Here is a 111308-nt window from a genome sequence, read left to right as displayed (position 1 = left end):
ATTTTCCTTCCACTTCACAATTATGTGCCACTTTGTGTTGGTCTATCACATAAAATCCCAATAAAATACATTTACGTTTTTGGTTGTAACATGACAAAATGTGGAAAATTTCAAGGGGTATGAATAATTTTACAAGGCATTGTATGTTGTCAGTTAAAACAACCCAAGGGTCTTTTCACACGGGACGGATCCGTGATGATCGCTCTGTGGATCCCCGCTGAGCAGGCAGATGGCAGGTCCGTCGCTGCACACTGTATTTAGTTTAATGCCTATGTTGTTTGGACTTTTCTTTTCCAATTTTCTATCTTTGTCTATGCTGGCCAGCAAAACTTCTTTCTTACCTTGTTTTGCCTCACATTACGGGGTAATTAAGTAAGTAAGGTATTTGGCATAAGTATGCATATACTACCGCATACATCGCAATACACAGCCCTGGAGGAAATATCCATTATAATGCTCACAATGGCAAGTGATCATTTTTCAGCATGACCAAGTGACAGCACCAGACAATGAAAAGTGTTTCTTTCTTCTGTGGCACCTTATTGGAAGAAGAAGCCTCAGATGCACTTCTCATTGGACAGCACAGTCATGTGGCTGCATTGACCAATTAGCACTTGCTATTGTGAGCATTATGACGGATACTCACTCCAGGGCTGTGTATTGCAGTGTACAGCATAAGTACTACTACACCAGTACCACAGGGCATCACAGCTACTATGTGCAGTGGCCTCCAGAAGGGTGGCCTGGATATTTGGAGCTATTTCACCTTTTAATTTTTTGTGAAAAGATGAGCTTACCCTTTAGGCTCTTAACAATCAAATGGTTTCGATTTCTGATTCCAGAATTAACCACTTGACCACTGGGCACTTAAACCCCCTTCCTAACCAGACCAATTTTCAGCTTTCGGTGCTCTCACACTTTGAATGACAATTACTCAGTCATACAATACTGTACCCATATGAAATTTTTGTCCTTTTTTTCACACAAATAGAGCTTTCTTTTGGTGGTATTTAATCACCGTTGGGTTTTTTATTTTTTGCGCTATAAAAGAAAAAAGACTGAAAATTTGGTAAAAAAATGAATTTTTCTTTGTTTCTGTTATAAAATTTAGCAAATTAGTAATTTTTCTTTGTAAATTTTGGCCAAAATTTATACTGCTACATATCTTTGGTAAAAATAAGTACAACTTGGTGTATATTATTTGGTCTTTGTGAATGTTAGAGAGTCCAAATGCTATGGTGCCAATATCTGAAAATTGATCACACCTGAAGTACTGACGGCCTATCTAATTTCTTGAGACCCTAACATGCCAGAAAAGTACAAATACCCCCCAAATGACCCCTATTTGGAAAGAAGACATTCCAAGGTATTTAGAAAGATGCATGGTGAGTTTTTTTGAAATTGTCATCTTTTCCCACAATTCTTTGCAAAATCAAGATTTTTTTTTTTCTTTTTTTTTTTCACAAAATTGTCATATTAGCAGGTTATTTCTCACACACCGCATATGCATACCACAAATTACACCCCAAAACACATTCTGCTATTACTCCCGAGTATGGCGATACCACATGTGTGAGACTTTTACACAGCGTGGCCACATACAGAGGCCCAACATGCACGGAGCACCTCCAGGCGTTCTGGAGCACCCAGGCCAATTCTTATATTTCTCTCCTACATGTAAAAATAATAATTTATTTGCTAGAAAATACATAGAACCCCAAAACATTATATATATATTTTTTTTAGCAAAGACCCTAGAGAATACAATGGCGGTTGTTGCAACTTTTTATCTCGCACGGTATTTGCGCAGCAATTTTTCGAACGCTTTTTTTTTGGGAAAAAAAACAGTTTTGTGCTTTAAAAAAAAATAAAACAGTAAAGTTAGCCCAATGTTTTTGCATAATGTGAAAGATGAAGTTACGCCGAGTAAATAGATACCTAACATGTCACCCTTCAAAATTGCACACTCTTGTGGAATGGTGCCAAACGTCGCTACTTAAAAATCTCCATAGGTGACGCTTTAAAATTTTTTACTGGTTACATGTTTTGAGTTACAGAGGAGGTCTAGGGCCGAAATTATTGCTCTCGCTCTAACATTCGCAGTGATACCTCACATGTGTGGTTTGATCACCGTTTTCATATGTGGGCGGGACTTACGTATGTGTTCGCTTCTGCATGCGAGCACACGAAACACGAATGTGGGCGCTTTAAACTTTTTTTTTTTTTTTTTTTTTATTGTTTATTTTACTTTATTTATTTTAGTTTGACACTTTTTCCCCCCCAAAAAAATTTTTGATCACTTTTATTTCTATTACAAGGAATGTAAACATCCTTGTAATAGGAATATGGCATGACAGGTCCTCTTTACAGTGACATATGGGGTCAATAAGACCTCACATCTCACCTCTAGGCTGGGAAGCCTGAAATTAAAAAAAAAAAAAAAACGATCTTGGCTTCGATCGTAGCGGTGAGTCGGTAGAAGCACCGGAGGGTGGCGAGAAGGGGGGGGGCGTCCCCTCTCGCCTCCCGTAAGAACGATCAAGCAGTGTAACAGCCACTATGATCATTCTTATGGTGTAGGGAATCGCCGGCTGAAAAAGCTGATATCTGAATGATGCCTGTAGCTGCACCCATCATTCAGATATCCCCGCTCAAAGTCAAGGACGTCATATGACTGTGGGCGGGAACTGGTTAAAAATTGCGGGGTATTGCAGAGTATTGCGGAGTAGTGCAGGGTATATTGCTGGGTATATTGCAGAGTATTGCTGGGCATATTGCAGAGTATTGTGGGGTATATTGCAGAGTATTGCGGGGTATTATGCAGAGTATTGCGGGGTATAATGCAGAGTATTGCGGGGTATAATGCAGAGTATTGCGGGGTATTATGCAGAGTATTGCGGGGTATTATGCAGAGTATTGCGGGGTATTATGCAGAGTATTGCGGGGTATAATGCAGAGTATTGCGGGGTATAATGCAGAGTATTGCGGGGTATAATGCAGAGTATTGCGGGGTATTTATGCAGAGTATTGCGGGGTATTTATGCAGAGTATTGCGGGGTATAATGCAGAGTATTGTGGGGTATTATGCAGAGTATTGCGGGGTATTATGCAGAGTATTGAGGGGTATTACGCAGAGTATTGCGGGGTATTACGCAGAGTATTGCGGGGTATTACGCAGAGTATTGCGGGGTATTATGCAGAATATTGTGGGGTATTACGCAGAGTATTGCGGGGTATTACGCAGAGTATTGCGGGGTATTATGCAGAGTATTGCGGGGTATTACGCAGAGTATTGCGGGGTATTACGCAGAGTATTGCGGGGTATTACGCAGAGTATTGCGGGGTATTATGCAGAGTATTGCAGGGATGGCTGAGCATGGAGGGATGGATGGATGTGACTGCAATTGTCACTGAGCACCGCTGTGGGCACTACACATGCAGCCCACAGCGGTGCTGCCATCCGATCCCTCCCCCTCTCCCCTCGCACTGTACAGATCGGTACAGAGAGGGGAGGCCATTTACCGTGATCCGTGATGCGCCGGGTCCTGTGGACCCGGCGGTCACGGAAGTTCTTGGGTGCGCGCCCCAGGGGGCGCGCGAGAGCAGTATTCTGGGAGGACGTCCCACGGACGTCCACCCAGAACTAGCCGACCGCGCTGCAGCCGTCTTTCGACTATGGCCCGGTCGGCAAGTGGTTAAGCACCTGTGCTCAGGTGTCTAATAATAAACCAGTGACACACTGGATTATTATTTAAAATGTACAACTTCCTTGAGTTTCTCTGTAATATGTTTATTTTATACATATTTGTGTGTATATATAGTGTAAATATGAGTTTATATTTTATGTTGTATTATTTGTGTAGAAACAGGCATGTGGCATGGCACTTCACAGGTTAATGCATGACCTCTGTCTGTAGTGTGAGAACTGACACTTCCTATGAAGACACTACATATCCTGGGTCTCTCCATGTAGCGCTGGTCCAGGTGAGAGCTACACAGTAATTAGATCTGACACAGACACAAGCAGGCAGAGTATACACAGACACACAGAGAGCTCACTATGCAGCTGGAAATTTTTTAATTACATTAGCACTCCCATATTTGTGATGCGACACTGAGCTGACTGGGCTGGTGATAATTGTATTTATTTTATTTATTTAAGGTACTTATATAGCGCAGTCAATTTACACAGCGCTACCCATATATATTGTACATTCATATCAGTCCCTACCCTCAAGGAGCTTACAATCTAAGGTCCCTAACATAATGCATCAGCTTCCCACTGGTTCCTGGAGACCAAATCCAGCTCATCACTGATCTTAAGTAATGACAAAGTTATTGTCGAATAAGCAGGCGCATAACAGAAATGTAAAACTTGCTCTGATCTGTAGGGGTGTACAGGTCTGAGAGCTAAGGTGGTTAAATATAAAGTGTAACTACCACCAAAAAATAAATGACATGATGTCTGTTACCAGCATTAAAGAATATGTAAGCGCAACATTTCATATTCCTGATATGTGCCTACTGTACCATGTACTTGTATGAGAAAGCATCCTGTTCTCTTTGTATCGCTTTCTTTGTGTGACTTTCCTGGTGATCCTGCCAATCCCTCTGCTTTCCTATTAAAAACTGACCACACTAGGCAGGAAAATTCACTGTGGTCAGTTTTCTAGCTGTGCTGGGAACTCAGCCTGCTTTCCTCCAATGATCAGACTTGTCCAGGCACGCAAAACCAACTCCCCATGCTGCAAGCAAGATGGCAAAAGGCAAGCATTGGACTTTGGACTAAGGAACTGTTTACACTGGTACGCCTAAAAATGTGACATGGTTTTTTCAAAAGCACATATCACATTTTTAAAGCGTTTTTCGTGCGTTGTGGTAAAACAAAACATGATTTAGATGCATTTTGCATGAGTTTTCATCCCTGGATAGATAGCATTTAAAGAGAGCTATTTTTCATAAGTGTATGTCACACTGGCAAGGTAACTTTTAGTATTGCAAACGTGCACTAGTGTGAACAGGGCCTAAAACTTTTAAGTTGGTGGAATGACTTAACAAGGGTTGTCATAATAATATATATAAAAAAAAACATTTAGTGAATAATAGGATCTTCCCTCATCCAATCAGAGAATGCCTTGCATTCTGTGACAAGAATACTAGGATTTTTATGAATGGATCAGGGTACAGGAAGAGGAAGGCAAACAGCTCAAGACCTGTGCTACGCTGGAAGATCACTGCTGTGGTAGGTATCCAGCATCACTAGAAGTAACAAGCAACCAGCAGAACATGGGATACACTTTATTACAGGTAACTTATGTGAGTGTTGCTGTATGCCCGAACAATGTTGCTTTGATAACATTATAGGATGTTATATATTAAAGAGGTATAGATGGGAATAGCAAGTGAGTTGCATTAAGTAACCTGGACCAGATTTTGTTATTTCTGGCAGAAGAAAGAAGGTATCACTGAGAATTGGTAAACATTCTGTTATAAGGTACAGTAAATTACAGCCTACTTTAGATAGGATAGTGGTTATTAAGGCCATGTACATTGGAGTAGACATGCGCAGGAGGTTGACAGCCATGATGAAGAGGACACGCAGCTTAACCGCTTCAGCCCCGGAAGATTTTAACCCCTTCCTGACCAGAGCACTTTTTGCGATTCGGCACTGCGTCGCTTTAACTGACAATTGCGCGGTCGTGCGACGTTGCACCCAAACAAAATTGACGTCCCTTTTTCCCCACAAATAGAGCTTTCTTTTGGTGGTATTTGATCACCTCTGTGGTTATTGTTTGCGCTATAAACAAAAAAAGAGCGTCAATTTTGAAAAAAACGTAATATTTTTTACTTTTTGCTATAATAAATATCCCCCAAAAATATATATAAAAACTATTTTTTACCTCAGTTTAGGCCGATATGTATTCTTCTACATATTTTTGGTAAAAAAAAATCACAATAAGCAGGGAAGGAGTTAACACTAAGGGGCGATCAAGGGGTTAATTGTGTTCCCTAGTGTTTGTTCTAACTGAAGGGGGGAGGGGACTGTGTAGGGGAGATGACAGATCGCTGTTCATACTCTGTATGAACAGACGATCTTTCTCTTCTCCCCTCAGAGAACCGCAAACTGTGTGTTTACACACACAGATCCTGGTTCTCGGTGTGCCCCGAGCGATCGCGGGAGCCCGGCGGTGATCACGACCCCCGGGCACTCGCATCGGCTCCGTGGACAAGCGGGGGGGGGGGGGGTCGCTTGACCAAAAAAGGAAGCGACATAACATAACAGCGATTGGAGCTGCTGACCCATGTTGCCGCAGTACAACTGCGGCGGCTGGTCGGCAAGCGGTTAAAATGTGTCCGCTGAGGATGTCCAACCAAGGCTAGACAAGGCACTTAAAAGGGTAACTTCACTTTTGTGGGGGAAAAAAAATAGCAAATAAAGAAAAAATAAAATAGCGTATACCATTGTAACACAAGTCATATTGTGGTTAAATGTTGTTAAAAATTACCTTTCCTTTTCAATCTGCAGTCCCTGTATTTTCTGAAAATGCAATGCAATATGGCTACCTAGAGGTGTTCTGTACACAGAATGTGTACAGAACGCCTCCCAGAAGCATCATTTCCTGCTTGTATGATTGGCTCACTGATTTTGATTGGCTCACTGATTTGAAGTCTATACTAAGATACAAGTCAGATATCAGGCATCCCCCGCAACAAAAATGTCATATTTGATGAGATACTCCCAATAGGAAATCACATCTAAAGGGATGCAGGCCTAGCAGCTTTCCTCATTAGAACCCTGCAGGTGCTGCAGCTGATTCATAATTATGAAACCACTCCCGATAGATTCACTTTCTCACATGGATACAGACAAACACACAGGGATTTTTTCAGAATACCCAAAAGGTATCCCCTTTCTGGCAGGAAAATAGAGAGAGATGGCTGTTCCTAGTGATCAGGAACAGCTATCTCTCTCTACTTCCTGTCAGTACACTCCCCCCATAGTTAGAAACACCTCCCAAGGACAAACTTAACCTCTTGATCGCCCACTAGTGTTAAACCCTTCCCTGCCAGTGACCTTTATACAGTAATCAGTGGATGAATGAACTGATCTCCTGCTGCAGCTATTGTATTTTGACAGCCAGACACTAGAAAATTTCTGTACAGGGCTGCATCTGATTGGGTTGCAGTTACTGTTTGGCTGAAAAATTCCAGCTGGTTTCTTAGGTCAACAGGGCCACCTGTTTACCAAATTTCAGCTTAAATTTGCACAATGTATGGCTAGCTTTACACCAACCTGGTCCTCTTCTCTTCAACACTGGAATGTGGGCGGGCACTCCTGTGTCATCATGTACAATAAGGGAATGTGATGACATCAGCAAGAAGGCAATAAGACCAACGTAGGAGGCGAGCTGTCACAACCAAACCCTACAAGGAGGAGGGCTGCAGGACCCTGGCTTTAGCTATTTCTCTGTGATCATCCCCTAGATCAACCTTTCTCAACCAGAATGCTGTCTGAGTTTGTCAGGAGTGCTGCAGAATCCTGTTTGTGGGGAGGCGAAACATGGTGCAGTGGCAGTAAACATTCAGAGTCCAGTTGCAGAGAACAGAACTTGTATTAATGTCAGACTTCACAACAAGAATAATTCACAACAAGCCTGGCGGAAAGGCGCCCATCCGGGAACACTCACAGAATGTATCAGTGGTGTGTAGCAGAGCAGGTCTCAGAGCCACTGACAGCGTCTGTCTTGAGGGGCAGAATGCAGCCTGGCTGGTCTGTACCCAAATGGGGAGGTCTCCAGGAAGTATGGTGTGTCCCTATCCTCTTCCTAGTTCTCTAGAATGTCTCCCTGCCACTAATCACTGTCCCTGCCAGACTAGTGACCTGTCCCTACACTACCTACATACAAAATGCACACCAAGCCAGGGAGCCAGGGCCTTAAATAGGCTCTGCCTGACCCAAGATGGCTGCCATAGTTACATGGGGTTTCAGCATCCAATCAAATAGCTTCCCCAGTGACCCAAAAGACCATAGAGGAACCAAGTTCATCTTGACTTCCTCTCCAACTGCAATGCAGCTGTGGTCGAGTGCCACCTACAGTGGAGAACTGCACCTGCCTATACTACCCCCTCCGTTGACAGATGCTGTCCTCAGTATCGCAACACAGTAAGGAACAACATGAGAAATGCAATGAACATAATTAAAGCACAGCAGGAAAAGGTTCAAACAACATAATCAGAGTATCTTATAGGAAGCTGGTCGCAGTTAGACCACAAAGGGAAACAAGCAAAAGTGTCCTCTGGGGAGTCAGGTTGCAGGTAATAATCTTCTGACTGTGACTCCTTAGCCACAGGTGGATGGGGATGAACCGGGCTTTCCATACCTGTCAACTGGGCCCAAGACCGAATCCTCGGTCACGTCTGCACAGTCTGTGGAACTTGCAGAAGTTGTTGGACTGTCTGTTGTTGCTGTACTGGGGCTTTCAGCTGCCGGGCTCAGAGGGACCGGAGGCTCAAGCAAGAGAGAAGACAGGTACCACTCTGTGGGACCTCCTGCATTGGTGGAACATCCACAGGGTCAAATAATTCTCGGTCTCCACATTGTTTGGCAAAACAGTCACCACTTAGCACACAGGGCATCAGTAGGTTGTTCTGAAGACATCTCTTGATGCGATTGGGCCCTTCTGAGGCCACGTCATATGCTGGTAGCCAGCCATAGTGCCCGAACATCAAAAGGAAGGGAGTGTGGCCAGTATTTTGGTGAACGGCTTTGTTGTAGGTCCACTCACGACCCCCACATGTTAGTGCCATTCTCGTAGCCCTTGTTTAAGAGTCTGTAGCATGCCCAGCAGGGTTCGGTTGAACCGTTCACAAGCTCCATTACCCTGTGAATGGTAGAGGGTAGTATATGACTTCCGGATACCACTGAGGCAGCACAGCTTGGACATAATCACTGACTCAAAGTTTGGGCCTTGGTCTGAGAGCATCAGTTTGGGGCTCCGGTAGGGTTGGACCACATGTTCCCAGAATAATTTAGCCATGGTTGGGGCCGTCTGGCACTTAATGGGGACTACCACTGCGAACTTAGTGAAGTGGTTAAAAAAACGAAGGCATAGAAATATCCCGAGGGCGAGCTGGACATCGTTAAAAAGTACATGGTAACCAGCTCAAGGGGCTCCGAGGTTGTGATGGTCATAGGCATGGTGCTTTCAGGTGGGGTCTTATGAACAGAGCAAGCTTCACATTCCCAACAAACCTTCTGGTCCCAATCTGCCAAGAAGAAGTATCTTCTGACCAAGGACTCAGTTGTGGATTCTTCTGTTGAATTAGCCCATTCCTCTCGGCTGTAAATTTTGGTGGAGTGTTTCCCCACCTGGAGAAACCCTCTCTGCTCCTTGAGGGAGCACAAGGTAGCTGCCATGGGCAGGACAGGGGCTTTTTCAATGTCTTCTTCTGGGTGGCGTGGCCACGCAGCAGCTAGGTAAGTGGGATACTATGTGAGCGAACTCAGGAATAAATGTTCAGTAATAACTCATTAGTCCCAGAAAGGAGCTTAGCTCAGTAACAATCTTTGGGGGTATGCCATTTTCACTTTAGCTGGGTCTGGGGAAACTATCCCTGTTTCTACGATATTAAATAGGCTCTGCCTGACCTATGATGGCTGCTAGAGTCACATGGTGTGGCAGCATCCAGATAGCTTCCCCAGTGACCCTGGAAACCATAGTGGAACCAAGTTCCTCTTGACTTCCCCAACAACTACAATGCCACCGCGGTCAAGCACCACCTACATTGTAGAAAATAGGCTAAACCTGCCTACGTGTTTTAGAAAGGCTGTGATTGAGCTCCCATTTCTCTGCCAAACTGTACATCAGCATAGTGGGAGCTAGATCAGGACAGTGGGTGAGGAAGGTGTCTTCCTAAGTCCTGACCTCTCCACCTCCCGCTACAGCCAACTGCCGCTCCTCTGAAAAGCAATCCATGCTTGGATTGCTTTTCAAAGTTATATGACAGATGGTGAGGAAGCGATATGTTGCCTGTTAACAGCCTATTTTAACCCCCTAAATGCAGCACTACCATACCACAACCACATGCTTTGCACGCGTTTGCAGGTCGGTTTCAGCGCGACTCCTTCACCTGGCAGGAATTTTTCCTGGCAGGGTTACAGCATGTGTGTTTCCCTGGCTGCTGCCTCTGCAGCTAAAAGGGGAGAATTTGGGGGTGGTAAATGTAGGACAGCCCATTCATTTATTTTCCTGCCCTACTGACAGAAACACAGGGAAAGATGTCCCCAAATCGCACAACACTGATTTGGCAATACGCTAAAACGCACCATGATTGACAGTGGTTGGGGAGTACCAGTAAGAATTAATGACATCCCTGCGTGTCTGCCTAAATGCAGCAAGCTTGTCTGCAAAATGAAATGCATTCCAGAAGCACAATACTGCAAACCAAGATTTACACTGGGGTGCCTTAAGACCGAAAATATTTCTCCGTGGGGCACCGTGATTGTACAAAGGTTCTCAATCGGGATCATAAACAGAAATAAAAGAAAAAACAGGCAACAAATTTGACTTTTCGCCATCGTGTCCAAAACGAAATAAATAAATGTATGAAATCTTCAAGAAAAAATATTTTCATGACTAAGCAGACACAAATTTGTATGAATCCACTAGAGGGAGTGTGCACACCGGGATGCCGAATATGCAGAGCGAAAAGTTTTCAGAGATAGTTGAGCGACTCCTTTTCATCAGTTATATAATAATAGAGGTAGATAGCATTGGGATAGTTAAAAATGAACACCTTGAAATCTTTATATTATCATCACATAATCTACTACTGTTCCACCAACATACACATTTTATGTTATGTCAGGTGATACCGATGTACACTATATTGTCAAAAGTATTGGGACGCCTGCCTTTACACGCACATGAACTTTAATGGCAGGTTCAATATTGAGTTGGTCCACCCTTTGCAGCTATAACAGCTTTAACTTTACTCAATTTTAGTAACGAGAATGGTATCATTAGCAGTAATCAGCATGGTTTAATGAAGAATCGTTCTTGCCAAACCAATCTATTAACCTTCTATGAGGAGGTGAGTTGACATCTAGATAAAGGAAGGCCCGTAGACGTGGTGTATCTGGATTTTAAAAAAGCATTTGACACAGTTCCCCATAAAAGTTTACTGTACAAAATAAGGTCCGTTGGCATGGATCATAGGGTGAGTACATGGATTGAAAGGGCGAGTTCAGAGGGTGGTGATAAATGGGGAGTACTCGGAATGGTCAGGGGTGGGTAGTGGGGTCCCCCGGGGTTCTGTGCTGGGACCAATCCTATTTATTTTGTTCATAAACAACCTGGAGGATGGGGTAAATACAGTAGTTCAATCTCTGTATTCGCGGAGAATACTAAGCTAAGCAGGGCAATAACTTCTCCGCAGGATGTGGAAACCTTGCAAAAAGATCTGAACAAATGGGGTGGGCAACTACATGGCAAATGAGGTTTAATGTAGAAAAATGTAAAATAATGCATTTGGGTGGCAAAAATATGAATGCAATCTATACACTGGGGGGGAGAACCTCTGGGGGAATCTAAGATGGAAAAGGACCTGGGGGTCCTAGTAGATGATAGGCTCAGCAATGGCATTCAATGCCAAGCTGCTGCTAACAAAGGAAACAGAATATTGGCATGCATTAAAAAGGGGATCAACTCCAGAGATAAAATGATAATTCTCCCGCTCTACAAGACTCTGGTCCGGCCGCACCTGGAGTATGCTGTCCAGTTCTGGGCACCAGTCCTCAGGAAGGATGTACTGGAAATGGAGCAAGTACAAACAAGGGCAACTAGGCTAATAAAGGGTCTGGAGGATATTAGTTATGAGGAAAGGTTGCGAGCACTGAACTTATTCTCTCTGGAGAAGAGACGCTTGAGAGGGGATATGATTTCAATTTATAAATACCATACTGGTGACCCCACAATAGGAATAAAACTTTTTTGTGGAAGGGAGTTTAACAAGACTCGTGGCCACTCATTAAAATTAGAAGAAAAGAGGTTTAACCTTAAACTACGTAGGGGGTTCTTTACTGTAAGAGCGGCAAAGATGTGGAATTCCCTTCCATAGGCAGTGGTCTCAGTGGGGAGCATCGATAGTTTCAAAAAACTATTAGATAAGCACCAGAACGACAGCAACATACAGGGATATACAATGTAATACTGACATATAATCACACACATGGGTTGGACTTGATGGACTTGTGTCTTTTTTCTACCTCACCTACTATGTAACTCTTCTGGGAAGGCTGTCCACAAGGTTTAGGAATGTGTCTATGGGAATGTTTGACCATTCTTCTAGAAGGGCATTTATGAGGTCAGGCACTGTTGGATGAGAAGGCCTGGCTCGCAGTCTCCTCTCCAATTCATCCCAAAGGTGTTCCATCAGATTGAGGTCAGGACTCTGTGCAGGCCAGTAAAGTTCCTCCAGCCCAAACTCACTCATCCATGTCTTTATGGACCTTGTTTAGTACACAAGGCAGACCGCCATTCTGTTATTAGGGAAGACATTGATCCTAAGCAGGGACACGGATCTATGCCTTCCCTTAGTAGAAGCATCTCCCACACAGTGAGTAAGCACTGTATTAGTGACGCTGGTCCCCAAAAAGTGTCAAAAGTGTCAGTTAGTGTCCGATTTGTCCACCGCAATATCACAGTCCTGCTATAAGTCATTGATCGCCGCAATTACTAGTGTAGCAAGATCCCAGGCCTCCTTTAGTCTAATGAGAACCTCCAGAGCCAAGAGCTACTGACATTCTTCTGTATAGAGTGGGTTGTAAGGCATAGTGGGTGTAATGCAAGATTCATGGGCGCCAGACACTTTGTGAATGCAAAGATATTTTATTTCTCTTGAACAGAACAGGAGAGAGGGTTAGGGCCTGGACACCCTTGGGTAGTTGCAATGTTAATTTGGCAGACTCCGAGACTTCTACAGGTAAACAGCCATGCAGGGAAAGGCATCCAGCAAGACACCACATCTGCATGTGTAGGAATGCTGTCTCCTAGGGCAACAGTCTTAGAACAGTTCATAACACAAATTGTAATGAACTCCTTTACTTTCTCTACAGTCACTTCTTGTAGGTTCTCAACCCACTGAGCTCCCAGTCTCTCTCACTAGGCTTGCTGATTCACTGCCACCGAATCCCTTGAGCTCTTCCAATCTTCACTTAAGTATCTTCATAAAGTGTCACCCCCGCTTCTCTGCTGGGTTCCTACCTTGGCACTCCAGATACTCCTCAAGCTTCACCCCACTGGCCTGCTCGGTCCCTGGCTTGACACACAAGGCTGCTGTGCATGCGTCACCTCCGCTGGCTGGGTCCCTGGCTTGACACCTGCTGAAGTTTCCCAATTCTTCACTGTCCCCGATTGGTGAGAATACTGCTCCGGTACTTGCTTCAGCTGTGGTCCCTGGTAAAAAGGTGGTTGGTCCCTTAGTGGCCACAGCTTCCCCTCTACCTCTGACCACGACAGGTTCTCCGGCCGGCAGAGCCGTCACTTCTGGTTGGACTGCAAACCGCAATCCCAATCCTATGCTGCTCTCTTGCTTCTGGATAGGCCCTCAGACAGCCTAGCAGCCAGATGTGCCCAGGATAGGCCCAAACTCCGGCCTAGCAGCCCGGGCAGTACAAGACACGTCCACCCAGACAGCCGTCCAGGTGGCACAGAACCACAATTACCTGACTCCACCCGATTATATAGGTACTCCCAGCAGGCCTAGGGATTTAAGAAAACCCCTGCCCATTGGCTAAGATACCCCATATACTGCTAATCTGTCCTTGCTTTGCCCTTGTCTTATCTAATGCCACTAGGTACCCGGCCACCCAGCGGCAGCAGAGAGAAGTGCAGCAATTCCAGACTACTGCCGCGTACAGACGATCGGACATTCTGACAACCAAACCGTGGATTTTTTTCCGACGGATGTTGGCTCAAACTTGTCTTGCATACACACGGTCGCACAAATGTTGTCGGAAATTCCGATTGGCAAGAACGCACTGACGTACAACACGTACGACGGCACTATAAAGAGGGGGTTCAATAGCCAGTGCACCACCCTTGGGGCTCCTTCTGCTAATCTCGTGTTAGTAGAAGTTTTGTGAGAGATGATTTGCGCTTTTCAGCCTCGTGCTTTTCAGATCGTTACTGCTCTTCAGTTTGTGCTTGTGGGTTCGTATCTGTTTTTCAGTACGTGTTGTCAGTTCGTTTCTGTCTTTCAGTGCATTCTATTTAATAGTTTGTATCTGTTTTCCAGTGCCTTCTTGTCCGCTTGTTTCTGATTTTCAGATCGTTCTTCTTAGGTTCTTTCTGATTTTTAGTGCATTCTGTTAGTTCGTTCTGACCAGTCGACCGTTTCTAGCCATGTTGCGGGAACGTACTCATCGTAGAGTTCGTGCTGTGCAGGGGCTTGGTGTTGGGGTTCTTACTTTGACCCAAGCCCAGTCCATGAACAGGGGGAGGAGGAGTTCATGGACGAAGAATTGGTTGCTCCAGCGTGACCAATTCTCTAACATGACTTTGTTGCATGAGATCCAGGAGAATAATCCTGATGATTTCAGGAATTATCTCCGGATGACGGACCCCGTTTTTCAGCATCTGTTGGCTTTGCTTTCCCCATATATTACCAAGCAGGACACCTGCATGCGGCAAGCCATCACTCCCGAGCAGAGGCTCGTCGTCACCTTGTGGTACTTGGCAACGGGGAGAAGTCTGCAGGACATCAAGTTCTCGACAGGCATCTCCCCCCAGGCTCTGGGAATCATTATTCCAGAAACCTGTTCTGCCATCATTCAGGTCCTGTAGAAGGGCTATATTAAGGTAAGTTTTATCCTTTAACATCACATTCTATGTATTTATGTTTGCTAATTTATTGTATTTATTTCATCATTCCATAATTACCATGATTGTAATATGCTGTGAATGTCCTCATGCATGCTGTAAGCTTTTAATGCTCCTTTTTTGTCCTTCATGCATATTTGCCTTCACTAACCTCCCCGGCATGCTATCCTGGGCCCATACACACCTAGCCTAGTCACTTGACAATGTAGTTTGTCTGCTCCATTGTAGTGCTTACCCTAAACACCCCCTAAAATGTGTTTAAATGTTATTTTTGTCCTTAAATTTAGACAGAGTGCAATTTTTTTTTTTGGGGGGGGGGAGGGGCCCCCTTAATACCAATCCTCTATCTGCTGACTTTGCCAAACCCATACACGCTATACCTACCTCTTTTGTTGTCATATTTATGGATGAATTCACCAAAGCATGTAGTGCAAGGGCCTGCCTGAATACTTTCAAATGGTACTGTTTAAAGTTTTGTTCTCCTTATCTTGATAGGTAATTGCAGAATGTAAAAATGTGCTTCAATTAGGACAGTGTGTATTCATATTTTTGTATTATGACACTTTTTACCTGTCCAGTGGGCTGCCAATAGTGTAAGTAAGGAGGGCCTGGCCAAAGTAATACACATTATTTATGCATTCAGCTCTCAATGAAGTGGAGAGGTTTACCTGTCCAAAACATACCCCCCCCCCTAAAATTTTTACAGTGGGTCATCAGAGGGGGGGGGGGAGGAATCTGATTTCCTAACTGCAGAGGGGCAATAGATGGGAAACACGTCCACATTGTCCCATCCCCCAACTCGGGGTCATACTATTATAATCATAAGGGGTTTAATAGTATTGTGATGTTGGCGGTGGTGTCGGTGACATATGAGTTTTTGTATGTGGACGTGGGGAAGAATGGCGGGATGTCGGATGGTGGAGTCATCGCCCAGACTGAGTTTTACAGACGGCTCCAGAATGGTGGCTTGGGTTTGCCACCTGTGGAAGACAACGTGGCTGCTCTTCCATTTGTGTTCGTCGCTGAAGAAGCGTTTGGGCTAGGTGACCATCTCATAAGGCCATTTCCGATGAGGACCCTCACCCCGGACCAGAGTGTTTTCAACTACCGGCTGGCCAGAGCCAGAAGAGTGGTGGAGAATGTTTTTGGCATAATGGCCAGCCAGTTCCTTCTATTTCTGACACCAAACCACATGGCGGAATATAAACTGAACCATATTGTGCTTGCTTGCTTACTGCATTATGCGCAATTATCTATGCAAAAATGCAATGAAATATGTGGCCTCAGTTGGGACTGAGGCCAGCTTTCCTGATCATTCAACCCTGACAGCACTTGAAGCTGGCTGTCCTGGCTTGCCCCCACCCCCCAAAGCGCACGCCAAGTGGGACAAAAATATCTGGAGTACTTTGCGGGTAGGGGGGCCATTGATATGCCAGCAAATGTGCGAAACACTTTTAAAATAAATTTTTATTTTAAACTGAACTTAAATTTCATTTGCTTTAATGCTTGTGTTTCTTTTAGCTGTCTCCTAGGTTCTCCAATGGGCTTTTCTTTTTGGCCATTTTCTTCAATAGTGCAAACGTTATTTATTTTATACATGTGGCGACAATCTCTTCTTCAGCTATTATGTTGTGGGTCTGCTACACCAGTGTCAGGTCCCACACTTACCAGACAGGTGAGTCCGCTTGGGCAGAGGGTAGGCTCCCTTACGTATCCGATTCGGGGCCCCTGATAGAGTAAACAGGAAGCCCGCGAATGCGGAGTGGTATGAGAGCCTGATGTTAGGATCCTGGAGCAGGGTGGTCTTTCAAGCAACAGGTGGAACTTCAGGAATACTGGAACTGATGCTGAGCAGGAGTTTATCAGGCTGGTCACACACAGGCAGAGGTCGGCAACGGGCTGGCAGCAACGGTACAAAGGGAGCAGGCAGAAACAAGGTCAAACAAGCCGGGGTCGGGTTCAGGCAGCAATCAAGGAGGTCCAAAAGGCAAGCCGGGTCACAACGGGTCAAACTTCAGAGATACAGGAACACAGAGAGGATCACGGAACTAGACACAGAGCTGTTGATCAGGCAGCACCGAACAGGGATAGAGGCAGACTCAAATAGGCTGATTGGTGCCAAAACGCCGTGCTCGTGCACGCGCCGATTCGCCAAAGCGCCCCCGCACGCGCCCGGGCGCGCCCCTGACACCGGCCTGCACGGCAACACTACCGGGCGCGCGGTAACGCCCATAGGCGGACGCGCGTTAGCGCGAACGCGCGTACGCACGCACGCCCGGACGCCACCCTGCACGCCACGGCCGGTCAGACCAGACACGCCAGTGCCCCCAGGAACACGCGCCCCAGCAAGCACAGGAACACGAGCACCAACGCACCCGGCGCGCACCAGCGCCCAACCAGGTAACCTCTCTGACAACCAGACTTCAGGCTGTAATTGACTGCAAAGGATTTGCAACCAAGTATTAAAAAGTGAAAGTTTGATGGATGATTGTTAATCTGTCCCATTACTTTTGGTCCCTTAAAAAGTGGGAGGCACATATACAAACTGTTATAATTCCTACACCGTTCACCTGATTTGGATGTAAATACCCTCAAATTAAAGATGAAAGTCTGCAGTTAAAGCACATCTCGTTCATTTCATTGCAAATCCATTGAGGTGGTGTATAGAGCCAAAAAGATTAAAATTGTGTCGATGCCCCAATATTTATGGACCTGACTGTACATGATTTTTTCCCTTTCTTAAAGCTGGAATACTTACCTTTTTTGTTAAAGTATCACACATAGAGAGACCCCTAGTATCGACTGGAGCACCTGCGTGGGACACCCTAAAAAGGGTGTTCTGGTGTCCCACACTAGTGCTCCTGTGTCCAGATTTGTAAACAGCTGCCGAGTGTCCTTTCCTTACACTGAATCAAGTTTGCATTTCATTCTAGTTACAAAACTATCTAGACAACAATGTACTAAACTTATTTTAATCCAAATAGGCATGAACAAATGTCATTTTAAACTGTACAACAGTAAAGAAAAGCACATGGAGCAGCACGAAAGTAATAATAATAATAGAAACACACGAAAAAATACTTTTTTGCAGCACTCTCTTGATCCTTCTGTACTGATCATGCTCCCTTAATTTGAGGTCTGACCATCATTTCCTCAGTTGATCCTTGGATCGTCATACCCCAAAATTCTTCTGCAGATTTTTCACAACTTTAGTCATGATTTTGGCCTTTCTCACATTTGGGTTTCTACACGGTCCATATTTCCCATCATAGTCGTCCCTCTTCAAGATGTCCACCATCTCCACCATCTCAACAAAGGACATGTTTGAGGCCTTAAATCTCCTGTATCGGGACGTTTGTGGCTCCAGGCTTTCCTTGTCGTTGCTGCTACTCTCATGCACCTGCTCTGTCTCCGCCACTGTGCCGAAAGAGAAGGGGCAGGGAATATACTATAAAGAAGGTCAGAGGCAGAGTTTCACGCATGCGCAGTGTATATAAAGCATAACACGCATGCGTCGGACGTACGATCTGTGAACGGAGGACGGAGTAGTGTAGGCGCCGATTGTGCTAACAAAGGTAACATTTTAACTTGGGGCATCAGTGGCCTATACTGCTTAGAGATTGAGGCCTATATTGGGACAAGATTAGAAGAATTTAGCCTGACAGGAGAGTTTGTCTTGTGTTGTGTCTTGCAGAGAATATGGATAAATTCAATGACCATGACTTCCTCCCCAACTTCACTGATAAATACAGGGAGATGCCCTATCTGTCGCAAGTGAAACACCCATTTTATAATAACAAACTAAAGAGGAAGGCAGTGCTGGATCAACTGTTGGAATTGGTGAAGCCGGTGATTCCCACGGCAGACATCACCTATTTGAAGGCCAAAATTGGTGGCCTGAGGAGCACATATAATAGGGAGTGCAAAAAGGTCCAGGATTCAATGAGATCAGGAGCAGCAGCAGATGACGATTATGTCCCCAGGCTGTGGTACTACAAAAGACTGCAGTTTTTGTCACACCAGACTGAAATCAGGCAATCACTCTCAACCTTTCCTTCCACTCTTCCTTCCACCTCAGATGAGGCTTCCGACGTACAACCTGGGCCTTCCACCCAGGAAGATGTGGAGGAGCCAGCTTGAGCCAGGTATAGCATTGTTCAACATATTTCTTGTCAAAAAATTAATGATGTTAACTAGATGTTATTATTGATCACTAATTCAGATTTAGCAAGGTGGTTTACATATCAATAGACAGTAGTAGCCAAAAATGATCAGGACAAGAATGAAAAATGCTGGGTTCAGAAGGATAGTCTTTTCTATTTGTTAACATACAATTTGCATGTTATCAAAATTGTGTGTGATTGATGACCAAAAAACTAAAACCATGTCCCATTTTCATACACAGGAAAGTCTCAGCCAGGAGGTGGCTGTGGAAAGTGGCAGCCAGGAGGTGGCTGTGCCCAGTAGCCTGACCAAATTGCAGGTTCCTCCCCTCTGCCTATCAACAAAAAAGCCCAGGAAGGTGGAGGAGTCAGCACTTGGTTTTATTCGGCAGGCTACTGCGGTCCTCACAACCACCCCTAATGTCCAGGAGGCCTTTGCGTGTATGACAGCCAGTAAGATGCAGGAAATGGAGGTGGGCCAAGACATCATCAGTGAGGAGCTCATATTTCAGGTCCTAAATAAGGGGGTGATGGGCGAACTCACAAAAAAAGTCACATATGTGAGTTGGACCATACTCCTCCTCCACCTCCTACCACAACTCCAACACCACAGCCACAGCCTGGAAGGAAGCGTGGAAGGAAGACAAGAGTGTGATGACCTGGTATCGGTCTGGTCTGGCAAAAGATGCAGGCTGTTGTACGACCACAGCCTCGGGACATATATGTCATCTGCTGCTGCTCCCAATCTCTCAGAGCGCTTCTGTCTTGTACTTGATTCACAGCATGCGTGGAATTTTGTGCGTCAAAATTGTGTACACACGCTCGGAATTTCTGACAACAAGTTTTTTTGTCAGAAAATTTGAGAGCCAGCTCTCAAACAGTTGTTGTCGGAAATTCCGACAGCAAATCTCCGATGGAGCATACACACGGTTGGAGTTTCCGACAACAAGCTCACATAAAACATTTGTTCTCAGAAATTCCGATCGTGTGTACGCGGCATTAGGATGAACTCAATTGATCCCTAACACCGAGCCAAGGTAACTACACCTGGCAGGTAAATTTAGGAGCAACCCTGCCTAAACATCAGGGTACTACATCCTCCCCCTGCCTACAAAACTATGTCTCAGAGTTTTCAGAAAAAAAATATATAATTTGAGTTCTCAAGCCTTAGAGCGAATGTCCTGGCAAAAACTGGGATGGGTGGGGAAACAAGTAAAGAATAACAATGACAACAGTACATGTGGCGTACCACATGAAATAAACATGAATTTCAGACACATGAGAAATGGTAGGTTATACATGACGGATAAATATCAAAAATGATGTACAATTTTAAAGGTGAGGTGCCACCCAAATATTTAAGGCAGATACAGGCAATGACCTTACTTTCTAACTATCTATCTAATATATACAGTGATAAGAAGGTATAAAAGGGTTAGTGTTGTTGTCAGGTTAGATCCCTGTCTCTCCTTGTCCAAGGAAGACGTACCGATGCAGCAACACCTGAAAGAGAAATAAACAGCAATGCAAATGCATCCTATTCTATAATAACATGTTGCAATATGTACATACGTGATCAAGTGGTTTAGAATTGTCCTCACCCGAGAACAGCATAACAGTGTAAGTACACCCTATAATGCAGTTATATCCTAAATAGTGCCTTGCAAAAGTATTCACCCCCTTGGCTTTTTACCTATTTTGTTACATTACAGCCTTTAGTTCAATTTTTTTTAATCTGAATTATATGTGATGGATCAGAACAAAATAGTCTAAGTTGGTGAAGTAAAATTAGAAAAACATATACATAAAACAATTTTTCAGAAATAAAAAAATGATAATTGGCATGTGCGTATGTATTCACCCCCTTTGTTATGAAGCCCATAAAAAGCTCTGGTGGAACCAATTACCTTCAGAAATCACATAATTAGTGAAATGATGTCCACCTGTGTGCAATCTAAGTGTCACATGATCTGTCATTACATATACACACCTTTTTGAAAGGCCCCAGAGGCTGCAAAACCTAAGCAAGAGGCACCACTATCCAAACACTGCCATGAAGGCCAAGGAACTCTCCAAACAAGTAAGGGACAATGTTGTTGATAAGTACAAGTCAGGGTTAGGTTATAAAAAAATATCCAAATCTTTAATGATCCCTAGGAGCACCATCAAATCTATCATAACCAAATAGAAAGAACATGGCACAACAGTAAACCTGCCAAGAGACGGCCGCACACCAAAATTCACGGACTGGGCAAGAAGGGCATTAATCAGAGAGGCAGCACAGAGACCTAAGGTTACTCTGGAGGAGCAGCAGAGTTCCAAGGCAGAGACTGGAGTATCTGTACATAGGACGATAATAAGCCGTACACTTATTTTGTCCTATTTGTTGCATCTGTGGGGATGTTTTTCAGCAGTTGGGACTGGGAAACTGGTCAGAGTTGAGGGAATATGGATGGTGCTAAATACAGGGATATTCTTGAGCAAAACCTGTACCACTCTGTGTGTGATTTGAGGCTAGGACGGAGGTTCACTTTCCAGCTGGACAATGACCCCAAACACACTGCTAAAGCAACACTTGAGTCATTTAGGGGAAACATGTAATTGTGTTGGAATGGCCTAGTCAAAGCCCAGACCTAAATGCATTAGAAAATCTGTGGTCAGACTTAAAGATTGCTGCTTACAAGCGCAAACCAGCCAACTTGAAGGAGCTGGAGCAGTTTTGCAAGGGGGAATAGGCAAAAATCCCAGTGGTAAGATGTGGCAAGCTCATAGAGACTTATCCAAAGCGACTTGGAGCTGTGATAGCCGCATAAGGTGGCTCTACATACAAAGTATGGACTTTAGGGGGGTGAATAGTTATGCACCTTGACTTTTTCTGTTATTGTGTCCTATTTGTTGTTTGCTTCACAATAAAAAAAAAAAAAAAAATCTTCAAAATCTTGCTCTGTAAATTAAATGATGCAAATCCTCAAACAATCCATGTTAATTTCAGGTTGTGAGGCAACAATACACGAAAAATGCCAAGGGGGTTAATACTTTTGCAAGGCACTGTATTGATTTTTTTTTTTCAAAATTGTCGGTCTTTTTTTGTTTATGGCGCAAAAAATAAAAACCGCAGAGCTGAAGTGGTTAAGGAGTGCTATTCTCTTTTGTTTAAATATATAACCAGAAATATAAATTCTGTAAAGGTGGATATATTTGAGCCATTAACATGCCACGTGCTAACCTGTATCTTGCTGCACTGTAAAAAATATTGTGCTGGGTCTACTCAAAAAAAATTGAGGCAACTATTTGCATCAGCTTTTTTAGTACTGGCAACTAAACTTATTTTTGTCTGACTCATTAGACTTTTCATGTTTTCAACTTTGTTGTTTTAAGAAAAGCCAACTCAATTGTTTCAGTTTATAGACCATAGTGTTTTAAGTTAGGAATACATACCTTAACTTGTCTGGAACTATAGTTTTAAGTAAAGCCAACTCAATTTTTCCAGTTTATAGACCATAGGTTTAAGTAAAGCCAACTACATTTTTCTTAAAAATGTTTACTTAAACAATAGGTTTAAGTAAAGTCAACTCAGTTTTTCCAGTTTCTAGAAAAGTTTAAGTTAGGAACACATATATTAACTTATTTATTTATATATAGCACTGTCAATTTATGGAGAGCTTTACATATACATTGTACATTCACATCAGTCCCTTCCCTCAAGGAGCTTTCAATCTAAGATCCCTAACTCACATTCATACATACACATATTAGGGCCAATTTACACAGGAGCCAATTACCCTACCAGCATGTCTTTGGCGTGTGGAAGGAAACCTAGGCGCAGGGTAAAACATGCAAACTGCAGGCAGGTAGTGTTGTGGTCGGGATTCGAACCAGAAACTCTTTTACTGCTAGGCACCACTGTGCTGCCTTATTACTTAGTTTTAAGTGATATTAACTTGTAACCTATTCAATATTTTTAAGTTGGTAAAACTTATTTTCCAAATGTATTTGATATACGTTTGAATGTTTTTATATAAAAATAATACAATAATATGTTTTTTTTTTTAAAGGAATAGTCTCATGAAAACAAATTAACATTTATTGTTTATAAAGTGTTACAAATGTAATATTATTAAAGCAGCATTGAATGTAAATGTAAACATAAAAAAAAAAAAAAGCCTCTTTTTCAGCTAACAACTGAAACACACACATGTATATACAGTATATCTGTAAAGAACATAGAATACAGAATGTATTAACTTTTTTTTAAGCCTTTTAGGAAAGTCATTTGCACTTTAACCACTTCAGCCCCAGAAGGATTTGCCCCCTTAGTGACCAGGACATTTTTTGCGATACGGCACTACGTCGTTTTGACTGACAATTACACGGTCGTGCGATGCTGTACCCAAACAAAATTGACGTCCTTTTTTCCCACAAATAGAGCTTTCTTTTGGTGGTATTTGATCACCTCTGCAGTTTTTATATTTTGTGCTATAAACAAAAAAAAAATGACAATTTTGAAAAAATAATTTTTTTTTTTTACTTTTTGCTATAATACATATCCAAAAAATAAAAAAATATTAAAAAAAAATCAGTTTAGGCTAGTTTAGTTTATGATATATATTCTTCTACATATTTTTGGTAAAAAAAAATCGCAATAGGCGTATATTGATTGGTTATCGTGTCTACAAACTATGGGATAGATTTAGGGACTTTTATTTTTTTTCTATTGTTTTTACTGGTAATGGTGGAGATCTGTGATTTTTAGCGGGACTGCGACATTGCGGCAGACAAATCTGACCCGCAAAACACACTTTTTAGGGACCAGTGACATTATTACATTGATCAGTGTGATACAAATGCACTAATCAATGTATAAATAACACTGGCAGGGAAGTGGTTAACACTAGGGGGGCAATCAAGGGGTTAAGTGTGTTCCCTGAGTGTGTTCTAATGGTAGGGGGGATAGGCTACCAGGAACATGACAGAGATGGCTGTTCCTGTCATCTGGCAGAACGGGGGATCGCCTTGTTTACATAGGCAGATCCCCGTTTGGCCTCTGTGTACCGAGATCGTGGGTCATCGAGTCCGCCGGACACGCGGGCACGCTCCCACGGCACGCGCAGTGTGCACACGCCTGCTATGTTCTGTGCAAAGACCGACATACACCTACGGCGGTTTGTGCAGGAGAGCCGACCTGCCGCAGTATAATGACGGTGGCTAGTAGGCAAGCGGTTAAAGTGTGAACTTTTGAAGATAAAGTCCCCCCATCTAGCTCTAAAAAGATCTTCTGAAAAACTTCAAAGGTATATTTTAGGTTTTCAGGGTAGCTCAGGCTAAAAGCATAAATGAGTCCCATAATCATTCTTTCTGATACAAAATGAGAGTGCTATATGAAAAAAAACACTATACCAATATGCTTGTTTTTCCTGCCAATGCAGCATAAATATGGTAGATTTGTTTTTGAAATGTAATAACATAGTGCAAGTGGGTGGAGCTTTAGGTTACATAATCTAACGTTGAATGTCCAATAACTCAAAAACGGAACAAACAGAAATTTTGTTTTCTTGCTACAAATCAGCACAAACAAATTGTATAATTGTTTTTAAAATGTAATAACATGTGGTGCAAAGTGGGAGAGGTTTCATGAACTATAACGTGCAAAATCTCTGAAACCAAACCAGTGCATACGTTCGTTTTCCCAGCACAAATCGGCACAGATGCAGTACAAACGAATGCTATCTTTGTTTTTAAATCTTATATTGGGTGCAAAGTGGGCGGGGCTTGATGTTACATAATCTGAATTTGAATTCCAATATTTCAAAAACCGAAAAAATTAAACATTCATTTTTGTGGCACAAAAATAGTTTTTAAGCTTAACAACTGGCGGTTCCTCACCCTGCATCTTGGTTGCGTTCTGCTGCATGCAGTAAGCGCAAACTTTGAGCGCGCACAAGTGAGTTAGATGCGTATGTCCATTTATTATAAATATATTAATCTGCAAATAAAATAAACATTTTGGATGGTATGTTAAGCAACATTTAAAGCTTGTGAACAATAATTTGTGCAATGTTTACTCTTACCTTTCAATGGCATTGCATGGTTTTGTAGTGACTTGGAAAAATTCTTGTCACTGGTGGTGCTCTTTCTACCTTGTGCATGCTTTCAAAGTTCCAAAAGACATCAAACTCTTTAAAATATACAGCATCAAAACTCATGCATTTGCATGTTTGGCAAACATATGCGTCCTGCAATTTCAGTCAAATGAAAAGATAATTTTTTTAAGTAAATGTAACTCAATTAGAATATGGAAATGCACATACCCTAAAAGTTTAATCTAGATTACCTATCTTGTCTAGATTACTCAATATTATACATTATTTTTGTAAATGTAAAAGGTGTGTTTTAAGAACTAATGAAAATTAGATAAGGTACTTAAAATATCAAAGTAAATTAATTAACATTTATTTTTATGTTAAAATTACAAGCCAACAGAATCATTTTTATCAGTGTGCAAATTTGATAAATAAGGATGACAGGATCTTGAGGTTCACCTCGAAGACACAAGCTGCTAGAGACTGCCTCTGATGGACCCTGTATTTACATGGACTTTAACTTTGCAGGTATCCCGGGCAGCACATAGCCTGAGATAGGGTTAGGTGATGTTGGAAAGAATGATGTCTCTGAATTATGGACTTTGTAATGCCTTTTGCACTTTTTAAAATAAAGTTTTAAAGCCTGGTCTGAAGTTACTAAAGGGAATGTAATGCAAGAAACCCGCACCATCCCATGGTTCAGGTCACTAAGGTACTTTGGGGTATGAAGATGTAAGTACAGAAATAAGCCAGTGTGAAGATACAAGGGGTTATTTAGGGTAAGGGAAGTCTAACAAGCAGCTTGTCAGTAGCATGTACCTGCTGCAGGTGGAGTGGCCTCTAGTAGCGAGGGTCTTGTCTGCCCTCGTTCCACCCGCAGGCTGTCTCTCATGGCAATGGGAGCAGACTTGCACCGCAGAAGTTCCCATCCTGTACAGAGGTACGGAAGTTCAAGAGTTAAGTTAAGTGCACATGTGGAGCCCACGCAAGGTGCTACTGGAGAATGGTAGTGGAAAACGCTGGATAGGTAGATGTGGACAAGGCTCAGCGTGTCCCTCCTGAATGCAAGTTACAGAGAAGGTGTACATTTTCATGGGGAACCGAGAGTTAGCTGGAGAATAGTTATGGTGCAAGTGTACACAGTTTTCATTCACCTCTAAAAGCAGAGGCCCGCTTTAGTGTTGAGTATTCCCCTACAACAGCCTCATTCTTGTCCCGGGGAATTGATGAAAATGGCACAGAAGTAAAGGTACCCCATGTGTAGTAAAGTGATCCTGTTACAGTCCCAGAAGAAGCCAATCCAAGGTAGGCCTCTCATGTGACCCTTGCTTGGCGCCCAATGAGAAGGGAAACCTGGAGGACAAGACTGAGTTCATTTGTTATCCTACCATTCTAGGTACATTTAAATGGGAAGGGAAGTGGTAAATGGCTCTTTTAATTTCTTCCTTCATAAATGGGGTATCTAGGAAGTTGCACTGGGCTTGCTTGAACTTTAGAAGATGAAAAGGATTCTGATGAAACAAATTTCCCAGTGTGCCACATCCCATAGAAACAGGAAAAAAGGCGGAAACCCCTAGGGATGGGACTTTTAAGGCACTACCAAAAATCAAAAAGTATTGATAAAAAAGTTGTTTATTACAAAATAATTTTAGACAAGAATACTGAACATAGTCATGAATACTGGAACAACAAAATATACAATAGTGTAGATATAATATCCTAATCCGACACATTTCAGAGCTGATTGTTGTCTCTTTCATCAGGGGTTAACAGGATATATATGGTCAATAGGGTTCAAATACAGACAGTTAACAGTAAATCAGTACATCCACTTAATCACATACAGATATGAGAAGAACATATATACTTGTTTGTAGCAAGCAATTAATGTAAAAATAAAATGTGAAAAATAAAAAATGAAAAATGCATGATAATGAATAAGTAATGAATAAATAAATAAAAAAAAAATAATAAAAAAAAAATTAAAAAAATAAAAAAATAAAAAAGGAAAAGGAAGGAGAGCTAAAAAGGAAGGATGATGGAAAAGAGGTCAACTACAGATCCTCAGAGTGAATCCAGATAGGGGGCTACGTTTCCATCCCCCCGGAAGCGAACTAGTTGAGGAAAGGCTTAAAACAAACCGCCTCGTTGATTCCCGGGGGGGGGGGGGCCCTCAAGGTATATATCCAGAATAGCAGAATAGCTCCAGCTGGAGGAGATCTTTGTTCCAGTCTCCTCCCCTGGATCTAGGATGGATACGATCTAAAATTAGAAACTTAATTTTGGGAATTTTTCCCTGACGGACAATGGTTGTGTGTCTGCCCAAAGGTAGATCAGGATTACAGGTCTGCATACTTTTAATACGTCGGTAAGCTAATTTCCAGAACTCGAGCTTGGTCTTACCGACATAAAATTAAGTCACATCTCAACATATAGATCATCCCAAATGTCCTGCAGTTCGCAAAATGTTTGGGTTGTAAATCCCTGCCATCTGGTAAAACAGATTTCTTGTTGGTATACATGCACCTGCAATAGCCACATGAACCACACATGAAAGTACCTCTGTATTTACAATGTTCCATGCCCAAGTCACCTTTAAATTCACTTTTCACTAATTTGGTAGCAACTGATGTAGCTTTCTTGAATGAAAAGAGAGGAACCTCTGGGATGAATTGACCCACAGATGAGTCCATTGTTAGCACATGCCAAAATTTGGAAACAATTTTCCTAATCTTGACATGCTGGTTACAATATTTTGTGATAATTCTCAAAGGATTATCCTGACTGGAGAATTTGTGGGAGTACAGAAGATCATGTTGAGTGTGTGATATGGAACGTCTGAAAGCAGTGCCAGCCCAAGACATTGTGCTGCCTGGTACCAAGAATGAAAAAAAAAAAAAATCACGCCCACAAAATCATGCCCCCCCATCCATTATTTTATATCATGGAAACTAAAGTGGACCTGTCATGGCTCTATACATGTAAAGGAGTATAAAGAGGACCTGTAAAAATACAAACCGCAGAGATGATCAAATACCACCAAAAGAAAGCTCTATTTGTGGGAAAAAAAGGACGTAAATTTTGTTCGGGTGCAACGTCGCACGACCGCACAATTGTCAGTTAAAGCGATGCAGTGCCGTATCGCAAAAAAATGATTGAAAATTTCTATTATTACATTGTTATATAAAATAAAATAGTTCAACTCACCATAATGCAGAATCAGTGGGAGCCCTGAGCGTGTCACTTGCCACGACGCCACCTGCCACACATTGTGGATTGTCACTTGCCACGACGTCACCTGCCACACATTGCGGATTGCCACGACGCCACCTGCCACACATTGTGGATTGTCACTTGCCACGATGCCACCTGCCACACATTGGGGATTGCCACGACGCCACCTGCCACACATTGCAGATTATCACTTGCCATGAATCCACCTGCCACACATTGCGGATTGTCACTTGCCACGATGCCACCTGCCACACATTGCGGATTGCCACGACGCCACCTGCCACACATTGCGGATTGTCACTTGCCACTACTCCACCTGCCACACATTGCGGATTGTCACTTGCCACATGTACCGGGTTGTCGCTTGCCACGTCACCTGCCACACGTACCGGATTGTTGCTTGCCACGTCACCTGCCGCAGGTACCAGATTGTTGCTTGCCACGTCACCTGCCACACGTACCGGATTGTCGCTTGCCACGTCACCTGCCACACATACCGGATTGTTGCTTGCCACGTCACCTGCCACATGTACCGGATTGTTGACATCCAAATGTTCTTTGCTCGCATGTCGAAACTTCTGAAACGTAAGTCACACTTGCATTGGCATATTGAATACTTTAAACTTTATGTCAGTGAAAAAATCTGCCCCCTTGGTTTAAGGGGCCAGATATTCCCCACCCTCAAAGATCCCTCTATTGACTTTAAGAAAGCATGGGAAGACATATTGACTAAGAATAGTCTCGAACTAATAGGACTCCTCATTACTTAGTATACTCAGGATATGACCCTCCTTGATAACGACATTGAGCGACTTAATATAGAATACTCTCACTAGACGGATAACACGCTTTTTAAAAATAAGTGGAAAGAGCTCAGAGAACGCTTGGAGAGCATGAATAAGGACATCATTGTCAAAAAACAAATCAAATTTGGGAAAGACAAATCAGCCTTCACTGAGGGCCTGGCCTACCGCTGGCCCGGCAGGGGCCAGGGTAGACGGGGCCCCCTCGGACTAATAATAGAAACTTTACTACTGATATTGAATCAGATTCCTCCCTCTCTTCTACCATATCTTCCTTAAGCACTATTCAACCCAATGCCTCATCCTCACTTAATTCCTCACGTAAAAGACTCCGTTTTGGAGGTAACACCCCACCAACCAACCCTAAAAAAGATAAGAAAGGCCCTAAAGGCCCTAGATCCACACGTGCACCCCCAACACAAACTCCACAGGATACCAACACCCCCCTAGAAGGGGCAGTTGGGCACTCTACACTACACGGCACGATTCCCAAAATTCTAAATTCAGCTTTAATGACAAATAAATACACAAAAATCAATGAGGATGCTATTTTTTTAGATCTGAAAAAACAACAGAGCAATTTAGACGCCTACGTCCTGAAACCTTCACTATCCCAACAGAACCCTCCCCCTCTTGTCCCACCAACCTCAATGTCATAAACCTCACCCCCTATACTCTCAACAACGAGGAAATCTCGGTTCTGCAATTAGGACTTGGATTCTGCCCCCTTGATGCGCTCAAGGTTACTGAGACTATAAAGGACTTGTACTTGTTTGCACGCAATCTAACCTTTAGATATATCTATGATAAGGATCGTATCAATCTTGGCCTGGAGTGTGAGCTCACTGAGCGGACCAAAGGCTTCTCTATGGAGGAGTTCAGGGCCCCCCGTGACCTCATGCTCCTGTTTGATGAGGGCGATACTGGGGACCCAGTGTTGTCACAAGATCTTGGACCACCTGGTGATACCCCCTTACCGGAGCCCTCAACGGGGAGACTTCCTGCTATCCATCCCCTACTTAACACCTCTGGCCCTATTGCTGCTCCTAAACAAATAGCATCGTCCAAGTCCTTCCGACTACGGTCACGTAGGTTCCCTGACCTTAACACCTGCCCAGAGATATGGGCTTTTCTCAGAGCAACGATCAATGACCTTAAAAAACAAAAATGGCCCGACTTTCCCTCGAATCTCGATCCGAGTCAAACCCGAGCTCTCCAATCCCTCCAGAAACACCCAGATGTCGTTATCAAACAATCAGACAAGGGCGGAAACATCGTCCTAATGACTAATCATCAATATCAATCAATGTGCCTTGCCATCCTTAATAACAGAAATTGGTATAAACCCATTACCCAAGTCCAGGTATCATCCTTTGCACAGGAACTCCAGGCTCTTTGCACTGAGGCCTATTTTATGGGCCTCATTGACAAAGACACCTTGGAGTTCCTGGTCCCCAAATTTCCCCATACCCCTACCTTTTATTCATTACCCAAGACCCACAAGAATGTGCAAACCCCTCCAGGAAGACCTATAGTTTCGGGGATTGGCTCGTTAACAGATAATGCCAGCAAATTTGTTGATGCATTTTTGATGCCTCATGTCCGCAGCCTCCCGTCCTATATCAGAGACACTACGGACCTAATGCAACGCCTTGAGGGAATCCAGATCCCTCCGGACGCCCTGCTCGTGGCTGTTGATATCGAGGCTTTGTACTCGAGTATCCCCCACAAGCAGGGCGTACGGACGGCTGGTTCCTTCTTGTTCGAACAGGACACAACCACTTGGTCCTTTAACCATTTTGTACTTGCATTGCTACACTTCATATTAACGAAAAACTACTTTGTGTTTAATGGCCAGTTGTTTTTACAGATTCAGGGAGTTGCAATGGGGACGTCATGTGCCCCAGCGTATGCAAATTTATACCTTGGTGGCTGGGAGAGGTACATTCATGCTCATGACCAATACTCTGAATTTCTAAACGATATCGTTCTATGGTATCGTTTTATTGATGATTTACTACTGGTGTGGACAGGCCCCAGAGACAAATTACTACAATTCCTCCAGAAACTCGATACTAACGATCTAAATTTAAAATTCACGTTCAAGATCGATACTAAGCAGATCTCCTTTTTAGATCTAAATATTATCAAGCAACCCGATGGTACGTTGGGCACCGACCTTTACAGAAAGCCAACTGCTGGCAACACTCTTCTTTTTGCCACTAGTGCACACCCGACCCCCTTGGTGCGGAGCATTCCATACGCTCAGTATCTACGCTTACGTAGAAACTGCACGCAAGAGAGTGATTTCAAACTCCAGGCTAAGGCATTACGAGAACGCCTACTATTGCGGGGTTATTCCCCCACAAATTTACGTAAAGCATACAATAAGGCCATGTCATGCTCTCGGACCTGCCTACTCTTTAAACGCGGGGAATCCTCCCCCTTAAAAGATACCGTGAGATTTATCACGACCTACTCTGCACATCATAACTTACTCCGCAATATCCTAACCAAAAATTGGCATCTGTTGGCTGAGCACCATACGTTGGCCAAATATATTCGACCTACCCCGGAAGTTGTTTTCCGCAGGGCCCGGTCGTTGCAGGATCAACTGACCTCATTATACTCCCACTAGACCCCCAAAGACTGGACCCAACGGCACATTTAAATGTGGGGATTGTCCCCGGTGCCCTTGGGTCCACGAAGGTAGACACTTTGTTCTACCTAACGGGGAGACCCTTGCCCCACGTACTTTTGCCAACCGTGGCACAAAAGGAGTGATCTATTTAATGAATTGTACATGCCAAGCATTTTATGTAGGCAAAACGATCCGGGAATTTCGACAAAGAATCGGTGACCATTTGTACGATTCAGAAAACGGGAAACTAACTACGATATACCACAGATTTGATAACTCGGTCGTCAAGTTTCTGGTATTGGAGGTAGTTCAACCCAACCCGATGGGTGACGATTGGGATCATTCGATACTCCAAAGGGAGGCCCTTTGGATCAAACGACTCAACGCCACCACCCCCCCTGGTCTTAACGAGTCAGTATCATACAAGGCATTCCTATAAGGCCTTGGAGTGCCCATTCATCTGTGTCTTCTCCATCCCCCCTGTTTCCCTTCCCTCCCTTGTCCCCCTTTCCTTCCCTGTTACCCTCCCTCTCTCCCCCTTGTTCTCCCCCCCATGGTTTTATTACTGATTTTTAGGATGCTTCAATGTGTAACATGTTCACCTACCCGTGACCACCCTCGATATTGTTGGGACATAAGGTCTTTTGTGACATGGGTAATTACTACATATTGGTATTTCACTTTATGTTTAGGTTTTTGTATCATCATTGTGTCAATGGTTGTTATTACTATTGTTTTTAAAGAAAATTTGCTGTGTTCTATCAGGACCTGTTGGCGTTTATCAGGTCCCGGTCCTTCTCCCTGCGGCGGATGCATGCTTGCCCTGGCAGCTGCTGCTGCTTGTGTCTCCGTGTCTGGGAACTTGATTCCCTATTGACAGGAGCGCGCGCTTGCGCAGTAGCACACTCGTTGTGCACCTGTGCAATGCGGGCGAACAGACCCGGTGACATCAGGGACTGCCTATTGGGCGTGCCCTGACTTCCGGGTTGAGGAGCTCTTATAGCGGCCAGTAATGGCCGCTATGTGAGCCGGACAGCTGCCTGACGTGGAGCCAGCTCGGGATTACTATACACCAGGTGAGTGTCTTCTTCCCCTCTGCATACTATCTAGCATGTGCATCTGTATGACTGTGGCTTTTTACGCCCACCTAGTACCTTCTGTACTGATATCCCTTTACATCTAACCCACTCTATTCAGGGTTGTGTAATCCCTAATCACTCATGGAATTGCCTGTTTGTGGCTATGTATGACGATAGCGTTTAACGCCCCCTGCATTACCCTATATGCTCACAATCCCTGATACTTAATTTACCCCACTCTGGGCTGGGTAATTTTCAATACTCCATAGATGTACCCTCCTAGTCTTGTGAGGGATTTTATTACTCTCTCCCCTTTGAGTGTTTATTATCATTTTTTACTTTAGCATCCTGTGTTAATATGAGATTAACTCTGCAAGCATATGTCCGTTGCATTACTGGCATTTGCAATATAATCCTTTTTGCTCTATTATGATAAGTAATTCTTATCTATCAACTTTCCCTCTGGCTATAGAGATCTACTTGGGACGCACCCACTGCCCCAGCTATAGAGATACCAAAATCTCCTGCTCCTCATGATCCTGTTGACCCACGGTCTTATAGGATAATCCCAGCTCTCACGTCACACATTACATTAAGTCTCAGTTGGTGAGTGTTAGCCCTGCCACTGTCAGTGCGCAGTCTCCTGTCTTAACCTTTACAACCTTAAGTACTTGTGTGGATGGTGGTTCTGGGGCTTTCTCCCTTTTTTCCCTCCCCCCTTTTTACCCCCCTGTTTTCTCCTCCCCCTTTTTTTCCCATCCCCCCACTGTTCCCGCCCCCTCCCCTTTTTCCCCCCTCCTTTTCTTTTCCTCCCCCCTCCCCTCCCTTAATCCTCTCTGTCCTTCCCTAGTCCCTCCCACTCCCCCCCTTTTTCTCCCCCCTTTCTTCCCCCCCTGCTTATTCCTTCCCCCTTTCCCCCCTCCTCCCACTAGCCCGGTCCCTTCTCCTCCCTGTCCTCCTTCTCTCCCTTCCCCGGTATCTCTCCAATTTCCCCCCCTCTCTTTTCCCCGGTCACCCCTTCACTTCTCTTCCCCCTGCTGCCCCTCCTCCCCTCCTTCCCTTTCTCTCTACTATCCTCACCCCAGTCCTCTCGCCCCCCAGATGTTCCCTTCTTTCCCTCTTTCCTCCCTCTACTTCCTTCCTGGTTCCCCCCCTCCCCCCATCCCTCTCCTCCCCTTCCTCCTCCCTTCCTGTCCCCCCACTCGACCCCCCTTCCATGGAACTCCACTCCACTCCACATACCACTATCTTGGGGTACTTTATTTGCATGTCTTAGGTACACTCCCCCCTTGATATCACGCGATGGTGATACTTATAATCATCTAATTCAATATTTATCTACTAGGGGCTGTCTACCATCCCCTGTGTCTGCCGCAGGGGGAATTTTTTGAGGTCCTGTATGCCCACAGGAATCTCCTGAACGGGTGAGCTTGTCCTTACTTCCATATGTTTTGTATGAAATGTTCTTGATATTTTGTCAATTATTGTGCTGCAACAATGTATTATACACATAGATTCATGTTAAAATTAAAAACACTATTTTATGCCACGTTGTAGATATGGGTCTCCTGAAGAAGCGGTGTTAACCGCGAAACCGGTCAAGAATAAAAGTCGATACACACTCGCCATTTAAAATTGTGCGGAATCCACTGGCTCAGACCATGTGGTCCCCCCTTTTCTATGGTATTCTGTAGTGTTGTTGTGTATAATCGCAATTATATGTGAAATTGTATACTTTTATAAACATTTTTTCTATTAAAAGTGAATTTTTATAAAATATTTTACACTTTTCTGTTTCATACTTATCATTGTATATCAATATCGAGTACTGTAACAGTCCCCCTTTTCTTCCTATGGTGGGGGTGGAGACACTAGCTGACAGTAGCAGCAACTGCGGCTGCTGCTCTGCCCTCTCATCTTCCTTGATCTTGATACTTTGGGATGATGGTACTGATACCTATTTAAACTTCTATGAGATTATAGGCCAATTTATCAATCTCCCCATTCACTAGCTTAAAAAAAGCAGAGATGTTAGGATTTAAGCTAGAGGCAGGAAACTTGTCAGATTTTTTCTTCAATTTAGATCCAACAATGGGATCTTGGGCTGAACCAGCATTGGCTTCCTCCGAAAGAGAAAGAACTTTGGGTAGATCAATGCGACCAATAAGATCCGTAGTGTCACTGTCCTCCAAAAGAGAGACCAACTGATCCAGCACCTTGTTTTCTCCAAAATGGGTGCGGAGGGATCCCTCCTTGGTTCAGCATATAAGATGCACATGTTGACTTTTTGCTGGTTAAAAGTGCTTCCACAAAAGGGGAAGGGTCAGATCTGTCCATGCCCTGTGCAGTCTGTGATCTAGTGTTGGGGTGGTACATAGACCCCGTCCCCTGAGTTTGTGAAGAAACAGACAAACCCATCACCAAAGTTGGCACCTTACCTGATACCGTAGGTACCACAGAGGAACACCCAAGTGAAGTGTCATTAGACTTGTGTGGCATGATATCCACATTTGGCTTATTTGTTTTTTGTCCTTGTGGATGATCGCCAGTGTCTTTCCGATTGATGCACAATGTCTTCTTACTTTTGGAGGACACCTGTGATGAAACAAAGGATAGACTAGTAGAAGATTGTGAAATGGCTGAATAATGTTCCTTTTTGTGCGCAAATCTATTGTTCCTATACTATTGATTAGGGTTCCATCTGTATGCCCTGTTCTCTTGGAAAACATTTCTGTCCCTTACAAATTTATTGTCCTTTTTGATCATGACTTCCCTATTGAAGCTCTCCAGATGTTTTTTAAGTTTATTTTCCCTCTCTAAAATGATTTATGGGTTTTGTGAGTCTGTAGCTGCACACAATAATAATTATATCCTTGTCTAAGGCCTCAGATCGCTTCCCATATTCAGTGATAAGTAATTGCATCATATCATTTGAACAGGTACGTAAAAAAAATTCCCATTGCAATTTAAAGGCCAAGCCCTCCAGGGTAGGGAAGATTTGGACTTGTAAGCCTAAAGGATTCATATCTTCTTTGATGTAATCTTCAAATGATCTGATAAGATTTGGGTTGGGTGTAGTACCTTTATTTGGTTCACCTCTTTTGTTTTTTTGCCCATACAATGTTTTTTCTTTATCACAAACATGCATTTGTAGGCAGCCGTAATGCGGGAAAAGTAACCGGGGACCCTAATGTGACAGTGTTTTTAAATGTGAACATGGACTTTTCATGCATATACAACTGAACTAGATGTGAGTTGCTGAGTATATAAGTTCTTCTAATATCTGTATGTGATTAAGTGAATGCACTGATTTACTGTTAACTGCCTATATTTGAACCCTATAGACCATATATATCTTGTTAACCCCTGATGAAAGAGACGACAATCAGCTCTGAAACGCGCCGGATTAGGATATTGTATCTACACTATTGTATATTTTGTTGTTCCAGTATTCATGGCCATGTTCAGTATTCTTGTCTAAAATTATTTTGTAATAAACAACTTTTTTATCAATACTTTTTGATTTGGTAGTGCCTTAAAAGTCCCATCCCTAGGGGTTTCCGCCTTTTTTCCTGAACTTTAGCAGATGGCTGTTCTCCAGAAAACAGGTTAGGTCTTGTGGAGTTTATGATATTCTGGTCATAGATAAGGTTTAAAAGAATTCTCTAAATTGCCTATTAATTTGATTATGCTGACAAATAAGCTCATTTCGATTAGTCATATGTCTAGAACAGAGAGGTACTCATCTTTCGCTAGAAAGGCAAGTAGTTTCTGTTTTTTCCTCCACATTTGAAAATGGAGGCTACTTGATAGAACTACAGTACTTTTGATTTGGGTTTATTTTCTGGGGGCTTAATTCTCCCTGTTTCATTATCAGGGTTTACTCATTGTTTTAGAGGGAGTCTTATGCCCTGTACACACAGTCAGGTTTTCCAATGGAAAAAGTGCAATCGGATTATGTTGTCGGAAATTCCGTTCGTGTGTGGGCTCCATCTGACTTTTTCCGTCAGAATTTCCGACACACAAAGTTTGAGAGCAGGATATAAAATATTCCGACAACAAAATCTGATCGTTTAAATTCCGATCGTGTGTACACAAATCCGACGCACAAAGTGCCACGCATGCTCAGAATAAATTAAGAGACGAAAGCTATTGGCTACTGCCCCGTTTATAGTCCCGACATACGTGCTTTACGTCACCGCGTTCAGAACGATCTGATTTTCCGACAACTTTGTGCGACTGTGTGTATGCAAGACAAGTTTGAGCCAACATCCGTCGGAAAAAAATCTGATGGATTTTGTTGTCGGAAAGTCCGATCAATGTCCGACCGTGTGTACATTAGTGTGCTATTTTTCAGCCCTGGCAAAATTGTTTTTGACTGAGCTTCTAGTATAAATTTTAAGGGTATCTCAATCAATAACAACATTTACAGAGCCTTCATTCAGTACCCAGTACTGTTGCTGGTTCCTGTTTACAAGCTTTCGGACCACTTCAATGTTCAACAACAGTAGTAGAGGGCGAACTTAACAATGGACTGCTAAGTTGTAGTTTGGTAGTTTGAGGTATGTACTCTTTGTTGCCAAGAATGAGAAGACGATTCTTGATCTCAAGCATATAGTCTATTTATGACAGCGCTCTATACATCCTTTATTGACAAGAGTAAATAATTTGGTTATGATATTTCCATTGCCATAGGCTGTTAAAGATAAAGTATCAGTTAGAAATGGAGATTCGGAGGGGATGATGTGCAATCTGTCTAACTGAGGAACTAGGGTCAAATTCAAATCCTCTAGAAAAAGAGTGGCATTGGGGAGGAAGGGAGATCAAGGTGGCTGAGATAAGGGTTATATACTGTATATTATTAATAGGTATTATAGATTGTTATGCGTATGTCTGTATTTGAGAAATTTTCGATCCATAGGTTTGGTGGGAACCCTGTGAGCATGCTCCACCACAAAGACACAGAGCTGTGGTTAATAGTTAATTATACTGGGAGGCATACAGTTTGCACATTACTGTGTCATAGACAATTTTCCATATATGCTCCTGATCTACCAATCTGTCAGAGACCTGAATATAGGTGTCTCCCAAGTTACTGACCCTCCTTTCCACCTCTGTACTGCTTTCTCTCATGTATTCTCATGACTTTGGTCATGAAAGATGAATGACATGACTGTATAGCCTTAAGAATGTCTGTGATAGATGACTTTGTTCTTCAGATAGGGTCTGAAGTGGTGCAAATGACACTTGAGGGAGGACCATAACTCTTGAGTAAAGAATGGTCTTAATGGCAAGACAGAACTTGTGCAGGGAAATGGGGGGGGGGCAGGGTGGGGCAGATGGTGAGAAAAGATCTGGAGTCCTTGGGTGCTGGTCATTTCTGGATGTTGCTGGCTGGCTAAGATATGGCTTTGTAATAAATGCCACAGCTTATCTAGGAGCGAAACCACCTTATGCAGAGCTATTGCTTAGTAGCTTCATCTCCTTATCAGAGAGAGCTGCTAAAGAACCCACCATGGTGCCAGTGCCATCTTGATGCATTGCCTGGGGGTGTTCCATTGTGGATTTGTAAATGGCATAGCTGCTTGTCTCCTTATCAACTCCTGAGCAGGTTACAGGAAATGTGTAGAGGGATGACAAAGATGTTGGAACCTGTGTGGCAATGTTTTAACCCCAGGATGGCTCAAGATGGAACTGTCTGCATGGAAGCTGTATGGGAGAGCATCCTACCACATGTCCAGCCACGGCAGTTTTGTATATTGGAAAGACATTTTTCTTCTTTTTGTTGCACTTTTTGGGGACTGATTTTGAACTCTGATTCATGTTTACACTTTTTTTTACAGTTTTTGCCCTTCCTAATATGTACTATGAAATCTATGTATATATTAATTGATAATAGATTAGTCTAGTCTACAATAGACTATTATTAGAGATAGACTTACATGACGTTAATGGTATAAAAGGGCAACTACTATGCTGTTTTTTTAATATCTACATGTTGTAGGCACATCTGTGCTTTTCGTATGGTGTATTGCAAAAAAAAAAAAAAAAAAAAAGAAGCAACATTTTCAGTGTGGTTTCCAGCCAATGCATTTTCAATGGTACAATATGTAAAATATATATACATGAAAGTTTATATTAGAATTTTGTTTTTAATAGTCCTTCACTATGATTTTAACAGCTCTTTAAGTCAAATTATTAGTTGGGGAAATGGAATGAACGAAATACCCATCGGCTGGTTGGGTTGATATTACTCTTATGCCCTGTACACACGATAGGATTTTCCGATGGAAAATGTGTGATAGGACCTAGTTGTCGGAAATTCCGAACGTGTGTAGGCTCCATCACACATTTTCCATAGGAATTTCCGACACACAAAGTTTGAGAGCTTGCTATAAAATTTTCCGACAACATAGTTACATAGTTAGTAAGGTTGAATAAAGACACCAGTCCCTCCAGTTCAACCTGAGTGAGTGTGGGTGTGTGTCTACAATCCTCCCTATTTTTTTTATTTAAGGTACCCATATAGCGCAGCCAATTCACACAGCACTCTGCACATACATCGTACACCCACATCGGTCCCTACCCTCAAGGAGCCCACAATCCAAGGTCCCCAACTCACATTCATATACTAGGGCCAATTTTTGAACAGAAGCCAATTAACCTACCAGCATGTCTTTGGAGTGTGGGAGGAAACCGGAGTACCCGGAGGAAGCCCACGCAGGCACAGGGAGAACATGCAAACTCCAGGCAGGTAGTGTCGTGGTTGGGATTCGAACCAGCGACCCTTTTTACTGCTAGGCGAGAGTGCTAACCGCTTCACCACTGTGCTGCCCAAAATCTGTTGTCGGAAATTCGATCATGTGTACACAAATCCGACGCACAAAGTGCCACGCATGCTCAGAATAAATTAAGAAATGAAAGCTATTGGCTACTGCCCCATTTATAGTCCCGATGTACATGTTTTATATCACCGCGTTCAGAACGATCGGATTTTCCGACAACTTTGTGTGACTGTGTGTATGCAAGACAAGTTTGAGCCAACATCCGTCAGAAAAAATCCATGGATTTTGTTGTCGGAATGTCCGATCAATGTCCGACCGTGTGTACAGGGCATTAATGCTGACCACAAATCACCAGTGTCAGGATCGCTAAGATACAGCTTTCCAGTCGTTATAGAAGGAATCGCTCCCCTGTTAGCGGAGCCAGCAAGATGTAGCTGACTGTCTTCCTAGCAAGGGAGATTGAGTGGCAATGTAGCACAGCATGGAAGCACAGAGGTAAGTGGAAGGCTCTCCCTTGTGACTCTTCCTTTGTGGAGAAGTGCAATTTGTGCTTCAAAGATCTTCTGATGCCCTTAGCAACCAGCATCTTCTTTTTATTCTCTTATATAGAATTGGGAGAAGGAAATAAGGTATCTGAGGGATCACTAAAAGTAACCAAAATTATGGCATTTCTTGCCTTGGACACCATCGTCATTTATATTTCAGTATTATAGTAGGCGTGCTTTGAAAAATGACAAGTGTGAAAGAAAAACAAGATAATCCTGACTGCCAAGGACAAACTATGCAAACAAGATATGACAGTTCCATAGACAATGTCATTTACATCTTTTACAGCTGCCATGGTAATGTGCTACAGGTTTGCATGTTTTTTTTTTTAGCCTGCCATGTAGAGCTTTTCAGAGTTTAGCATAAAAATGCTCATTTTCTGGATCACTAGCAGTTGCGCAACAGAATTAACAAAAGAATCTGGCTATCAACGAATACTAAAAACAGGTTTACCCACCTTTGTTATGCTAACAGTTTTTTTTTTTACTGAATACACATCATATTTCTATGTTAAAAGTGTAAAGCTTAAATCTGACCTCCAGGCAGATATAAAAAACACCAATAGTTGCTGTCATTCTTTCAACATCGGCAGCTTTCCCTTAAGGACCAGAAGGATTTGCCCCCTTAATGACCAGGCCATTTTTTGCGATACGGCACTGCGTCGCTTTAACTGGCAATTGCGCAGTCATGCGATGAGAAATTGGTCTAGAAGATTCAGGGTGTAGCAAATTTTTATCCTTTTTTGGTATGACTACTATTACGGATTGTCCCATAGAGTCTGGCACCACATGCTTGACCAGACATATGACGACCTCCCATGCAGTCCGTTGGCAACAGCACTTTAAAGACCCACATCAAAGAACAAGGCAGACCTCTCCTTGCTCCTCATCAGCTGGGATCTCCAACCCCACTATACCTCCAGTCCTCTCAGAAACCTGCACTGAGAGGAATGAAGGTATAGAAATAGGTGTCCCAAGTACTTGCGGCCAATCTGCTAGCGGTACACCAACATACAATTTTAGCAGGCAAATTTCCCTACCCCAGTTACAAAACCATCAAAAGAAATTCGGTCCCAGCCATCCACATGCTCAGCATCTGAATGCTAGCTTGGCCAAATTGCTAGCACTGCAACTGCTGCCTTTTCAGCTGGTAGACTCTGCCCCCTTTCATGAATTTGTGGAATGTGCGGTACCTCAGTGGCAGGTTCCCAAATGCCATTTCTTTTCACGGAAGGTCATTCCGCCTCTCTACCAGCATGTGGAAGGCAATGTCTTGGCCTCGTTGGACAGGGCGGTCGGCAGTAAGGTGCATATTACCGCTGACTCATGGTCCAGCAGGCATGCACAGGGAAGTTTCTTTCACGGTGCACTGGGTAACTTTGCTGGCAGCTGGGAAGGATGCAGGACAGGGTTCAGTATTGTTGGAGCTTGTTCCGCCATCATGCCTCCAAAATGCTAGTGGTGATTCTGCCACAGTTCGCTCATCCACCCCCTCTTCTTCTTCCTCTATGGCCTCTTCCTCTGCAGATTTCTCCTCTGAACCAGCGGTGCTCTGTAGGCGTTCAAGGGGCTACGCAAGCACTCAGGCAAAAAGATGCAATGCAGTGCTTGAGTTGGTCTGCTTAGGGGACAGCAGCCACATTGGGGCAGAGATTCTGTCAGCTCTGCAGGGGCAGGCTCAGAGGTGGTTGACGCCATGCCAGCTTCAGCCAGGAATGGTTGTATGCGACAATGGCACCAACCTCCTCTCTGGGAGGTTGGTGACAGGGACACAAGGACCAATGTTCCCTGTTTGGTTCACGTCCTGAATTTGGTGGTGCAGTGGTTCTTGAGCAGGTACCCTGGTTTACAGGATCTCCTGAGGCAGGCCAGGAAAGTCTGTGGTCATTTCCGCTGGTCATATAATGCCAGTGCTCGGCTGGCTGACATTCAAAGGGAATGCAACCTGCCAAAGAACCGCTTCATTTGTGACATGCCCACCGGGTGGAACTCAACGTTGGCAATGCTGCAGCAGCTGCACATGCAGCAGAGGGCCACCAATGAGTACCTGTGTGAGTATGGCACCAGGACAGGGTCAGTGGAGCTTGGCTTTTTTTCGCCACACCAGTGGCTACTGATCAAGGATGCATGCACTATCCTGTCACCAATTGAGGAGGCCACGAGGATGTGAGCAGTGAGTGCATGCATCAGTGATACTGTCCCTCTTGTCTTCCTGTTGGAGTACACGCTTCCTGGACTAATGGACAGGGCACTTGAGGCAGAACAGCGGGAGGAAGAGGAGGACATCCTTTTTTTTAATAGAAAATCCCTCAGGGGGTTTTTAGCAGCAAGTGTAGTATTCAAGGCAAGTGACAATGATTTTCTTAAAAAATGATAATTCTTTATTTATATCATGGTATCAAAAAAAGGGGGGTATATGGCATGAATACAAGGGAGTCCTAAAAAGCAATTCAGGTCTTTACATACAGTCAGGTCCATAAATATTGGGACATCAACACAATTTTAATCTTTTTGCTCTATACACCACCTGAATGGATTTGCGATGAAACAAACAAAATGTGCTTTAACTGCAGACTTTCATCTTTAATTTGAGGGTATTTACATCCAAATCAGGTGAACGGTGTAGGAATTACAACAGTTTGTATATGTGCCTCCCACTTTTTAAGGGACCAAAAGTAATGGGACAGTTGGCTGCTCAGCTGTTCCATGGCCAGGTGTGTGTTATTCCCTCATTATCCCATTTACAAGGAGCAGATAAAAGGTCCAGAGTTCATTTCAAGTGTGCTATTTGCATTTGAAATCTGTTGTTGTCAACTCTCAATAGGAGATCCAAAGAGCTGTCACTATCAGTGAAGCAAGCCATCATTAGGCTGAAAAAACAAAACAAACCCATCAGAGAGATAGCAAAAACATTAGGTGTGGCCAAATCAACGGTTTGGAACATCCTTAAAAATAAAGAATGCACCGGTGAACTCAGCAACACCAAAAGACCCGGAAGACCACGGAAAACAACTGTGGTGGATGACCGAAGAATTCTTTCCCTGGTGAAGAAAACACCCTTCACAACAGTTGGCCAGATCAAGAACACTCTCCAGGAGGTAGGTGTATGGGTGTCAAAGTCAACAATCAAGAGAAGATTTCACTACCGTGAATACAGAGGGTTCACCACAAGAAATAAACCATTGGTGAGCCTCAAAAACAGGAAGGCCAGATTAGAGTTTGCCAAACAACATCTAAAAAAGCCTTCACAGTTCTGGAACAACATTCTATGGACAGATGAGACCAAGATTAACTTGTACCAGAGTGATGGGAAGAGAAGAGTATGGAGAAGGAAAGGAACTGCTCATGATCCAAATCATACCACCTCATCACTGAAGCTTGGTGGTGGTAGTGTCATGGCGTGGGCATGTATGGCTGCCAATGGTACTTGTTCTCTTGTATTTATTGATGATGTGACTGCTGACAAAAGCAGCAGGATGAATTCTGAAGTGTTTCGGGCAATATTATCTGCTCATATTCAGCAAAATGCTTCAGAACACATTGGCTTTTTTAAGGGAAAGAAGTGGAATGTTATGCAATGGCCAAGTCAATCACCTGACCTGAATCCGACTGAACATGCATTTCACTTGTTGAAGACAAAACTGAAGGTAAAATGCCCCAAGAACAAGCAGAAACTGAAGACAGTTGCAGTAGAGACCTGGCAGAGCATCACCAGGAATGAAACCCAGCTTCTGGTGATGTCTATGCATTCCAGACTTCAGGCTGTAATTGACTGCAAAAGATTTGCAACCAAGTATTAAAAAGTGAAAGTTTGATGGATGATTGTTAATCTGTCCCATTACTTTTGGTCCCTTAAAAAGTGGGAGGCACATATACAAACTGTTGTAATTCCTACACTGTTCACCTGATTTGGATGTAAATACCCTCAAATTAAAGATGAAAGTCTGCAGTTAAAGCACATCTTGTTCGTTTCATTTCAAATCCATTGTGGTGGTATATAGAGCCAAAAAGATTAGAATTGTGTCGATGTCCCAATATTTATGGACCTGACTGTATAAAATGCATCTCGTCAACATGGGAAAATCACACAAGAAATCAATTCATACTTAAAAACATCAAACTTAGAGTTTCACAAGATACCCTATGCGTTTTGACCTGTATAGGTAAAGGTCTTCTTCAGGGAAATGTATTCTATGAGAAAGAAAAAACAAAGTTTAAGTTATACTGTCTGTGAGTGAATCAATTGTTTTGCATAATCATTTTAAACTATTATGGTAGAATTAAAATATATGTATTTTACCACTTCGTGACGAGAGAGCTACATTCCATAGTTAGATGAATTGCTGTTCTTGTAAAAACACTTCCAGTCCTGGCAATCCCAGGTGACCTTGAGAGGACTTCCTTACCTCTCAAGGCCCCCTTTATCCAGACACTAGTATTCCTGCAGGCCCGCCGATCACACAGGAAGAAGAAGAGGAGGAGGATTGTGTCAGCATGGAGGTGGAGGATAACACTCAGCATCAGCAGCAGTCTTCAAGGGATCGTTTGCAGTCCGCAGAAACCCATGGAGTTGTACATGGCTGGGAGGAGGTGGTTGAAGATCATGTGATCCTTAGTGACCCAGAGGACTCAGGATCTAATGCCTCTGCAAACCTACGCTGCATGGCCTCCCTGATCTTGCAAAGCCTGCAAAAGGACTCTAGGATTCATGGTATCAAGGAGAGGGATCATTAATGGCTGGCAACCCTTATTGATCCATGTTACAAGGGTAAGGTTGCAGAACTTATCTAGCCTTCGCAGAGGGAGCAGAGGATGAAACATCTTCAGGAGGCCTTTCAGAAAGGTTTGTGAAATACGTTTCCAGAGCCTGGGAGGTTACGATTTCCTAGTGCTGGACATGTTGCTGAGGCTCCATTCAGTCACAGAAAGAGCACTGGAGAAGGTGGCCGGCTGACCGACGCCTTCAGGCAATTCTTCAGTCCTCAGCGCCCAGGTCTGATTGGTTCCAGCAACCATCACCAGCATCTAAATTACGTGGTGCAGGAATATCTAGGGGCAAGATCCGACTTAGAGACCTTTCCACCAGAACATCCACTGGGTTACTGGGTCTTGAGGATGGACCACTGACCAGAGCTTGCTCAATATGCAATTAAGCTACTGGCCTGTCCTGCATCCAGCGTTCTTTCTGAACGCACATTCAGTGCTGCTGGAGGCCTTGTAACCGATCACAGAGTGCGCTTGTCTGTTGATCATCGGCTCACATTCATAAAAATTAATCAGTCTTGAATCACCAGCTAATGGAAATATACTCAGCGCTGACTAATTAATGGACAACTCAAAAAGGTAAATGCAAGCAAACACTAAGGTAAATTCAACAACACCTCAAATACATAATATAGAAAACAGTGCTGCGCAAATATAAATGTCCTTAAAATAATATATTAAAATAAAACAGATGAAGAAAGGAGATGAGACCACCAGTGGACACTCAGGACGACAGGGGATGAATCTATAGTGACTATGATCCCTTCACCGCACATGGATGGCCCCTCACCTGAAACCTTCGACCTGAAACAGGTCATACAGCATAAACACCATACAATGGGTAAACTGATCCAGGTGATAGTAACTTTGTTTTGTTCTTGTTGGGCTCGTTCCTGCGCTCAACAAGAGTATCTGTGAGGGGTTGCAGTGTTGTGGCACCCCCACCACTGCCTAAGGCCCAATTTTTGTGCCCCTGTTTAACAGGGGCACGTAATTACAATTTTTGATTTAATATTTCACAGCAGGGCCTGTCCCTGCGCTCAACAAAAGTATCTGTGAGGCTTTACAGTGTTGTGCCACCACCACCTCCTAAGGCCCGATTTTTCTGCCCCTGTTTAACATAAAATTTCACAGCAGGGCCCATTCCAGCGCCCACCAAGAGTAACTGTGAGGGCTTACAGTGTTCTGGTACCACCAACACCTAAGGCCCAATTTTCCGCAGAGTGTATAGGGCAGACCGTATAGTATATACAGGCGGTCCCCTATTTTCAAACATCCAACTTACAAACGACTCCTACTTAGAAACGGAGGGAGACAACAGGAAGTGAGAGGAAATCTATACCTAGGAAGGGAAATTCTCTCCTGTAAGAGTTAATATGGGAAAAGGTGTCTCCCCACTGATGCTTTATCACCAATCCTTTTTTCCCTAATAACCCAAAATTTTCAAAATCCAATTGTCATTAGGACAGAAAGTGAGGTGAAATCTTCTGAACAGGGGCACAGACAGCAAAACAAATGTTACAGGGGTGATGATAACCCTTCCCTATGTTATCCAAAAAGCTTGAAAATAGATTTTTTTGGCTGGAGCTACACTTACAAAAAGTACCTGTTCCAAATTACAAACAGATTCAACTTAGGAACAAACCTACAGTCCCTATCTTGTTTGTAACCGCCTGTATACTGCTGCTGTTCAGAGTATATAGGGCCTGAGGGCCCCACACCTTTTTTTTTTTAAATTTGGGTGCGGGGTTCACCTTAAATATCCATACCAGACCCAAAGGGCCTGGTAATGGGCTTGGGGGGGCAACATTACATTACAGCCGCAAGCAGTTTTAAATGACTTTTTTTCCCTTAGAAATGTAATTTTGTGCAGGGACTGTTCTAAACACGGGAAAAATGCACCACTTTACAGGCATACTATAGACACCCCCCAGGCATGATATTTAAAGGAATATTACACTTTTATTGTTTCACTTTAAGCATTATTAAAATCACTGCTCCCTAAAAAACGGTCGGTTTTAAAACTTTTTTTTGCATTGATACATGTGCCCTGGGGCAGGACCCAGGTCCCCAAACACTTTTTATGATAATAACTTGCATATTAGTCTAAAATTAGCACTTTTGATTTTTCACATTCGAGTCCCATAGACTTTAACGGGGTCCACGTGTTCGCACAAATTTTTGGTCTGTTCGCATGTTCGCAACTGGGGGTGTGTTCGGCTCATCCCTACTCTAGACCAGGGGTCTCAAACTGGCGGCCCTCCAGCTGTTGTGAAACTACAAGTCCCATGAATCAGTGAAAATGTGGCGCTGCGCTAATCCATTTAAAAAGATATGGTACGTGAATAAGTGAAAGTATATAGTAAATTGTCAGTGTTGTTGTCTCTAAATCAAATTTGAAGATCTGTATAGTGACTCTATGAAACTAACGTGTTGATTATAAAGCATGAGACACGTGATAAAACAACATGTGATCAATACCATGTGCAAGGTAATCACAAATAAATATAACAGTAACTCACTTTAGAATGTATATAATGTGCAGCCAGGCACACAGCAAGCAAACATAAGATTAAGGTGACTGGTGCAAATAAACAAAATATAAGTGACAACTTGACTGGAACAATGTGACAATAGGCTAAAAGAGTCCACAGATAAACGTGCATAGAAAGTGATCCACTTAGGGCTAATTAAAGTGACTGGAGTCAATGGTGATATTTCCTTTCTTCATGCAACACAGCACACAATGGTGGGCAGTGGCCCCTTACCTTCAGGTAATGGGGTAATAGCATTAGCCAATTTTAGGTATGGCGGCCCTTAATCATGGTATAGGGATAAGAAGATCTTCCAAATGGCGGAATCCCAACATCAACCAGTAGTGGGGGCGACAATCTTTGGTCCTATCCTGGCTAATCTCATCTGGGAACTACGTCTCTCCAAGTAGTGTACCGGGGTCACCAAGATGAAAAAACAGCAAAGGAAGATCCCGCAATGGTGTAATATAGTTTGGCAGTAAGCTGGGTTTTATTTAAGCAGATAAAAGTACTCACATAAAAACAGTAGTACAGAGTAGAGATCTGATGAGCGGCGAGCTCGTATCACTAATCCACAGAGTGCCTGTCCCGTCTCTATGCGTGACGTCACGACCCACGTGACTTCATCTGTTTATACAAGTCCCACGAGGCATTGCAAGGCTCACAGTTACAAGCACGACTCCCACAGGCAGAGGCATGATGAGACTTGTTGTTTTGCAGCAGCTGGAGGGCCGCAAGTTTGAGACCCCTGCTCTAGACTGATCATTCAGCCAAAGGAATTACCATGAAGGTGTGCCTGGCTGTGGGTGAAAAGATCCTTGGGACATTGTACTGTGGGCTCCTGTGGGAGTGAGCGCTACATCCATCAGAGACAGCAGGGTGTAAAAAGCCAGCTCTGATCACTGGTGGCGTTTTTGGAAGTTGACGTTTTCCTGTGTTATTCAGACAGCAGAATCTAATCAGTCCCCCTTCTTTTCAGTTCTGCCAGAAAGTCGGCACAGTTTCTTTATTATAAAAAAAAAAATTACATGTCAAACCACCATCATATCAGCATAACACCCAAGTTATGTGATGCTTAAAAGTTTAAACATAAAATATCAAAGATCCCAAAATGAAGGACTGAATAACCACACCAAACTTTGTAAATGTGATGAAAATCTCAGAGCAACACCATAAGATTGGAACAAGTACATACATTTGTTTGAGAGCTTTATCTGCTTATTTTTCTTAAAGGAGAAGTCCAGCCTGAGCTCATTTGGCTGGGTTTCTCCTATGGGTCACAGGAGTGCAATTCGTTTTGCACTCCTGTGACCCGTTTTCAGCAGACATCGGTCCGAAGTCCGCTCTTTGCTGACGTGACCAAGATCAGTCCAGGCACTGCGTCATCCTGACTCTGGAAGTCTGGATCCGCCAGGTGCCTGGACTGATCAGTGTCTCAGCCTCTCAGTGAGCCGAGATGGCCGCTCCCCGTGGAGGGAGGAGCAGAGCAGGAGAGCCGCTGATTGACAGGCAGCAGCTCTCTGCTCAGGGAGGTGAGAGAACCGAGCCATCGGCGGCGTTCGTGGCTCAGATCTCAGTGAAGAGGCGGCGGGGGACAGATGCAGCATTGGACCGATCCTGCATCCACCTAGGGAAGTATGATTATGGGATAAAATAAAAACAAAAATAAAAACAAAAAAACATACTTCTCTTTTAATGGGACCCTTTGACAATGGGTGTCCATTGCTGGGCTTACAAATTTAATTTCAGATACTGAAGAAAATAAGTCAGGGACCAGTAATAAAGTAAAACTATTTTAGAGGGTGGCACAAAAGTAGGTTTTGTGGCTAATAAAGGTAATAGCAGACATCTTGTTTTGTCTGTTGTTAGGCAGGACAACTTTTCAATAAAAGTACAGGATCACTTTGAAGTGAACTGGCCTAAAAAGTATCTAAGATAACAACTTTGCTGGTGCCTTTTAGTACCCAAATTATCTTAAATTATGGATTTTTTTTTTTTTTTTACGTTTTGGATAAAAGAGGGTTTTAACCCCTGTAAGGTTTATTTTGCCATCTGTGTCCCATTGGGTAGATTTATCTTCATTTTAGCCAAAACAGAAAGTGAGAGGAAGGCCCTCTAAAGTGAGGGAACCCCTGATTGTCACCATAACTAGTGTTCCCACTGGAAGATATCCCTACTATTCCTGCTCTGGGAGCAACCCAAAATGTGTGATTTTCTTACTTTCACTTTTGGGGATAATGGTAAACAAGGGTGCCCCTGTTAGGGTGAATCTCCCTAACTGGGGCACAGACAGCAATAAAAACCTGATAGGTGTTCTAATCACTCTTCCCTCTAACCAAAACTAAAACAAATGTTACCTTTAGTCACACTTTAGGAGTTTTTCAAAGCAAAACCTTTTTTCAGTTTTGGCTAGAGTTTTTAGACAGATTAGAACCTCTAAATTTTGTATTGCTGTTTGTGTACGATACACTATTTTTTTGGAAAAGATGGGAATTCTCTTCGCTTTGGGGAGATTTCCTGTTGTGTTTCCAAGCCAGAAAGCAAAAGGAAATTTCCCCTGTGGAGCCTCTTGGATTCTAATCCAAGGTCTTGACATTTTCCAAGTGAAGAATAGTCTCTCTAGTGCTCACATCAAACGCCCAATTCAACTACCAAATGCCAGAACCTTAGTAGGCTGGAGGGGGCTATAGCGTTTGAATACTAACATGTAGTTCTAGGAGGACTTAAGGCCTAAAGGACCAAGGTTAACAAAAATATCCTAGTTTGACAAATGTATGTGATTAGCACGTGCAATGGTAATATTCAATACATATATTTTTCAACATTTTCTTTACATTTTGTAGGAGGTATTTAATAATTGATTACCTTTTTTAAAATTTTGATTATTTTTTTTGTACATTTTTTGCCATGTTTCAACAGCTACTGTTGCATTCACTGCAAGATAAAATCCCAATCTAAACGTCTTTTCTTCTGTTTAAATGTCATGGGGATGCAAGTGCAGCGGTAATTGGATGGGTCCTACTTCTGTCTCTGGTTAACTGGAATTGTTTTTAAACATATAAACCATGTAGATAACCTGTCGCTTTCCATGGAAAGCTTGGTCTGCACGTATCCCTGAAAATCAACAAACCTAAAAACAAAGTTACCTTTCACACAAAACAAACACCCTCTTTTGATATATTCGATTAGGAGACCTAATGTTGAGGCATAAAGCATTTTGGTGGAAAAAGAAACACATCTTTGGTCCTGAGGAAGTAGACCAGTTCCACAAAATGCATAGACTTTTCTGTTGTACATAACTATACACATGGGTCTATTAATGTGATCACATATTATAACAGTGCAAGTAATCTCATGTTCACCACTGTTGCGTAGTAACTCCATTTGAATGCAAATAATTGTTTTTAGTATAAAACAGCCCTTCTCAACCAGCGTTCCATTAAACCTTAAGCAGGCCATAGATGGTGCAAATTTCTTACCTGCAACCACGGGCTGCAGGAAATACATTTGCACAGATAGTGCTGGCAGGGGAATCCCTCCTGCTGAGACATTGTATTCTCCCGGCTTGGGAGGGGGAGATGGGTCCCCACCGGGAGAAGACAGTAACTATTGCTAGCGGCTAGCAAATCTGACAGGCTGGTTGTACCCAAGCTCGTCGATCGTTCAACTTGGTACATTCAGCCTGCCCATACACAGTTTGAATCTCGTCAGGCAGTAAAAAAAAAAAAAAAAAATAGGTTGTTGGTCCGCCTTTTTACTGTCCCCCAACCACCTACCTAAAGCCCGCCATGGCTTTAGGGGGTGATTCACATGAAACTGCAAATTCAAACAGTTTTTTTAGTTTTTTTTTTTTGTTTTTGCTTTTTAACAGAGATAGCTTGTCAGGTTTGACAATCAGCACTGCCTGTAAAACTTGCCCATTGAGGTTAATGGGACCGCACAACAACCACGAGCCAAAGGCTTAGCTTGCAGTTGCTGTGCAGTATTTCAATACAAACTCTCCCCCCCTTGGGATCGAAAAAAATAAATTAAAAAAAAAAAAAACATAATTTTAAAGAGGCAGCAGGATCACCTCCTGAACTCCTGGAATTGGCTGCTCTACCACCCTCTGAAAATCAATGGACCACTTTACAGAGGGTGGTAGTACCCACTGCCCATGTGAAAGGGGCCTAAGAGAAAAATAGAAATAAATTGTAGATGTAGATGTATGTTGAATAAAAAAACAATACTATAATTTTTTACATATATATTAACCACAAACAAACAGTTACCAGAATACGCTATATGTACTTTAGTACTGTTGTTATCTTTTAGGATAGGTTTGGTAAACCCTTTTAAAAGTGAGCCTATGTAAACAAAAAAAAGAAGGTAACACCTTCTGAATGAGTCATTGCGATTGGCACAGATCACAATCACTTTCCTGGCATGATGCTGCTGACCTCAGAAACCCAATGAACACAGACACCTAGTAAAAAAAACTGTGGATTTTTTCCACATTGAGCCAAATGATCTCATCTGTTTTTGTTTTTTTTAGAAATGTTTTAACAATTAAAATTGTCTCTATGGTCAGTTTGAGGGCCCTTTCACACTTCTGTATGTATATGGTAAAACATGTGGTTGACACGTACTACTTCTTCTTGGGTCTATAAGCACTTTTTTCAAAGTGATAAAATCTTTAAAAATCGAGATAAGAGAAGCATTTAAACCACACGGAGCTGTGTGATAAACAAATTTACCATTTATTTTAAACAGACCTGCACAGTGTGCATAAACACGAAAAAAATATTACATATATTTTTTTCAAAACCTCATCAACCTGCAGCACATCAATATGAGTTGGCTACAGAGTAGTAAATGAGTTTTCTAATGGGAAGGCATTTTCATGCAGTAAATCCATTACATTTTACTGTAGGAAAATAGAAGTGTGAACGGGCCCTATACTGAAATGGCAATGATAAATATAGAATGCATAATAACACTGAAACAATCATCAGGCATGAAGCTTCACTCTACAGATTCTACAAAAAATAAGTGTAGTGCTAAAAGTATGTTTGTTTTAATACTCAAAGCATAATGGAATGGGAGGACATCACATAAAAATGCAGAATAAAACAGAAGGAAACACCATTTATATAAAACTGGAAAAGAGGAAACATGCATACCAGGTTAGTATGTACATTTCGGTTTGTGAACAGACCCGTAAAACTCCAGTCCAGAGGGGCAAACACACAGGTGAAAACATCGTAGTGATTTACTAAAGGAGTTACAAAATGGTCACCTGGCTTAGTAAATACTGTGAAGCTGTGTTTACTCCAACAATCCAATTTTTTCCTTAAAATGGTTGTAAACCCTCTCCTATACCCAGTGAAGTGAATAGCCTCAGATGATACAGAGATAAAACAAATCCTTCTACATGTATATCTGCTGTCTTCCCCGTTCTACATTCTTTGGAAAGTGCAAATCGTGTTAAAAATCTTGCTTCCTCTTTCTGCAGTGGGTGTGGAGTCTGGGAATACACTGTGTGAGAGCTGATTGGAGGAAAGTGACACACCCCCACTCCACATAGACAGAGGAACAAAGGAACATGCAGAGCTGTAGTCTGAATAGACATGCTCCCTGCTCATCTCCCTCTAAGCTCCCTCCCCAACACAAATTTTCAGCTGATGTTATCTCATGTGTTGGAGAACTTGTCATAAGTGACTGCTGATAACAGAGGATCGAAGCAGTAGGAAGAAACAGCACTTAGATCTTTGGAGAGAGATAAGTAAACACTACAGTTATATGTGATTAGGTCAAATTTCATGAATGGGGTTTACAACCACTTTAAAGCAGGGCCACGGGTTGCAGGAAAGAAAATTTGCTTGAATCAATCAAATTTTCTTTCCCACAATCCCTCCCACAGCGCTATTGTGTTCTGCTGGTGGGGAGCCTATCCTACCGGCAGAACACACTACTAACACCTATAGTCGCAGGCAGTAATCACATGCAAAAACATCTGATAGGCCGGGTGTACTGAAGTTGATCAATGGATCGACTTCAGTACAACCAGCCTGCCTAAAGATGGATCAAATCTCAGCTGGTCCATGCTGAACTGACCAAGATTCGATCCATCTATGGCTGGCTTTACATGTGAAAGTAAATACAGCTTTACCTTACTTACTAAGCGAAGTGAAAATGAATTTTGTAAAGTAAAACAAACACTTTCCAAAGCCTCTATGGCTATGCTAAATCAGCCCTGTTTTATTTTGTTTCATTATTCATATTAATCAGGAAGCCATAAGACACTTTTCTGTGCATGGGTTACCAATAAACAGTATACAAATATATTGAACCAGTTGGAATAGTCACAGACTTTATAAATGTTTAGCTATAATGTAACTGTCAGGTTGATGCCAAAACTTCTGATTATATGAATGGCATGGCATGGCACAATACATTTTTGGTAATAGTCAACATTATATAAGAAAGGATATTGTAAAATTTTATTTAGGAATGAAAAATTAGGATTAAGGGTTCGGTTAAAGGTTACAATTTTGGTTGGTAAATTTACACTTTCAACCACTTTTGATATGTTTTGCAATCAAGAGACCGAATTAAAATACAACCAACAGTTTCTATCAATTTACAAACAAAATTGTGGGCAATAGGTTGCCCTAATATCCTTAATGTGATCAAAAGCTGGCTGAAACTGCTTGAATCATGCTTATGTTCAGAAAAAGGGTCGGTTTTGGTGCAACGGGGTTTTGGTTAGAATGGCGTTTAGGGGAGAAGATAAATTGCTTTTAGGTTTCCACTGGAGCAGGGACTGCTGAATACAGTATCTGTCAGAAGACATTTCTTCATCCACCTGCTAAGTGGAGACGTGGGAAAACAATGGATTACTTTTGTTTAGCCCACGAGGCAGAATGAGACAGATAAATTTGAAGAGTTTATGGCTAGCTATACACACACACCAACTCCAACTTCTGATGTACAGTGTGTGAGGTCAGATAGTTAAAAAAGTGGACATTTAGTCTATCTCAGGAGGCTCAACGCCCGCCCCGGCACTACAATTATGGGCACATGGGCAGATGCACCAAAGGGCTTTGCCCGGGCTTCAGGTCCTGGCAAAGCCTTTTGGCACATCTGCATACGCGCAGGTATTTTTCCATGCATGTGCAAAGACCAGGGACTGCCCCGATAGCCATCTTTGTGCAAACACGGGAAACCCCACGGGTGCGCAGATGGTCTAGAAAACCAGTGCGTGCACAACTATGCTGCAAGGCTAGCTTAGGACCTGATGCCCTGCAGCGTATCTCTGCACCTGCAGGGGACAAGGAGTAAAACCAAATTCTTGAATAGGCAAGAGAGACACAGGAGTGGGAAGGAGGCAGGGTATCCTGCCAGTAGATCTGTTAATTTTTGCTGGGAGTGCTTACAGCGGTCAGCTTTTATTCATGACATGTTGCCCTGCCTCCTTCGCCATATGAATAAAAGCTGACCACTGTAAGCACTCCTAGCAGTGTCAACTGATTTGTCCCAACCCCGTAACCAAAAGTTTTGGTGGGCAGCTTGGCTTGTTAATGGAAATGAAAAATGAACAGATCTACTGGCAGGATTTACAGGTATAAAAACAGTTAAAAAGGTATACATTAAAAAACTATTAGACCTTATGCACACTGGACATTATAAAAATGCCAGTAGCGTTCGCTGTAAAAAGCTGTAGCTGTAGTATGAGTTTTGTAGCATTTTTTTAGCTTACGCAAAACTATACTCCCACAAAAGCTTATGGCTCAAAAACGCTCATAAAACACAGAATAGCCGCATTTTTTCAGAGTTAGAACATTTTTACAGGTGAAAAACCCAAACCCACTAGTTCTGGCTTTTTTTTCCAGCCAAGAAACGCTCCTGCCAAAAACGCTAATAAAAGTTCATGTGTGCATAGACACATAGGATAACATGCTGGAGGGTTCACTGGCTGCAGAAAAAAAATGCCTCAACCCAAAGTCCAGTCCAGTGTGCATGAGGCCCTAGTATTACAACTGTGCAGGCTCTCACTGTGATAGTTATAACCCTTGAGGACTGGAGTTGTGAAGTCTTGTTTCAGACACACACATAGATATATCCACTGCTTTGAGACCAGTAACACAAGACTTGGCTCGCCAAATAAACTTCAAAAACAAAAAGGAAAATCGCTCAAATCATGGGAAATCAAATATTTGTCATACATGTAAGTTTCAATAATTGTATTGTACAGACATTTGTTCCTGAGGTATGCTGTGAAATTACAATCTCTAAAAAAAATATTTTACTGTTTAGGTCACAATTTGTGTCACATAATGTAGCAAAACTAGAGTGTGTAGAAACTACCTATCTGAACAATATATTAATACAATATATACATATAGTTTTTTTTTTTTGTTTTTTTTTGTTTTTTTATGGTTTTTGTTTTACTATAAAAAAAATCATGTTAATGCTATTAGTGGGAACACGGCAGAATGCTTTAGGAATGTTAAAAAGTGTAATGGTGGCAAAATGAGGATTTCTGGTCTGAAGGTTTATACATAGTTAAACTGCTTTAATTTCTGCTGCAAGAAAGGAGGTATAACATTTCTTGCAATATCCGTTTTTTGGATTCCAGCTCAGCAGCACGACTCTCCAAGCTTCTAATGTAGAGTTTTTTTTCTGGAGAGGAGAGGCCTTTGCAGCTGCCCTGTAGAAGGTAAAATCCAAAAATATACCAACAAACATGTGCATGCAATTGTACTGATAAAAGCAATTAAAAAAAAAAAAAAAGAAAAAAAAGAAGAAGAATAAAATAAGTAGGTGATTAACACCAGTAAGAAACACTACTAATTCTTAAGAAACCCAAATCAACAGAGTCCATCTTGGGCTTACAGTCCATTTTTGAGATCCGGATTGCAAAATGCTCAGTGTCATGCCTCTAACAAAGTTCAAAGTCAAAAATTTATTCTGCTTTATGACAATATAGATCTTTAAGTGCCTTCAGCTCCTCAATCAAAGTCTTGTTTTGGTTCTCAAGCACGGCCACTCGATTTTCAAGACACTTGACATATTCTTTCTTCTTTTTGCGACACTCCCGAGCTGCTTCTCTGGAACCAACACAGGATATGATATTAAAGGAGGAACCCAAGACAGAGAAGGAAAATACTTCCACTGCCACAATGCAAGGACACATGAACAATGCAAGGCAGCAAATCACAGCTCAACAATGAAGGAACATGGTGACACATGTCAGCTCAGATTATATAACACAACAGCACAAAATTACAAAAATGGAAAAAACAGAATACACAGTTCCATTTCCTAACTGCAAACCTTGACAAGCAAGTTACTTAGGCAAGCAAATGCAGCAAACAATAGAACAAAGTGATAATAAAGGTTGGATTTTTTCTTCTTTTTTTTTTTTTTTTTTTTTAAACAAAGATGTTGTACTTTTATGCCCTGCGCAAATGGTTTTGCACAGAGCAGGTATTAAATTAAAAAAAAAAAAAAAAACAATGCTATATTGAAATAAAAAAGGTAACCAGTTAGAGAATGCCTAGAAAAGCATTCAGCGTGTACTATAAAACCTTGATGTAATTCTAGAATGAACAACTTGGCAAGAATATCACTCACAAAAACATGCCAATATACTGGATGACAGAAGCACAGAAGAAAAAAGTGCACATAAAGAGGCACAGCTGTTATCAGTACGGGGCTCTGGGCATGTAATCCCCAGGGGAAGTTGGAATCAGTGGAAGGTAGATCACAGGTCTCACTAAGATGGACAAATTCCTTGGGTTGTGGTGTGGGGAGTCAGAAAGAGGGAAAGGAACAAAAATATGAGTGCACGTAAGGATTCAGGGAGGGAGGAAGGAAGGAAAAAAATTCAAGTGCATCTAAGTATGTAGGCAGGTGCAGTCTGTATTCCCCACTGCAGGTGGCACTCGGCCAAAGCAGCAATGCAGGAGGGGAAGGAAGTTGTAAGGAACTTGGTTCATTTATGACTTCCTGCAGTCACAAGGTCACATGGACGCTGGTGCCCCACGTGGGTTCTTTGGTCAGGCAGAGTCTATTTAAGACTCCGGGTTGGGCTCACTTTCTGCAAGTGGCTAGTGTAAAGACAGGTTCCCTGTCTGGCAGGGACAGTGCTTAGATCAAGAGAGAGGTTCGAGGAGAAGGGACAGTGCACGGACTAAGTCTACCTCGCTTCAAGATGCCTCCCCTTTGGGTGTGAACCGGCCAGGCTGCATTCCTCTCCTCGCAGCAGACTCTGTCAGTATCTTTCAAGTCTACAGGCCGTTGTTACAGTTCATAAGTGGCTCCAGACGGCCGTGCCTACAAGCCAGCCCTAATTGTAATGTGTTTGACCTTTCTACAATATATTGCTACTGCCAAACTTGGACGGTGTGTGCTGCCCGCCACACCATGATGCATCTTGCTCACAAGCAGGCACAGGGCTCTAGGAGGGTATTGTCATCTCCAGTGGAAGTTGGAATCAGTTAAGAAAGTGGGGTTACAGGTCTCTTCAAGGTCGGCAGAATTCCTGGGTTGAGGTGGGGAAATGCTTATGTTATAAGTCTAAGTATAAGTATAAGCCAGACAGAAAAGTAATGGGATACGATTAGAAGAGCTAAAAAAATGGAGTAAAAAATAGTGTTGGCTGCGCTACCCCCAATATCATAACATGAAATACACCACTTGTTCTAAAATAGTTCATATAAGCCGGCATAGGAAACATACAGCGACATCTTTATCCATTCAAACTGCTGGATAAGCTTGGTGCCCGCCCATGGGCACCAGAACACGTGAGTTTACAGTCTCTTTTTTATTGTTTATAAATAAACAGTGCTAGCTTATTGCTCAATGATCGCCGTTTGTTGTTTCTCATGAGGACAGATAATACATACTCATAATTGTTTTGGGGACAGCATAGACAATCAACACAAGTGGAATGGTTATCCCTTAATGAACCAAAGGCGTATGTATACCATTATCTGGTGAGTGGCCAATCCATGTGGTGGTGGTGTTGTCACTGGAGTGGTGGAATAGTCACAAATAATCACGGATGAGGAATTAAGAGCACAGGAATAGCACATTCATAGTGGACAGTCTACACAGGGATTCACTGTTCCATTGGCACATTGCAAGGATCAGCAAAATTGGGCAATATTATATAGAATTTAATACACAATATTGGAAGTTTAAATGGTGTTATTTTGAAGTATATTTTTTTGATTTATAGTTGTAATCAAGAGTGTGAGTATGTAATAGTAATCATATACCATTGGGCTATATTTATATCTTGTTTTATTTATGTCACTTATATGAACTATTTTAGAACAAGTGGTGTATTTCATAATATGATATTGGGGGTAGTGCAGCCAACACTATTTTTTACTTCAATTTTATTTCACCTATCGGAGGAATTCATTATTTGACTGCAGCAACTGGCTTTATATGTTTTTTATATTGCTTGAACAATAGGTGTTTTTTTTTTTTTTTTTGCACCGGTGACTCGCACACACTAATTTTAATAAAATGGAGTGCATGTTAGAAGGAGGCTGGCTAACTTTTACTATCATACTATGACCACTGTGCCAATGAAAGTCTCAGGTAAAGCTGCTGGTGAATGTCAAACACATGCAGGTCTGCTAACGCCCATGTAAAGGCACCCTAGCAACTATGAGGTTTATTATCTATGGAACGCTAATGAGTAATAAGGTTTCAGCTGTAGAAAATAACCACTACTATAAACATAGCAATTTTGATATGGAGTCAGGGCAAACTCCTAGCCTGACCTGCACCCTCAGTGGAACACACCGAATAGGGGACATAGATGTGGGAGCGGAGACCCTAAAGTCGGTTTAGGTTTATAGCCATTTTAGCCATTACAATAAAACAGCTGTTTTAAAATGCCAAATCTTCTAATTATACAGATTTTCAAGTCCTCAATATTTTCTAGATTTTTAATATTTAGATTTACTATGCTATGTCCCCCATGTATATTATGGCAACAGGAGCTGCTCACCTTGCCTACTAACCTTATGGGTTATTCCAGTGTTTTCCTGGGATCAGTGTGTTTTGCCAGTAGTCTACAGCCACTACAACCTACAGGTCATCCATAAAAAAAAAAAAAAAAGAGATGGGCTGTGCAGGAGCCATGTTTATGCACAACATCATTAGTAAGCCATATATGCATGCTTCAAATTGGATGATTTCACTGCAAACTGACAACTCCTTCTTCTGCCTGACATCTTACTGTGTTCAAGGTACTCTTCAGAGCAATGTCAGATGATTAAGGAGCTGGTGGCACTTGAAATGTAAAATATATATGAATCATAGCTCCTGTTCAGTTCATCTCCTCCTTACAGGCAATGCATGGCTAACAGAGATTCCTGTTACCGGATACAGCGGCATGTAATGGTGCTCACACCCAGAGGACTTTGGAATTGCTTTGCACAGAAAGAGCTCTAACTGAAAACAGCAGGTTTGGTATCTGCCTATCCTTGCTGAAGTCACACACTGCTGGGACCAACTACAGCTTTTGTCCCCGATTCAGTTGTCATAAAAGGTGAAGTGCATGAGTTGAGGGGCCATTTAGGCTGAACAGAGAACAGGGGATGGAGGTAAAGTAGAGGAAGAAAAAAACAGCACCTGGTTGTGGACCAGAGTAAAGCCTGGTACACACAATTGAATTTTCCGCAGACAAAACCTCAGACTTTTGTCCGAAGGCGTGTGCCTGGATTTTGTCTTGCATATAAACAGAAAGGAATTGTTGGCCAACAAACACAAACGTAGTGACGCACTATGTGGTTTTTCAGCTCTTTAGCGCCACCCTTTGGGCTCCTTCTGTTAAATTTTGTTTTAGTAGAAGTTTGGCGAGTGTTGATTCGCGTTTTTTATTTTGCGCTTTTCAGTTTGCGCTTTTCAGTTCATTTCTGGAATTTCCGGAATCGGAGGAGATAACATGTTATTTATTATTGGCCTTGGGAGTTATTGCTTTGACCCAAGTTCAGTCCAGGAACAGGAGGAGGATTTCTTGGACCAAAATTTTAAATTTTGTTTTTTTTTTTTAATGCACAATAAAAAAAAAAATTGTGGAGAATATTACTTGGCTATGTGTTTTACTTAAATGACAGTTTGTATTTTATTTAAACGTAACTGCCTACTCCCAATGTAAAATGGACAAGGAACACCAACATAGTTGTATCTTTGATCTTAAAAACTACGGGATAATGTTGTTGTGGTAACTTGCCAAAAAAAAAAAAAAAGCATATTATTCTTGATATCACTAGAAAGTAAAATTCTTTTTGCCATAACTCCATAAATATCACCAGCAAAGCAGCTTCATTATTATCCCATTAAAGAAGAAGAGAATTGTGCGCTGCATTTCGAGACTTCATAATTTGCCCCATCATGAATGTTAATTCTCCATTACGAACGCTAATTTACAAGACCGACCGCTTCTAGCTCGTCCTTGCTTCCGGGCATGCCTGTTTGTACTTTGGACTTTTGTCCGACCGACTTGAGTACACACGCTCGGAAAATCCGACAACAGACATTTGTCCACGGAAAATTTTAAAGCCTGCCATCCAACAATTGTCCGATGGAGCATACAAACGGTCGGATTTTCGGCCAACAGCCTGTCATCACACATTTCCCGTCAGAAAATCCGATAGCGTGTACGCATCTTAAAAGTGCAGGGCAGAATCCAAGAGCTGATAGAAAAGAAAGAAAAAGAAAAAAAAAGAATGGAGACAGTATGTGCATCGGTCAACTATCGAGGAGAATGAGAGAAAGGAAATCAATTAGTAGATGATCATGGACAAGGGGGGCAGAGAGAGTCAATCAGATTGTGGAATATTAGAATAGGTAAAGTGGGGCTGAGAATCTAATTGTCCCAACTAGGGCAAAACAGAGACATTGTAACACAAAATCAGCGACATGGCCACAGCGTTTAGGTTCTGTACAAAGCAAAGGTATAGGATAGTGTGTATGCTGAATGATTTATTTTGTAGATTGACTGAGGTGGTTGGAGGGCTTTAAAGAGAAGCTACAACAGACAGTGGAGGGGAGAGCCACCATAGCATGTAGTGTGGACAGTGGAGGGGAAAGCCACCATAGCATGTAGTGTGGACAGTGAGGGGAGATCCACCATAGCATGTAGAGTGGAAAGTGGAGGGGAGAGCCACCATAGCATGTAGTGTGGACAGTGAGGGGAGATCCACCATAGCATGTAGAGTGGAAAGTGGAGGGGAGAGCCACCATAGCATGTAGTGTGGACAGTGAGGGGAGAGCCACCATAGCATGTAGTGTGAACAGTGGAGGGGAGCCACCAGTAAATGTAGTGCGGATGGTGGGGAGGGGGTTGCCACCAGTAGATGTAGTGGGGGTACAGCTGCCAGAGAACACAGCGTGGAGGGGATCTGCAAGGAAAATTAATATAGATTGATTTGGCTGTTGCCAGAGAATGTAGAGTGGATGAGGAAAAGGAGCTTTCAGGGAGGGTGGTGGATGAATGATGCTGGACAGTGTAGTGCAGGCAGTAGTAAAGAGCTGCTGGAAAAGCTGCCGCAGACAGTGTGGGGAGAGCTGTGACAGAAGATACAGTAGTCCAGAAACTGGGGAAAAGGATACTGGAGGTGTGTACAGTTTAGTGTTGTGGACAATGGTCATGGAACAACGTGTGGTAGAGACATGGACAATGATGGCATAAGTTCCACTAGGTGAACAATGTTATGTGCTGGGGACATGTCAATATTCAGGTACAAAACTACAGGCAGGGCTGAATCTAAAGCCAGCCATAGATAAGCGATTTTCCCAGGAAAGAAAATCGCTCCGATTCCCCCAATCAACACAAGTGCCCTGTAAGGAACCTGGGCAGCAATGAGAGTTATATGCTGTGAGTAGATGTCAAAGCAGATTCCTCACATTTGGGCTCTGCTCTATCCACGGGCCGCTCAAAGAAAATAACAGGCAGAAAACCCAGTGAAAAGAGGAATCCTGAACTCCTTTAATCACTTCATTTTAATACTGTATGAACTGGCCTGATGGACTGGCTTAAAGTGGTTGTAAAGTCAGAGGGTTTTAAAAGGTTTTTATCTTGCTGCATTAAGATAAAAATGCCGTCTGTGTGCAGCAGCCCTCCCCCCCAGCACCCCTAATACTTACCTGTCCAGCAATGTACATGAGTGTCTCAGCCGTCCCCGGATCCTCCCTCCTGATTGATTGACAGAAGAGGCAGCCAATGGCGCGGCTTCTATGTCTCAGCCAAAGTCAGATAGCCAATCAGGAGTGAGAGGGGGCAGGGCCGGGTCGGGGCTCCGTGTCTGAATAGACACAGGGAGCTGTGAATCAGGTGCCCCCATAGCAAGCTGATTGCTGTGGGGGCACTGAACGGGAGGGAGGGGCCAAGAGAGGGACCAGAGAAGAGGAGGATCCGGGCTGCTCTGTGCAAAACCAACTGCACAAAGCAGGCAAGTATAACATGTTTGTTATTTTTATAGGAAGAAACAAGTCTTTACAAATCACTTTAAAAAGTGTTTGTAAACCTAAAATAAAAAACTAAGATCCTGTTCCTTTAAGGCATGGATAACAACACAGTGCTTGTGCTGTGCAATTCTTCTCTTCCTAACTTGTAATAAACCTGATTGATCCTGATTGTTCCTGCTTCCCCCTGCTTCTGCTGACCACGATAATCATGGCTGCTGAGTCCTGATTACCATGGCCAGTTTACGCTTCTCCATCATTCGCAGCTCTTGTCTCTCCTCTGACAGTCTCTCCCCCCCTCCCTCCCTGTCCGCATATGAGTGTTTCCTCCCTGCCCCTCCAGACTCTATTCCGCTGCATAATGCAGCACATTTCAATGTATCTAATGCAGATATGCAGCCATTAACAAAACTATGTGTTTGTTAGAAATGAAAAGGCTAAATATTGTTTTCGCCACCGCAGCCGGCTGACGTCACAGGGGAATCTCGGCCTCTCCTGCTTCTCTCCGTAGATCGAGGCCGGTGTCTTGCCGAGATAGTTCCCCCGGTGGATAAGGACCCCCCTTCTACTGCGCAGGCGCAGCTCTTGCGCAGTAGGAACAACAAGAGAGCCACCGAAAAGAGCCGCAGCTGAACACCTGACTCAGATGTACAAGGCGCCGTGCCCGAAGCATGGCGAACGGAGCGAGCCCGCGAGGGGCCTCTTATAAACTTTTTTTAATTAAAATAGTCTTCGCACGCAGGCGCCGTGTACAGCTGACTCAGGTGTTCAGCTTCGGCTCTTTTCGGCGGCTCCCTGGTTGTTCCTACTGCGCAAGTAGAGGGGGGTCCTTATCCGCCGAGGGGAACTGCATCCAGTAGGATGTTTTTTTTTACAAAAAAAGTGTTAAAAAAATTGCTGCGCAAATACCGTGCAAGATAAAAAGTTGCAATGACCGCCACTGTATTCTCTAGGGTCTTCGCTTAAAAAAAAAAAAAAATAAATAATAATAATTTTTTTTTTTTCGCTAGAAAATTACATAGAACCCCCAAACATACATATATATATATATATATATATATATATATATATATATATATATATATATATATATATATATATATATATATATATATATATGTTTGGGGGTTCTATGTAATTTTCTAGCGAAAAAAAAAAAAAAAAATGAATTTTACATGTAGGAGAGAAATGTCAGAATTGGCCTGGATGGCAAGTGGTTAAGATAGGCACTTTGAAAAAACAATACATGAACTTCAGAAACTAACATGAAGAAATGTGCAAAAATAGTTTCGTTTTTAGATCCTATAGGTCCCTGCACCTGCCTATTCAGAAATACTTGAATTCCATACAAGAAAAACAGAGATGATTTTCTTGCAACAGGAACATAAAAAAGCAGTGCACTTTGCACGCCACCTGGCTTTGTAACTTGTGTCCAGTCATACCAGGCAGAACATCCCTCAGATGGTAAAGGGTACAATTTGCAAAAAAGAAGGGGGTCTGTCTTGTAGAAACTTGGAAACTATGACACTAAAGTCATAAAGCGATATTATTTTAAAGCACTACAGGTGAAACCTGAAGCTTCTGCTATAACTTTTTCACTGAGAAGCCCAACAACCTGCACTGGTGTAAGAATAACTTCTAATGGAAAAGAAGACAAAATAGTATATATATATATATATATATATATATATATATATATATATATATATATATATATATATATATATATATATATATATATATATATATATATATATATATATATCTTATCATATGAGTTTCAGCCAACTACCTGCATAGAGAATAGATCTCACCTATTTTTCATAAGCCGCATTTCCCTCTTGCGTGTTGCTTCTTCTGCCAGATGCTGTGGGCTGTGCAGGTTTGTTGGTGCTGCTGCCACTACAACTGCTTGTGGCAAAGCAGAGCTTGCTGTATGGATCTGGTAAGCTGGCATCTCTCCAGTAGCAGCTGCAATATAAGAAATTCTGCTTAGAAATCAGAATAATCTTAGGCACAAAATAAAAAAAAAAAACTTTTTAAAAAGGTCAGTTCTATACAATGCAAGACTTTTAGATGCAAGTGTAAATAACCAGTCTTGATATTAGCCTCTTTTTATTTGCTGTACAGCAGCACCCATACTGGGAGAGAGGGGGGGACCAGCACTAGGAGGGAATGAGGTATTCTACAGGCATGTGCTGACAAGGAACATGCTGCCGCCTGCCAGGAGTTAATAATGAATGACTCAAGAGTTATTCTGCTGCTCTTTCACTGTCCAATCACAGGTGGCAGCAGGGAGGGTACCGACACGTGAAACGACAGGTCACTAACTCACCTAAACTGTCTGGCAGTACTGCATATATTTCAGGACTGACTTGACAAAATAGTTTGGAATGCAAAATGATTCCTACTGTTATATATGTAGTGGCATCCCCGACCTCCAAAGGCCTAATGGTGACCTCAAGAGTCAGGGAGAGCTGACATCCTTCCTTGTAGTGTGGGTTATTATTAGGCATGGTGGGTGTATTGCAAGTTGCAAACATAGGCTCCGGTCACTTTTTGGAATGCAAGAAAAGAGATTTGTCTCTTAACCCTTTCATGACTAAGCCTATTTTTGAAACTTGGCGTTTACAAGTTAAAATCCATATTTTTTGCTAGAAAATTACTTAGAACCCCCCCAAAAAAAAAAATTATATATATATATATATATATATATATATATATATATATATATATATATATATATATATATATATATATATATATATATATATATATATATATATATATATATATATATATATTTTTTTTTTTTTTTTGCAGAGAATCTAGAGAATAAAATGGCGATTGTTGCAATATTTTATATCACACGGTATTTGTGCAGCAGTGTTTTAAACGCAAATTTTTGGGAAAAGGGACAATTTCATGAATTTTAAAAAATCCAAACAGTACAGTTACCCCAATTTTTTTGTATAATGTGAAAGATGATGATGTTACACCGAGTAAATAGATACCAAACATGTCACGCTTTATAATTGCACACACTCGTGGAATGGCGACAAACTACGTACCTAAGAATTTCCATAGGCGACGCTTTAAATTTTTTTTTACGGTTACCAGGTTAGAGTTACAGAGGAGGTCTAGTGCTAGAATTATTGCTCTCGCTCTGACGATCGCGGCGATACCTCACATGTGTGATTTGAACACCATTTACATATTCGGGCGCGACTTCCGTATGAGTTTTCTTTGCTGCGTGAGCTTGCAGGGATGGGGCGCTTTAAAATTTTTTTTTTTCCTTATTCATTTTATTTATTTTTATTTTTTATAAAAAAAAAATTTTTTTGATCACTTTTATTGCTGTCACAAGGAATGTAAACATCCCTTGTGACAGTAATAGGTGATGACAGGTACTCTTTATGGAGGGATCGGGGGTCTAAAAGACCCCCAATCCCTCCTTTGCACTTCACAGTATTCAGATCGCCGAAAACGGCGATTCTGAATACTGTGTATCTTTTTAAAACCGGCGCCATTGGCAGCCGAGTAAACAGGAAGTGACGTCATGATGTCGCTTCCGCGTTTACGAGAAGGCTGGAAAGAAGCCGCCCACAGCTTCGTTCCAGCCCGCCACCCAGCCGCTGGAGGCACCGGATTGGTCACCAGGCCTCCCGATGGCACAGGAGGCCCAGTAAGAGCGGCGGGAGGCGGTAGGAGGGGGGGGGACGTCCCCTCCAGCTGCTCCGGTATAACAGCCGAGCGGCTTTTAGCCGCATCGGTTGTTATATCTGGATAGCCAATCGCCGGCTCTAAACAACGGTACTGGGATGATGCCTGCAGCTGCGGGCATCATCCCGGTATAACCCCGAAAGCCGAGTACACACATCTGCGTACGCTCGGCGGGAAGGTATTAAACAGAACTGGGGGAGAGAGGGTTAGGGCAAGGACACCCTTAGACAGATGCAATAGTAATTGGCAGACAGCAATACATGTAGAGGGCCTTTAAGCTGGATACAGCAACTGTATTTGTAGAAAGGCTGTCTCCTATGGCAACTGAACTTTGAACAGTCAACAGAAATCCATAAACGTAACTCGCAGTAACCGGTTATAGATCTTGTCGAACATCTCACAGTATCCTACTGTAGATCTTCACTCACTGAACTCCCGGTCTCTCACTAGACTTCAAGATCCCAGTCGTTACTGGATCCCCTGAGCTCTTCCACAGCTAACCTGCTGTAAACTCCTCAAGCTTCACCCACACTAACCCACTGGGTCCCTGGCTTGGCACTGTACTGAAGCTTTCCCACTTCTTCACCGTCCCCAGCTGGTGAAAAGGCTGCTCTGGTACTCCTTCAGACTTCCATACACTGGTCTCTGATAATAGGAATGGTTGTTCCTTGCTGGCGACTATTCCTTCCTTTACCTCTGGCCTTGTTTATCACTTGCCTCTGGCGACAGGAGTGGTCTTCTCTTGTGACAACTGCTTCTCCCTCATCGCTGGCAATGATCCAGTTCCCCCATCCGGTGGAACCTCTGCAACTTGGTTGGGCTTCCAGCCTGAAGCACCAACCCCGCGCTGCCTCTCTCAAACCTGGATAGGCCTCGGACAGCCTAGCAGCCAAGTGCTCATGGGATAGGCCTCAGGCTTCTGGCCTGGCAGCCTGGAGCCTTGTTACACACGTCCACCCAGACAGCTATGGTGGCACAGTACCCTGATCAACTGACTCCTCCCGAATAAATAGGTGCTCCCAGCAGGCCAAGGGACCAAAGAGACCCCTGCCAAATGGGGTCAAACTATTCACTCCTAGTCTGGATTCCTTATAGCAGTGATGGCGAACCATTTTGAGCCCAAGTGCCCAAACAGCGACACAAAACCAACTTATTTATTTCAAAGTGCCAACACAAAATTAAACCTACCAGTGGCTCTGTACAGAGGATGGGACTGATCATCCCTCTGAATGAGCCCTAAGGGACCAAAAACGTACGATTCTGCCAGATTTGCTCAGAATACAGGGTTCAGGAATGCGTTTTGCTGAGAATACAGGGTTCAGGAATGCGTTTTGCTGAGAATACAGGGTTCAGGAATGCATTTTGCTGAGAATACAGGGTTCAGGAATGCGTTTTGCTCATAATGCACTGTGCAACATACACTGACCTACCCGACACATACACTGACCTACCCGACACACACTTCCTGCACTACTTGCACCCCCCATCCCCCCACACACATTGCAATGTAGATCGGAGGATACATCCTCCTCCTTACCTCTCCATGCCTCATCATCTATTACGTCAGGGCTCTCCCCAGCATCGGGCAGGCAGTATTGCACGAGTCCCCGCCATTCCAACTTGGTGTCCCAGCTGCCAGAAGGTCAGCTAGCAGCCACTGCACCTCTCCCATAGCCATGATCTGCTCCGAGCAACACCCCTCCCCCTCCGCTAATTCACAGGTCGCAGTGCATTTGCCAGAGGGACAGGCTGTACCTAAGTAGTCATGGGGCAGGGGGAGCAGGATTAGGGTACTGCAGAGAGGAATGCCTGAATGCTTCACCGGAGGAGTAGGGGTCCGGGGGAGGCAATAAGCTGCAGCACAGACCCTCGGGATGGCGGAGGAATAACTTTACACCCTCCTAAATGTCGCACAAATTATTGCCTGGCTGGGGTATTCCCCCTTATTCTAGGTTTGCCATCACTGCCCTATGGCATATGCCCTTAACATTCCGCTGCCACAGGCAACAATGCCACCTGGTGACAGAAGAGAGAGGAGCATAAAATCCAGAGTTAGGGGATTCACTGGCTCCCCCCCCCCCCCCCCCATCAGTCAGGCTAGTTACCACCTAGCACGCTAAATTTGTTAGCAACCCTGCCTACTATCAGGGTGCTACATATAAAATGGAGTTTAGCTATAAATATGCATTGACTGTTTTTTTTTTTTTTTTTTTTTTTTTTTTAAGAATAACTGCATAAGCTAGTATTTTATCATCTGCCTGAGCTTTAACTGGGGGACTACAGGGTGACGGACTCTGTTCTCCCTTTTGCAGCAGTTATTGCCAGTCTTTTTTTAAATTCTTCATTTGGGATACATCGCAGCCAGGCTACATAATTCTTGCACATCACCATTCCCAAATAGAAAAAGAAAAATAAGCTGGATTGTACAGAGTCTGACTATAGAAATAGACCAGTTGTCTGGTAACAGTTCACAAATATCCCATAGTGTCCATATATGTCCCTGGTCCTTTGTGCACATGCAGATATGGATATGCTGTTGTGAGCAGGGACTGCCAGTCTGACATCAGGATATGCATCATTCAGATGACATGAGCACACACAGATGTAGCAGCCAACAGCTCTCAGACCAGTAATACCAAGGGATAATTTTTAGTAGTACAACACTGACATCATTGCTCTCAAATATCACGCTGGAATCTATCTGTGGTCAGATCAGTTGTACACTGCATGTTTAAGCACAACAACTCACTCCGCCAGTTCAGGGTCCCCTTTGAATAATATGATTCCTGTTAAAGAGGGCCTGCTTCTTTTTAAAATATCTTTTTTTGTTTCTTTTATTTTCTTTATTTTTTTCATGGGAGGGGGGTGCTGGTTAATATTTTTTTTTGGGGGGGAGGGGGTTTCCATATACAACTATGTTTGAGGGATCTTGAATATGGGGTCAGAGTACATTAAATATAGGACCAGGGGGAAAGAATCCATGACTAAGAAAAGGATATGTTGTAAACAGATTATAATCCTCTGGTCAGATTATTGTTTTGTGATTAGTACTATAGCTGACTGTGTTATTATGGAAAACTCAACACACGTTATGAAAATACCTATGTAATATCATTATATTTGCCTATATACCCCCTTTTTAGAGGGACTTCTTTACGCAGGCTTGGCTGGATTTCTTCGTATGGCTTTGTCTAATGTTGGCCCTACACAGCTTCAATTTTGGCCAGTTCAGAAGGAGAAGCAGTGGATGGCACTGTCAGCACTAGCTTTTTATTCAACTTTTGTTGAAAGAGCTGGGTGAAAAATTGTTGGCCTTACAGTTTCGTCATCCAATCAGATGCAGTGACTTTTTTGGGCATTCAGCAGCTGGGAGGTCCCCACAGCTGCTGAACAGAATAACCAGCAAGGAAAATTCTTCCATCTTTGCTGTTTAGCATTGACGGAGGAATCTACTGGCTTATATTCATTCAGCTTGAAGGAGAGAAATCTTTCCCTGTATAGCCAACTGAAAGCTCAACTATGGGATCAGAAAACAAATACAGTAAAAGCTTGGATTGCGAGCATAATTCGTCTGGGAATGTGCTTGTAATCCAAACCACTCATATATTAAAGCAAATTTCCCATAAGAAATAATGGAAACTCCGATGATTTGTTCCACAACAATTTACTCAAAAGTCCTTCAGTCTATAGTCCATATAAAAAGATTATAACAATGTGACTTCAAGGCAACTTAAGGGAATGCCTGGGTAATCTTCCTGTAATGTCGGATCCAAATGATATCAATTAAGATGAGGATCAGACCTAGAGTTCATGCACAATGCAGCTCAAAAAAAGCTGCTTTTTTTTTTTACAGGCATTTGAGTTATTTCAGCTTGAGGTTGTGCTTTTTTGTGCTCTGGTGCATGTTTTTATTGAGCTTCTTCAAGCTTCTTTGAGCTCCCTTGAGCTTTTTTGAGCAGAAGCGTTTTTTTGTTTTTTTTTACAAACCCTCCTTAAGGTTGGGTTTACATTATATGCGGGTTTCCCTGTATCCCATTCGCATGTCAGGAGACTGTGACCGGCTCTCTATGGAGCCGGTTCACATATCTCTGGAGCTGCTCCAGTGCAAATTGCACAGGAGTCCTGTGCATCTTCTGGTCCATTTTAGGTCCGAATTCAGCCAAAAATTTGGACTGACATTGGACCTGAAATGGTGAACAGGGACACACCGGACCCCTGCTGTGAGTTGCTCCGTACTGCGGTGTGAACACAGCCTAAAGTCTATGGGCACAAGTTAGATAGAAGTCGCCTATGTAGTACAGGAAACTTTTCTAAAGGCGAAGCCACTTTAGCAGTGCTAATTAAGACAGCTCTCATTGACTGAAATGGGATGTGACCCTACTCATATTGCAAGGCCTCACTCATTTATCAAGTTAAAAATTATAAAAAAAAAAAAGTTGCTCGTCTTGTAAAACACTCGCAGACCAAGTTACTTGCAATCCAAGGTTTTACTGTACATTCATCATGCATATTCTTGCTTGAATTTTGGTGTACTTTGTGTATTTCTTCCAGATCTGTGCAGTAAATCAGAGTGAAACTGTGCCTCTGTGCAGCAGCTTCCTGTAAAGACCGGTCACTGACGTTCTCTCTCCTTATGCAGGGTGTCTGGTCCTTACTCCGCCCCCTCCTGTAGTTTTCTGCAGGCAGTCCATAGTGGGTGGGGCCTGCTGGTCCCCTCCCACAGCTCTGCTCTCTGCACAGGCTATATACAGCACAGTGACAATGTCACTGCTACTTTTACTAAACAATTTTTTGGTTTACAAAGGCATTTGGTGCATACAAAGTAGATTTATATCCTGTGTTGCTCATGAGAGAAGATATTTAAAGGGTAAGTTCACCTTTACAGAAAAATCTGTAAGGTGAACTTACACAGGATCCCCTCCTCACCCCCCAGTCCCCAGTCCCGCTGACCTGAGCAATCTCTCGTTCTGAGCCCTCGGAATATCCGCATCAGGAGTCCAGTGCTTAGAAATCCCCACAGCTGAATGTCCAAAACGTACCCCCTCAGGAGGGATGTTTCGGAGCTTTCTAATTGGTCAGCCCATCACATGGGTGGCACCGACCAATCAGAAGCTGCATAGCCTTTCCTGTCAGCTGGGAAGAAGAGGCGTGGATGCCTGGGGGGTTTTCTAAGCTCCTGACGCGAATATACCAGAGCTCAGGACGGGAGATTGCTGCAAACCAGGTCAGCGGGACGGGGGGATTCTGTGTAAGTTCACCTTACAGATTTTTCTGCAAAGGTGAACTTACCCTTTAAAATGAGTTTTCATGCCCAGAGTTCAGCTTTAAGTTCTCTTTTCAGCCATAGGCAAATCAAATACTTCATGAAATTTCATAACATGCATTTAGCAGATGGATGAACGACACATTTCATACGGGAAAGGTCGGGATGATTTCAAGAATACGCCTGAACATTTCAAAACAGGCTGTTTCAGAAGAAAAGGTGCAATGCATTGATGCAAAAAGCAGAAGTGGGAAACTAAACATATTGCAACATTCAAAAAGTGCTGCCTGTTATATGGACTGAGTAAATAGTAAATAGGAAACTATAACCAAAATTACAGACCACACAACTATATTCCTACATCCTATATAGGACAGTCTAATAATGCAGATACAGATTTAAGGCCCAACTGAAGTCACAGAAATAGAGTTTTAGACTAACAGACGCTACTAACAATCTCCCCGCCATATTCTTACGCTGCACTTTGTGTAATGCGTTTAATACGTTGCCGGCCGTAAGCCAATATGCGGCAAGACAGTGGTGGGCTTTAACGGTGAGCTATATATACACATACGTCTATGGCCAGCAACCCTTGTTTGTGTACTTAAAGTGGTAAAGCCTGCTTGGTGATTTTTACCTACACATAAGCCTATAATAAAGCTTACCTGTAGGTAAAATTAATATCTACTAAACGAGCACCCAGTAGGAGATATTCACCCGGAACGCAGCCATGTATGTCATCGGCGCATCAGAGCTTCGTGCCAGAACCGAGGGCTCTCGCACACACGCGTGGGAGTGACGTCATCGCAGCTCCGGTTGATCAAATAAACAGAGACCGCGAACCCGGAAGAAAGGCCAGGGGAACATGTCAGCCCTCTTAGCGGTGACAGCACAGCACTAGAAGGCTTCATTACAAGGTGAGTATTTCTTAACGTGCTAGTATGTGATGCAGGCGTTTTTTCTTTTTTTTTTTTTAAACAACCGCGGTTTACAATTGCTTTAATCAACACCCCAGTAGGCTATTTATGATCAGAAGCCAATGGGGTGGGCTTCCCAACACTTAACCACTGTGACAGCCAAACACTGTGATCATGTGACTGGGAAGCCCAAGTAACACCTCTGGCATTATGAACCTTTAAAGGGCTGGCTATTGCTGGCATGTGTTAAAATTTAACTAAGAAGACAACACATTTTTTTTTTGCGATGGATAGTGTGATGGGCTATTTTTATTTTATTTTTAACTGTATTATCTTTGAGATTTGCTTTCACTAATTGTCTTGATCAACAATATCACCAGGAAGGTGGGTGAAACAAAAATTTTGAGGTGCCCCCAGAACATGGATAGACGTTAAAGTGATATTAAAGGCAATTTTGTTTAAATGACAAACATGTTATACTTACCTGCTCTGTGCAGTGGTTTTGCCCAGAGCAGCCTCATTCATCCTCTTCTCGGGTCCCCTGTCCCCCTCTTGGCCCCTCTTTCCTGCCAAGTGACCCCAGAGCAATCAGCTTGCAATGAGTGAACCCAAGCAGGCTCGCCCCCGAGCTACCTGAGATCGAAGCCCCCGCAGCGGTCTTCGTTCTCCGCTCCGGCAGCCGACATCTCTGTGGGGGGTTACTTCCGGGTATGGCAGCTCCAGGGCTGTGATTGGCTGGAGCCGCAATGACGTCACTCCCGCCCATGAGCGCAGGATTCGCCGGTAACGGCACAGTACAACAGAAGCAACGGCACGTATGTGCCCTTGCTTCAGTTTGCTTAAGTGCGCATGTGCAGATGACGTTGGCACATGCAAATACAGGGATATCTCCTAAACCGTGCAGGTTTAGGAGATATCCAGTGTAGCTAAAAGGTAAGCCTAATTATAGGCTTGCCTGTAGTATAAAGTGGTTGTAAAGGGTTTACAACCACTTTAAAACTCGGCTTTAAAGAAAATCTGTCAATTGCTCATTCAGGGACAATCTCTTGAAAATTCAAGCTCCCCATAATCAATTATTATACAGAATTTATGTAGCACCAACAGTTTACCCAGAGCTTTATGAAATTAGGGCAGACAGTACAAATTACAATACAATTTAATACAGTAGGAATCAGAGAGGCCTGCTCCTTAGAGCTTACAATCTAAGAGGGAGAGTCAAGAGACACAAAAAAGGTAATAACTGCAGGGGATGGGCTGATGGAGAAAATAACAGTTGTTAGGTGGGGGCCAGATAGAATTTTTAGGGATCGTCTGAAAGTGGACAGAGTAGGAGATAGTCGGACAGATTGGGGTAGAGAGTTCCAGAGGATGGGAAAGGCTCTGGGAAAGTCCCGGAGGCGAGCATGGGAGGAGGTGACAAGGAAGCTAGAAAGTAGGAGGTCTTGGGAGGAACAGAGAAAATGATTTTGTTGGTACTTTGAGACTAGGTTAGTGATGTAGCTGGGGACAGAGTTGTGGATGGCTTTGCAAGTTATTGTTAGTATCTTGAATATAATTTGTTGGGTGAGCGGAAGACAGTGGGGGGAGTGGCAGAGAGGGGGAGCAGACACTGAGTGGTTTGTAAGGTTGATGAGCCCGGTAAGGAACGCGTTTGTTTCCCGTGCACAACCACTGCTCAGTTCCTACATCTGAGGATTCAATCCAAATGACCTACTCCCTTCTGTTATGCCATTCAAGCCTAAACACTGACTGATCAAGCCAAGGCACTGCATCTTTGAAGAAAGGAGAGAAGGACACAAATTCCTCCATACCCATAAGCACTAGGTTTTTCCAAGTACTCCAGAGGAGGAATGTTACAAAAAGGCTGGGGGTGAAGTTTTCAACATAACCTCTCAAAGGATCTGCTTAGAAAAAGGTAGTTGAACTGTATAAAACAGGAAAGGGATATAAAAAAATTATCCAAGGAATTGAGAATGACAATCAGCAGTGTTCAAACTCTAATCAAATGAAGGAGTCTGTTGAAACCAAACCGCGGTCAGGTAGACCAGCTAAAATTTCAGCCACAACTGCCAGGAAAATTGTTCGGGATGCAAAGAAAAACCCACAATTAACGTCAGGTGAAATACAGGACTCTCTGAAAACATGTGGTGTGGCTGTTTCAAGATGTACAATATGGAGGCACTTGAAAAAAGATGGGCTGCATGGCACAAAGTCATTTAGAAACAAAAGCCTTGCGAGCTACCACTAGTATATATCAACTTCTATCTGGCCAGCTGCTAACATTGATCATGTACCATAAGACCGTGCAAAAACAATATATATGAAAAGAAAATGCTGCACCACCTTAATAATGGCCTATTAAAGTGACAAAAAATAAAGCGTTTTAGTGCGTATATACATTGAATACGTACCATGAATCAAATTAACATAAAGCATATAATCAAACATCTTAATAATCCAAGCACAGGCATGAATGTATAAAGTGACCCAGTGAACTAAAAGTGCTATGTGCAAAAATTGATACAATAGAAGAAAATCTTGTGAATAAAGCAAAACATAAACATAAATTGGATAATGAAGTCTATTCCAAAAATAGTCAAATCTTGTAATGGTGATTCAAACGTGTTCACATGTCCACACAGGTGCTCCCCCCTTATGTGTATACGCTCACCTCAGAGCGTGTGACTTCACAATTAAGTTCAATTAGTACATGCATATGAACCACCCCTGGGTTCAGTGTTTGTGATGGGATCCTGGGCTGCTCAGTGGCGCTGTCTCAAACATCCATATAAAACATATAAAAGGACGCGATAGTGTGATACCATTTTTAAAAGAAAATATATTTATTGATGAAAAATAGCCCCTCTCCAGGGTACTTACATTTAACCGGGTGCTTCAGTGCACCACTCTACAGAAAGACAAATCGCCGAAATAGTGTGTCCTTCCGTCTTGAGACAGACCAGCTGAGGAAGATACGTTATATCCCTGTATCATCACATGTTGGGGAGGGGACAAGACAGTGCAGGAGACAGCTGGTCTGTCTCAAGATGGAGGGACACACTATTTTGGTGATTTGTCTTTCTGTAGAGTGGTGCACTGAAGCACCCGGTAAATGTGAGTACCCTGGAGAGGGGCTATTGTTCATCAATAAATATAAAAAAACAAAAAAACAAACAAACACAGTATCACACTATCAAGTCCTTAATTGTGAGGTCACACGCTCTGAGGTGGGAATATACACATAGGGGGGGGGAGCACCTGTGTGGACACGAGAACATGTATGAATCACCATTACAAGATTTCATTACCCAATTATGTTATTTTTGACTCACAAGATTTTCTTCTATTGTATCATAGCACTTCTAGTTCAATGGGTCACTTTATACATTAATGCATGTGGTTGGATTATTAAGCTAAGATGTATGATGTTTGATTATATGCTTTATGTTAATTTGATTCACGGTACCTATTCAGTGTATATATGCACTAAAAGGCTTTATTTTTTTGTCACTTTATTGGGCACATATGCCATTAAGATGGCGCAGCATTTTCTTTTCATATACAAAGTCATTTAGAGTGATGAGACCAAAATTGAGCTATTTGGCCACAACCATAAACACTAAATTTTGAGAGGAGTCAACAAGGCCCATGATGAAAGGTACACCATTCCTACTGTGAAACATGGAGGTGGATTGCTGATGTTTTGGGGATGTCAGAGCTACAAAGCCACAGGAAATTTGGTCAAAATTGATGGAAAGATGAATGCAGTATGTTATCAAAAAATACTGGAGGAACATTTGCATTCATCAGCCAGGAAGCTGCGCATGGGACGTACTTGAACATTCCAACATGACAATGATCCAGCACACAAGGCCAAGTCGACCTGTCATTGGCTACAGCAGAATAAATTGAAGGTTCTGGAGTGGCCATCTCAGTCTCCTGACCTCAATATCATTGAGCCACTCTGGGGAGATCTCAAAAACGTGCAGTTCATGCAAGACAGCCCAAGAATTTACAGGAACTGGGAGGCTTTTTGTCAAGAGGAGCTTTACCATCTGAGAAGATAAAGAGCCTCATCCACAAAAGACTTCAAGCTGTCACTGATGTTAAAGGGGGCAATACACAGTATTAAGAACTGGGGTATGTAAACGTTTGACCGGGGTCATTTGGGTAGTTTATGTTGTCATTATGATGTAAAAAAAGTAAACAGTTGATTGATAATAAATGGCTTCAGCCAAACACTATCCATGAGCGAAAGAAAAGTTTTTGTGTTATCATTCATATTCTCAGAAAAATGGCCAAGAGCACAACTGTATATTGAAAATTATCATGACATATATATTATTTATCTCTAGTTATCAGAATACATTACTTTTTCTAGTGACCCTTCAAAGATTAAAATTCCTGAAGCTTGGTGGGTTTATCTTTTGGACTGCTTTTTGCAGCTTTTATAATATTTATAAAGGTTCCTGAAAAACATGACATACATTGACAATGAAGCTGCAAGAGCCCAGCACAGAAATAATGTAAACAGCTGTCGGTGGTTCATTCACATTTTCGAAGTACAATGTAATACAATACATTGCAAAATGTGTAAACAGCATACCATACCAAATACTAAGTTGCTTTTTGGATTTCTAGTAAACACAACAGGGTCTTATATCAATTCTGAATACAAGAAACATGAACACACAGTAATGCACATTTGGTTAGCCATTACCCTGCAGGCCTACAACATTGGGCCCATTCACATATTTGCATTTTGGTTTCTTCTTTGCCTGATGGGTTTTCCACTGACATGAATGAAAATGCACAAAAACATGTTGGTGTGCATTGGTTGTAACGTGCTTTGCCACGTACTTTACATTTCACCACAATGAGAGTTCTAACCCACATCGATGCAAGGTAGCATGGAAGTGCATGATGACACATTGATTTCAATGGAAAACGAGTCATGCAAAAACTCAAAAAGTGGCTTGAATTGTGAAATTGAGTTAGTATCCTAGGTGGAAAATGAAACTGATGCACTAGCATTTGCAAGGCCTAGGCATTACCCACACATAAAATATAATTTTCTGTTTCAATATTTTTATTGAAGTTTCAAGAATCATAGCAAGCCATGGTTTGCCCATGCAGGGGCAGCATCTGACACGCATGTGAAGAGACAGCGTATGGCCATATAATGCATAACAAAACAAAAACCTGTTACCAGGACTATAGAGGACTAAGTTAAGTATTAGGTAGATATCACAGGCTATAATATTCTACTCCTTGGAGAACAGCAATCTGTAATGATAGCCTTCATATCAAGAATGAAGGGAGAAAAAGGAGGAAACAAAGAGAAAGGAGAGAGAAAGAAAAGAGAAAAGGAGAGCGGCCCCAGGAAAGGGCGAGCACCACGGACACTGGACCCATACAAGCAAGCTTTAAAGTCCACCATAGCTAGTCGGGGGTAGGGATGGGAAAGAATAACTTATCCACGGTTCCTAGAATTTCAGAAATTTTGCATGCGAATCCCTCAATATACTGGACATCTGCTCATTAACCTTCAAAGCGGTCATTCTGATTTTCACCCCCTGGAAGGTAACAGCTGGTGTCTTCCAGGCTTGGGCGATGGTCCGCTTGGCAGAAATAAAAAAAGGTATGAGGCCAATTTCTGCTGGGGTGCAAAGAAGCCTGGTATAGGGTAATGCAAGAGAGCCAGCCAGGCATCCTTTCAGGCCGTCACATGGAATAAAGTCTGCAAAAGGCCAAAGACTCTGGACCAGAAATAAAATATCATTTTAAGGCTTCTTCATACCAGCTTGCATTAAAATGCAGATGTCGGCATGGAGTAGGGCGATTTTCTAAAATCAGGACATCCAACTGTAACCCTTGTTTTGTGATGTCACAGTGACATCTAACCAGTGCAGGACCCCAGGGTTGGGTCCTGAATGGCCGGTATATTTCCTAACTATTCAGGTTGTGGTCCCTTTACGGTGGACATTTGAAGAAATGTTGAGTGCTCAATGATTCCCACACATGCAAGGTGAAGGGTTCTGGGGTAGTCCAGCTAAAGAGGACTGATTTTCAAGTACTCCCCAGATTGCAAAGTCTATATTAGAGACCCAGAATTTTGGCTTTTCAAAGATTTTTGGTCCTGAAGGGGTTAATCCAGATGCCTCAGACTCCAGAAAAGAAAGAGGAAACAGTCGGCACCGGGCAGTGAGAGAGCTAGACATACCTGAGTGAGCAGGGTGAATAAAGCCTGGAATTGATCCATGGTTGCAGAGCTGTGAAAACCTCCTCTTTAGGGGTCTGGGATTTCCCCATCTTCTTCAGGGGTCCAAGGGTGGTACCAGTATGGAGGCAGTGCACTATTACCTTGTTTTTGCCATTTGAACCAGAGTTATGGATTATTTTAGGTTAATTTGCTGCAATTAAGCGGTTTTATTTTCTGGCTTGTTTAAGCATTTAATAAAGACTGCGACTTTTACAAGCAGCTGGCGGTGGTCACCCACATGACAAACCTAATTAGTAATAAGGCAAATTGCTTTATCTATGCAGTGGGACTGTTCTGGCAAAGGCTGTCCAATGCAGCTGGTGTGAACGGGCCCTCACCACTACATATTTAAGATGAATTTTAACTACAGTCATAATAGATAATCTGATAACACAACCTTTTACACACACACTCTAAAAGCTACCAGAAAGAGTTCACTTCTGCCATGGTAAGGGCTCTTTATTCAGCCTCAGTGACCCATGTGAGTTTTGTAAAGTTTTACTGCAGACAAAGCATTTCACTTTTAAAGTATGGAAGAATCCAAAGTGCTCTGCATGAGAAAAGCCATTATACTTATCTCTAAGTAGCCAGTGTCTCCTACCTACCCTCTATCTAAGAACTGAAGCCTCCATCAGTATCTTGGATTGGATGGAACAATAGCAAATGGCATGGGACACTGGTATTTAACAGTCCTAAAACTGTTGAATGCCAAAAACGCTGATGATGGCTGCAATGCTGGAGCAGAGGAGAAGTAGGAGACACAGGCCTCCAGAAAAGGGGAGTATACAGAGAACAAAGCTGGCCATAGAGGAGTCCCCGCTGTCGGAATAAAATAGCACAGTGAGGAGAATTCCTCCATCTACTTTGCTCGTGTGAATAGGGGAATACCTTCATTTTTTTCCCCCCCGATCAGACAGCGGGTGATGAAAACCCATCCATCCATCTATGGCCAGCCTTACAGTGTCTCTTCATATATAAAGCAGGCCATAGTCAGGCAGATATTTCACTGAAAAAAACAGCCAGCATGAATATGGTACCCATCAGGGTGGATTTAATTTAAATAACTAGTAAAAAGTCTTGATTTAAATCAACTCGATATAAATCATAATTTTTAAAGAGCAACTGTCATCTCTGTCCCGCAGCGGCTCCTCTTCTGACCTGCTGTTGACTCACCGACAGTCCCATTCACTTTAATGGGGTGGCTGGTGATGCAGCAGTGACTAGAGCTGGTAGATTTTCTCAAAAAAAAAAAAAAAAAAAAAAAATAATATATCTGCGATTTTTAAAAAAACAAGAAAAAAAAAAACAAAAAAACAAAATAAAAAAACTTGATTCACGATTCGAGTTTCTTTTTTTTTTTTTTTTTTGGACACTGCGCCGGTCCTGAGGAGCTGTCCGGCCTTGCGGACTAGGCCGAAGCCGCGGCCTTGCCTAAAAACTCCTGCCCGCAGCTCCTCAAGACCGGCGCGGTGTCAGCGCCGGTCCTGGTGAAAAATAAAAAAATAGATTTGCTGAAATTTTGAATCGATTTGACCTCTCAACTCGATTCAAGATTTAAATCGATTTTTTCCCCCAGCCCTAGCAGTGACACAAGGTGATGGACGTAGCGGCCGCAGGTGAGTGGATGCCCACTAACATGAGCTGCCATGATGGATCTGAAATGACAGGTGCTCTTTAAATGTAAGGATTTACACACGAGCCGATTTTACGGCAGACTTTGTCCGGTGGACTTTGACTTACTTTCCGACGAACTTTCCGAATGAACGGACTTGCCTACACACGATCAACCAAAGTCCGACGGATTTGTACGTGATGACGTACGACCGGACTAAAACAAGGAAGTCCATAGCCAGTAGCCAATAGCTGCCCTAGCGTCGTTTTTTTGTCCGTCGGACTAGCATACAGATGAGCAGACTTTTCGACCGGACTCGAGTCCGTCGGAAAGATTTGAAACATGTTGTTTCATTTCTAGGTCCGTCAAACCTTTGGGGGAAAAAAAAGTCCGCTGGAGCCCACACACGATCGATTGGTCTGCCGGACCAAGTATGCCGTAAAGTCCGGTTGTGTGTACGCGGCATTGTTCTTGCTGGTAGAATCTTTAATATTTGCAAACAAAATGAAGGTTTCCCATTTAGAATAATAAGTGGTCAGGTTAGTATGTTTACTGCGAAATTGTGTGAATGCATCAATGCGGTGCATGATATCTCAGCTTGGATTCATTGAATGAGTTTACCAAAAATGTAAATATTGCAGAATATACAACCTCATGCTACATAACTAAAAAAAAAAAAAAAATAAAAAAAAAACCAGATTTAAATAAAATAAAAAAAAATAAAAAAAAAAAAAAAAAAAAAAGATTTTTTTAAAATTTTTATCCACCCTGGTACCCATGCAGCAGTAAATGTGTTCCTTGTTATCCACAGGCAGGGCCGTATTTAGACTTGTTTCCCTAGCGTGCCCCTATGTACAATGTCCGTCTCTTGTATCATGGCATTATTTTTGCAAAAACTACTGCTATAAAGCACCACTGGGCGACATGTGGTCTGTACCACCAGTGACAGACCAATTAGTGTGACATGGTTCTTGAACTGCGCAGACCACCAAACACAAGAAAAGAGATGATTTCCTGAACTGTCAAGAGTCTTCTGATTCATCTCAACATCCCCTGCATTCCCCTAGAGCTAAATTTAGCTACAATTGCTCCACAACAAAGTAATGAAAAATTATCACATTTTGTAAATTTCTAGGCTTGGTATTAAGCCATCTAACCCTGCTGCCCTTGGCACTGACCTACAAGTGCCCTTATTTCACATACATTAGTGTACACAGTGGCACCTACTCTGTGCTGTTCTGACACAGAGACCGCTCCGCCCCCAGAACAAACCAGTCAGCGCTTGCAGCCAGTGGCTAACAAATAGTTCTCCGTTAAGTGAAAATGCAAACGTATTCGGGTGGGGGGGGGGGTGTCTGTGCAATCCCCACCCACTCCTCTAACCAGTAAGTGTATGTAAACCCTACATTTATTTTTCAGTATGTTTACTGTATATCAGGGGCGGCCCATCCACTAAGTGCGCACAGGCACCACCCCCACCCCCCCCCCAATCCAGGCATCTGGCCCCCCATGCAGGACACCGGATGCATGGATTCCAAAAGGCTTCAAAATAGGGTGGGCTCGGGGTCGCAAGCACTGCGAACCGAGCCCACACAGGTGTGTTACAATAGCAAATGAATATTATACACTCATCCTCCTCCCGGCCAATCAGAGACCCATCACCCGATTGTCTGAAAGGACAGGCGATCCTATTGGACACCTAAGAGGAGGTAAGAAGGCTTGCCTATAGGTACTGTAAATATCTCCTAAACTTGTACCGTGTAGAAGATATTTACTGTATACTACACCGATTACGTCATCGGCGCATACGCTCTGAAGGAACGGCCGCCGGTGCCGTTTCTACAGAGCCCTGTGCCGTGAACAGCAGCATGCGTGGGAGTGACATCACGCGGCTCCGGCCAGTCACAAAGCTGGAGACCGTGGACCCGGAAGGAAGACGGGCGAAGATGGATGTGGCCTGCAGCGGGGATGATGAGGGCTTTGTTTGCATATAAGTGTCACATAATGTGCTAGTATGCGATGAATGCTAGCACATTATTCCTTTACTTTGCAGAAAAAAAAAAAAAAAGGAAACATCAGTTTACTTTCTCTTTAAATATCTGCCTTGCAATTGGCAGCCTGCAATGGGAGCTCCTTCAGTTTGTTGTCGGGCTGTCTCTGTACAGTTAGTCCCCTACATATGAACCTTCAATTTGCAAAAGACACAAATGTGCGCTTGCTTGTCCAATCATGCGAGTTTGTTCACATTTCTGGTGGTTGTGGTTCTGTGTACTTTATGGTTTACAGTACTGTATCTATATTTCAACTTTTTTTTCCCCCGTGTATTATTTGTGTGAAATGCAGTGGCGGCTGGTGTGCGATCGGTGTGTGCTCCTCTCTTCTGCAGCCACAGGAGGAGCTGACAGCACTCTGCATGAAGGGGCCGGAGGATCGAACTTGGCGGCTGGTGGGTCAGTCTCTCGGTCCTCAGCTGTGCGTCTCCTTGCTCCTCGGCCAATGGGATCGCTTCTCCTTTTTTCTCACGACCCGCTTCCTGAATGGCCTGAAGGAGGATCAGTGTGAGAATAGTGACTATTCATTCACTATTCTCACACACCTGGGTGGGCTTTGGGCGCAATGCTCTGCGCCCCCAGCCCACCCTATTTTGAAGCCTATTAGAGCCTGTGGCTCTAATCACGTGCTTCAGGAATACACAGATTGGAATCCATTTATCTGGCGCCCTTCATCTAGATTAGAGGGCCGGATGCATGGATGGGGAGGGGGCGGTGCCTGTGCGCCCCTAATGGACGTGCCGTCACTGTGAAATGTGTTAAGGTCACCCCAAAACAAGTGAACACCACTTGTGTTCAATTTGTATCAACACAAATTACAACACGGGCATACAGGTGTGAATCTGGACTGAAGCTGTGTTATGATCTTTCCAACTCAGGATTTATACAGCACTAAGAATTTGTACAACACCTTACAAAATAAAGGGAGACATTACAGTTACAAGACAATTCTATACAAGAGAGTTCAGAGCAGAGGCTTAAACTAGAACCTTCAGGGCCCCGGTGCAAGAAACCATGAAGGGCCCCCCTGAGCAGAAGCCAATGGGAGATATTGGTGGAGAGGGTCGGCGAACACTGAATGGTTGGTAAGGTGGAGGAGTCTGACAGCAGCATTCATGAGGGACTAAAGTGGGATAATCTGTGTAAAGATAAGCCAATGAGGTGGCAATCGATGATGCAAAAAAAAAAAAAAAGAATTTGTACTTCTTGCTGTACATGGCAGTGCCTTATACTTCATTGTAAAGGGTCACCTCTACACCAACCACAAATGTAAGGGCTCACCTCTACACCAACCACCAAATGTAAGGGCTCACCTCTACAACGACCCCTACATTTTTCACCATCTGTGTTTCTCTTCTGGCCATTACTATTATTTGTTATATTTCATGATTATTAGGTTAACCTCATTCTTTATTATTTGTATTTAAAAGTCTCCACAACCTATTGACCAGGCTAATATACAATAATCCAGAAGTCCAATGAATTTAGCACAAGTTCCAAGACCTGAAAACGATTTCAAGGGTTCCCCCAGGATAGAAAGGTGTTTTTTTTCCCATTTTGAATATAGTAAGTGGGGGTTATAACCCCTGTAAGTTTTATTTTTGCTATCCTTGTCCCCCTGGGGAAATTTACCTTCACTGTCTGTCCCATAGCCAAGACAGGAAGTGATAGGAAATCCCTGCAAATTAAGGGAATCTCCTCCCCACCCCCCCACCCCCAGGTCACCAGAACTAGTGTCTCCATTGGAAGATTTCCCCTCTATTACTTTTCAAGGGACAGCCCAAAATGTAGGATTTTGTTCGATTTTCACTGTCAATGATAATGGTAAGGAGAACTAATAGAGACGGTGATTCCACCCAGACAGCACTACAAACTGTCAGGTGTTCTAATCCTTCTCCTCTCTATCCAGAAATAAAAAAAAAAAAAAAAGTTTTGTCTTCAGTTATATTTTAGGTGGCCAGGGTAAAGACAGTAGTCAGAATGCCCACTCTTTTCTTTTATGATCCATGAGATTTTGACAGTTTTTGATGATCGCTCGCACTGAGGTAAGATCCCAACAGCTGCCCACTCAGACACAAGGAAGGCTGGTTGTTTGCCATGTTTGTCCAGGAGGAGTGTATATTCCGCATGTGTGGTTTGTTTTGCTCCAAAGGCTAAAGAGGGCGGTACGGGTGAATGCATTTCCTGTGTACAATACTAGCAAATTCTAGAAGCACTGTGACGACATATCTCATGTTTCTGAGAGCTCCCATCTAAAATTTAACTATTTATACATTAACCAATGCAAACAGCACACTGCAAGAATTTCTTACTGCCTCCGAGGCTGTTTACTTAACATTTACAACTTTAGTATTCCTTAAAGGCATATTATTAGACATATGTAGCCCAGAAAAATCAGATATGCATAGAATAACTATATAATAAACAGAAATATCATTATACACACTGTATGGATAATATAGGAAAACCAGAAGAAAAGTGATGCTTTTGCCAAAACAACCAATCAGGGTCTTTATGTTTCCAGTGCGGATCGGAGAAAGAAAAAAAAAAAAAAAGACAAAATCTATTTGGCTGCCACAGACAGAAGATGTTGCTCGTAATAACAAATTAGGATTTAAGATTAAAATTATAATATTCACTAGAAAATTATAAAAAAAAAAAATCTAATTGTTGATCTTATTTTCCTTGCTGTAGCTTTTACTTATTTATGAAATGTTTATTTTTTTTTTTTTTAAAAACAGCAAAGAAAACAGTGGGGCTCTTTTTCATTGTGGTTTATATTTACAATTGGGGATGTGATGCATTTAATAACATTGAATATCAAACATAAAACATTGAAGCAAGCTGAACAAAATCTGTAATTTTTGCTGAATGACAGTCCCAGCATATGACAGGCAGGTTTCCTCTATGTGTATAGCTAGTCCAGTAATGTCAAATTGCTCATGATTCAAAATGAGAACTGTGCCAACCCCTTGGTGACAGATGACAGCTTGCCTTTTAATTTGCAATAAATCCGTTGCTGGAAGCTTTGTCTTACCATGGCTAACCAAAGCCAGATCAACTCACTATCACGGCTAAATAAGGCAGTGTGCAGGCTTGGCGGGGATAAACTGCAGGATCCATCCATTGCATGCTACTGCTGGGAACTGCTGCAACTTTCCCCCATCTTGGCCTTAAGCTGACCATATACAACACAACATCCTTAAATCCAAGAACTAATATGAAATGTGTTGTAGCTTACCATTCCTTACATGTGGTGACTGCATTATTTTCCTTTTTAAGGCTTTTACCTATTTTTTTCACCTGGTGATCCTGCCAATAAGACACTTCCCATCCTACGTAGCCAACGCTCACTCACTGGAAGACCAGAGTTGGCACCCTAGGCTGCACACTTGGACTACAAACCCCTCCCCTGTTCATCTTCATGGGTAGGAGTGGATTTGTAGTTCACAGAAAATAGCTGGGAAGGTTGAAAGGGGCTTTAATAAAGTACAATTCGTGTGTTAAACCGTTCGTGCTGTTCCTCCCTTGCTTGTACATGTAGTGCAATAAAGGCATTTGGATCTCAGTTTAGTGTGCAGCCCTCTGGACTTTCCTTTCATTAAGGTTGAAAACATTGTTTGGGGTTTCAGTTCAGCTCATAAGAAGTGGCAAGGACACTGGATTTCTATCAGGATCAACAGAAAATGTTGAAATAGGAAAACTCATACAGTCATCACATCTGAGGACTGGTAAGTTGTACTCTATTACATTTTTTGTTCTTGCTTTTAAATAACCTTTAAGGTGGGAGTAAACTCCCATCTCTGACTTTTACCTATAGGTAAGCCTATAAAAAGGCTAACCTATAGATAGTGTAAATATCTCCTAAACATGCACCGTTTAGCAGATATTTACTGTACAAGCAGCCAGTGACATCACTGGCACATGCACTCTGGAGGAACCAACCCTCGGGCCGTTCCTTCAGAGCCATGTGCCGTAAACTGCGGCACACGTAGGCATATGTGGGAGTGATGTCATCATGGCACCAACCAGTCACACAGCCTGAAGTCCGTGAACCCGAAGGAAGGCGGGTGAAGATGGAAGCGTCTGCAGTTCTGACATCTCAGCACTGGAAGGGATTTGTTTTCAGGTAAGTTTAACATAATGTGCTAGTATGCGCATGCTTGCACATTATGACATTACCTTGCAGGGTACAAAAAAAAAAAAGTCCTGGGGCTTACTACCACTTTAAGCTGTAACATCAAAGTACAGTAGTCAATGAGTTAACTTCTGTAAAGAACGTACAAGTGTTGTAATTGCTGGTGGGAGATGGGGGGGGTCATCCAAAGTATTGGAAAATCTCTAGACTCACTGACTAATCAAAACGAAGAATGAGCCCTTTTCACCATGTATCCACTAGGAAAAGAAAATGAGTTAGGGCAGGTCCCAGAAGAAGGATGAGCAAATCTCTCAGCAGCCTTCACTGTCGGTGAGCTATGTGCCCATCTATGGACACCCCTTAGTGCCAAGTCCCTAGCCTGGAATAAGAAAAAGAATGCAGCCATCACATCTAAAGACTGGTAAGCTGCAATATATTACATTCCTGTTCTTGCTCTTAGATTTCCTTTCACCTTATCTACTTTCACCTTAACTACTTCAAGCACAGCTTACAACAGTCACTCAATGGGTTAACTTTTGGAAGTGACAACAAGAATGTACGAGTGGCGTCATCACTGACGGGGGTCATCCAGTATATTGGAAAACCTCTACACCCACTGACCAATCAGAAAGAACCCCTTTTCACCATGTATCCAGCTGGAGGATTAAAAAAAAAGTTGGGTCAGGTTCCAGAAAAAGGGTGAGCAAATCTCCCCCCAGCTTCCATTCCCAGTGAGCTGTGTGCCCATCTATGGGCACCCCCCTAAGTGCTTACCTTGAAATAAGAAAAAGAATGCAGGCTTCGCATCTAAAGACTGGTAAACGTTCTTGTCTTTATATTCTTTAAGCCATATCACCACTCCGAACACAGCTCACAACAGTCAATGGGTTAACTTCTGTAAGTGACAACAAGAACGTACGAGTGTCGTCATCAGTGGCAGGGGGTCGTCCAGTCTATTGGAAAACCTCTACACCCACTGACCAATCAGAAAGAAGGAATGACCTCTTTTCACCATGTATCCAGCAGCAGAAGAAAAAAAAAGTTGGGGCAGGTCCCAGAAGAAGGATAAGCAAATCTCTCCCCAGCTTACATTCTGAGTGAGCTATGTGCCCATTTGTGGACACCCCCTTATCTGAAATAAGAAAATGAATGCAGCCATCACATCTGGTAAGCTACACTATACTACATTTGTGTACTTGGGTGGTAAGTGGTAACACATCAGTGAGACAATGGGTTAACTTCTGTAAGTGACAACAAGAATGTATGAGTGGTGGAGGGGGGGGGGGGGGGGTCATCAAACATATTGGAAAACCTCCAAACTCTTTGGCCAATAAGAAAAAAGGAATAACCCCTTTTCACCATGTATCTAGAAGGAGAAAAAAAAAGTTGGGGCAGGTCCCAGAAGAAGGATGAGCCTTGATCACAGACACCCCTTGGTGGCCAGTCCTATCCTAGAAGAGAAGAGAGGCATGCAGCATTGAATTTGTAGGAAGTAAGCAGAGAGAGGAAGGGATTGGATGCACTCACCCCACATGGTCCCCCAGCTGAGTGTCAGCTCCTAGGCACTAGCCCTGCACAGTGGATGAGGCCAGGCAAGGCAGCAGCATGATGAATCAGAGAGCGGCTCCCACAATCACTGTGTCAGCCCTGGGCTGCTGACGTCAATGTGCATCTTGTTTAGAGTGTAACATTTCCATTTCCCCGGCTGTAACCCGATTCCAGGAAATCACATGACGTCAGTCTTGTCAGCCCAATTAGCAGAAGAATAAACCATTTTCAGGAGGAGGGGGAGGGGCCCCAACAAGTTGCTGACAGGGGCCACTCCTCTCCGCTGACATTTCCGAACACTCCTCTCCTGTCTGAGGCGGGAGGGACAAAGTGTTTGCAAAGAGCTCCGCCCTGTGCTGCGACTTGTAGTCCTCCTAAAGACCCAGACACATGTCCTACAAGAGATCACCAGCAGGCTGCCTGCCCCGATCACCCCCCTCTACTGCCATGGCCAGAGAGATCGCAGCTGTGCCTCCCCTTCATGTGTGCGTCCCAGTGCCTGGCGCTGACATCATCGTGACGTCATTGCCCTTCACATGAATAATGATCAGGGGAGAGTCAGGGTGGGGTGTGATGTAACCCATCCCTGGGGAGGGCACACTGACATCAGGAGAGTCTGATTTTTATTAGCCTGATCTCTGGAACCGGAAAATGTTCTCTGATCACTGTGACAGTACATCCCATAATTATTATAAAGACTTCATATTCACTCATACAGCAGAATACTTCGTTACATCAAGAAGTACAATGTAACATTGCGAGAGAAGACATCAGAAGAACTTTACAACTCTTATCCCAAAGCAAAAATGTAGCATTTTGCAGCTGAGCATTTCTTAAAGTGACACCGCAAAAAAACAAACAAAAAATCCAGTTCTATACAATTATATTCTTAACCACTTGCCTACCAGGCACTTTCACCTCCTTCCTGCCCAAGCCAATACTGGGCACTTTCACCCCCTTCCTGCCCAGGCCAATACTGGGCACTTTCACCTCCTTCCTGCCCAGGCCAATACTGTGCACTTTCACCCCCTTCCTGCCCAGGCCAATACTGGGCACTTTCACCTCCTTCCTGCCCAAGCCAATACTGGGCACTTTCACCCCCTTCCTGCCCAGGCCAATACTGGGCACTTTCACCTCCTTCCTGCCCAGGCCAATACTGTGCACTTTCACCCCCTTCCTGCCCAGGCCAATACTGGGCACTTTCACCTCCTTCCTGCCCAAGCCAATACTGGGCACTTTCACCCCCTTCCTGCCCAGGCCAATACTGGGCACTTTCACCTCCTTCCTGCCCAGGCCAATACTGTGCACTTTCACCCCCTTCCTGCCCAGGCCAATACTGGGCACTTTCACCTCCTTCCTGCCCAAGCCAATACTGGGCACTTTCACCCCCTTCCTGCCCAGGCCAATACTGGGCACTTTCACCTCCTTCCTGCCCAGGCCAATACTGTGCACTTTCACCCCCTTCCTGCCCAGGCTAATACTGGGCACTTTCACCCCCTTCCTGCCCAGGCCAATACTGTGCACTTTCACCCCCTTCCTGCCCAGGCCAATACTGGGCACTTTCACCCTCTTCCTGCCCAGGCCAATACTGGGCACTTTCACCTCCTTCCTGCCCAGGCCAATACTGGGCACTTTCACCTCCTTCCTGCCCAGGCCAATACTGTGCACTTTCACCCCCTTCCTGCCCAGGCCAATACTGTGCACTTTCACCCCCTTCCTGCCCAGGCCAATACTGGGCACTTTCACCCCCTTCCTGCCCAGGCCAATACTGGGCACTTTCACCCTCTTCCTGCCCAGGCCAATACTGGGCACTTTCACCACCTTCCTGCCCAGGCCAATACTGGGCACTTTCACCTCCTTCCTGCCCAGGCCAATACTGGGCACTTTCACCTCCTTCCTGCCCAGGCCAATACTGGGCACTTTCACCTCCTTCCTGCCCAGGCCAATACTGGGCACTTTCACCTCCTTCCTGCCCAGGCCAATACTGTGCACTTTCACCCCCTTCCTGCTCAGGCCAATACTGTGCACTTTCACCCCCTTCCTGCCCAGGCCAATACTGTGCACTTTCACCCCCTTCCTGCCCAGGCCAATACTGGGCACTTTCACCCTCTTCCTGCCCAGGCCAATACTGGGCACTTTCACCTCCTTCCTGCCCAGGCCAATACTGGGCACTTTCACCTCCTTCCTGCCCAGGCCAATACTGGGCACTTTCACCCCCTTCCTGCCCAGGCCAATACTGGGCACTTTCACCCCCTTCCTCCCCAGGCCAATACTGGGCACTTTCACCCCCTTCCTGCCCAGGCCAATACTGGGCACTTTCACCTCCTTCCTGCCCAGGCCAATACTGGGCACTTCCACCTCCTTCCTAAAAAAACAAAAGAATTGTCATGAATGATCACTCTAATATATCGACTTGAGCAAGGAAGAATAATAATACAAGTAATTCTTCAACTGCCCAAATATAAACCATTCACCTAATTGCATATAAATGAATTAAAGTTAGGTGTGTTCCTCTGAATCAGATAGATGCATATAGAAAGAATTCTCCAGAGAAAAAGAGAGGGCAAACAGCCCAAAAGGGATTCTTCAAGGAGGAACAAAAACTGTTTTTTAGCAAAAATAATAAATACTTTATTATAAATAATTCCACTTTCACCCCCTTCCTGCCCAGGCTAATACTGGGCACCTCACAATACAGGGCAGTTTCACCCCCTTCCTGCCCAAGCCAATATTGGGCACCTCCAATGCTCTGCACATTCACCCCCTTCCTGCCCAGGCCAATACTGGGCACCTCCAATACCGGGCACTTTCACCCCCATCCTGCCCAGGCCAATACTGGGCACCTCCAATACCTGGCACTTTCACCCCCTTCCTGCCCAGGCCAATACTGGGCACCTCCAATGCTATGCACATTCGCCCCCTTCCTGTCCAGGCCAATACTGGGCACCTCCAATACCGGGTACTTTCACCCCCTTCCTACCCAGGCCAATACTGGGCACCTCCAATGCTCTGCTCATTAACCCCCTTCCTACCCAGGCCAATACTGGTCACATCCAATACCGGGCACTTTCACCCCCTTCATGCCCAGGCCAATACTGGGCACTTTCATCCCCTTCATGCCCAGGCCAATACTGGGCACCTCCAATACCAGGCACTTTCACCTCCTTCCTGCCCAGGGCAATACTGGGCACCTCCAATACCAGGCACTTTCACCTCCTTCCTGCCCAGGCCAATACTGGGCACCTCCAATACCAGGCACTTTCACCTCCTTCCTGCCCAGGGCAATACTGGGCACCTCCAATACCGGGCACTTTCACCCCCTTCATGCCCAGGCCAATACTGGGCACCTCCAATATCGGGCACTTTCACCCCCTTCCTACCCAGGCCAATACTGGGCACCTCCAATGTTCTGTACATTTACCCCCCTCCTGCCCAGGCCAATACTGGCCGCATCCAATACTGGGCACTTTCATCCCCTTCATGCCCAGGCCAATACTGGGCACATCCAATACCGGGCACTTTCACCCCCTTCCTACCCAGGCCAATACTGAGCACCTCCAATGCTCTGCACTTTCACCCCCTTCATACCCAGGCCAATACTGGGCACCTCCAATACCGGGCACTTTCACCCCCTTCCTGCCCAGGCCAATACTGGGCACCTCCAATGCTATGCACATTCGCCCCCTTCCTGTCCAGGCCAATACTGGGCACCTCCAATACCGGGTACTTTCACCCCCTTCCTACCCAGGCCAATACTGGGCACCTCCAATGCTCTGCTCATTAACCCCCTTCCTACCCAGGCCAATACTGGTCACATCCAATACCGGGCACTTTCACCCCCTTCATGCCCAGGCCAATACTGGGCACTTTCATCCCCTTCATGCCCAGGCCAATACTGGGCACCTCCAATACCAGGCACTTTCACCTCCTTCCTGCCCAGGCCAATACTGGTCACATCCAATACCGGGCACTTTCACCCCCTTCATGCCCAGGCCAATACTGGGCACTTTCATCCCCTTCATGCCCAGGCCAATACTGGGCACCTCCAATACCAGGCACTTTCACCTCCTTCCTGCCCAGGGCAATACTGGGCACCTCCAATACCAGGCACTTTCACCCCCATCCTGCCCAGGCCAATACTGGGCACCTCCAATACCGGGCACTTTCACCCCCTTCCTGCCCAGGCCAATACTGGGCACCTCCAATGCTATGCACATTCGCCCCCTTCCTGTCCAGGCCAATACTGGGCACCTCCAATACCGGGTACTTTCACCCCCTTCCTACCCAGGCCAATACTGGGCACCTCCAATGCTCTGCTCATTAACCCCCTTCCTACCCAGGCCAATACTGGTCACATCCAATACCGGGCACTTTCACCCCCTTCATGCCCAGGCCAATACTGGGCACTTTCATCCCCTTCATGCCCAGGCCAATACTGGGCACCTCCAATACCAGGCACTTTCACCTCCTTCCTGCCCAGGGCAATACTGGGCACCTCCAATACCAGGCACTTTCACCTCCTTCCTGCCCAGGCCAATACTGGGCACCTCCAATACCAGGCACTTTCACCTCCTTCCTGCCCAGGGCAATACTGGGCACCTCCAATACCGGGCACTTTCACCCCCTTCATGCCCAGGCCAATACTGGGCACCTCCAATATCGGGCACTTTCACCCCCTTCCTACCCAGGCCAATACTGGGCACCTCCAATGTTCTGTACATTTACCCCCCTCCTGCCCAGGCCAATACTGGCCGCATCCAATACTGGGCACTTTCATCCCCTTCATGCCCAGGCCAATACTGGGCACATCCAATACCGGGCACTTTCACCCCCTTCCTACCCAGGCCAATACTGAGCACCTCCAATGCTCTGCACTTTCACCCCCTTCATACCCAGGCCAATACTGGGCACCTCCAATACCGGGCACTTTCACCCCCTTCCTGCCCAGGCCAATACTGGCCACCTCCAATGCTATGCACATTCACTCCTTCCTGCCCAGGCCAATACTGGCCACATTCAATACTGGGCACTTTCACCCCCTTCATGCCCAGGCTAATACTGGGAACCTCCAATACTGGGTAATTTCACTCCCTTCCTGCCCAGGCCAATACTGGCACCTCCAATACCAGGCACTTTCACCCCCTTCCTGCCCAGGGCAATACTGGCCACCTCCAATACCGGGCACTTTCACCCCCTTCCTGGCCAGGCTAATACTGGGCACCTCCAATGCCGGGCACTTTCAACCCCTTCCTGCCCAAGCCAGTACAGGGCACCTTCAATACTGGGCACTCTCAACTCCTTCCTGCCCAAGCCAATTTTCAGCGCTGTTGCACTTTAAATGACAATTGCAAATCATGCAACACAGCTTTTTTTGGTGGCATTTAATCACCACTGGGTTTTTTTATTTTTTGCTAAATGAAACTAAGAATGTATAATATTGCAGCTTACCAGTCCTTAAACCCTGGTTCACAATGGTGCAGCTTTGAAATCGTACTACTTCAGCACAATTTCAAAGTTGCAGATCAGTGCAATTTGCACCTCCGATTTCATTGCATTTTGCGACTTCATTTAACAGAAGTCTATGAAAGTCACAATGAAATCTGCAAAGAGTAGTGCAGCAACCTTTTTCAAAGTCGTTGCGACATGAGTCGCGGCAATTTGAATAGTTCCATTGCTGACAAAGGGGTGCAAACTGTCATGCGACTTGGAACTGTCAAATCGCATGACAAATCGCACTGGTATGAATGGGGCGAAAAATGTGGTGGTTGCATTTGGATGTATAAAAGGTCCGCCTCCTCACTTCGTAGATCCTGTTTCATTCGTAGAAGCTATACTATGGCTTCTATGAATAGAGTAGGTTGGCGGAAGGGGCGGGCATAGTCGGACACTTTTGATGAGTGCCTTTCACTGTAACTATGTTCTATTGACCTCCGCAGCACCAGGTGATTATAGCAGAGGGGGTGTAGGGAATCAGAGGAGGATGATTACTAGTAAACTAGGAGACAGCAGCACACAGATAGTAAATCATTTCCCTTGCGCTGATTTGTTTTTAAATCCAAACTTCACTATCAGTCTTCCACAAAGCACCGGTGCCTACTTTCTGATTAAGATGAACAGATCTGCATGGGCTTGGTGTGCAAGCATTTTCATTAATCTTGCAAACTTTGCAAAATACCCCACTGAAGTATTGGGGGGGGGGGGGGTAATCTTGTTACTCTAAACTAAATGAGAAGCTGGAGTCTGCTATATATAAAATGCACCAGTGCCAAAAAAAAAAAAGACAGCAAACTTTTTGGTCATTTTGCAGGGACTGTCTGAATGGTGTAAGCGCCTCTGCTCACATCCCGCAATGCCTAATACTTTACTGGTTGGCCAAGCAATGCCAGGCAGGATTTGTGGTCGCCTATGCTTCCACATGTTTAGGGTACTTGGAAGAATAAATGGCACACTTCCAGACTTTTACACATATTATTTTGCATTTCTTAAAGAGGAAGTAAACTTCCATCTTCAAGTTATACCTATAGGTAAGCCTATATTAAGGCTTACCTATAGGTAGTGTAAATATCTCCTAAACATGCACCGTTTAGGAGATATTTACTGTCCTAGCAGTCAGTTACATCACTGGCGCATGTGCTCTGAAGGAACGGCCGCTCATGCCATTTCTTCAGAGCAGTGTGTCATGACCGGTTTCTCCCACGCGCATGCGTGGGACTGATGTCATCGCGGCTCTGGCCAGTCACAGAGCCGGAGCCGCGAACCCGGAAGGAAGACCGGGTATAGATGCACGCCGTCTCCAGCAATGACATTGCATTGCTTGAAGGCTTTGTTTTCAGGTAAGTTTCACATATTGGGCTAGTATGCAATGCATACTAGCACATTATGCCTTTTGCCTTGCAGGTAAGGCAAAAAAAAAGTGCAGCGGTTTACAAAAAGGCAAAGCAGCACAGACATGTGAAGGGGTCAAAATGCACAGACCATGAAGAAGTCATTTGTAAAAAAATAAAATAAACAAATTATGGGTTAAACACACAAGTACTAACTTTCACTCAGGGCTTGTTCACATTATCTTTGTTGAGCCGCACTGATCTACTTTTCAAAAGTTGCATAAAAGGTTTAGTTTAGCACAACTCTTTTCGTAATAACACATTTTTTATAGAGGTCTATGCATCAGACCAAAAAGGGACAACTGAGGAGGAAAGAGGGATTTTGTTCCAAAAAGGGTAAGTTGGGGGTTTAAAATCTAAGATAAAAAATATAAAATAAATAATAAATACATTTTATAATGTGGCACTTCATGGTGTTTCTTTCCTTTCTGTGTTATTTGAGATCTATTTTTTTTATACAGGTATACTTCAAAATTACCCTGTGAGCGACAGTAGGTACAGTAATGCCGTGTACACACGACCGGACTTTTCGACCGAACTGGTCCAACGGAAGGAATCCATCGGACAATTTGATCGTGTGTGGGCTTCATCTGACCTTTTCTGTTGAAAAATCTGTCGGACTTTAGAAATAGAACATGTTTCACATCTTTCCGACGGACAGGAGTCCGATCGAAAAATCCCTTCGTCTGTATGCTAGTCCGACGGACAAAAAAGGACGCAAGGGCAGCTATTGGCTACAGGCTATGAACTTCCTTATTCTAGCCCGGTCGTACTTCATCACGTTCAAAATGATCGGACTTTGGTGTGATCGTGTGTAGGCAAGTCCGTTTCGTTAGAACTCCGTCGCAAAGTCCTTCGGTGTTCAGTCCGGCGAAAAGTCCAGTCGTGTGTACATGGCATAAGTGTCCTACCAACGTGCAGGCACCACACTATTCTGCTATTTTCCACTATTATCTTTGCTTACCAGAAAGCCAATGGGTTGTCCCCCTAACCCCAAGCCTGCCACTACTGCCCCATCCAATGTGACCAACCATGTTGGCCCCTAAGGTGCTCCCAAGTGGATAAGGGTGAACTGGGACAAAGCTTTAGGCTGTGTTCACACCATTCCAAATTGGATGCGGATTCACCGCATCCAATTCGCAATAGCAGGAGATTTTGACCTATGGAGCCGGTTCACATATTTCCGCAGCGGGTCCTGTGCAATTTGCACAAAAACACTGTGCGTCTTTTGGTCCGTTTGAGGCCTGAATTCAGCCCAAAATTTGAGCTAAAACGGTGAACCAGGACACCTTGGACCCCTGCTGTGAGCCGCATGCAGCTCATATATGAACCCAGCCTGAGGCAGTGTTGATTAGCCCCAAAGTCAGGGAGGTCAATCTAAACAAGCTCAAAGCCCGTTGACACAGGCTCTTATTAATGGTCAGTTCTTATGGGTGACTGCTACAAAGGCACCCAATGAATTCTCTTGTCTCATGGGGCAGGTGTTGGTTCGATTTCTGTACTTAATTTCCTGGGATGTGCAACCAACAATTCTCTATCGGTTAGGCTTTATTTTATATTTTTAGGGACATAATATAAGGAGTGGGAAGAGTAATGGGGACTGTGATGTCCAGACCTCAAAAGTTGTACAAAGCCCAAGACCAGACTAATGAGCCGAGAGTCCAAAAACTTTTAATACTGGTATTTCTAAAGAAAAGCCAACACATTTTTTGGGCACAGAAGTACCCCCCTCCTTCAAGGATCAGATATGATATAAACTTAGGAGGACTCAAAATGGTAGAATCAAAGTTGTTTGAAAAATGAAACAAAGTGATACAGCACCCAGGAGCAAAATGGTTTTGGGCTTTGTACGTGTGGTTTACAAACTTTGGGTCCCCTGGTTTAAGGGGCACCCAATTTTGTTTTGGGAACAGCTTCACTAAAGCCATTGTGCCTTGTATGAATTTGCTTTAACTCCTCAATCCATGATCCACTGAAGAGTCAAATCCAGCACCTCAGTTAGTTTTATTTTAGATCTCATTACTGACAAGTCCAATAGAGATGTAGGAAAGGAATGGGTGACAGTCTATAAGACTATCTATAATTTAAATGTCATATTTGGGTAAATGCTTAAATATTTTTGAACATGACCCTGTCAATATGGCATCAAAACTAATCTAAGGACAGCCTTTGTAACAAGATGCTGTATACTTACCTTTTCCAGTGGATCATGTGTTCAAACTCCACTACGTTGATGATGATCCCCAGACCTGCTGCAGGCAGGGCTGCTCATAAGGCAGTACAGCCACCCCGCCTGTACTCAGCCCAGGCCTCGTCAGTTCTAAAGGAGGACCTAGGGACCTGCCGAGCATTACTGCCTTATTTCTGAGACTCTTGAGCGGTGCTGCCGGCTTCTACTTTTCTTTTCTCCCTCCAGCTGCACTATAGGGAGAATCAGTTCTAGTACCTGCTGCCTGGGACCCCATTGTGCCCCTTTGCCCTCAGTGCTGCCAGTTTAACTCCTCTCCCACCTACAGGGTGGTTATTTCAGGATGGTGAGCGGGGGGGCAGATATTGCCTCCGTGCCACTATACACTTGAATGGGTCTTGTTAGACTGGGAGTATAATTTCTTCCATGCCTGCAAAGCATAGCATCATGGCAAAAATATCATTTGATATTTTCAGAGGAGGGGGGCCCTGTCAGGTAGGCTGTATGGGGCCCTGTAATTTCTATCATCACTGATTTACTAACAGACATATCAGCCTGGATGTCAAACCACTTCCTCAAACTGAATCTATCTAAAACTGAGCTCTTAATATTTCCACCCCCACGTGCCCCTTCCCCTGACTTCTCAGTCAAGATCAATGGCACATCTATCAGTCCGTCCCCACATGCCAGGGTGCTAGGGGTAACCTTAGACTCTAAACTGTCCTTTCAGTCCCACATACAATCCCTGTCCAAATCAGGCCACCTTAGCCTCCGCAACATTTCCAGAATACGCCCCTTTTTAACTAATGACACCACCAAGCTTCTAATTCACTCCCTGGTTATCTCTCGCCTCTACTACTACAAATCCCTCCTCATTGGATTACCTTTACATAGTCTATCCCCCCTTCAGTCCATAATGAATGCCGCTGCAAGACTCATCCACCTTAACAACCATTCAGTGTCCTCCACCCCTGTCTGCCAATCCCTCCACTAGCTTCCACTTACCCAACAAATAAAATTCAAAGTACTAACAATAATTTACAAAGCCATCCATAACGCTGCCCACAAGCTACATCACTAACCTAGTCCCAAAATACCAACCAAGCTGCTCTCTTCGGTCCTCCCAAGACCTCCTGCTCTCTAGCTCCCTTGTCACCTCCTCCCATACTCGCCTCCAGGATTTCTCCAGAGTTTCTCCCATCCTTTGGAACTCCCTACCCCAATCTGTCCGACTGTCCCCTAATCTATCCATCTTTAGATGATCCCTGAAAAACCTTCTCTTTAAAGAAGCTTATCCTGCTTCTAACACTGTTTTACTTCCTCCAACAGCTTATCCCCCACAGCTATTACCTTTTGTATCAATTGACCCTTCCTTTTTAGATTGTAAGCTCTAATGAGCAGGACCCTCTGATTCCTCTTGTACCAAATTGTAATGTAACTGTAATGTCTGCCTTTATTTTGTTAAGCGCGGCGCAAACTGTTGGCGCTATATAAATCCTGTATAATAATAATAATCTCCAATTGCTCAATATTAAAGTATATTCACACTTCCAACTGTGTCTTTTATTTTGCAAATGGGAATGTTGAAAATTCTGAATGGCACTTGGTATATTCTATGGGGCCCATCCACACCTCTGCGACCCTCTACTTGAAGAAAAAAGTACAGATGCGTTTTTTGGGGCAGCATCATAGAGGGTGATAAGTCTGCACATAGTAACAGAACCATTTATGTACCTGTTTGATTGATGTAGCTGGCCACCTACACCATAGTTACCAATGCTTTTTCATGCTTGCTGCTACAGAGATAATTGTTGACCTTCACACACAATACTTTCTTGAACATTAGGAACAATATATACATACAGGATTTATAAAGCAAGCTGTAAATCAATTTTTAGATTCTTAAAGTGAACCTGTACTTTACCTGTGTATTACAAAGCAAAATGTTTGCCTTAAGTGGAATTAAAGTCTAATACTAACTATGCTTAAAAATGCTCCCCCCCCCCCCCACTCCTACCTATTATTATACAGGATTCATAATGCGCCAATAGTTTGCGCAGTGCTTTACAACAGTATAGTTACAATACAATTTATTCTCCAAGCTTGCATTGCCATGCAATATTGTGTGTTTGGCTTCCTGTGTCCTGTGTCCTGCTTGCTGTGTGCTCTACGTTTGTCTCTGTTACCGATCTTAGCGTGTTCCCGACTATCCCTGTTTGCCTATGACCCTGACCTTTGGCGTGTTCTCAGTTATCCTTGTCTGCTAGTCCCCCCGACATTTGGATACCTCCTTACTATCCCTTGCTGTCCTGGGCTACTGTTTCCTCTCCATCCTCCTGTAGCCTAGCGTGAGCTGGGAGACCCTGGGGGCCGCGACCTAGAGCCAGTTGCAGCCCAGTCCATCCTCACCACTAGAGGCTCTGGTGAACACCTGCTGGCTCTTAGACTTCGCGCTCTGGGGAATCTATGCTTTAGGTCCCTGTGGGATCCTTGTTGGTGCTCCAGGGGACATTCCTTCCTGAACCACCCCGAGTTCCATCCGCAGCAGTCAGCCTCAGGGTCCACTACCTTAGAGGTGCACTGCTGACCCCAACTGGGTGCATCTGTCACTTGGTCTCAGGTGACCTGACAGGTAATCAGAGGGCCCTGCTCATTAGAGCTTACAATCTACCTATCCAGCCTAACCTGTGTAAAAAAGATGTGTATATTACATTACGTTAGCGTGCGTCCGCCTATGGGCATTGGGATGCGTGTGCCTGGTGGTGCTGGTGTGCACACCGGTGTCCGGGGGCGTGCTCGGGCGCATGCGGGTGCGCGGGCACCTGTGCATATCGGCGTACACACGTGCACGGCGTTTGGCGCCAATCAGCCTATTTAGGCTTGCTGCAATCTCTGCTCAGTGCTGCCTGATCAACAGCTCCTGTGCCAAAGTTCCGTTACCCTCTCTGTTTTCCTGTGTTCCTGAGTTCTGATCTGTTACGACCCGGCTTGCCTATTGGACCTTCCTGACTGCTGCCTGAACCTGACCCCGGCTTGTTTGACCCCGCTTCTGCCTGCTCCTCTTGTACCTCTGCTGCCTGCCCGTTGCCGACCTCTGCCTGTGTGTGACCAGACTAAACAGCTCCTGCTCAGCATCTGTTTCCGGCGTTCCTGCTTACTACCTGCTGTTCGGAGGACCACCTCTCTTCCGGCATCTGGATCCCTGCACCAGGCTCTCATACCACTTCGCACTCGTGGGCTCCCTGTCTACTCTATCAGGGGTCCCGAGTTGGATACGTAAGGGAGCCTACCCTCTGCCCAAGCGGACTCACCGGTCTGGTAAGTGAGAGACCTGACAGTAGCAGGCAGCCATGACCGAGTCCGGGCAGGGGGCCTCCCCATGGATGAACTTTGTAGGCACCTAGCGGGCCTGACCCAAGCAGTCAAAAGCCTACAAGAAGGCTACACCAGATTAGAGGGACAGGTCCAGGCTTTCTCAGCATCTCCTCAGGGAACAGCGTCTGCCAGACTTTCCTCAGCACCCTCTGTAGTAATGCTCCCTCCCGAGCCCAGGGTACCCACACCCGAAAAGTTCTCTGGTGAACGTTGCAAATACCGGGCATTCCGCAACGCTTGTGAACTCTATTTTGCTTTACAACCCTGCACATTTTCCCTGGATGCCACAAAAGTGGGTTTTGTCATATCACTACTGACCGGCGAGCCTCAAACTTGGGCTCACCGTCTACTGGAGCAAAAATCCAGATCCCTGGATTCCCTGGATGACTTCTTCCTAGCGATGTCTCAGTTATATGAGGACCCCCAACTAACGGCCACTGCTGAGGCCACCTTGCACTCCCTGCAGCAAGGTCGCAGAGCGGCCGAAGATTACGTAGTAGAGTTCAGACGTTGGAGCTCTGATACAGAGTGGAACGACGCTGCCCTGCATCACCAATTTCGGATGGGGTTATCTGACTCCCTCAAAGATGAACTGGCACATGTTGGGATACCCCAGACTCTGGATGAGCTCATCAACTTGTCTATCCAGATTGACCGCCGCCTGAGAGAGAGACGTTTAGAAAAGTCCACTAGCCACCCTCATCCTACTTGGATGCTGCCCAGGGTTCCCAGTGCACCCAACCAATTTCCTCCTGCCTCTTCTGCTCCGGTCACAGAAGCTCCAGAACCCATGCAGCTTGGTCTGCTCCGTCCATCCCTTACCCCGGAAGAAAAGATGCGCAGACGTACCCACAATTTATGTCTGTACTGCGGAGAACAAGGACATTTTGTGAGGGCCTGCCCCAACAAGAGACGTAAGTGCCTGCCGTCCTCTTCTTTATGTGCACCTGTCTTGCACAGATCTGGTAATCATTTGACACTCTCTGTTATGTTGCAGCTTCCTGGAAGGAACATCCCGGTGCCGGTCATTATTGATTCTGGAGCATGCAGTGGCTTTATTGACCAGGCCTTCGTTAATAACCATTACATTCCTCTCCAACCCAAGGCCCAGGGACTTGCAGTATTTCTAGCAGACGCCTCCACCCTCAGCTCCGGTCCAGTTACCCAGGAGACCGTTCCTTTACTGGCCACCATAGGCCCGGAACACCAGGAACTCTTATGCTTGGATGTCATCTCCTCTCCTCTCTTTCCAATCATCTTAGGAATGCCTTGGCTGCAGGCTCACAATCCCAGCACTGACTGGTCTACAGGAAAGGTTCAATTTCTCTCTGATTACTGCAGACAGCACTGCTTACATGGAACACCCGTAACACCATCCCAGTGTCTTTGCTTGGACTCTGACACCAAGCTTTGTCAATCCCTTCCCGAGCCCTACTGGGACTTCCTGGATGTATTCAGCAAGAAGGGGGCAGAGACTCTCCCGGTACACAGGCCTTACGACTGCCCAATAGAACTCTTACCCGGAACCGAAGTTCCCTTCGGAAGGATTTTTCCGTTAACTGAGCAGGAGCTGGGCACCTTGAAGGCCTATATTGATGAAAACCTAAAGAAGGGATTCATTCGTCCCTCCACGTCTCCAGCGAGTGCAGGCATCTTCTTCATCGAGAAGAAGGATCACTCCCTTCGTCCCTGTATCGACTACCGGGAGTTGAATAAAATTACTATCAAAAACAGATACCTGCTACCCTTAGTACCTGAACTGTTTCAGAGATTAGGGACCACTACAGCTTTCACTAAGTTGGATCTCCGCGGAGCTTACAATTTAATTCGCATAAGAGAAGGGGATGAGTGGAAGACGGCTTTTCGTACTCGATTCGGGCACTTCGAGTACCTCGTATGCCCTTTGACCTGTGTAACGCGCCAGCAACCTTCCAGCACTTCGTCAATGACGTTTTCCGTGACTTTCTGGACCTGTATGTCATAGTCTATTTGGACGATATTCTGGTTTTCTCCGCTTCCCTGATCGACCACCGTAGGCACGTACGAAATGTACTTACTCGACTCAGGCAACATGGGCTCTACGCCAAACTCGAAAAATGCAAGTTTGAGCTCCAGTCTATTCAGTTTCTGGGCCTGGTCATCTCTCCTGAGGGTATCAAGATGGACCCTCAAAAAGTATCCGCTATCCTGGACTGGCCTGCACCTGCAGATAAGAAAGGGGTACAGCGCTTTATTGGCTTCGCCAATTTCTATAGGAAGTTTATCAAAGGATTTTCCTCGATAATTACCCCCATCACCGAGCTCATCAGACAAGGAACCTGGTTTTGCTGGACTCCTAAGGCACAGTTGGCCTTCGAAGAACTCAAAGCTCTGTTTACCTCGGCCCCCATTCTTAAGCATCCCAATCCAGCCCTACCTTTCGTATTAGAAGTTGATGCATCTGAAATTACGGTACGAGCTGTGCTCTCGCAAAGGCAAGGAGCCAAAGCTCTCCTGTACCCTGTGGGGTTTTTCTCACGTAAACTTTCATCTTCAGAGAGGAATTATGATGTGGGGGATCAGGAACTCCTGGTCATTAAAGCAGCTTTAGAGGAATGGCGTTATCTTCTGGAGGGTGCTGCTCACCCCATTCTGGTCTACATGGACCATAAGAACTTAGAATACCTGAGAACGGCTAAGAGACTAAAACCTTGGCAGGCCAGATGGGCACTTTTTTTTTCCCGATTCCAGTTCCACATTACCTACAGACCCGGATCCAAGAATGTCAAGTCTGACGCACTCTCCCGCATGTTCCACGACTCAGAAAAAGCCCTACCTCCAGACACCATCCTCCCTCCTGGGAATTTCCTGCTTCTTCAAGAAGATCTTGCCTCTCAAATTAGACAGGCCTCTATGGGGATGACCCCACCTGCTGAGGCTTGTGCCAAAGACGGGCTGTTTTGGCGTGAAAACAAAATTGTGGTCCCTGAGGAGCTAAAGGTACAGGTGTTAGAACTTTGTAAGACAAAGACAATTCCATAGCTCAACTCACCAACCAGTCTGCTGACCAACCAAATTAGCCTGTCTAACCGTATGTTAAAAGCAGGGGTTTAGTTAGCACACATTTGCAAACGCATGTGAAAGCTGCAAGGCCTCGTCAAGGCACCCTGTATTACTTGCAGTCCTAACACTACTAAATTTATAAGTGTCTCCACAGTGGAAGCACATGCATTAAATGGATAGGTGTGAGACAGGTGAGCCTGGAGGCAGCCCAAGCCCCCTTAAAGGGACAGGAGCACACTGGACACCCAGCAAGAGCACAATGGCAGCAAAGGTGTCCAGCGTGTCCCTGACCCACATTTACGAACAGTAACAAAACACTGGCCACCGCCCACACCCATAACTGGCCTTCACAGTGAAGGCCAGTTATGGGTGTGGGCGGTGGCCAGTGTTTTGTTACAGGTGTTAGAACTTTGCCATGACCATAAGTTGGCCGGACACTTTGGCGCACGAAAAACAATCGACTTAGTACAACGTACCTTCTGGTGGCCTCACTTTATTAAGGATTGTAAGGAGTATGTTGACTCTTGTAATACCTGCGCCAGAAGCAAGAACAGCCGGGCGAGGGCTTGGGGTCTATTAAAACCTTTACGGATCCCAGAGAGGCCGTGGAGCATGATTTCAATGGACTTTATCGTTGAACTCCCCCCATCAGAAGGCTTTTCCTCCATCTTTGTTGTGGTAGATAGGCTGTCTAAGATGGCCCATTTCCTTCCCATTAAAGGTACCCCCTCGGCTATGGAAACAGCTAGTATCTTTCATAAAGAAATTATTAGATTACATGGAGTTCCAACGAACATAGTTTCTGACCGAGGTGTCCAGTTCACCTCCAGATTCTGGAAAACCCTCTGCGGCTCCTTGGAAATCGAATTGGCATTCTCCTCGGCCTATCATCCCCAGTCAAATGGGCAAACTGAAAGGACGAATCAAACTCTGGAGCAATATCTCCGCTGTTTTTCTGCGTTCTCCCAGGACGATTGGGCCTCCCTGCTCCCTATCGCGGAGTTTTCATACAACAATTCCTTACACTCAGCTACCAATCAGACACCATTCTATGCCAACTATGGCTTCCATCCGTTCTTTTTTGCCTGGGTCAATACCCGAGTGCTCCGTTCCTGCAGTATCCGAAACCTTGGATTTCTTTTCAGCAAACAACAAGCTACTACAGGATACCATGGCCAAGGTCCAAGAATACTACAAGAGGATGTTTGACAGGAAGAGGCATGGAGAGCTTGTTTTGGAACCAGGCAACCCAGTATGGTTATCCACCACTAATCTGACATTGGCCTGTCCGTCCAAAAACTTGGCCTACGAACTTGACCTGCCTAACTCTCTGAAGGTACACCCAGTCTTCCACGTGTCTCTCTTGAAACCGGTTACTCCCAATTCTTTTGTTGGCCGTAGTGTCGGTCCACCCAAGCCTATTCTAGTTAACAGCGAGGAGGAGTTTGAAGTGGAAGCAATTTTAGATTGCAGAAGAAGGCGTAATCAAACCCAATACCTCATTAAGTGGAAAGGGTATGGGCCTGAAGACAACTCGTGGGAGCCAGAAAGCAACTTGCATGCCAGAGAACTCTTGCAAGCATTCAAAGATTCGCATGCCTCCAAGTTGGCCCAACTGGGCATCCGGAGTCTGCCCTTGAGGAGGGGGCACTGTCAGAGAGGTTACCTGGTTGGGCGTCGGTGCGCGCCAGGGCGCGTTGGTGCGCGCGTTCCTGTGTGTGCTGGGGCGCGTGCTTCTGGGGGCACTGGTGTGTCTCATCCGGCTGGCCATGGTATGCGCGGTGGTGCCCGCGCGCGCGCGTATGCGTTAGTGCGCGTCCGCCTATGGGTATTGGGATGCGTGTGCCTGGTGGTGCTGGTGTGCGCGTCGGTGTCCGGGGGCGCGCTCGGGCCTGTGCGGGTGCGCGGGCGCCTGTGCATATCGGCGTACACACGTGCGCGGAGTTTGGCGCCAATCAGCCTATTTAGGCTTGCTGCAATCTCTGCTCAGTGCTGCCTGATCAACAGCTCCTGTGCCAAAGTTCCGTTACCCTCTCTGTGTTCCTGAGTTCTGATCTGTTACGACCCGGCTTGCCTATTGGACTTTCCTGACTGCTGCCTGAACCTGACCCCGGCTTGTTTGACCCCGCTTCTGCCTGCTCCTCTTGTACCTCTGCTACCTGCCCGTTGCCGACCTCTGCCTGTGTGTGACCAGTCTAAACAGCTCCTGCTCAACATCTGTTTCCAGTGTTCCTGATTACTACCTGCTGTTTGGAGGACCACCTCTCTTCCGGCATCCGGATCCCTGCACCAGGCTCTCATACCACTCCGCACTCGTGGGCTCCCTGTCTACTCTATCAGGGGTCCGGAGTCGGATACGTAAGGGAGCCTACCTTCTGCCCAAGCGGACTCACCGGTCTGGTAAGTGAGAGACCTGACACAGTGTGTATAGAGGTACTAGAGAAGAAGAGGGGTGGATGGAGGATGCAGAAGTATGCAGCTGTAGAAGAAGGCTGAACTCTGCACTCTGTGTGTGGCACACCCCTGAACTCTACACCATGTATGTAGTGCATGCCTGAACTCTGCACGTAGCGTAACTCTGAATTCTGTACTTTGTGTGTAAAACCCTTGAACTCTGCACTCTGTACTGACTATGTACTGTACTATGCAATGTGACCCACGGAAGATTGGTGTGCCTCTCAGACTCGTATAATTGTTTGGGAGCAGTGTAGATGGTGCATAGTTCCTTGCCAACACTCCTGCAGCAGTAGAAGTGGAGCTCGTCTCAGCTCCTTTGACCACTAGAGAGAGAAAGGAAGGAATCCATGTGTGTAGTGTAGTGGTGGAAGAGACAACCTCAGCCTAGGCTCCCGCCTGGCCTGGCCTCTGACACGTTTCGCCCCACCCCCCAAAGCTTAGTCATAAGCTCCTGAGGGCTGGGTGAAACGCTTTGGGGGCGTAGCCTGGCACGGGCCCAGGCTGAGGTTGTCTCTTCCACTACTGCACTACACGCATTGATGTGCGGCACCGGGGATTACTTTCTTCCTCTCTCAACTATACTATGCACTTCTAGTATTTAATGCCCCTTTAAGACCCTCCCACTGAAATTTGACCACATCCTCTTTTTGATGCGGTTTGGAGGGTGTGTTTGGGAAGGTGGGATTGGGATTGAGTTACTGCACACATTTTTGAGAAAAAAAGCCCTGTGTATACTACCTATTTGTAATCTGCTCTGGTCCAGCCACATGATCCCGCAGCACCGGCATCCCGGTGCCAGTGAGCAGCAGATGCAGGGGAGAGGAGGGAGCACCAACAGCGGCTGGGAAATGGGGGGCCTATGAGTGACGTCATGACTTCCGGAATTCCTAGCCGTTGTCAAATGCTCTCTGACACAGGGAAGCCATAGCTGCGGGGTCATGTGACCAGACCAGACTTAAAAAAAAAAAAGTAGGTTAGGAATTCTACTTTAAAGTAAAACTCTGGGTTAAACTTCCCCAGGAACGGAATCCTCTTCTTCTCTCCTATAGCAGTGGGCAGTCCTTACCTCTGTATAGAACCACACACATGTAGCCTGAGCTTCATTCTGTGCAGCACTACTGTAAAGTGAGCCTGGGCTGCTGTGATAATGTATGGCAGTATACATGAAGCCATAGGAGAACCTGAACTGGGTCAAATAACACAAACTGAGTGGACAGAGCAGAATGTTGATGGGAGGCAGCACTGGGGTGAAATTTAGTATTTCAGCAAAAATTCCATTTATTGTTTTAGGAGCTCCTGGGCACATTTGATAGAATTTTTCTACTAAACCTGGAGTTTGATTTCAAAGTATCCAGCCTGCCACAGACTGAAGAGAAATAACAAAGTATTTTCTGGTATGAAGGGCATGTGACTCTTCCTCCCACAAAGGTGCCTCAGCGGCAAAGCCCAGCCTCATCGCTGTCATGTGGAGGCAGAGGAAAGTGTTCTTAGCCCTGTGTAATCTCCAAGTAGAGCAACTTAGAACTTACATGGGCTACTGAAGCAGCAGGAAAAACCTGTAAAAGCAGCTTTAGAGGATCAGGTCATTAAAGCTAAATTCCAGGGAAAAAGAAAAATGCTCCCTTGCATTGGGGCAGCCCAATGCTCATTTAAGTCTAGAGGGCCACGAAAAGCAGTTATATTTTCCCAACCTTCACATCCTCAACTGCCCTACATTCTAGTGATTGGATGCCCTCTATTATCATCATGATCAATGCAGAGCCTATAGGCCTGTAGGCCTGCACTGATCGTGAGGATCCTGAGGGAAAATCCACTGCAAGAGTGTAGGGGAGTACAGGAGAGCGCTGACTGCCTGGGAAGCCAATGATTGGATAAGTAAAAGTACTTTTATCTGCCCCCTAATCCTAAGCAAGCATTTAACCCTTCCAGTGCAGGGAGGCAGCAAGGGAGCATTTTGTTTGTCTCTGGAGACAGTCTTTTAAGGACCAGGTCTTTTCTGACAATTTTTTGTTTACAAGTAAAAATCTGTATTTTTTTGCTAGAAAATTATTTAGAACCCTCAAACATTATATACTTTTTTGCAGAGGTCCTAGAGAATAAAAATGGCAGTTATTGCAATTTTTTTTATGTCACATGGTATTTGCACAGTGGTTTTCAAACACAATTTTTTTTTTTTAAAAAAACATACTTAAGTGAATAAAAAAAAAAAAAAAAACACAATATATAACCCAATTTTATTGTAAAATATGAAAGATGATGTTACGCAGAGTAAATAAATACCCAACATGTCATGCTTTGAAATTGTACACTGTGCAATGGCGCCAAATTACAGTACTTCAAAATCTCCATAGGGGACGCTTTAAGACCCCTTAACACGGGCGATTTTAACCTTTTATTCGGCCACTAGCGTGGGGTTAAAAGCACCCCGCTAGCGGCCGAAAAGCGCCGCTAAAACATGGTAAAGTGCCGCTAAAACTAGCGACGCTTTATCGCTAATGTGGCCACACTACAGTATGAAAGGGGTTTAAAGGTTAGAGTTGCAGAGGAGGTCTAGTGCTAGAAAAATTGCTCTCGCTATATCGTTTGCGGTGATACCTCACATGTGCAGTGCGAACACCGTTTACATATGAGTGCGTGACCTACGTATGTGTTCGCCACTGCGCACAAGCACAGGGGGATGGGGGCACTTTAAGAAATTTTACACTGTCCCTTTAAAAAAAAAAAGTATCACTTTTATTGCTGTCACAAGAAATATAAACACCTCTTGTGACAACAATTAAGCATGACAGTTCCTCTTTATGAAGAGATCTGGGGTTAATAAGACTCTACATCTCTCCTCTATAATGAAAAGCATCAGATTAAAAAAAAAACATTGATCTAATGCTTTCCCCCCAAAAAATTGGCCTTGTTTACCATGGCCATGAACCGGACGTGATGTCACAAGAACACTCCCGGCCTCCTAGGTCATAGAGATGAGCGGAGGCATCTTTCCTCCGCCAATCTCTATGGCCAGCTGCCGCCACCACCGTTCCTGGGTTTCCCGATGAGCCAGGTATGTACAACCAAAATCTAAGCAAGTGAGAACTAGGGGTGTGAGAAGGCACACAGTACAGTGGGCGCAAGGCCAGGACAAAGGGTGGGCAGGAGTGGCGGCTGCCCTGGCAACTATGGTATCATGTGAGGTGGGGGGACCTCAAAGAGATTGGGGGGGAGGGGATTTATGTTGCGAAAGAGAATTTGGGGAGCGGCAGGGGGTAAGAATTGTTCTAAGATGGCAAATTTAGAGAGGTGTGCAAGCAGTGGTGATTTGGGAGGATTTGTGTTGGGAGGGGTGATTTGGGGTGTGTGTGCTATAAAATTAATATGATAGAGGGGAAATATTTTTTTTGGGGGAGGGGTGCTAGTAGAGATGATTGGGGGTATTTGTGCTAGAAGAATATATGGTAGGATGGGGGCGGGGAATGTGTGCTGGAAGGGTGGGTTTGGATTAGGTGAGGGGGAAGATTTGTGCTTGGAGGGGAAATTTAAGAGGTAGAGAATTTGTGCTATATGGGGAAATTTTTTTGGGGGTGGGGGAATTTGTGCTGGGGGCATATGAGGAGAGAGAGGATTTTAGCTGGGGGTAACGGGGAGGGGGGTGGCAAAGATTTGTGCTAGAAGGAGGGTTTTTAGCAAGGTGTGGATTTGTACTGGGAGGAGGGGGGGAATTTAGGGGGTTGACATTTTTTTGGGGGGAGGGGATTTTCGCTGACACATAATGCTCATACATCTTGAAGGGGGGCACAATTTGGCATGTTCGCTCTGGGCTCTAGATGGCCTTGTCTCAGCACTGGGTGGGTGTCAGGCAATACAAAACATTACTAGCCTGGGGCAGAGGATCCTGTTACTTATGCCGTGTACACACGAGCGGACTTTCCAGCAGACTTGGTCTGGCGGACCGGACTCCTTCGGACAATTCAATCGTGTGTGGGCTCCAGCGGACTTTTTTTCCCAAAAGTCTGACGGACCTAGATATAAAACATGTTTCAAATCTTTCCGACGGACTCGAGTCCGGTCGGTAAATCCGCTCGTCTGCATTCTAGTCCGACGGACTAAAACCAATGCTAGGGCAGCTATTGGCTACTGGCTATCAACATCCTTATTTTAGTCCGGTCGTATGTCATCACGTACAAATCCGTCAGACTTTGGTGTGATCATATGTAGGCAAGTACGTTTGTTAGGAAAGTCCGTCGGAAGTCCGCCGAAAGTCCATCAGATAAATCGTCGGACCAGTCCGAAAGTCCGCTTGTGTGTACATGGCATTAGGCATCTCAAGGATCTCCTAGTGGGCTCATTATGACTTAGGGCAGCAGTGCGCCTAAGGGTACAACTGCTCACTCCATGGTGTTCTGCAACAGGTTCTTTTTAAGTCGGAATTTCATCTAGCAGGTCAAAATCCGTTCATGCGTAAGTGGAATGACACTTTTAAATCCTATCATAAAATAATTATTTCACTAATGGTGAACATCTTTTAAAGTACCCATGGACTAAATGATTTTTAGAGATTTATCACCTTTTTCTCTTATTCACAAAAACAATGGAGACAGAACATTTGATTGATTGCACACTGACATTCAATTTTTTAGCTGAAGGAAGAAATTGTGGCCTTTACAGGAGCTTGATCACTGAAGATAGGGAAATGATCTTACCTACGGCTGCCAGTAATTACTGAGCCCCTAGCGCTTATGCGGGGCTCCATGGGACAGTAAAGAGGGCGGGCTCTCTTCCCTGGTTCTCCTCCCGCCCCTTTTCTCTTCTCGTTTATCCCCTTTAGGCCTGGTCCCAAGAAAGGAGACAGGCTCCTTTCGTTTGATTCTTCATGTAT

At 44.1% G+C, this 111308-nt stretch overlaps 1 protein-coding gene across 2 annotated transcripts; it reads right to left on the bottom strand.

The window, feature by feature from the left end:
• Positions 1–52544: 52544 nt before the first annotated feature.
• Positions 52545–89017, bottom strand: CREM (cAMP responsive element modulator). Of its 2 annotated transcripts, XM_073629887.1 has the most exons (4): positions 88478–89017; positions 87725–87845; positions 64799–64955; positions 52545–56602 (listed from the first exon to the last, which is right to left on the bottom strand). In XM_073629887.1, exons 3-4 carry the CDS (start codon positions 64939–64941, stop codon positions 56458–56460), a joined length of 288 nt encoding a protein of 95 aa, XP_073485988.1. In that variant the 5' UTR covers positions 64942–64955; positions 87725–87845; positions 88478–89017; the 3' UTR covers positions 52545–56457. The 2 variants fall into 2 exon arrangements, with proteins under 2 accessions (XP_073485988.1, XP_073485987.1); XM_073629886.1 differs by lacking the exon at positions 87725–87845 and having other exon boundaries at positions 88478–89012.
• Between the last annotated feature and the right edge of the window lie 22291 nt (positions 89018–111308).

This window comes from Aquarana catesbeiana, linkage group LG05, assembly GCF_042186555.1.
Source record: "Aquarana catesbeiana isolate 2022-GZ linkage group LG05, ASM4218655v1, whole genome shotgun sequence".
In the NCBI taxonomy this organism is placed as follows: Eukaryota; Metazoa; Chordata; class Amphibia; order Anura; family Ranidae; genus Aquarana; species Aquarana catesbeiana.
Note: the sequence above shows the minus strand (reverse complement) of the source record. Positions and strands in the feature narration are given on the sequence as shown.

Excerpts from the sequence above, each read along its gene's own strand:
- CREM (XM_073629886.1), bottom strand. Across the intron at positions 56,603-64,798 it reads ATGCGGCTTATGAAAAATAG|AGAAGCAGCTCGGGAGTGTC; the intron begins GTGAGATCTATT and ends TGTTGGTTCCAG.